General features: G+C 35.6%; 3 protein-coding genes and 6 long non-coding RNA genes across 13 annotated transcripts; 7 read left to right on the forward strand and 2 right to left on the reverse strand.

The window, feature by feature from the left end:
- Positions 1 to 30,205: 30,205 nt before the first annotated feature.
- Positions 30,206 to 44,896, forward strand: LOC113283854. Its single transcript, XR_003327732.1, has 3 exons — positions 30,206 to 30,233; positions 30,591 to 30,658; positions 44,871 to 44,896. It is a non-coding gene; the product is annotated as an uncharacterized LOC113283854 (long non-coding RNA).
- On the forward strand, positions 37,798 to 40,361 carry LOC113283853. Of its 2 annotated transcripts, none has more exons than XR_003327729.1 (5): positions 37,798 to 38,042; positions 38,133 to 38,172; positions 38,874 to 39,086; positions 39,301 to 39,438; positions 39,942 to 40,361. It is a non-coding gene; the product is annotated as an uncharacterized LOC113283853 (long non-coding RNA). The 2 variants fall into 2 exon arrangements; XR_003327730.1 differs by having other exon boundaries at positions 38,874 to 39,043.
- A 33,859-nt stretch (positions 44,897 to 78,755) lies between the features above and the next one.
- Positions 78,756 to 82,745, forward strand: LOC113283855. Of its 4 annotated transcripts, none has more exons than XR_003327734.1 (7): positions 78,756 to 78,894; positions 78,977 to 79,035; positions 79,619 to 79,685; positions 80,716 to 81,195; positions 81,297 to 81,717; positions 81,897 to 81,955; positions 82,521 to 82,745. It is a non-coding gene; the product is annotated as an uncharacterized LOC113283855 (long non-coding RNA). The 4 variants fall into 4 exon arrangements; XR_003327733.1 differs by having other exon boundaries at positions 80,759 to 81,195; XR_003327735.1 differs by lacking the exon at positions 81,897 to 81,955 and having other exon boundaries at positions 80,759 to 81,195.
- A 955-nt stretch (positions 82,746 to 83,700) lies between these two features.
- Positions 83,701 to 85,536, forward strand: LOC113278285. The gene is made up of 3 exons (XR_003325408.1): positions 83,701 to 84,627; positions 84,710 to 84,768; positions 85,181 to 85,536. It is a non-coding gene; the product is annotated as an uncharacterized LOC113278285 (long non-coding RNA).
- Positions 85,537 to 99,575: 14,039 nt separating this feature from the next.
- LOC113278286 lies at positions 99,576 to 100,589 on the reverse strand. The gene is made up of 3 exons (XR_003325409.1): positions 100,527 to 100,589; positions 99,901 to 99,978; positions 99,576 to 99,635 (listed from the first exon to the last, which is right to left on the reverse strand). It is a non-coding gene; the product is annotated as an uncharacterized LOC113278286 (long non-coding RNA).
- A 12,842-nt stretch (positions 100,590 to 113,431) lies between these two features.
- On the reverse strand, positions 113,432 to 113,935 carry LOC113280244 (uncharacterized mitochondrial protein AtMg01250-like). The gene has a single exon (XM_026528894.1). It carries the CDS (start codon positions 113,933 to 113,935, stop codon positions 113,432 to 113,434), a length of 504 nt encoding a protein of 167 aa, XP_026384679.1.
- Positions 113,936 to 121,590: 7,655 nt separating this feature from the next.
- LOC113280245 (protein FAR1-RELATED SEQUENCE 6-like) lies at positions 121,591 to 123,054 on the forward strand. Its single transcript, XM_026528895.1, has 2 exons — positions 121,591 to 121,617; positions 122,677 to 123,054. Exons 1-2 carry the CDS (start codon positions 121,591 to 121,593, stop codon positions 123,052 to 123,054), a joined length of 405 nt encoding a protein of 134 aa, XP_026384680.1.
- Positions 123,055 to 123,195: 141 nt separating this feature from the next.
- LOC113280246 (protein FAR1-RELATED SEQUENCE 5-like) lies at positions 123,196 to 124,902 on the forward strand. Its single transcript, XM_026528896.1, has one exon. It carries the CDS (start codon positions 123,196 to 123,198, stop codon positions 124,900 to 124,902), a length of 1,707 nt encoding a protein of 568 aa, XP_026384681.1.
- Positions 124,903 to 139,028: 14,126 nt separating this feature from the next.
- Positions 139,029 to 141,024, forward strand: LOC113278287. Its single transcript, XR_003325410.1, has 2 exons — positions 139,029 to 139,403; positions 140,622 to 141,024. It is a non-coding gene; the product is annotated as an uncharacterized LOC113278287 (long non-coding RNA).
- The last annotated feature ends 3,155 nt before the right edge of the window (positions 141,025 to 144,179 follow it).

Here is a 144,179-nt window from a genome sequence, read left to right on the forward strand (position 1 = left end):
TGTTTTTAATTGTATTTTTTTCTTTCCTTTTCCTATTCAATATAAAAATTATTAAGTAAAAAAAGTAAAAGTGGTAGGAGAAAGAGGGAGAACTCAAATGGCTGCATTGTTAATCTGACTTTGTAAAATGCTATGCTATTATCAACTCAAAATAAAAATCTCACCCTGTTCTTATAAATGATGTGAACTACAACCGGTCTTTCAACTATAAGAATCTTGATGTATGCGTTTGGCCTTAGTTATTAGCAACTGGAATGATGTGACGGTAACCATCATAAAGAGAGAAGTTCCTTTGTCCTTGTGTTGTTTTTTTTTTACCTCTTTTAACTTTTCCAAGTTCGCCGGAACTTCAGTGGTTGACTTCATTTCTGATGAACTTTGTCCTTGTTGTGCCAAAAAATATAAAAATATCACCTCATAGTTCACTACCGTCTTACATCGTATACCCTAGATGGATGAGTCCGTGGAATTATTTGAAATACCTGATTCTTTAGTACTCGCACCATAAGTTGATATCTAGAAATTCTAAGATAGGAAATGTTGCTGCACCATTGGTAACTCAAGTGCATGTTACGTGGGTAGATTATATGGGTATGAAACATCACTTGGGGGAAACAGCAGTTACTAATGGTTGCTAGCAATTTATAGTAGCTAGAGACTTATAAACCAAAAAGAATATTTGCCCGACAATTATTTCAGTAATAAACCAAATACACACATGGAACCAAACCACACAAGAAAACATAAATGACAACATTGAGTACTTATTTCTTATACATATTGAGGTATGAAGGCCAGGAGAGGTCCGGGCTCTCTTTATATATATATTGATCGATACATCAATCAATGGCAGAGAATTCTGATACTTCTGAATCCAAACGGTTGACACTTGCGTATATTTTGGTGGAAACGGTTTAGAACATGTCCTTGGCAGTGACGGTGACTGTAAACCTTAGCTGGTTGTCCAGTGAAAGTATATCGATAACCCCCAAAAAGGCCATGGGGAATATTGAAGCACCCACAACCGTGTATAACTGCACTATGTCCGTTGCAACCGTGCCCCCTCCAGACTTTGAGTGAGCTTGCATTTGCATAGTCGGCAATCAGACATACAAATACAAGAACCATCAAAAATGAAGCTAAGGTTGAGGATTTGGTCGCCATTTCGGTAGAAGTAAATGGATATGAGGAGAAAGTATTTTGGGAAGTAAATCGAAGTTGTTTGCTTGGTAATGAGATTTGATGTATTTTTATTATGTATTTATAGGAAGGATTAGTAGAAACAGTAATCCGTATTAGTGGTCTTTAAATATTATTCCTACGATAAAATGATACGGACGATGAAAGAATTGGTATCGACGAACTAGTCGGATGTAATGTAATAGATGGCCACAATGGAAGAATTTTTACCGACGAACTAGTCAAATATACGAATAAGAAGATTAAGTAACAAAGAGACGAAGCATATTCTTCACAAATTTGAATCCAATGTAGGTATCACCTTACGGATACAACGAAAATTTACAAACGAAATTGATCTCTTCGTAGAAAAGTGAAAAGACCAAGTCGTATCAGCTAAAGTCTTGGGTATAAACCTTTATTAACTAATGGTAGTTGTAGTATTAACATTTAATTAATGGTAATTTCTCATTGAACTTCATGTTGTAATTTCAAAATATTAAAACTAGGTCTTATTTTTCGGTTGATTATAAATGAAACAAGTTGGAAGCCCATTTGCATTACATGTATTATCCAAGAGTCAAGACCAATTCAGTTCTAATCGTTCTTAATGTTGTTAAACAGTGCACCGCATGCAGCCGTAACATCATCAAATTCAAACCAATTCTAATTAGTACAATTCTAGGATTGATTGTCTAGTACAACGGCAAACACCTACAAAGGAAAAAACGGGAAATGGCTAGCTAGTCAGGGCAAAGCAGGCATCAGGCGAAACAGAACGGAAAACGAAAAGACGTTGCTTTCAAATAGAAGTTTCTAGCTTGATTCAGGATTTAGCCTGAACTCTTTGGCATATTCCCACGCATTAAGCATCTGGTTGCAACGGTGAGAGGGTTTATATAGATTCAAGGAAATTCTGGGAGAAATCTTTTCGGGAAGGGTCATATCCTTTTATGGAGTGTCACATCCCTTAAAATAAGACTCCCCATATTGAAAATGTTTAAGTGAGTGGGCACATCCATTCACACAAATTATTTCAATTTGAATTTCAACTGGCTGAATCATATTTTTATTCCAAAATTCCAACCATTTTCTCCCCATGTGTAAGGAGTACAAGCTCAAAATCAAAAGATTAACTGATTTTTGTTAAACTAAACGAAAAATTCACTTCAACAATCGGAATAGAGATTATGCGCCAAACTAAATAGTGATTAAAAGCACATATTAGGGATTCCAGAATCATGTATATATAATTTACAAAGACTTAAATAGAAATACGTTAGCATTCATTTATTTATGAAAATTCTATTTTTGTAAAAAGCGGAAACAAATATTTTAAAACTCTATATCTTTGAAATTACACGTCGGAATTTTTTGGATTTTAAATATTTTGAAAGCTCTTTTAATGGTGTTCAAACGATATAACTACATGATAAAAGCAATAAATTTAAGTCGTAAATAATCATGTAGTTCACTTGAACCCCATTAAACACGTTAACACTTATAGGTCCAATTCATCACATGTAATAGCTAAGGGGTAAGTTGCGTTTGGCTAGTATGGTGGACGTGAAACGTTATACGTATGAATCATGTTACAACTTCTTTGCAGCAGGCAGCAGGTAAACCGGAAAATCTTATTTCAGAATCAGGTAAAATAGGAAAGAGAAATATGTATAATGATTTGACTGAACTTTCAATCCTTTATTTTTTTAGTATCAAATATAAAAAAACGAAACTCCTAAAGTAATCGAGGTGATCTTGTCTCCAGCGGGGAATCCACAGTGGGGTCGGTGGGGTCACTGACTCCCTTAAGTATTTTTAAAAAGTAAAAATTCTAAGTGAATTTTACTGAAACTAACTTTATAACCCCGCACTTTTTACCACAATACTTGTATAATATGATTATTCACAACTAACTTAAGCTTATCACATAAATTTTCAATTCCACGGACTAGAAAAACTACTTTAAAATAAAATTAAGGACTACTTTTAGACATAAACCTGATTTATCCTTATACATTTCATGTTTAAACGAATTTTGTAAATGTATTTCAACAATCTTAAAGCATTTGTTGATATTGGGTTACAATCAATATACTGGAATTGTTACTGAATCATTATCTTGTTGTAGAAACATGACGAATGACAGCAACAACAATACTGGCCATGTGAATGGATCTAACATGGTTGCTGGTTCTTCCTCAAATGGTGGTGCTGCTCAGAATTCTAACCATTCTGAAAATGCCCCAAAGTTTAATGGTTTTGATTTTAAAACAAGGCAAGACAAAATGCTGTTATATCTTACAACTTTGGGTTTTCCCAAGTATTTGGAAGAAGATCTTCCTGTGCTTCAAAAGGATGGTGATGCTCGCCAAGTATCCGCAGTTGAGGCCAGGAAGCACTCGGATTTTCCGTGTAAGAACTACATTCTCAACTCTTTGGAAGATTCTCTCTATAGTGTATACCATCCACTGAAAACGGCCAAACAAATTTGGGATTCTCCTGAACAGAAATACAAGACAGAATCTACCGATACTAATAAGTTCATTGCATCAAAGTTCTTAGACTTCAAGATGGTTGATGCCAAATCTTTCATGAACCAAGTGCAGGAATTTCAAATCATTCTTCATGAATTATAGGCAGAACTGATGACTTTGATTGAGTCTTTCCAGTTTGCTGCATTGATTGAAAAGCTTCCTCCTTCATGGAAAGAGTTTAAAAACTATCTTAAACACTAGAACAAAGAGATGAAGTTGGAGAATTTGATTTTCAAACTTCAGGTGGAAGAAGAGAGTAGAAATGCAGAAAAGAAAAATGAGAAAAGTTCTGAATGTTCTAATGTAAACATGGTTGAGGAGGGCAGCAACAGTAAGAAGAGGAAAAGGAAGGATAGCAAAGGAAAGAAGAAGAAATTTCCTGGTGAGTGCTATACTTGTGGCAAAAAGGGGCATTTGTATCGAGACTGTCATTCCAAGAAATACAAGGCAAAAAAGAATAAAAAGAACAAGTCTCAAGCATCAGATGATGAACAAAAAATCAATATGATCACAATGCTAACTGAAAAATTTCAGAACTTGGATTTTGGTGTCGCAACAGTGTCTGTTGTGTCTGAAATTAACTTGGTAAGCAATCCTAATGAATGGTGGGTCGATACAGGTGCAACCAGACATGTTTGTTCCGATCAGAATTGTTTCACCACATATACAGAGACTAAGAATGCAGAGCTATTGTTCATGGGAAAAGCTGCGACTTCAGAAGTCAAAGGTATGGGTATAGTGGTGCTAAAGTTCACATCTGGCAAGAAACTTACATTAACAAATGTATTGCATGTCCCTGACATTAAGAAAAAATTAATTTCTGGTGGTTTGCTTGTTAATAATGGGTTTAAACTAGTATTTGAATATAATCACTTTGTAATTTCCTAGACTGGAATGTACTTGGATAAGGGATATTTGACGACAAGTCTGTTCAAATCCAATACAATAACTATTATGCCAAAAATAAATATAGTTGCTTCTTCTGCTTATCTTGTTGACTCTTATTCTATTTGGCATGAAAGGATAGGCCATGTTGATTATAATTCTCTAAGGAAACTTATGGGAATGGAACTGTTGCCAAATTTGATATAGAATCGAGTTCAAGATGTGAAGTCTATGTAGAGTCTAAATTCACTAAGCCTCCATATAGTTCAGTTTACAGGGATACATAACCATTAGATTTAGTACAACACAGACTTCTGTGACTTGAAAATGGTTCAGACAAGAGGTGAAAAGAAATATTTTGAAACCTTTATTGATGATTCTACAAGGTATTGTCAGATATATTTGTTAAGAAGTAAGGATGAGGCTCTTGAGAAGTTTGAACTTTATAAAAACGAAGTTGAAACTCAACTTAATCGAAATATTAAAGTTTTGAAGTGCGACAAGGGTGGACGGTATGAAATAACATTTGAAGAATTATGTTAGAAACATGGTATTATCCACCAGGTAACACCACCATACTCTCCCAAATCAAAAGGTATCGCAGATTACACTTAAAGAGATGATGAACGCACTCTTAATCAATGCTCCCAAGAACTTATGGGGGAAGCTGTACTAACAACAAACTATATTCTTAATAAGTTACCCCACAAGAAGAAAAAGAAAACTCCTTATGAGATATGGAAAGGTATAAAACCTTCTTATAACTACATCAATGTGTGGGGGTATTTATAAAAAGTGGTTGTACCTCCTCCTAAACATGTTAAAATTGGGCCATGAACAGTTGATCGTGTCTTCATAGGTTATGCGGAACATAGCAGCGTATACATATTTCTTGTATACAAATATGACATAGAAGACATACATGTAAACACCATTATGGAGTCGAGGAATGTATTATTCTTCAAAAACTTGTTCCATTGGAAACCAGTAAGTAGCATAAATCCTTTAAAGATAAAGGTAATATAGAATTAAGAAAATGGTGATATGAGCTCTTCAAAATAAGTGGAGGAAATCTTCCAAGAGCCAAGAAGAAGTAAAAGAGCGACCACCGCTAGTACTTTTGGTTCCGATTTCGTTATTTTTATGCTAGAGGATGAGCCGCAGACATTCGCACAAGCAATTTCTACTAGAAGCACAATTCTGGAAAGAAGCGGTGATCAACGAAATAGATTCCATCACGCAAAATCACACTTGGAAAATAGTTGACTTGCCTCCATATTTTAAACCTTTAGGTTGCAAGTGGGTTTTCAAACAAAAACTGAAAATTGATGGAACTATCGACAAGTATAAAGCCATACTAGTAGTTAAGGGATACAAACAAAAGGATGGTCTGGATTATTTCGGTACCTATTCTCCGGTTTCTAGAATAATATCTATCCAAATGCTCATAGCGATAGCAGCGTTGTATAACATACAAATACATCAAATGGATGTGAAGATTGCCTTTTTAAATGGAGAATTGGAAGAAGAGATATATGGGGAACAACCGGAAGGATTTATAGTACCCGGTCATGTTACATATGCATTCTTCTTAAAACTAGAAGAACAAAATGATTGAGGATGGTTGCCCGGGTAGATATATGTGGTTCGAAATGTTGAGCAAGTAGCAACACCTGAAAACAGAAATTCAAAACTCTTTCATGAATCCTTTATGAGCATGATTAAATAAAAGCCATGATTTTTAGTTCAACCTCGCAGAAATGTATGAAAAATTACCTTGACAGATTGGTAAAATCAGTTCAATGTGTCGCACCAACTGCAACGATCTCTCAAGTTTTACTGAAAAGTGAACTTGCATATGTATATGCACGTAGAATCAATGTACACAGCTCAAAAGGATCAATGCTTTCAATGCATATAAAAGCATCTCGACCAGACCGTCCTTATAAAACAGAACCAAAGGAACTTACCAAAGCAAAAACTTCTAAATTCTGACACATGAACTCCCTCCAGAGTATGGTATATGCGAGTTTAAAGACACACATAATATCTCCATTTGATACATGATTCGAACATAGATATATTGCATAGATTTTTATTCACTCATAATGCATATTTGTGACATATTTTATCATCAAGTTTACCCCATGACATCATGATCGTAAGCAAGCACATATTCTTTGTTCCTTTGTTAAACATGATAGATAATCTTCCCATACTTCTATTACACACACTCTGTATGGCGATTCAGAACCAACAATAGCCACTTCATTCAAATTTTATATGTACATAACTTAAAACTAACTTTAACCCAATCATTTAAACAGATTATTCCGAATAAAAATGTGGAATTTGTAAATCAATTTGTTTAAAACTAACCTGATTCAGGGAAATATAAACCCTGATTCCGGAATTCACACTTTCAATTCAATTGAAAAGCTTATCTTTAATCCAAACCATTTATGTAGCTTGAAGCTGTTCTCCAATTCTGCAATTGAATCCTTATATTAAATTCAGTGTTGTAGAGTGGCGAAGTTTTTAGTGTTCAAGTTAATTGAAACCCTAATTTGAGAGTGAAATTGAGAATTTGAATTAATTAGACTGCAATTCATAGCTGACTAATCTTGATAGTTGAAGTTAAGAATTCAACCTTGATTGGAATTGGAACGTAATGTCTGACGATTTATACTTTTCTATGACATAGTTAACAGTGCAGGTGTTAAAAGAAAACAGCAGAACGAGAGAAGAAACAAAGACAAAAGTTGATTTTGCAATTAGGCGATGAATTTAAAGGTGTTGTGGTAAAAAAAAAAAGGTCACGATCGAAAAGTCCTCCTTTCTTTATTATAGTATAAGATAAGGTGAATGAATCTTTGCTTAAAAAAGAAATAGCTAAGGTGCCAAAGAGATAAAAGAACGGAAACATTGGTTAGCTGCCTTACAAATCAAATCCACTAATTACGTGAGATACCATTTTTGGATACTAGAGAAATATTTTATAGTTGTTGGGTATTAGAACATTTTACTTGTCTTCTAGACCCAAAAAAATCCAAAAGTTATTCGACTAGCTTATCATAATCCTAACTAGTGGTTAATTTTTAACTACAATAAAATGATATAGTGGAGATGAAAGAACGCCACAGGCGAACTAGTCCGCGGATGTAAATTATAGTGACACTGAAAAAAATAGGTACCGACGCATTAGTCGGAGTCTGACGTACGAACGTCAAGAGATATTAGTTAGTAAAAAAGAAGAAGCATATTCATATTCTTTATTTCTTTATCTTTACTAATTTGAATTCAATAGAGCAATCACATTATGGATACAGTGAAAAGTTAGAGACAAAATCCATCTCTTACTATAAAAGCTAAAAGGCAAAATCCATCTCTTACTAATTTTAGCTTAAGTCTTAAGTATAAACAGTAATTTAACCAGTGGTAGTTGATCATGTATCGACATCTAATATTGTTCAGAATTCAAGTTGTAAGAATTTATCTATTTCATTCGGCAATTGGCAATGACTAGGTCTTATTTTCCAGTTGATTATAAATGAAACAAGTTGGAAGCCCAGTTACATTACATTATGCAAGACCAATTCAGTTCTAATCGTTGTTAATGTCCTAAAGGAATTCATCCCAGCCGTAACATCATTTAACTCGAACCAATTCTTATTACCGCAATTCTAGATTCCATTGTCCAGTACAATGGCAAACACCTATCGCCTTTCGTTGATGAACACAAGATTTGATAAAGTTAAATGTCATTCAGTACTAGATAAATACATAAACATAGGGATAGATATTGCAAAATAGAAAAGCGTCGATTAATTAAACGATCACCTAAACACAGTTTCTCTCCTGAATGACACCCTCGTGATCTTCTTTTAGTTGTTGTTGACTGATTTTTCATCAGTGTTTAACTTCTTCAACTTATTCTCGAGAGCTTCAAGAGATCCATCAGTAAGAATCTCTCCACCAACTAACTCCTTGATTTGAGATTTTGTGAGAGCAAGATCAGCAGATATCGTTTCCATCTCAGCTTTCAACCAATCTTGATTTTTCATAGACACCTCAAGTTGATACTTCATTACTTCCAAATCTCTAACAAGACTGTAGACAACTTCAGCTGAAATCATAGTCCCTTCTTCAACTTCTTGTTCATTGTGAGCAAAGAAACAAGTTATTCTAGAAGGAGAGCTTTCGGTTTCCCTATGTGGGTTTTCATCATCACTGTAAAATTTGCAAGCTTCGGCCATTGAAGATTATGCGTATTTTTGTTATGCATTTACAAGTAAGATTTATAGAAAGATTGATCCTTACATTAGTCTTTAGTTATCATATATTCCTTAGACAAAATGATAACCACGATGAAAGAATAGGTACCGGTGGAACTGGTCGGATGTTATTCATAGAAACAATCAAAGAATAGTACCAATGAACTAGTCGGATGCACAAACAAGAAGATTAAGTAAAAAAAAAAAAACAGAAAATTAAATTCTTTACTTAGTTAGAGACAAAATCAACGTCTTCGAATAAATAATTCATAGTTAAATTTAAGTAATGGTAATTGTGGGGTTAACATATAATTAACGGTAATTTAATTTTTGCTTGAACTTCACGGTGTAAGTTGTTTAACAATTTTCAGTTGGCAAAGTCTAGATCTGGAAGAATATTCAAAGCAAAGTACAAAATAATCCTCAAGCTCAAATAAGCTGATACGCAAGAAGAAGAATATTCTACCCAAAGTCTCTTTCATGATACTGTCGCACTGGCAATGTTCATGAAATTTCTTCCGACCAAGTCGATGCTAATTGGGTCATTTTACTTATCTCGCGTTAATTGTCTGCAGTACAATTTGTACAAATTAAGATTCCTCGTACACAACATAATTCAAGCTCACCTTAGAAAACAGAATTATCCTCGTGCTCTCTCCCACTGCGGAGGTACAAATTGGAACCCCATGATTGCCAATTAAGTTTCCATTTAAAAGAAATTGGATGCAGTCTAGTATCAAAAATACAAATTGGAACCCCATAAATATGAAACCTATTTTGAGGCATACTAGATAATGTCAAAATAGGGTCACTAAATAAAAAACAACATCACCCCTCATCCACCATTTTTGATAATAGTGTAAATGATTATGATTAGAATTGATTAATTATGAATTTTAAGGATTGATTAAACATTAAATTATTAGTGGTGAATTAGTAGAAAAATCAAATTTATGTGAGAGAGTTGGGATTTTTGAGAGGAAGAAGAAGAAGTGAAGAAAAAAAGCTTGGGTTTTGACTTTTGAGATTTTAGTGATTAGTAGTGACCAAAATGTGTGATTCAAATCAGAGGTAAACTCCTATCGAGGTTTAATTTTCTTTTATAAGTTGAATCTGCCAAAAAAATGAATTTTTAAAACTCAGATCTGCTGACCAGATGAACAGTTCGGCTGATAACTTTTGACAGCTGAACCTAGGTATAATTTCAAAAAAAACAGAGGTTCGGCTCAAAAGTTATCAGCCGAACTTCACTCAGAAACTGAATCATCCACTAGGTTCAGCTTGAAAAATTGAGGTTCGGCTGGAAAATTGAGGTTCGGCTTAAAGTCGCATTAGCCGAACATAGTATTTCTCTAAATCATACACTAAGTTCGGCTCAAAATTGGTACTGCAAGATCAGCCGAACTGATCTTCTGAAAACCCTAATTTCATCTTTGAAATCATATTCTACCGATCAAACAAAATAAAATCAATCAAAAACAAGATGGGTTTGTTACGCATACATTCTAAAATACACCTAAGAGCAATTGAGATTTGGATTTCGCATTCCAACATCGCTCACTTCGATTCGTGTTTCCTTTGTTTGATTAATTTCTTTATTGAATTGGAGTCCTAGATGTTTAAGTTTAAAGTTTATTTTGATTTTTAATTTTAGGTTTTTGAGGATAAGGGAACTATGACAAATTGAAATTATTTAGGGATATATAGGTAATTACACTATCTTTAGACACCCCTTATAAACCCACCCTAGATAATATAATGGATGAGTATGCCTCAAAAAAAATGAGTATGCCTCAAAATAGGTTTCAAAAAAAAAACTCACCTTAAACGGTAAAAAAAATAATTTTTGTTCAGTTTTTAGTGGGCTTATACTGTATGTAATGTTGAGATTTAAGCTCGGTATAAAAAGATGGTGAAGACTATCCCACTTAAGATTCCTATCTCCCCACAAGTATTGGGTCGAGAACTCGAGTCCTCGCTACCGCATTTAATGTCTTGGTTGGGTGCGATAACAGTCTCCTCTCGTTTATATGGTCCGGCACCGGCAGGTGGGGAAGTGGACATATTAAGAAACCTGTTTTGAGGCATACTGGATTTTTTTGAGGCACACTAAATAATGCCAAAATTGGGTCACTAAATAAAAAACAACATCGTCCCTTATCCACCCTTTTTGATAACCACATAACTACCCTTACATCATTAGTGTTGATAATTATGATTAGATTTGATTAATTAGGAATTTTAAGGATTGGTTTTGAGATTTAAGTGATTAGAAGTGACCAAAATATGTGATTCAAATCGGTGGTAGTCTGCTATACTTTTATACGAGGTTTAGTGTCATTTTTATAAATTGTATCTGTCAAAAAATTGAATTTTTAAAATCCAGATCTACTGACCAGATGAACAGTTCGTCTGATACCTTGTCAGCCGAACCTTTGTTTTTGAAAATATACCTAGGTTAGGCTAACACCTTGTCAGTCGAACCTAGTTATATTTTCAAAAACATAGGTTCCGCTGACAAGTTATCAGCCGAACTTCACTCTGTAACTGAAGAATTTTAGGTTCGGATGATTCGAACAAAATCGCATCAGCCGAACATAATGTTTCTCTAAATTATATATTAAGTTCGGCTCAAAATTGATATTCCAAGATCAGCCGAACAGATCTTCTGAAAACCTCAATTTCATCTTTGAAATCATATTTTATCGATCAAATAAAATAAAGTCAATCAAAAACAACATGTGTTTGTTACAAATACATCTGAGAGCAATTGAGATTTTGATTTCGCACTCCAACATCGCTCGATCACTTCAATTCATGTTTCCTTTGCCTGATTAATTGCTTGATTGAATTGAAGTCAAAGATGTTTAAGTTTAAAGGTTATTTTGATTTTTGATTTTTTAGGATAAGGGAACTCTAGTAATTTAGACTTATAAACCCACCCTAGATGGGATAATGAATGAGTATGCCTCAAAAAAAAATCAGTATGCCTCATAACAGGTTTCCATATTAAATATATACTGAAATTAGCCTGCGTTAGCTCAGGAAGGCAAGCCCAGTGACTTCAAATGGAAACAAGTTTAAGAATTCAAGAATAGTAAAAATTGACGTTTAGTCCCATGTTAGTTGGGGGTTGGACATTGTAGTCATGTCATCCTAAGTCTAACACAAGTTATTCCAAAAGCCTCCCGTCCAGACAATTTAATCCTTAATTTAGAAGACCAAATTCTTTTTTTCCACCAATCCAAAAAATTAGGTTTTTTTATCATCCAAAATATCCAAAAACTATATTATGTTAGTATTGGAGGAGAGAAAAATCAAATCAGAAACATAGCATGTATACTTTAACATACATCGTATAAGTTATTTATTTTTTTGTAATATACACGGCATCAACCATGTCTGAGAAGGTTGTGTATTTTACTTTGAATCAGGGTGAGCATTCATTCCTATTTTTGGTAGATGTATACATGCTTTTTACGCTGAAATTCTCTGTGATGAATGCATGGATTGTTTTGTTTGAATAAATACTCTATTTTGTTATTTTCTGTAGATGTTTACATACTTGTATACTGGCTTGTATTCTCCGTGATGAATGCATGGCCTATTTTTTGTCGGTATAAATGCTGGATTTTGTTATTTTTCTGCAGATGTCAACATGTTCGTACGATGAAATGCTCTATGATAAATATATGGCCTGCCATGTGGGTATCAGCGCTATATTTTATTAAGTATTTATAAAGGTGTACATGTTTGCCAACTAGTATGCTCTGTGATGAGCTGGATGACATGTCATGTGAGTATGGATGTTGATTTACTAATATGCACATAGTTGCACATATATTGGTCATTAATGGAGTGCAAATTTGTACACTCCTTAAAAACGTGAATGCACATTCCGGCACATCCATTCATCCACGTCTTCTCAACTAGTTTTTAGTTTTCTCTTTTAGTATTTATTTTTTCCCTATTTTTATTCTAATATTATATTTAAAATACAAGATATTGAAGTCAGTGCTATCTCAATTAATGTCTTTTTCATCTCTCTTCTCATCCTAGAAGAAAACGTAACGTCACTAGTACAAAAAATCCCTTTAGCCATGATTTATTACCGTGACCAAAGGTCCACAGTCACTGTATTTCATTTGTGGCCAAAGCCCGCGAGGCCAAAAGTATCCTTATATGGTCTCGGTAATTCACCGTGACCGAATTTTCTTTAGTCACGAGATATAATATGTAACTGTGTCCAAATTTGATCATTGGTCACGAATTACATCTCACACCATGTCTAAGTTAGTTCATTGGTCTCGTTTTACATTTAGACTAAGTCCTATGATCTTCTAATCTAGCAGCTAAATTAGCAGTCCACCTCAATTAGGGCAACCTCTTAAATCCTATGGGAGTGCGAATTTAACAGCTAGATACGCTGAACGGAACATCATGCAGACATATTTTCTTTTGTACGCAGAATGAAACAGCGCCTCAGACATTAAATAAAAAATTGTACTTCTCTGTAGTTGAGTATACTCCACTACTTTATATTAAAAAAAATGTTAAAATAATTAAAAGAAAAGAAAGTCTACTTACACATGCATAGAAGGACAGTACCCACTTACTCTTGGTCGGACCCAAATATACACTTGTCGCAAGGTGATATGTTTCCATCAGAAACATTTACTTTAAAATCATCCAGCGCTGAATGGTTCAGCATTCAAGTCACTTTTTGAGCGCCGAACAATCCAACGTTTCAATCTCGTTGGTAGTTGAACTGCGAGCACTTGTTAGGAGAGAAAAGTTGTGTTAACTTTTAGAACACACTTTTTTTTTTATTTGCAACACCTTTTGGCCAATCTAGCAGCTCAATCTCTCAAGTTTTACTGCCGTAACAACTTCTCAAGATTTGGCAAATCACAAAGTAATGTTCTTTGTATAGTTGGGATCACAATGAGAAGCTGAAATTCTCCCGTGGCTAGCTACAAAGAACGTTACAAACATTTAGACCTTGAACATGATTATACATTTCAATTAAACCTAGTATATCATTTCACAAAACTGTACCGTTTAGAGCGACATGATGAAAACCACAAATCAAGTAGTAGTATAAGAAGGTCATTGTGCTTGCCAAATTATCAATTGCATGTAAATGCCGCTTGTTTAGTAGGACTCCAAGGTTTAATTATCTAACATCAACTCCATTGGTATCACAACAACAACTATGTAAATCTGTTGAAGAACACAGAAAAAAAAAACGACAGAAAATTTTTTCATTTAACTGAAAAGTGAACTTGCATATGTATATGCACGTAGAATCAATGTATACAGCTCAAAAGGATCAATGCTTTCAATGCATATAAAAGCATCTCGACCAAACCGTCCTAATAAAACATAACCAAAGGAACTTACCAAAGCAGAAACTTCTAAATTCTGACACATGAACTCCCTCCAGAGTATGGTATATGCGAGTTTAAAGACACACATAATATCTCCTTTTGACAACTGATTCGAACATAGCTATATTGCATAGATTTTTATTCCCCCATAATGCATATTTATGACATATTTTATCATCAAGTTTACCCCATGACATCATGATCGTAAGCAAGCACATATTCTTTGTTCCTTTATTAAACATGATAGATAATCTTCCCATACTTCTATTACACACACTCTGTATGGCGATTCAGAACCAAAAATAGCCATTTCGTTCAAATTTTATATGTACATAACTTAAAACTAACTTTAACCCAATCATTTAAACAGGTTATTCCAAATAAAAATTCAGTGTTGTAGAGTGGCGAAGTTTTTAGTGTTCAAGTTAATTGAAACCCTAATTTGAGAGTGAAATTGAGAATTTGAATTAATTAGACTGCAATTCATAGCTGACTAATCTTGATAGTTGAAGTTAAGAATTCAACCTTGATTGGAATTGGAACGTAATGTCTGACGATTTATACTTTTCTATGACATAGTTAACAGTGCAGGTGTTAAAAGAAAACAGCAGAACGAGAGAAGAAACAAAGACAAAAGTTGATTTTGCAATTAGGCGATGAATTTAAAGGTGTTGTGGTAAAAAAAAAGGGTCACGATCGAAAAGCCTTTCTTTATTATAGTATAAGATAAGGTGAATGAATCTTTGCTTAAAAAAGAAATAGCTAAGGTGCCAAAGAGATAAAAGAACGGAAACATTGGTTAGCTGCCTTACAAATCAAATCCACTAATTACGTGAGATACCATTTTTGGATACTAGAGAAATATTTTATAGTTGTTGGGTATTAGAACATTTTACTTGTCTTCTAGACCCAAAAAAATCCAAAAGTTATTCGACTAGCTTATCATAATCCTAACTAGTGGTTAATTTTTAACTACAATAAAATGATATAGTGGAGATGAAAGAACGTCACAGGCGAACTAGTCCGCGGATGTAAATTATAGTGACACTGAAAAAAATAGGTACCGACGCATTAGTCGGAGTCTGACGTACGAACGTCAAGAGATATTAGTTAGTAAAAAAGAAGAAGCATATTCATATTCTTTATTTCTTTATCTTTACTAATTTGAATTCAATAGAGCAATCACATTATGGATACAGTGAAAAGTTAGAGACAAAATCCATCTCTTACTATAAAAGCTAAAAGGCAAAATCCATCTCTTACTAATTTTAGCTTAAGTCTTAAGTATAAACAGTAATTTAACCAGTGGTAGTTGATCATGTATCGACATCTAATATTGTTCAGAATTCAAGTTGTAAGAATTTATCTATTTCATTCGGCAATTGGCAATGACTAGGTCTTATTTTCCAGTTGATTATAAATGAAACAAGTTGGAAGCCCAGTTACATTACATTATGCAAGACCAATTCAGTTCTAATCGTTGTTAATGTCCTAAAGGAATTCATCCCAGCCGTAACATCATTTAACTCGAACCAATTCTTATTACCGCAATTCTAGATTCCATTGTCCAGTACAATGGCAAACACCTATCGCCTTTCGTTGATGAACACAAGATTTGATAAAGTTAAATGTCATTCAGTACTAGATAAATACATAAACATAGGGATAGATATTGCAAAATAGAAAAGCGTCGATTAATTAAACGATCACCTAAACACAGTTTCTCTCCTGAATGACACCCTCGTGATCTTCTTTTAGTTGTTGTTGACTGATTTTTCATCAGTGTTTAACTTCTTCAACTTATTCTCGAGAGCTTCAAGAGATCCATCAGTAAGAATCTCTCCACCAACTAACTCCTTGATTTGAGATTTTGTGAGAGCAAGATCAGCAGATATCGTTTCCATCTCAGCTTTCAACCAATCTTGATTTTTCATAGACACCTCAAGTTGATACTTCATTACTTCCAAATCTCTAACAAGACTGTAGACAACTTCAGCTGAAATCATAGTCCCTTCTTCAACTTCTTGTTCATTGTGAGCAAAGAAACAAGTTATTCTAGAAGGAGAGCTTTCGGTTTCCCTATGTGGGTTTTCATCATCACTGTAAAATTTGCAAGCTTCGGCCATTGAAGATTATGCGTATTTTTGTTATGCATTTACAAGTAAGATTTATAGAAAGATTGATCCTTACATTAGTCTTTAGTTATCATATATTCCTTAGACAAAATGATAACCACGATGAAAGAATAGGTACCGGTGGAACTGGTCGGATGTTATTCATAGAAACAATCAAAGAATAGTACCAATGAACTAGTCGGATGCACAAACAAGAAGATTAAGTAAAAAAAAAAAAACAGAAAATTAAATTCTTTACTTAGTTAGAGACAAAATCAATGTCTTCGAATAAATAATTCTTAGTTAAATTTAAGTAATGGTAATTGTGGGGTTAACATATAATTAACGGTAATTTAATTTTGCTTGAACTTCACGGTGTAAGTTGTTTAACAATTTTCAGTTGGCAAAGTCTAGATCTGGAAGAATATTCAAAGCAAAGTCCAAAATGATCCTCAAGCTCAAATAAGCTGATACGCAAGAAGAAGAATATTCTACCCAAAGTCTCTTTCATGATACTGTCGCACTGGCAATGTTCATGAAATTTCTTCCGACCAAGTCGATGCTAATTGGGTCATTTTACTTATCTCGCGTTAATTGTCTGCAGTACAATTTGTACAAATTAAGATTCCTAGTACACAACATAATTCAAGCTCACCTTAGAAAAGAGAATTATCCTCGTGCTCTCTCCCACTGCGGAGGTACAAATTGGAACCCCATGATTGCCAATTAAGTTTCCATTTAAAAGAAATTGGATGCAGTCTAGTATCAAAAATACAAATTGGAACCCCATGAATATGAAACCTATTTTGAGGCATACTAGATAATGTCAAAATAGGGTCACTAAATAAAAAACAACATCACCCCTCATCCACCATTTTTGATAATAGTGTAAATGATTATGATTAGAATTGATTAATTATGAATTTTAAGGATTGATTAAACATTAAATTATTAGTGATGAATTAGTAGAAAAATCAAATTTATGCGAGAGAGTTGGGATTTTTGAGAGGAAGAAGAAGAAGTGAAGAAAAAAAGCTTGGGTTTTGACTTTTGAGATTTTAGTGATTAGAAGTGACCAAAATGTGTGATTCAAATCAGAAGTAAACTCCTATCGAGGTTTAATTTTCTTTTATAAGTTGAATCTGCCAAAAAATTGAATTTTTAAAACTCAGATCTGCTGACCAGATGAACAGTTCGGCTGATAACTTTTGAGTCGAACCTCTGTTTTTTTGAAATTATACCTAGGTTCGGCTGATAACTTGACAGCCGAACCTAGGTATAATTTCAAAAAAAACAGAGGTTCGGCTCAAAAGTTATCAGCCGAACTTCACTCAGAAACTGAATCATCCACTAGGTTCGGCTTGAAAAATTGAGGTTCGGCTGGAAAATTGAGGTTCGGCTTAAAGTCGCATTAGCCGAACATAGTGTTTCTCTAAATCATATACTAAGTTCGGCTCAAAATTGGTACTGCAAGATCAGCCGAACTGATCTTCTGAAAACCATAATTTCATCTTTGAAATCATATTCTACCGATCAAACAAATAAAATCAATCAAAAACAAGATGGGTTTGTTACGCATACATTCTAAAATACACCTAAGAGCAATTGAGATTTGGATTTCGCATTCCAACATCGCTCACTTTGATTCGTGTTTCCTTTGTTTGATTAATTTCTTTATTGAATTGGAGTCCTAGATGTTTAAGTTTAAAGTTTATTTTGATTTTTAATTTTAGGTTTTTGAGGATAAGGGAACTATGACAAATTGAAATTATTTAGGGATATATAGGTAATTACACTATCTTTAGACACCCCTTATAAACCCACCCTAGATAATATAATGGATGAGTATGCCTCAAAAAAAAATGAGTATGCCTCAAAAAAGGTTTCAAAAAAAACTCACCTTAAACGGTAAAAAAAATAATTTTTGTCTTGGTCGGGAACTCGAGTCCTCGCTACCGCATTTAATGTCTTGGTTGGGTGCGATAACAGTCTCCTCTCGTTTATATGGTCCGGCACCGGCAGGTGGGGAAGTGGACATATTAAGAAACCTGTTTTGAGGCATACTGGATTTTTTTGAGGCACACTAAATAATGCCAAAATTGGGTCACTAAATAAAAAACAACATCGTCCCTTATCCACCCTTTTTGATAACCACATAACTACCCTTACATCATTAGTGTTGATAATTATGATTAGATTTGATTAATTAGGAATTTTAAGGATTGGTTTTGAGATTTAAGTGATTAGAAGTGACCAAAATGTGTGATTCAAATCGGTGGTAGTCTGCTATACTTTTATACGAGGTTTAGTGTCATTTTTATAAATTGTATCTGTCAAAAAATTGAATTTTTAAAATCCAGATCTACTGACCAGATGAACAGTTCGTCTGATAACTTGTCAGCCGAACCTTTGTTTTTGAAAATATACCTAGGTTAGGCTAACACCTTGTCAGTCGAACCTAGTTATATTTTCAAAAACATAGGTTCGCTGACAAGGTATCAGCCGAACTTCACTCTGTAACTGAAGAATTTTAGGTTCGGATGATTCGAACAAAATCGCATCAGCCGAACATAGTGTTTCTCTAAATCATATATTAAGTTCGGCTCAAAATTGATATTCCAAGATCAGCCGAACAGATCTTCTGAAAACCTCAATTTCATCTTTGAAATCATATTTTATCGATCAAATAAAATAAAGTCAATCAAAAACAACATGTGTTTGTTACAAATACATCTGAGAGCAATTGAGATTTGGATTTCGCACTCCAACATCGCTCGATCACTTCAATTCATGTTTCCTTTGCCTGATTAATTGATTGATTGAATTGAAGTCAAAGATGTTTAAGTTTAAAGGTTATTTTGATTTTTGATTTTTGAGGATAAGGGAACTCTAGTAATTTAGACTTATAAACCCACCCTAGATGGGATAATGAATGAGTATGCCTCAAAAAAAATCAGTATGCCTCAAAACAGGTTTCTATATTAAATATATACTGAAATTGGCCTGCGTTAGCTCAGGAAGGCAAGCCCAGTGACTTCAGATGGAAACAAGTTTAAGAATTCAAGAATAGTAAAAATTGACGTTTAGTCCCATGTTAGTTGGGGGTTGGACACTGTATTCATGTCATCCTAAGTCTAACACAAGTTATTCCAAAAGCCTCCCGTCCAGACAATTTAATCCTAAATTTAGAAGAGCCAATTCTTTTTTTCCACCAATCCAAAAAAATAGGTTTTTTTATTATCCAAATTATCCAAAAACTATATTATGTTAGTATTGGAGGAGAGAAAAATCAAATCAGAAACATAGCATGTATACTTTAACATACATCGTATAAGTTATTTATTTTGTTGTAATATGCAGGCATCAACCATATCTGAGAAGGTTGTGTATTTTACTTTGAATCAGGGTGAGCATTCATTCCTATTTTTGGTAGATGTATACATGCTTTTTACGCTGAAATTCTCTGTGATGAATGCATGGATTGTTTTGTTTAAATAAATACTCTATTTTGTTATTTTTTGTAGATGTTTACATACTTGTATACTGGCCTGTATTCTCCGTGATGAATGCATGGCCTAATTTTTGTCGGTATAAATGCTAGATTTTGTTATTTTTCTGCAGATGTCAACATGTTCGTACGATGAAATGCTCTATGATAAATATATGGCCTGCCATGTGGGTATCAGCGCTATATTTTATTAAGTATTTATAAAGGTGTACATGTTTGCCAACTAGTATGCTCTGTGATGAGCTGGATGACATGTCATGTGAGTATGGATGTTGATTTACTAATATGCACATAGTTTCACATATATTGGTCATTAATGGAGTGAAAATTTGTACACCCCTTGAAAACCAGAATGCACATTCCGACACATCCATTCGTCCACGTCTTCTCAACTAGTTTTTAGTTTTCACTTTTAGTATTTATTTTTTCCCTGTTTTTATTCTAATATTATATTTAAAATACAAGATATTGGAGTCAATGCTATCTCAATTAATGTCTTTTTCATCTCTCTTCTCACCCAAAAAGAAAACGTAACGTCACTAGTACAAAAAGTCCCTTTAGCCATGATTTATTACCGTGACCAAAGGTCCACGGTCACGGTATTTCATTTGTGGCCAAAGCCCGCGAGGCCAAAAGTATCCTTATATGGTCTCGGTAATTCACCGTGACCGAATTTTCTTTAGTCACGAGATATAATATGTAACTGTGTCCAAATTTGATCATTGGTCACGAATTACATCTCACACCGTGTGTAAGTTAGCTCATTGGTTTCGTTTTACACTTTAACTAAGTCTTATGGTCTTCTAATATAGCAGCTAAATTAGCAGTCCACGTCAATTAGGGCAACCTCCTAAATCCTACGGGAGTGCTAATTTAGCAGCTAGATACGCTGAACGGAACACCACACAGACATATTTTATTGTGTACGCGGAATGAAACAACGCCTCAGACATTAAATAAAAAATTGTACTTCTCTGTAGTTTAGCATACTCCACTACTTTAGATTAAAAAAATGTTAAAATAATTAAAAGAAAAGAAAGTCTACTGATACATGCATAGAAGGACATTACCCACTTACTCTTGGTCGGACCCCAATATACACGTGTCGCAAGGTGATATGTTTCCATCAGAAACATTTACTTTAAAATCATCCAGCGCTGAATGGTTCAGCATTCAAGTCACTTTTTGAGCGCCGAACAATCCAACGTTTTAATCTCGTTGGTAGTTGAACTACGAGCACTTGCTAGGAGAGAGAAATAGTGTTAGCTTTTAGAACACTTTTTTTTTTTTGATTTGCAACATCTTTTGACCAATCTAGCAGTTCAATCTATCTCATAGGACTTAGCCTTACCAGCATGTTGGCCAAGCATTTGATATACATTAAAAACGGAAATAGACAAAGCAGTAGCTGACAACCAATAGAACATAGATTCCAAATCAAAAAACATATCCACGAAGTCACATTTTCCCGTCCCAAGTTACAAAGTACATAGAATTTGGGTGATTTAGGAACTGTTAGTTTCCCTGTATTCCCTAAATACGTACAACACACATTGTTAACAAGGACAAACAAGAAATGGATAAAGATTTCTCTATAGAATGCTGAAAGTACTTGAAATAATAAGATATCCAGAAATCCTCGTCTGCCGCCAGAAACTCTTAAATTCAAGTTTGTTATACTGTCTTGTTTATAATGCATGAAGATGTGTGCAAGATATCAAAATATGCACTACAAAATAGAAGGTCTCTTGGGATGGCTAATATGATTTTCGATTATTAATGGTAGCTACTGAAATAATAAATGATGGTGGTTGTTAATCCCTCTACAGAGAAATATTATGTGATTGGTACGCACAAAATCCAAATTGTGTTTGATTGAAATCTGTTGAATACCGCGATTTATGGATCCAAGACCTAGCACCTTAAACGTGCAAGCCTAAACTATGAAAATTACAGGTTGGTTTAGTCGTGATGCGTTATTAAGAGAAGTTAATCGTACTAAAAATGAGAGGGTTTTATTTTTGCTTAAACCTTCGGATTGCTTCAATAATTGTTCTCCTTAATATGATGCTTTTGGCCTGGTATTCCTTGAAGGACTCGAATTGCATCTACATAAGAAATGTGGTTGGGAACATATTCAAATTTGTAATCCGTGTAGGATTCATATTATATTCAGACAACCATCTGACTATGTCAGGTTTAACAATCTTTTATGTGTTTTTAGAAATTTCGTACAAATAAAAAATCCGAATTAATTAGTTGATTTCATCAACTTTGTAGGTCTCTTGAAGATTCCTTGAAAACAATACAAATCCACGTTTAAGTAGCAAAATTTCTTATTTTCCTTTTTCCTAAATATGCAGTTTCAGAATTATGCTTGCATAACACTTGTCTATTAAATAGACTATACATTATGGTTTGATGCTTGTTTTCTCTAGTACTCATATAATTGAGTTAGCATCCATAAATATGTCAAAAGTTGTACTCTTTTTCCTTCGTTTTAGGTTTTTCCTATGTGGTTTTCCTGACAAGGTTTTAATGAGGAAACCTCTTGAGTCAACTTATAGTGCAAATATCAATTGTGACACCCCTCAATATATATTTCTATAAAGACTAATATGACCCCATATGATTTTAGATAATAAAACCTGATTAACATTATTAGTCATGATTAACAAATGAATTAAGACTAATTCATCTCTTTAAGTGAAGTGATGACACTGAAAATCAAAACTAAAGAAATTCAGAGGGAAGAGAAGAAGAAGAAGGGAAAAAAAAAATTGGAGAAAATGAGTGATTCAAGATAATTTTTTGATGTAGGTGATCCTTCATCTTCAAAATATGATAACATATTATTACCCATCAACAACGATCAGTTCTTTACTGATTTTTCAGAAAATCATGAAATTTTTTCTCAAACTCAAAATAACCCCTATGAACCTTACTATGATTTCGAAGGACCAACCCAAGGAGAAGAAGAAATCGAAGAACCCAATGCTCAAGATTACCAGGTATACCTCTATTCTAGCTCCGGTTTCAGTTCTTAAGCTCATAGTGGCTAGAAGTTTCGATTTTTTCCTTCCGAAAACCCTAGGTTTCCAGCCACCAGGTAGAATAACGGCTCGGAAACAATGCGTTCCTGGCCGTATCTCTGTTATACGGCTCACAGTTCATGAATTCCTGTCCATAACTCTGTTATACGGCTCAGAGTTCATAAACTCCCAGAAGTAAAAATATATTACGGATGGGACGATGAAAGTTTTCTGGCCGTAATTGACTAATTACGACCAGGTTTTTTCTACGTGCATGAGTAGCATTTAATACTGTCGGCGGCGGTTAGGTTTCCTGGACGAAAGTATTAAATGCTATTTAATGCTGACGGCGTCGTCTGGGTTACCCAACCATTTACCGGTTTACAGATGGATTTCTAAGCCGAAATCAGACTCATCCGAAAAACAGGGAAATAAACGGCCAAAAAACTCATATACGTAAACACTTTACGGCTAGGATATACCTAGTCGTCCCAGCCGTAAATGTTGTTACGGCTCTGACTTTCCCTTTATACCTAGACGTTTATTTACTCACGGCTGGGTATTCAATATCGACCCAGCTGTTTATGTATATTTATTTTTAACAAATGATGTGACATATTTAATTTTGTTATAGATCATGCCATACGTTCCGGTGGAAGACCAAGAGGTGGTTATAGAAGACCAAGAGGTGGTTATACAAGACCAAGAGGTGGTTATAGAAGACCAACCGCCACCGGTGCAAGTTTTCGAGGACACAAGTGCTCATTATGCAAACAACTATGATTGGAAATATCTGAAAGATGCAAAGAAGTGGGTTCGACAACAAGGACTGAAAAAGATGTGCATCATAGTCCAGAATAAACAAGTTACAAAGACAAGCTTTCAAATGGTTTGCGAGTGTAGTGGAAAGTATGAGAAGCCATTGGAAGAAGGGTAGTGAGTATAAGCCAAAAACAACGAGGAAGAGGGGACGTCATAATACGAAGAAATGCGGATGCCCTTTTAAGCTTAAATTTAAATTTAAGGACGACAAGAAAATGTGGCATATGGAAAAAGTTGCCTCGGATTATCATAATCATCTTATTCTGAAAAGTTTATCAGCCATCCTTATTCGGAAAGGCTCAACCCTTTGGAAAAAGAGTTTGTACGCGTGTTGAGTAAAAGACGTACAAAACCTATTGATATTCTTAGTGGCGTGAAGGTGTTAAACCCCTCAAACTCATCCTCATTGTCGTCTATCTATAACGAAAGAGAAAAATTTAGAAATGAGCATGGTAAGATAGGGTGCTTATGCAACAATTATTGTTTTTGTTTGAGGAAGCAAACTACTCTACCGCCTACGACACGAATGACGAAGGTGAAGGGGGATATCTTTTCATCGCGAATCCAGAATGTGTAGAATTGACAAGATGCTTACATCAAATTATCTTTATGGATTGCATGTATAAAACAAACAGGTATCACATGCCAATATTGAACTTTGTTGGGCAAACATCTACCAAGTCGACATTTACCGTTGCGTTTTGTTTATTGAAAGACGAGTCCAGGGAAAGTTATTTGTGGGCATTGCAAAAGGTCAAGCTATTGTATCAAGAAGGTTATACCACGTGTTTTTCCCGATGCGCATCACCATCTTTGCACGTTTCATATATGGAACAATGTGCAAACTAAATGCAAGAGGGTTATTTGGCCAACAAAGAAGTCCGAATTATGGAGAGGATAAAAAAATTACCAATGGAGAAACAACAAGAAGCCAAAGATAAGTTTAAGATCGATGATGATATAGCAGAGTTGAAACGGTGGGAATTTCAACGTGATTGGGAACAATTAATATGGTCGCTCACGCAAGATGTTTTTTTCGCAAGGGAGCGTTTTCTATTGAAAAAATGGGATAACTACCCGGATGTTATAGAATATTTGAAGAAGGGAGTTATTGGATCCCCACAAAGAGAAGTTTGAAAGTGCATGGGTAAACCGTTATAGACATTATGACAACCAAGCCACAAGCACGGTGGAGTCATCTCACTATCGGTTCAAAAGCAAGTTAAATGGCTGTGATGGTGGATTTGTTGTTGTTTTTGAAGCCATGGATGAATATTTCAAGCGTGATCTTCATAGAACTAAAGGGGAATTTGAATGGAGACGATCTAGAAGGCTTGTCGATTACAGGGAGAACCCTTGGCTCCGGGGATTACATTTATGCGTTTCCCAGTGGGCAATTCTAAAAATTATGGAGCAAGTGGAGGCTTGGGAGGATAATCATATTCCACATTCCACCGGGAGTTAGATGCATTTGTCCCATCAAGACGGATTTGGGCCTCCCATGTAAGCATATGGTAGCCAATTACCCCACAAGGATGATTCCGATCGAAGATATAGATTAATTTTAGAAACAACTAACATTCACCGATCCATTACCCAATCAAGGTCTTGGGGAGGTGTTTTGCGACACGGACGCACACAAGGAACTTTTTGACAAGTATGCTTCTTTATTACCGGCACAAAGGCAACTTTGGTTATATGAATTGCGGAAATTCAATCGTCCTTTCACTAGAGATGATATTTTTGAACCTCCCAAGGTGAAGGGAAGGGGTAGGCCTTCAAACAAAAAAAAAAAGAGGAAAGTTGAAAGGGCGGAAGGTAGGATAAAGCTTCAAGAGGGTCCACAATTAACTCCGTCAATGCATAGAGATCCTTCGGGTTTTGAAATGTTGAACGAGTTGTACAAGGAGTCAAGATACGGCTACAAAAAAACGTAAGAGAATGGAAATGGAAAAATGCGGACCGAGCCGAGCTAGTGAAAAGAAGGTAAAAGGCCCCAAAAATAAGGTGGTTATTGCATCCCAACAAGGTTCAAAAAGAAAGGTTAATGATGGAGTCAAAATTAAAGAACCGGTTGTTCCATCCCAAGAAGGTTCAATAAAGGGAAAGGAAATGGAAAAAGGCCGCAAGAAGAAAGTGGTTATGGCATCCCAACAAGGTTCAACAAAAAAATAAGGTAGTAGCGTCCAAAGGAAAGTTGGTACTGCAATTGGTATGAAGCAATTAGCGAGAATCCGATGTAATAATGTCAAAGTAAAAGCACCATTGGTTGAACCATCGCAAATCACCCCACAAATAGTTGTTAGTAGTGAGAAAGAGATGGTTTATATGGACGTAGGATCAGGAATAGCACCCATATAGATGATGAAGGTAATTATATCCGACCTACGTACACAATATACAAGAATTACATGCATTTTTACCACATTTTATTCATGAGTACGTCAAGTCCACTGATGATGTTGCAGGGGACGGAAATTGTGGATACCATGTGTTCGTAGATCAACTTGGACCTTTTGAGGAGGAAAAATTTTGGGGTGACGACCAAATTACTTATGTTAGGCAAAAGTGTTTGCTTGAACTACGTGGTTTCCCCGAGTTCTACAAGCCAATGATGATATTCGAAAGAGATGAAACGGAGAAGGTGTTAAATGAGAGGTTCGAAGCATTTGAACGGATTCTAAGGGGCAACGCTATATTGACAAGTGAATATTGGATGAGCATGCCAATATGTGGCTATCTACTTTCCAACGCATTCTATTGCGTTATTCATTTCATCTCCTATGGCGATAGTGTTACATATGCACCAACAAGACGTATTTATACCGAAGATGAATCAACAAAGATAGTAACCATGGGGTTTGTGAACATGACCCATTTTATCGGCCTCCAATTGAAAGAGGAAGGCTCATTATCTCCATTAAGGAGTGAAAATGAAATGTCATTGAGTTGGTGTGCTACGTTCGAAGAAATATTTTAATTGTGGACAACATTGCAGAGGTCTAGGGATGCGCCTTGTGTACTAATGAGTTCCGATGATGATGACTATGAGACTTCCGATAAGACTTCCGATGATGATAACTATTAGTAAATGTGGTGTCAAGGTTAGTGATAATATGATAACAATGTTATTTTGAAGGGTCGTGTGAACCTTTGTATTTTGAATGTGATGTGAACCTTTGCTTTTGAATGTTCTTGTTTTTTGAATCACTCATTATAAATGATGAACATTTTAATCTAGTTTTATCACATGTTTAAAAAAATGAATTTTGAGTCACTCATTACGGCCAGGTTTTACGCTAACACGACCTAGCCGTTTAGTTGAAACGGCTGGGAATACCTGACCGTATACCAATAAAACGGCTGAAAAACCTCACCGTTTCAAAAGTTACGGCCTGAAAACTCAACCGAGATTACTAATTTACAGATTACGGCTGGGAATTCAACCCGTAATGCCAAATGAACTGGTGTTTTAATTTTTTCCCAGAATTACGGCTGGGAATCCCACTCGTATTTCTGGGAACTGTCAAGTTTACGGCTGGTGATGCTGGTCGTAAACTAATATACGAATTCTAGTCGTATACTTAATTCACGATTGGTTATCCCAGTCGTTTCTTACTCTGGATTGTCAGTAAATTGTGTTCTCGGCTAGATAATTAAAACACCAGTATGCATTCATTCAAGGTACATTAGTATCCAATTACTGAAAACAAGCTAAATCAACACAAAAACAAAGTCTTGAATGATAAAACCTAAGAAGATGAACATACTAAAACAAAGTCTTAAACAAGTACATAAACCACTTATTCAGCACGACCAATATTCTTGGGAACATCGTCAGAAGATGATGAAGAAGAACTTAGGGGAGTTGTGGAAACACTTGTCCAATCATCAATTTCTTTGTTAGTATATAGATCATCCCTCATTGGATTATGTAACTCCTGAAGCCTGAGAAGCAGTGCTTTTTGTTGGTCGCAATCCAAATATAAGACCTCCTCAAAGTTACGTCGCACTACCCTGGCTATCCACTTAGCTCGCTTAACCATCATCGTAGAAATGTCACACATTGGAAGCTCCTGGCTTTCTTTTTTCTTTTTCAGGGTTCCTAAAAATAGTGAAAAACAAATCAGAGTTATACAATTACGGTTAGGAACTAACAAAAACCCATCCATGGTAAACTTTATCGGCTGGGATAACTAGGACATCCTAACCGTAAACAAAGTCTCGGCCATAAACAATGTACACGACCTAGCCGTTTATATGATAACGTCTGGGAAATTGGCCCATACCTAACCGTAATTTAGTAAATCGGTTAAGAAACATGGATAACGGTCAAGAACTACTGGTTACGATTAGAATGTCCCATCCGTGTAACCATCAACTATGAAAAAATCAGCTAACACAAGGCGTTTTACGGCTGGGAAAGTCCCATCTGTGTAAACATATAACGGTTGGGATATAAAAATTTCCTTACCGTTTTAAGAGGTTAACAGATGGGAGTTCGTGATGTCCCAACCGTTAGGTTGCAGTTACGGCCAGGACGATATGATATCCCAGCCGTAAATCCTTCAGAAATGAATTTTCAAATACCCTAAAATCATCAATTGAATTTATTTTTTCTATCCAATGATAAAATAACTTGTGTCTTTTTGGATTCTTACCTTGTAGGAGTCATTTGTGTTGGATTTGCAGGTGTTTGAACCAATTGGTTCACCACACAAGGATTTAGTGTTTAGAGAGATTGGTTCACCACATCTCCATTAAAAGGAACATCAATAACTTGCACTGTTTCGGAATCAGAGTTTAATAGGCCGGATCTTGTCACTCTTGGTCTTGCTGCCATCTTGAGAATCAATAGAGAACAAAAGTTTTTGAATTAGGTTTTAGAGAGTTTTTTGAGAAGATGAAGGAGAATACAGAAAATGAATGGGGAGGGGGTTTGAATTAAGATTATGTTTTATTTAGAAGAGAGGGTAAATCAGACTTTTAAATGACTTGAATCTCCCCCATCTGGTTTTTGCCTCCCCAATGAAAAAACCCCAAAATGGTCAAAGGAGCTTGAATCTCTAAGCCCCAATAATAGGATTCTACAACAAAATAATAAAATCATTTTCTCCAACAGTAAGTTGAGTTTTCATTTTAAGTTTGTAATGTTTAAATTAATTATGCGTTGCCAAGTATTTTCACCAAATTCTTTTTTCGCAAAAGCCATAAAAAAATCTATTTCGACCAATCGATAACCTGGATATCCTGGTCGTTTAACGTTAAAGCTTTATTTGTCTGGACCTCTATGTCTTTTGATTAATTCATCCCATTTGTTAGACACTTGTAATTCATATGTTATGTGGCACTTCTCCTTCCACGAAATTTACACATTATTAATCTCCTATATATAATATATATGCTGGTAAAATATGTCGGAATGGATTCATAGTTCTGCGGCTTCCGCCTTGGAAATCAATCTTCTCTTCTTATAAAACTAATAAAATGACAAAGTCGTAATACGGTTAGGACTGCACATACCCAACCCAACCCGCCGACCCAACCCGCACCCGACCAAAAATACCCGCATCCGACCCAACCCGCCGAGGCATGGGTCGACTATGGGTGAGGCACGCCAGAACCCACCTATTTTGGGTCGGTTGTGGGTAGAAACTTCCGTCACCCGAACCGACCCACCCACCCTCCCAAAACTAACGTAGGATCCTGACCCTTATATCTAACCTAGGATGAATTATTAGAGCCGTTGGATTGATGTATAAAACTAAAAGACCTAACTTAACCTAACCTAATCACAATCTCCTTCTCTTCTCTTCTGCGGCCTCTTTTGAGTCTTCTCTCCTTCTCAGACAGACTCATCTCCATCCAAGTCTCCAACTCCATTCTTTTTTCTTCGCTCAGTATCAGATTCTCTTTGTGGATCATCGGCATCACCAGAAGCAAACCAATAACGGAAGGTAAGATTAGGAACCGTTGTAAACTTGTAATTTTTTGATGATGTGATTTCTTGTAATTTTCAATTTAGGGTTTATCTGTTTAGGGTGTTGTTTTTTAATTTCAGTTTGGAATGAATTGGTATGATGTTACTATGTTAGAACTCAGTAATGAAGAGTTTAATCAGTAGATTCAAAGGATTCTTGAATGTTTATGTGTTTAGGAAGCGCTCAATTTATCTGAATCTAATACCCTTTATTTTATTTTTCCATGTTAGGGTTTTTCAAGATTGAAGAACTAAAGTTCAGTTCATTGTATCTTGAAGAAGAACTGGTCAGAGTTGGTTTAAGAAGAACTAAGAAGGTATATCCAACTATGAAATTTTTTTGATTATTTAGGTTCCTTTTATATGTCCTTTCCATTTTATGGTTTGTTGTTTATCTGAATCTAATGTTTTTTTTATTCCATGGTAGGGTTTGTCAAGATTGAAGAACTGAAGTTCAGTTCATTAGAGTTTGAAGAAGAACTAATCAGAGTTGGTTTAGGAAAACTAAGAAGGTATATCCAACTTTTTTGCTTATTTTGGTTCCTTTTATATTGTTTAGGTGAAGTTTGATAGAATCTCATTGAGCATGATAAAAATGGTCCTAGCGGTGAATCGCAAAAGCTACTTGTAGCTCATTCTCTCTTTGTTGAGAGGATGTTTCTGTCGTTAACATAAGGCCTTCGGCAACCCTACCGCCAGGACTCAGTTGAAGCTACATGTTAGAATTAAATTGGTGTACTTCAATAAATTTTGTAACACCCTAGGAATCATGAGCATTTGTTTGTCTCCTTGGTGCAATTCCCAATGGATAATTAATTCTTTTATCCCTGTCATTCCCATGTGTTTGTATTGTGTATCTATGCTGTAAGGTGTCGGTGGGGTAGTGACTTATGTAACAAATTCAACTAATCAGAGTTGGTTTAGGAAAACTAAGAAGGTATATCCAACTGTTTTGCTTATTTTGGTTCCTTTTATATTGTTTAGGTGAAGTTTGATAGAATCTCATTGAGCATGATAAAAATGGTCCTAGCGGTGAATCGCAAAAGCTACTTGTAGCTCATCACTACAAAAAACTGACCAAAGGCAACTAAAATTTTTCCACAACAGCAAAATATAGTTGCCTTAACAGTTTAAGCAACTAGGAAAGGCAACGGGGGGTGTGTATTGGTTTAAGCCACTAAACGGTAAGCAACTATAGTTTCTAAAATCCATTAGCAATAAATGTGCGCCAACCAAACAAATGCATTAGTAGCTTGAGACATTCAACCACATGGAGAAAACCAACAACAAGATACTAGTCGCCTAATTCTTTATTCAGCCACTAAAGTAACGAAACTACAGGTAAACCTAGTTGATTAAACCTTTGGGAACTAACCATGGAAACTACAATAGGCATATACATTAAGCTACTTTTGGGAACCAACTTGAGCATCGTAGTAGCTTAACTTAAGAAGAGTAAATAATTTAATGAGAGAAGCCTTGTAAGTGAGCCCTCATACTCAATAGTCTGGACATGTTATTGTGTATCAACTAACATGAGGTTGTTGTAGAGTTATTTAGTAATTAAGATGTGTTAAAATGTGTATCGACTACATATAGAAACACTCCGCGTCAATGCAAAATCAGATTCTTAACATTACCATATCAATTGCAAGAAAACTCTGTTTGTTTTAATAAAAATGAAGGCTAAGGCCAGAACTTCCATCACCTGAAGTTAACAAAAGTAACTATAGTGGTAAAACTTTGATTGAATAGAAAAGAAAAGTTTCTTCCTCACAGAATCTGGGCATCACTTTCAGTTTCCATGTATAGTTCAAAAGTTCCATACAACCAAAACAAGAAGTTTCCATACATAGTTCAAAAATTCCATACAACCAAAAGAAGAAGTTTCCATAAATAGTTCAAAAGGGTTGAATTCCTCGTAAACAAAAATAAAAACTTGACCACTGTATACACTTGAACAACGTGCATGAATTGAGTTGTATGAATTTGATGATAGAATTTCAGTCCGCTGCATATTTAAAAGCCATCAGTGAAAAATTCAAGAGGAGAATCAACCAAACCCCAGTGATGACAAATAACAATCCAAGTAAGACTCATTCATACCGTCTCGTACTTTACTAAAACAGATTTATATTAAAAAAAATATAGCAAACAAAAGGATTGGAATTCACTCACAACGAGGAATAACTTCGAATCATGTCAAACATTGAGGAATCTTTAGCTTGACAAATGAAAAGATTGCCACGAAAGATATCCACATCGGAAATGCCAAGTATGCACTTACATTTGTAAGTTCCGTTCACTTGCAATACACAAAAACACTCTGAGAATAACAAGAAATTACCAATTATATGAAATGATATTGTATGAGAATCAAAATAAACAACATCAGCTGGCAGTTTCGAGAACGTTCAATCACCTACTTTAAAGTTGTCTTCGGTCAGCCATGCTGTGCCAAAACTAGGCCTACAATCAAGAGGTAAGGCCTCCTTTGGTGCTTCTACTAAGGCACTACGAATTTCACCTGAATGTTCCATGTATGCATACATTTGCATGAGTTCTGAATCTTTTTAAAAATAGGAGGAGTTAAGCCACAGACAAAAAAGAACATTAAACAAAACAAATAAAGTGGGTTAGGTCACCTTGTAGCCCAACAATAACCGTAACGACATAGAAACCTTGGTTTGTCAAGAGGGTCAAACACAAACTTGGCTTTATAATTCAACATTCCTAGTTAGGAAACTTTGGACGACCTAAGATCCACAACTACAAACAAAAATTATAGCGTGCAATATGTTACAGCACCAACCTTCAAAATCCTTTTAAACACCCTACAAATCTAAACCATGAGGATCAAGCAACATGCCAGATACCAAGTCGTCCCTCCACACATAATAAGATTCACTCAGCTTTGGCAGTACAATTAACAACATCAACTATCAAAATCCAGAGCTAAAACATTCATAGTAAACAATGTCAGCAAATTTAGTCCAAATTTAATTAAGCTTCAGATTCTCCATGCTCGTGTTGGTTCTAGCAAGTTGCTAGTACTCCAAAGTGGATACCAACATTGATAGGCCGTGGGATCCATTCCACTTTGAAGTGCTAGCATCATGCAAGCCTCAACGCCTAATTTTGTACCAACACAACCCAGAATCCCCAACAACCAAAACATATAATCTTCCTACTACCAACACAAACAAACGCCGCAAAATACAGTCAAATCTCCACATTGATTAGCTAAATCATGACTTAAGAAAGCGATTATTACCTCATAATATTCTCCAGTTCATCTTTGATTCTTCATACCCTCTTTCAGACAACCTCATCAAGAATCCAAACTCCATCTAAAGCACAAACACAAATCGAGTTCATCAACATCGAATTAACCATATTTGAGAGATAACAGTCAGAGTAATTTTGTCAAAGAGGTTATAAGCGTTTGTAAATAGAGATTTGGAGTGTCAATAAACTAACTTGAAGTGGACTGTCAGTAGAGAAAAGCATAGAGTCAAAACCCCTAATTTCCAGTATACAATATCAATTAACAATCTCTCTAAGCATACGAAGTCCAGTATCACAACCTGGATTTTGGAGATTTTAATGGTATTTGATCAAATCGATCGAAAAAGGTTCGGAATCAACTAATAACTGCGCAGTCCAGATAATAGCGTGTGAGTTAGTAATTGGGAGATAGCGGTATGAGAAAGATTGGTGGAAAAACGATCAAAAAAAAGAAGAACGATTGGTGGAAACTAATTGTTCGGCAGTCCTAAAGAAAGAAAGCAATGGTCAGAGAACTGGAATAGGAGAACTGGAGAAGCATGGTGGTGAGAGATATTGTTAACCTATAGTAAGTGGTTAACAAAAATGTACATATGTTAAATATGGATCTTAAAACAGCTCAGTTGCGGACTTCCCATAGAGAAAGCAGAATTCCTAAACTAAGCTTCAAAGGAAACAAACAAATCAAACACAACTTTTTACTTCAACCAAATTACAAGTTATATATAACTAGAACCTCAATCTTTGGATAACCTAACTCAATTTTTCAGAATACACACAAAAATTGTGCCAAAAAAAGTTGTGAAGCTTTACACAAAATTTTCAAAACCATAATTACTACATAACATATTCTCAACTAGAAAAAATCAGAAACAACGGAAGCAAACACTTAATCCTCATTACATCAGATCAATCTTAGCAATAAAATAAAATTGAGCACACTCAGATAATAGATCCATGAGACAACATTTGAAGAAGAATTATTACCTAGAAATTACAAACTTGACAACAAGAGCCGTGGTTATGAGCAGTCTACCCTTTGTTTTGTAACTTGATAATAGCCAGTCGAGGTGTTGAACCTACCAATACTTCCTAGAGTGAGTCTACCCTTTGTTTTGTAAGTTCATATCATCTTCAAACCCTCATTCAAACAGTTACATAAAAAATCCAACCTGCATCTGAAAATACAGTCAAAAATTGAGTTTGTCAAAATCATATCGACCAAATCTATTAGAAAACTCTCAGAGTAATTTTTTCAAACAGTTAACGTCATATATTTATGATAATTAAAGTGAAAAAACAGAAACAAAAATTAACATGTGCATCTTCAAGAAACAACAAAACATGAGTGAGATTCTTACCTTTAGCTCCACCAGAGACATGAGGAACGAGTTTTTTTCTAAGAAAAAAAAACGATTTCTAGCAGATTGAACATATTTTGGTGAGGATGATGGATAATTTAATTCCTTTTCATTATAAGAATCAAAGACGACCGAGAAAAATAATGAGAATAACCTTCTCTGATAACTACTCCATAAAACTGATCTCTTGATGTTTGGTTTCTTCGCCTCTATTAACAAAACCCACTAAGAGTTTTTCACAAATCATTGAAATCAATCAGAATCGAAAGAGAAAGGGAAATCTGGAGAAAATAGTAATTTTGAGAATTAGGTTTCAGAAAGTTGTACTGCTTTAGCCTTTAGGGATTCGATAGGCGATTTCTAGCCCAAAATATTTAGGCAACACATATAAATCGGAAAATCATCATAAAAAATTATAATTTTGCACAAATTTTTGTAGATTTCCCTTTCTCAAATGCATCTAATTGGATGCTTAAAATTTTAAATAAACTGATTCCAAAAAAAAAATATTCTCAAATTTTAGTTTGGTTGATCACGTTAGATGTACTTAGAAGCTTGGTTAAGTCAATTCAAAGACAAGTTCATTCGTCTATGTAATTTGTTCAATCTCATGTAATATATGTACAAGTTCATTCATCTTGGTAATTTGTTCAACCTCATGTAATATATTTAAATATCAAGACAAAGTAATTTATTTTCATAATTTAACGACGTCCAATGTTAATGTGAAGTCCAATATACATTGAAAGGTTATTAGGATTGATTAATCTCTCCAATCAATTAATAATGAGATTATAAAATTAGTGTTTATAGAGTTTTGATAGTATAAATGTTAGTGTGCTTTCTATGTAATTAAGTTTTGCGATTTCTATTTTGTTAAATTTTATTGTCGTCTCCTCTATTAGTGAGTTCTAGTTCAATAAACTTTAACATGGTACCAGACTAAAAAACCAATAAATATCTCAGGTTCTTCGATCTCTCCAGATTAGGTTGAAACTTGTTGTTGCTAAATTGGAACTAAAAGCTATTAAACAAAACTGAAATATATATTAATTGATAATCCACAGGGTCTGTATAATGATATTCAAGAAATGAATACTTGTAAATTAAGTCGTACTATATATACCAAACACTAAATATTTTTGTAATATTGAAACTTTCCATATAATGTACCGATACCTTGACCAATCATATAATCTAACAGTTCGAGATTCATAATCGAATGAATTATGTAGCTACACATTGAGATCAAACGAACTCCAAAATATTCATGTAAATCTTTTATTATCCGATGAGATGAAAAGGGATCAAGTGAAGTCCAAAATCCAGAGTGTTTTGAGTTTCTATAAATCTGTAAGTATTGAATGAAAGGTAGTCAAATCTAATGAAGTTCGAAATCGAATCAATTGAATCTATGTTAATTTTTGAGCATTTGATATGCAATTACATCTAACAAAATTCAGAATCATATAAATTTACGTGGATTTTTGAGATTTGAATGAGATCGGATGATATCAACCGAAGTCCAATTTTATCTGCAGAATATGCATCTCCTGGAGAAAAAAACTGTTAATAACCCATAACCAATTCCCTTGCAAACTAAAAATTGTTACTGTGAGCACCAAAATTGTGCTGATGACTTGAAATCTCATAAGGGATTTCTTGAATATGATCATTGACTTAAATCGGACGTTTAACCATATAAGTCGAGCTGCGTAAACAAAATCATATTTTTATCTGCTTATTTTGTATCTCTTGGTAGGAGTGAGCATTTGGCTCGTAATCTGCGGATTTAACCGTTAACATAAATGCCCAGACCGTTCATCAATGGGTTGGATGTGGATGGAACTTTTGAGATCCAACGGATTACGGATCGGGCTCGGATGCAACCTTGAAAATCCGTTGGCTATCCATATCCTTTAAATTAAGGGAACTTATATAGTTCTAGAAAATACCATGGATCATTTGGGAATTCTTAAGTTGTTTGTTTGGGATATTGTACATGGCATTTATGTATTTGTATACGTATATAGGATATGTAGGTTTTATAAGAAGTCATTTGTGTTTGTTTTATTTTCTTTGTTATAAATTTTTAACTAAAACAAATCCATTAGATTATTTGTATCCAATCCGACCATTCATGCATCCATTGAATTGCAAATCCGTTAGATGTTGGATTGGATACAGATGCTTAATTTGGAATCCGTAATGTATTGGATTGGATGCGGATGAGGTGAAAATCTGCCCATGCTCACCTTTATCTCTTGAACCAAAGAAATATTTTAGAAAAATCATTATTTGCATCATTAAGTAGTGCAAAACCGTAATCGTGACTTAAGATCAACCACTTTAACTTAAAGTGAGTTGATCGGAAGAACCATATTATTATCACCATGTATAATATGCATCTTTGCACCAAAACTTCCTGTTAACCCAAAGGCAAATGCTTCGTAAAGCAAAATTTGTTATTGTGATCGATCAAAAACCATTTTCATGACTTAAAACTTCACAAAGGAATTTTGAATTATTTTGGTGACTCAAAATCGACTACTTTAACCAAAAATTTATATACTTGGTCAAAATCAGGTACTATCAATACGTTATATATGCATCTTACCAAAAAGAATCCGAATAACCCAAACCCATTTGTATTGTAAAGAAAAAGGAAAATTATCACTTTGATTGATCATTAAGCCCTACCCAAACCCAGTTGTATCGTAGAGAAAAATCATCTTGATTGGTAAAAAAACCATACCCGTGATCTAAAATCTCATAAAGGATTTTAAATTTGCTTGGTAACTCAAAATCTTATGCGTTGGTAAGAGCTTATCCAATGGAATGTATGTGAAGATAAATGTTTAAGTCCATATAGGATAGACATTCATTTTCCCTAAAAATCTTCTCCAACCCAACTTTTTAAATCAATATGAAGATGACATGACTTAATTTTTGTTAGACATTGTCAAGGTGAATGTTAAGTTTTGGACATTCACCTTGACAATGTCAAGCTATCCTAGTAAGTTTTTGCTTCCTAAAATTAATTCCAATATATTGAATAATCCTATTTAGGTGTAATAAAATCTATAATTTAATAAAAATAAACAATGCATTTAATTCATAAAAAATCACAAACAACACCACTGGGGATGAAATGTTTTTTCCCCCTAAATTTAAAGAAAAATTGAAATGAGGATGTCTTATTTGGGTTGTCACCTAGGAAACACACAACCACCATTGGAGATGCTATAAGATTACTGACTGTTAACATGGTCCCCAAATGAACCGGTAAGATTAGTTGGTAAAAGATCTACTAATTATCTTGATATCCACGTGTCAAAACTATACTTATCAAACATCAAAACTTTATGCGTTGCCTTTACCGAAATATTCAACAAAACCCTAACGCTGCACTTAACGGCATGTCTCGCTCTCCATCTCTTCATTACCACCAAACCAAAAAAATCTATTGTGGTTCACGCCGCCATCACTGATTCACCATTTCCCTCACCACCACCATGACAAGCACCATCTCAAACAATAAAAACGAAGTAACCTCACACCTCAGTAATTCCAGCAGCACCGAAATTATGCTTTTTAGAGTTTTTCACTTTTCAGTTCTTCAATTTTGCTCTGTATAAAGATTTTTAGGGATTGTTAGAAGTTTAAATGGCGGTGAGTTTTGGTTATTTACATTAGTTGTTCGAAACAATTATTTATGATTCCTTCATGATTCTAAACGATTTGAGAATGTTTTTTCCACAGATTTTTCCACGAAAGAGCTAAAATCAAAGACCGGCTACGGGTCAGTTTTTCTTTTCATCTCCCATGTTTTTCATTATGCCGGGACTATGGTTAGATTTATTCTCTGATCCGTTCTATGATGTTTAAAGGTTAGCAACGGAAAGGAAAACGCTAGTCGTTGACCTTACCATGGTCTTATTCTTTGTAGGGCTCCTGCTACTCATTTTTTTTCCTGCTCACTGATTCACTGTTATGAATCAAATCCATTTGAAGAGGTTATTATAAATCATATGTTATATCGTTTTCGTTGATGCTGATGCTATCGATTTCAATGTATGGTGAAGATACAATATCCTAATTTATTTTTTATCCTAATCTCTATTACTCTATTTCATTTATATGCTGTTTCATCGTGTAAAGAGATGGGTTTGTTGTAGTACTGATTTTATGTGATGATTTGAATTTATCGACGTATATTCATTTGATTTTAAGATTCAATTTTGTGTTTTATGCACAAAAAATGTTTGGCAATTTATTGGAAAGAAAGAATTTAGTTGGTTTTAATCGAGTAATTTTCTATGGCGTTTGTAATAATGTGTCTTCTGTATGTAGGGTAGACTAGTAGGAGTCATTCTTTAACCCTGTGAGGGTGTACTTATTTGAAGCATGGTTGTTATGTTTCTTGACATTGCTGAACTTAGAATTTCGTAGCCTTGAAAGTTTGTTTGCATAAACTGACCTAGGTGTTTACGGTCCTTCCAGGAATAGTCAACAACGTAAAAACACGCCATAACCGAAAACAGCCGGTGTTAAGACATTCAATATCGCAATCATCATCTACGTGGAATTTTGAACTGCAGTTCATGGGAATTGATAGGCACTTATATAAGGACCCAGATGATGGAATCTTGGCCATTCTTTGCAACACCAAAGTATATAGTTGTAAATATCAATATCTGTTATTGCTTGCTGCAGGTGTCATTTTAATCTTTTTTTCTTCCTCTAATCCACTAATTTTGATTGCAATAAAGTTTTGGGATCTCTATTATGGTTGCTTTTTGCACAATTTTGGATCAAAAACTAATTGGATAAATCAGACATATATTGCCAGGAACTATAAATTAATTTCTTCATTTTTATGCATTTGTATCTACTTACTGTCTTCCTAATCACTTATTGGGTGTTGCAGCATGGAGTGAAGAGATTCAACTCTCCTTTTTCAGCTGGTCACTGGACATGTTTGGAAGGGAATTACCTTTGGTTGATTCAAGAGTCCAGTTGAAACTCCACTGAAGTACCATGGCTTGTTGAAAACTACATGAAGAAGGTACTAAAATCCACTAAATCATACAGCTGTTTGGCTATTTGAAATCATACACTTTAATCAAATCTCTTACCATTTCAGTAAATGCCAGATAAATATGACAAGTTCAAGATGTAAGCTAAATTATACTTTCAGGATATCATACACTCAAAGTTCAATTTTGAACCACCATTTCAGGATGTACACTATAATTCCAGATGCCTACTTTAAAAGTTGAACACTGTCAACTCTAGTTGATAAATCATAAATGAGTAGTTCTTAGAAACTCGCAGATGTTGCTGAAAAGCTTAGTTTTTATTTTTTCTAGCTTTTGTTTGTTCGTTGGTCCCGATTGCTGCAACAGTCGGTCTAGTATTAAGTGATGAAGGGAAAATGAAGTTCTGTTATAGATAGATGTTATTTCCTTTTTGAATTTCATACGGTTCTTGATTTTGTTTGGCTATTTTGTTATTGAGTATGTTTTGTGTGTGCTAATATAGCAATTGCTCATAAATCTTTTGGTGCAGGATATTACACTTTGTAGAAACCAAATCTGTTAAGGGATCGGATGATTACTTTATGTATCAGATCTTCAAGATACAACAGTCTTAGTCGCTCATTTTATCTATTGATGAGGTAATGTTGTTCATGATGCTGAACAGTAAAACTAGGATGGGTCATGGCGTTTGTATTGGACAGTCATTCCTCCTGCTTTTCAAAGAAAGCCATCTCCAGGCCTCCAACTGAAAAAGGTTTCTGTCAGGTGTGCGTCGGACTGCCACTTAATGTGTTGGCCATTTTTTTATTTTCAAGCGTTCACTTAATATGATGTCATTGTTGTATTTTTAGTATTTGTTTTTATGTCATTCGTCGCAACCACTGTATTATCTTAGAAAAAAAAAACATATATCTTTTGTATTTGAAATTTATTAAATATCTAGTGTTTTATTCATAAAAACCTCCTTGTTCATGGAATAATTTTCCACTCTAATAGTATATGTAATTTTGTAAGATTCATCCCAGACCCATTAAATTGGAATTTCTTAACCCAAAAAAAATATGGCGAAATGTAAGGCAATTAGCTATGTAATCGTAATAATAATGGCACAGATCTTTCAATTTGGAAATAAAATATTTGTTAACCGCAAAAATTACGGCAAAACATATGGCAATTAACTAAATGATAAGAACGATAATTAAGGCAATCAACTAAATAATAGTGACAGTAATGGCACCGATCTTTCAATTTGGAAATAAAATTTTATTAACCGCAGAAATTACGGCAACATATATGGTAATTGAATAAATGATAATATCGGTAATTGAGCAGCTAAGAAATTGTAGCTTTAACTAATAGGCTGTTACAGATACTCGTAGCTCTAAATTTAGGCCACTAAAACTTAGTTGCGTAGATTTTTGCAAGCAAGGTTAGCTACTACCAATACATGTAGTATTCTATATCCGTAACCTATTGAACCACTAAACAAAAAAAAGTTAGTGGATAAATGATTACGCATGTAAACCACCTGGTACAGAATCCAGTGGTTTATATTGTTGGCTACTAGATGAACCTCTAAATGCAATATCTATTAAACCACTACAAGATTATAAATGCTTTAATGTTTTCGCTAATAACAGTGCAGCTACTCAAATTAGTGGATTTACCTATTATGTGACAATTGTTGGTCAACTAGCCATACTAGTAGCTTTAGACATGGCGACCAACTAACCATTGCGAACTTGTTGCTTTAAACATAAACAACACCCTCTTACGCCACTACAGCCGGACAACTAACATTAAATGCATAAAGTGATACGCAACTAAAGATTTGAATAGGCCACTACCATTGATCAAGTAGCCATTGGTCAGTTTTTTTGTAGTGCATTCTCTCTTTGTTGAGAGGATGTTTTTGTCGTTAACATAAGGCCTTCGGCAACCCTACCGCTAGGACTCAGTTGAAGCTACATGTTAGAATTAAATTGGTGTACTTCAATAAATTTTGTATAATCTCTTAACTTAGAAGTTTTTATAAGTTGTATGGTCTGAACTTAAGAATTTTTATAAGTTTGTATGGACTGAATTGATTACCTAGCAAGTTCTAATTGATTTTTTAAATCAATCTCAGTTCTTTAGTACAACCTAGTTAATTTATTTGGTATTTGAACTAAGTCATGAGTATTTTGTTCAATTCAGTATGGTGTTAGTACTTTCAATCTTCCAATGGTTGAAATCTCAGAAGATGATTCTGCTTCTAATCTTCCAATTATACATGGAGTGGCATCACAAATGGGACCTCCCCCTCCACGTCCACCGCGTTCTGGACAAGTGCATGGACCATCAGCAGGGAAAGGGAGTACCGCTGGCTCATCTACACCAGCTTCTGAACCTTCACATGCTTGTGCCGCAGGTGAAACATTAGATAATAATTATAATGCTGGTGTGAAGAGATCAAAGGTATGGGATCACTATGATATTTATGAAAATGGTGAGAGAGCGAAATGTAAATATTGCAAAAAGGCTAATTACAAGATTGGTAAGAAAAATTTGGATGGTAAGAAACATGGGACTTCTAATCTCCAACATCATTTGGATAAGTGTCAGAAGTATAAGAATGAAATGAATGAGGCTAGAGCTGACGGACAACAAACACTTGACTTCCATCCTTGCAAGCTTGGAGAGGAACCACAGTTGGTTGGGGTGTCTTTTTCTCAAGATGCGTGCAGGTGAGCGCTGATTAGATTTATCGTTACCGATGAAATGGCTTTTAGAATTGTTGAAGGTGAAGGTTTTATAGCTTTTTGTAAGTATCTTGATCCTCGATTTAAGCTTTCAAGTCGTATGAAAATACACCGTGATGTGTGCAAGCTGTTTTTGACAGAGAAGGCTAATCTGAAAAGTTATTTCAAAGAAAACAAGATAAGAGTGTGCCTTACTACTGACACTTGGACGTCATCGCAAAATTACAATTATATGATAGTTACTGCGCATTTCATTGATCATCACTGGAAACTACATAAAAGAATTATCTGTTTTTGCTTGATTGATAGCCATGAAGGTACAAATATTAGAGAGGCTTTGGCGAAATGTTTGCTAGACTGGGGACTTGAAAAGGTTTTCACTGTGATGCTTGATAATGCGTCTGCAATTAAAGTTGTTGTTGACTATTTGAGGAAGAGAGTTCAGAGTTGGGGTTCTGCATTACTCGGAGCTAAACATTTACATGTTCGATGTGCGGCTCACGTACTTGCACTTGTTGTGAAGGACGGTATGAAGAAGTATCATACATCACTTCTCAGGATCAGGGCAGTGGTAAAATATGTCACGAAATCTCCCGCAAGATATAAAAGGTTTACGGAGGCTGCTGAGTCGGAAATAATAGATTGTAAAAAGGGTCTGATATTAGATGTGAGAACGCGGTGGAATTCTACTTACTTAATGCTTGTTGCTGCTGAAAGATATGAAAAGGCATTTGAAAGGCTACGTGAGTTGGATAAGGCATTTTGTGAAGAGTTTTGCTTTGATATTCCAGTACCAAATAATAGTATGGGTGATGGTGATGACACTGTTGATCTTGATGTTGATTATGATCTGGAATCAGACAATGAAGAAGAACTTGATACTACTGAAGAAGAAGATTCTGCTGCTGTCAGGAAAGCCAAGAAAAAAAACAGGCCAAAAGTGCATGCTCCTGAACGATACGATTGGTGCAACGCGAGAGTTCTGATTAAGTTTCTACACGTATTTTATGAAGCAACTGTTGCATTTTCAGCTTCTACTTATGTTACTTCTCATTCTTTCTTATTGGAACTTGGCACTGTTCGTCAAGAATTAGAAGAATGGAAAAATACACATGAGGACCCTTTCTTAATCCACATGGGTGCTGTAATGTTGCTCAAGTACAACAAATATTGGGGAACATACCGAAAGATGAATTCGTTGATGTTTATGGCTGTACTTCTTGATCCACGAGAGAAAGAACATGGATTATTTGTGACTGTTGAAGATTTAATTGTGCATTATGACCCAGCAATGAAGAAAAAACTTGTAGAAAAATGGGTTGAAGAAGTTCTGAAAAATTTTGTGGAGCTGTTTGCAGCTTATAAAGCAGAAAATGTTAGATGTGCAGTATCTTCATCAGAATCTGTGGGCGAGACTAATTCCACTTCTACTCAAAGTTCTTCGAGTTTTGGAAGTACTATTTCTAGCAAGGCCAAGTATATGGCGGGAAGGAATAAACGAAAGCATCAACTGAGTAATGTGGAGGACATTGGGAGATCTGAGGTAGAAAGGTACTTGGCTGAACCGATCTACACACCCACAAATGAAAATGCTACTTTTGATATATTACAATGGTGGAAGGTAAATGCTGCGAGGTTTGACATTTTGCCACTTATGGCTAAAGATATATTTGTTATTCCCGTTTCTTCCGTTGCTTCAGAATCAGCATTTAGTACCGGAAAAAGAATTTTGGATCCTTTTCGAAGCTCCTTAAATCCCAAGATACTTGAGGCCTTAATTTTGTTACAAAATTGGTTACGAACACCAATAAACATGGATTCATCTACCCTTGGCGTCGAGGAGGAGGAGATTGATATTGCTGAGTCTGGTATGTCTAAATTTTCCTTGGCTCTATTGTTGTTCATGATACTGTGAGTTTTATTGCAGCATATTTATTACATGAAAGTACATGGTTTACTAAACATAATGCATGCTATGTGAATAGATTAACTGCCCTGTTATGTTAACTGCCCTGTTATGTTAGTAATCTATAACAAAAATCTTTTGAAATCCGAAGATCACTCATAGTTATCTCTATATCAACATGTCAGAGGCATTGTCACAATGTCGTGTACCTCATATCAATTGGATTTCTTAAATTCAGTTATCTGTTTGATGTTTGTTATACTGTTTTCTATGGTTTGAGAATCTTGAAATTTGGCTTTTCAAATTTTGCTTTGATCTGTGTATTGTCTGTTATCTTGATGTTCTTAGTATTAGGATATTTTATATGTTCTTATAGTTGAATTTGGATGTTGAGATTATGATGAAGCTGAGTTTTTTTGCATAGGTCAGGGCAATCATTTTTTGCATCTGAGTTTTTCAAGTTAACGACCTAAAAATAGGGTTGTGAAGCTTTATGTTTGGACATTATGTTATTGAGGTCTTTTGGTTATTGGGGTCCTTTGGTAGTGAAGCTTCATGTATGTCTAAACTTTGTGTTCTATATTGAGGTCGTTAATGATCAATTTATGGTATTGTGTAGCTACCGTGTACTATTTCATCTAATTACAGTGACTGTCCGGTGTACTGACTACTGATGGGCAGTTTGTGTTGGTACTTGCTGTTGTTGTGGATGGATAAACTAAAATGTTCATTTCGCTTGCAGAGCTATTTTACTTGTTTCAAGAAATTCATCTACCCTTTCATTCATTCTAATTGTTCATTTCGCTTGCAGAGCTATTCAGTTTCAGTGACCTTGCTGCTTCTTCTATCGTCATAGACTCATAGATGATTGATTCTTATTGGCTTAGACAAGGTAATGACGCCAAGGCCCAAGGGTCATTGTCAGTAGCTTGATCTTTCTGAGTTCATCTTTGTTACTGTAACTAATTTACAGACTTCGTTTTATTTCAGGCTTTCAGCCATTCGGAGGTAAAACATCCACAAACTTGCAGGCTTGCAGCGACTCGCTGTTGGTCGCTTTATATGATATTAGGCTTTAGTATAGTACGCAATACTCAATAGTAATGCACTCTTTTATCTTTTGAGCTTTGAACAATTGAACTCTGTTCCTTTTTATTGTTAGCTTTATCAACTTTGTTATACACTTATACTGTTATACAGTTATACTCATTGCATAACTCTGTTTCTTGTTAATGTAATGTACTAATGTGACAATGTCATTTTATTTTATGGTGGGTAACCCACCACCCACCCGACCAAACCCGCCGTCACAATGGGTCGGGTAAAAACCGACCCATTGTGTTGTTGGGTCGGTTGCGGGTGACAACTTCTGTTACCCGCCATCAGTGGGTCGGGTGGTGGGTGAGACCAAAACCGACCAAAACCGACCCATGTGCAGCCCTAAATACGGTAATAGTCGAGTCATAGGTATGAACACACTAAACTAATGTCTGGTCGTACTTGAATTATTAACGGCTGACTGATGGCAACTGTTTGGTTAAACGTCAGATTGTGATAGTTTATTTAATTCATGTGCCAAAGACTAGATATTATGTGGCAAATATTTTCAAGTGACAAATGCACCTAGTTGAAAGTCCACATAAATTTATTTATTTCATTTGAAAGATCTAACTCTAACTAATTCTTTCTGACTAACGAGTTGCATTCATCATCCAAAACATTAATAATTTGCACAAGAGACCTACGAAACTTGAGATGTCGATTTCTTGTCATCCTAGAGCATCCACAAATGTGAACGCCGAAAACCCAAATAGGCTAAAGCTAAGCTATATTTGGCTTTTTTTGGCTTTAGGTTTCGGCCGAAGCATATATGCTGGGAACAGTGGGAAGGAAAATAATCAAGTAGAAAAATAAATAAACATAGCCGAGTGCAGTTAAAATCTACGTTTCCTTTTAGAGCGTATATACATGTCGCAAGGGAGGAGCTACAGAATTTACTATGGGATGCAAAGTTTGTTATATAAGTTCGCAAAAGTCAACAAAAAATTTAGAATAGACAAGACAGGCTTGGGTAGGTAAAAAATAGGCCCGGGAATCAGCCCAGCAATGTAGACAACTGCCACCTTTTCCAAGAGCTCCTTCCGCCTAGTCCTCAGACGATCTTTAATTATTTTATTATATTGGAAGCAAAGACGATCTTTAATGTGTGCCTAATTGAGAAATGGGAAATTACCATTTGGTCTTTTTTAGGTGGTCCCAAGCAGTGACGGAGCCAGCGTTTTTAGATCGTGGGCTCAAATAAATTTGTTCGGCCGTTTACCGAATGATTTTCTAAACTAGTTCTAAGTTACAGTTCAAGGTACTACAAAACCACGCGCACTAGTATTAAAACTAAATAAAAACTTGCATAAACCATCGAAACATGAATAGAGTGTTACTAATTGGGTAGGCGGCCGAAGGCTGCGGATTTTTTTTAGAATGGGTCGCAATACCAGTGGACGACTGTGACTTGCTTACAGAGAGGGTACTCGAATATAGAATGAAAAATATCAAAATGAACAAACTTAATTTAACAGAAAGAGAAAAATTATATTGATGAGAAAAAGAAACGTTATCAACTTTACATAATATCGCAATGACACTGGTTTAAGTCTTATCAGTTCAAGGCAGACCTATAAATATTGAGCAAATGACGTGTATAGTTCCGACTGCAAACCTGATTTACCTACTTAGCTAAGTCAATTACTACCAGAGTAGTGATATAATAGAACTTTGCTTCAGTCCACCTAATGCCTATAATATTATTGCAAATGTTTCCTAGAGTGTACGTTTTAAGTCCAAGTCATCGTCAAAGAATCTCATATATGGTCCATTTCTTGTTTTTAGTTAAATTAAGAAAGCTAGTCGGGTGATAAAACGAGATTTAAGCCGATATTAGTAGCAATATGACCCCATTACCTATAGAAGTTTCAACTCTACCACAATGTTTTCCCCCACAACTCGTTAAAATTAAGGAAACATCCAGCCTATTCTAGCCAAACTTCAAAATCAAGTGCGGTCTTGAGACCCCATTTGTCCCTTGTTACCTCCGTCCCTGGTCCCAAGACAGTTTGGTCCAGTGAAAAAAGATGTTTTCTGGTTGGTCCATAATTATTTGAAAATATATAATGGACAAAATTATCTTTCTATACTGTTTTAGCATTAGTTTCTATAATTATTTTATTTCCATAATTATTTGAGTTCATTATATTTGATGAACTATCAGGTGTTTGGTAATGCTTTTTGTAGATTTGAGTTCATTCCTAAAAATGAACACACGACTAAAAAATTGATTATTATGAACAAAAAACATAGTTCACTCTTTCAAATGAACACCCACTCAAAGTTCATTATTATGAACAAATATCAGAGTTCATTCGTCAAAATGAACACCTATCAAAATCAAACTGATTCAACCCTAGAACATAATTCATTTTTTAAAATGAACACCTAATTAAAGTTCATTATTATGAACAAAAATCAGAGTTCATTATTTCAAATGAACACTCAGTCAAAGTTCATTATCATGAACCAAAATCAGAGTACATTCTTTCAAATGAACACCCAATCAAAGTTCATTATTATGAACAAATATCACAGTTCATTCGTCAAAATGAACACCAATCAAAAACAAACTAATTCAAACCTAATTCAGAGTTCATTTCTTAAAATGAACACACAAAGAAAAAAAAAACAAAGTTCATTCTTTCGAATGAACATCTAACAATTAAAGATCTAAAACAGAGTTCATTCTTCTGAATGAACATCAAACAATTCAAGACCTAAAACAGATTTCATTCTTCAACATGAACACACAACAAAAATTCATAAAAATTGAAAAGTTCATTTGAAATCAAAGAACAAATATCAGAGAAACATAAATCTTCATCATCTTCAACAACAACAATAACATCAGAAAAGAAAAAGAAAAAGTCTTCATCATCTTTATCATCTCCATCATAGATCTACTTTATCTTCTTCATCAAAAAAACCTTAAAAAACGGAAGAAGAAGAATTGTTTTCATCATCATCGTCGTCTTCATCATCATCGCCGTCGTCTTTCATATCGTCTTCATCGTCATCTTCATCATGAAGATCGTCATCAACAAAAGAAGAAAAAATGGAGAGAGATAAAGTAGGTTTGGAAAAAAAAAAAAGTGGAAAAGAAAAGAGGAGAGAAAACAAATCTAAAAATGTTTTCATTCTCTCTTAATAATTAAGTATATATATGGTCTTAAAAGGGAATTTTTTCCATTACCAAAAGACAATTACATCATCAATGACGTCATTCTGTGTGAGTATTGTCCACCCTAGTGTTAGAGCACTGCTCGGTCGAACTCGCATGGCGTTGCTATCTCAAGCTTGTTTGTCAAGTTTAGTTGTCAAAACTATAGGTCTTGATTTCTAGTCTACTTATAGCTATGTCTAGGATAGAATGTGTAGTTGAGCTTTAGACTTCACGACGTTCATCGATTGAAGACGAAGAACTAATAAGGTGAGCTTGTGGAACTTCATCAACAAAAGGTATGTGGAGACTTGAACTCATCTATCACTCAGAAGTCTATTTCTATTCTATCTCCTATTGAGACAAAAGTCGTATAGCTATATAGACTTTATTTTATACACATTTGATATTTCAAGATGAGTTTAACTCGCTTACATATTTCTCAAAATATGTGTTGGTAATCTTTCGCTTTAACCAAGTTCATCTTTTATTCTCGACGGAAGTCAAAGGATGATCACGTGAAAATCGCCTGGTAACATCTTACATGATTTGTGTGATACAGTCATTTGATGTGGGCTCGGAATATTTCGTATTGATCTATTAATCACTTGAAAATTGCTTTGAAGCTAATAGTTTGTGTGAGACAGCTATTCACGTTTTGCAAGAATGTTTCAATGATTAACATGGAGTTTAGAACGACTAACCATTGATTGAATATAGCACAGTATGCGTACTTGTATACTAACTGTTGTAAGTTATTCCATGTCCGGGAACCATAATATGCATACCCGTATGCGTACTGGTTTGATAGTTGGATTCCGAGAACTTAGTATGCATACACGTATGCGTACCGGCTTAACAGTTCAAGACCGAAAATTTAACTGAGTTTGGTTGTGTACGATAGTATGGGTACCTGTTCGCATACTGGCGAATCCAGACCACGTCCGGCTACTTAGGTATGCATACCTGTTTGAGAAATTGAAATATAACTCTTGGATGTATTTTCCTACTATAAGTTGGACGTATTTTCCTTGATTGAGTCTGACTGTCTAGTTGATTCTCTTGGAAATATATTGGAGTTAGTCCATACAGATTACCTAAACGAAATATTGGGTGTGGTTGTTAGAACCCCACTTTTGACCAAACAATAATTTTTAGGACCAAACAATAATTTCTAGGACCAAAGAATAATTATATCCTAAAAAAGAACCAACAATCATTTCTAGGTCCAAACAATAATGTATATTCTAAAAAATAGCCAAACAAATAGTTGACTAGATATATATATAGGACCAAACTCACTCTATTTTATCATTCTTACGGCTATATAGTATTTTATACTTGAGAAAATCGTTACTATTAATTACGTTTGAATTGAATGGCATCCCATCAAGACTTGGAATCATTGAAGTGAATAATAGTAGTTTATTATCAATTTTTAAGGTTATCTTATTAGATACATTATCTTTCTTCTAATTCAATTCGTACATACGACCAGACTAGCTTGTTGGCACCACCAATTTTTTTATTACTATCACTATCCCTGATGTCAGGATACTATACAACCGCCAATAAGGGTTAACGTGCACACCAATTTTGCTTATAAATACAGAGTGATAAACATAATCTCATCACCAAACAAACAACTCCAATTAACTCAGTTTCAAAGAGCCAAACACTTCAGTTTACTCATTTAGAGTTTGCAAATAACTTTTTGCTCATATCTATTGATATGGCAACCAAAAACTCATCAACCTTGGTTTCATTTTTGACGGTTCTTGTGTTTGTATGTCTGATTGCCGACGTTGCAAATGCAAGCCTCATAGCAGTTTACAGGAATAATGGTTGCAGCGGAAGTAACACAATTATCAGCCGTTGTGGGTGCACAAATATTCCCGCTGCCTATCACGGTGGTTATGTCTTTGATTACACTGGGGCTGGTATTACTTTCTACAATCAGCGAGGGTGTCGCAGTAAACAAGTTCGTTCCAACAGTGATATAGTTAGGTGTCTCAGGTTTCGATTTCAAAGCGTCAGAATCCACTGTTGATTGGTGTATGGATGAATCTGAATATATCTTGTAGGCCTGGCCCGTCTCATGAACACACAGTTTGGTTTGTTAGAGGAACACCAAGGATCGAGTATTATGTGCCCATTGTTACTTTCAAGGTCTTTGGTAGTGATTTTATTTAAGTTTACATGTCCGTTTGTTGTTGTTTGTATGTTCGGTGTATGAAATTTAATTAAATAAAAGGCCGGGTTTCAATTAACTTTTTTTGCGTAGATATATATAGATCTTAAATTTTCGAATACACTGAATCGTAGATATGATGATTCTACCAATTAACCTCGCTAGCTAAAGATTAAATTTCTTTTGCTATTTCATGATTTCTTGTGTACTTGAATTTTTAACTGCCTGTCAATTTTAATAGTTTGATCGTTTGTCCAAAGGGGTTATCAAATTCCATGGTACCAGTCCAGTTATACAAGGATTCTTCTTCTTTTATAGGAACTTGATAATAACAAATTCGATGTACCAGTCCAGTTATTTGTCTTAAAAAATATGGTAGTTAATTACTTATATTTTGTTAAAGAAAAGCTCCGGTGAATCTCAGTTTGGCTAAAAAAAGTAAAAAAAATTGTGTGGATTGTGACAAATTGTGAATTGTGAATTGTGAAGGCGAAATTGGTAAGATTGATGGATAACAAATAAATCATCCCAAAAATACATCTCTCTCTGATGATCGGGCGATAACTGAGTCAACTCATGCCATAAATCGGTTTCGAAAATTCTTGTTCTACTGATTTTTAATTTGTTTTTCTTCAACTATGATTAATACTTTCTCTTCTCAACTAATTTGGTTGATGATTGTGGAACTCATCTCCCCTTGTCATCTCTAATCTTATTTTTAAATTTTTTTTGATTCTTTTCAATTTTCAATTTTTTTTAACCTAATCTTATTCATGGGTTTGTGAATTTTTCAGATCTCTGATCAATCAACTTGTGGGAATACCAGTGATGGAAAAGCATGAAAATTGCAGTTGGGAAAATAACAGTGATGTGGCCAGCAGTGGTGCCAACCATCTTCTTTGTGATGATGGTCCAAATTAGTAGTACAGAAGAACAATTTCATTGTTTGAAACATAATTCTTCAACAAAGCATTTCGAGATTCCAAGTAAGAATGTGTCTAACCAGTATGAGGAATTTTTTAATACAGCTCTTCAATTGGAACAGTTCCATTTTCAAGTTTTGATTCAAATCAGTAAAACCAATCAGAAATTTCAAAAAAATTTGGCTCTCAAATCTCAGTCAATTATCTTCCGTGATTCTAGCCTTCATTATAGATATTCCCAGTCAATTCTTTTGTTACCAAAATTTTCAAAATCAGGAAATTATTCTCCCCGATTTTATCCAATTAAATTTGGTTACAAACTGAATGCAGTTTTCCTTCCATATCCAATTAGATTTAGGGTTTCCCAAAATCATATATCCTTGACTTGTTTATCAAAGAAAAACAAACCCTACCCTAATTCTCACTGGTATATTTATACAGAGGAAAAGAACAAAAATTCACAAACCAAAATCAATCTCCATAGTCAGAGTCAAAAGACAAAACTCTCAAGAAACACCATGTCTTCAACTCACGGAGATCGAATTAATCAATTATCTAGACAGCTAAGGAATGCAAATATTGATTTAACTGCTAATCAAAGAAGAACAGTGGGTTCAACTCAATTAATCAATCAAGATGCGGATCAACGGGCTTTTGGAATTCTAGGAAAGATGAAAGAAAAATCCAAAATGAAGATGAGAGTGATAAGAGCAGAAATCAATTCTCTGTGGGTAAAATATCAAAATAAGGAGATTAGAATTATGGGTCATAATTTGATGCTGGTGAGACTCAACAATGAAGCTGAAAGAGATGAAGTAATAGCAGATGGTCCCTGGATAATTGATGGAGTTCTTTTTCATGTTAATAAATACTACAACAACATTCCTTTGAAAAACTATGTTTTTGATAAGCAAGTTTTCAATGCACAGTTCAAATATTTGAAGTTGGAGCACATGAATGTAGCTGTAATTGATAAAACCATTTTCTTTATAGGTAAAAAGATTTCAACCAAGCCAATGAACTGTAGACCCAGAGCAGGAAACACTGTCAAAGCAAGAATTGAGATAGATTTGAGAAATCCTCTTTACAGAGGAGGTTGGTGGAAGACTTTAACTGAAGAGGATGCCTAGATTAGATATCACTGGGAACTACAACCCAAGAACATCTGCCCAAAATGTTTTGTGATTGACCACAATGATGAAAAATGTGAATACACATCACACTTGCTCTATTTAGACTCACAAACTGCTGCTGAGTATGAAGCTCTTCTCAAGGAAGATAGTGAAAATCAGAAGACTGAAGTTCAAAGTAGCTCAGCCAACTACATGGAGGAAGAAGCAACAGAGGAAGGTAATCTGGAAGATTCAATACATGTTAAAAGAATGAGAAACTTCAACCTCAACTCTGAGCCTGCAATGTATCCACACAACATTCACATTCAACCACCAGCCCTTATGCAAGGCCGAGATTCTACTAATTTGGACCAACAATTAACACAGCACAATGATGGAATCGGATGAATCAACTGCCATGAATAATGCTCCCATGGGGGATTGTGTCAGAGATCCTTCTCAGGTATACAAAAAAAACCCAATTCTTTTTATCCTTTTCTAAATTTTGGGCAAATAATCAGGTTTTGGTCTTTCAAAATAAATCAAATTGTCTGCAGGTTTTATTTTTTTGTGATTGTTTCGGTTGCTTCATTGTTTGCTTCAATTTGCCCGATTCTCTCAGAAATAGCCATTTGATTTACTTTGAGAACACCATCTCTATTAAGCACAGAATGAAGATCATGTCTTGGAACGTCCAAGTTTTTGGGAATAAACATACTAGGTACCACTTAAGAGACCTAGTTAGATATAATGATCCAGATATTTTGTTCCTTGCCGAAACTAAAAATAGGGATATAAAAATGATGAGAAATACTAAACAGCTGAATTATCCGTATTATTGCTATGTGAATCCCATTGGTCTGTCTGGAGGGTTATTTTTGCTATGGAAAGATGGTATAGTCCTAGATATTGATGACTATAATCAAAATTTTATTGTTTGTTCTGTGCAATTTGATGCTAGGAGTGGGAAAACTTTGTTAGTTTGTATGTATGGTTTTATTGATGATGCTGGGATTGCTAGACAATGGGTTTTTTGAACTGGTCTATCTGGTAGATTTAAATGTCCTTGGGTAGTCATAGGAGATCTAAATTTCATCACAAGTAATGATGAGAAATCAGGGGGAAATTTGGTTTCCCAAGGCCAACTTAATGAGGTTAATGATCACCTAGATTTCCTTGATTTATCCAGTATTAGGTTTATTGGAAATCCTTTTACTTGGTCAAATAGGAGGGATAATTCTAATTTGATTTTAGAGAGGCTTGATAGAGAACTAGGTAACCATGATTAATTTAGTCTTTTCCCAAATTGTGTTGTTTATCATCTGTTAGGAACAGGTAGTGATCACTGTCCAATTCTTCTTGTCAGTACTATAGAAGACAACACTACTAAGAAACCAATTAGGTTCAACAGATGTTGGGTTATGCATAATGCTTGTAAGGATATTATTAGTGATAATTGGAAAACTTCTGATAGAGGCTCACATGCTTTCTTGCTTACTAGATCTTTAAGGAATGTTAAGTATGTCCTTAGGGACTGGAATATTAATACCTTTCGAGATATTCAAACTAAGATAAACTTTTTTAAGAAACAGTTAGATGGTTTGAATAGTAATATGAATACTCAGGATAATCTAAACCAAATTAGAGAAACTGAGAAAAGTTTGAATCACCGGTATGATGTTCAGCAGGATTTCTATATGCAGAGAGCAAAAGAAAATGTTCTGAAGTTTGATGATAGAAACACTAAATATTTCCATGACAAGGTTAAGTTTAGAAAGAAAAGGACACAAATTGACACTATTCAAAAGAAAATGGGAATTTGGTTAACTGACAGGGCTAGTATTGCTGAGGAATTGAGAAACCATTTCTCACATATTAGTACTACTTCTAATCCTCCTAGCCCTGCCACTTTGCTTAATAGGATTAATCCTTGTATTTATGATACTGATAATGATGCTCTAATTAGATCTCCTTCTTATGAGGATATTAAGGATATTGTTTTTCAGATGCAGCCATGGACATCACCTGGACCAGATGGTTATCCCCAGGCTTCTACCAACAAATGTGGGATGTAGTTGATAATGATACTGTTAAAATTGTACAATCATTTTTCCACTCAAAACACTTGTTAAAGGAGATGAATCATAGTTTTATTTCCTTAATTCCTAAATCAAATTGTCCTAAGCATGCCTCTGACTTTAGAACTATTAGCTTAAGTAATGTGTCTTATAAAATTATCTGTAAACTCCTAGCTTCTAGACTTAAAAAAGTTATGGATAAATTTATCAGTCCATATCAGGCTGCTTTTCTCTCCTCTAGAAAGATTACTGACAACATAGTTCTAGCTCATGAGCTTGTCAATAGTATGAGAAAGTGTAGATCTACTAAGAAAGGTCTAATGGCTATAAAACTTGATATGTCAAAAGCCTTTGACAGAATTGAGTGGAATTTTTTGTATGACATTCTTATAAAGCTAGGATTTCATGAGGATTGGTGTAAGATGATTTATGAGTGTGTTTCAACTGTTTCAGCTTCAGTTATGCTCAATGGTTCTCCAGGTGAAATGTTCTATCCTACAAGGGGCCTAAGGCAGGGGGACCCCTTGTCTCCCTATTTGTTCATTATTTGTATGGAATTCTTTTCAAGATTGCTAATTAATGCTGAGAACAATGATCTGTTGCAGTGCATTAAAGTGACAAGAGACAGTCCGACAATAAGTCATCTATTTTTTTGCTGATAACTGTCTCATATCCACAAAAGCTAATATGGCTAATGCTAGGAAATTAGAAAGCATCATCAAGGACTTTTGTACTTACTCAGGTCAGTCAATTAATTTTGACAAATCAGCTATTGCTTTTAACCCCAAGTTAGACAATTCTGTCAAGGTCAGTATCACTGATTTATTAAATATTAAGAAGCTGGCCCTCAATGATAAGTATTTAGGAGTTCCATTAATTATTCAGAGAAACAAAACTAAGACTTTCTCGCTAGCTACTTGGAAGGGTAAGTATGTTAATCATCCAACCAGAACTGTTATGACTCAATCAGTTTTAGGTTCCTTAGATACTCATAATTTAGCAGTTTTCCTAAAAAACTTTGATGATGTTTCAAAGCCGAAGGTGCTAGAAGGCTTGAACCTAAAAAACACTGCTGATATGAATGTGGCTCTTCTTGCTAGACTTGCATGGAGAATGATCCATGAACCTAATGCCCCATGGGTTAAAATTTTAGAACATAAATATTTTCACAATGCTAATCCTTTACATTGTGTTTATGATAATGGTTCTTTTATTTGGAAAGGTATTTGCAAGGGTCTAGAAGTTTTAAGAGATCATTGTTGTTGGGAAATAGGGGATCGGAGAAGTGTGTCTATATGGGATGATATTTGGGTTCCTGAGTTGAATCATAAGGTCAGTAATAAGTTTAGATCAATTAATCTCAAGACAGTTTATTAATTGATAATACATGAGCAAAAAATTTGGAACATTGATATTCTACATATGATGTGGGATAATGATATTGTCGAGAAAATTACAAAAATTAGAATTCCAATGTCAGGAACTGATAAGTTAATGTGGAATCCTACTAAAAATGGTATCTTTACTGTTAAATCTGCCTATAGGGTGATTAATAATGCAACTAATGATCCAGTTTACTGTGCAACTCAGCTTAATTTTCCTTGGCTAAGGTTTTGTAAGGCTAATTTGCCTCCAAAAATCTTATTTTTTGTGGAAATGTGTTCATAATTGTCTGCATGTTAATGACAGATTATCTAAACATGTGCAGAATGTTGATAGCTTATGTCCTCTATGTAAATCTGATTCTTAGACTGTTAATCACCTATTTATGCACTGTTCTGTGTCTAGAGAAATCTGAGTTAGCATAGAAAGCAATTCTGCAGGTATAATTGGATCTGTGAATCTAAAAGATTGGATTGAAAGTTGGTTTTCTAGTCAAAATAACATGAATCAGTTGATTATCTCTGCAGGTACAATTTTATGGAACATCTGGAAAGCCAGGTGTTCAGTTGTGTTTGATAATATTAACTTGCGTGTTGAAAGTTTAGTGAACCAGACTAAAAAATATCTAAATGAATGGAATGAACACTTAAGAGAACAAGCTGTTCAAACTGCTCAAAGGACAGCTAGTAGAGTTGAATTTAGATGGACAATCCCTAGAATGGGGTTTCATAAAATCAATTTTGATGCATCTTTCTGGTAGGCTTCTAAAAGACCTACAAAATGATACCTGCAAGTGCACAGGGTCTGTTGTAGTGAGTGTGCAAGGCAGGGTCGAACCACAGAGACTAGGGTGTATAGTTGAAGTTTTTAAGCTAGTTATCTAAATTAACAAGGCAGTAACAAAAGCAATGAGGTAACAGTGACAGAGAACAAAGAATGTGAAATTCAGTGGCAGTGAATAAGAAACATTGAAACAAAGATAAACAAACCAAGGATGTTAGCCAAGGGCAGTGACAGAACTGAAAAACAGTATCATGTAAAGCAAGTAAACAGGAACATGCTAGGGCTTTTGAATCCACTTCTTGATCCTAAACTAAGGCAGATCCTAATCAAATCATGTTCTTGATTCATCTCAGGGAAGATTATGGATGATTTACTTAACTAATCTTACTAACTTACCCCTAGCATCAACTGTCTTCTCACAGTACAGCTGATCACAGGCTTGTTTTCTCAACCAGTTATCTAGCAATCCGCATTGGTGGAAGGTTAATCCCCTAAGTTCTCTAGTTCACCCCTAGCATTGAGTGTCTTCTTACAGCACACTCAATCACAGGTGCATTTGATCACTAAGTTTACTAACTTCCCTACTTCAATTAAGCACAGTCCTTCAAATGGACTGAATCCTTAGCTACTCTCACTCTTACACCCCTAGAATCAGCTATCTTCTTACAGCACAGCTGATCACAGGTGCATTCACTCAACTAGCTAATTATCATTCCTACTTAGTTTCAGCACTACAAGAACAGTGACATGAACATGGACTATCCTAGCTTACAATCCAAGAGTATCATCTAACCCCTAGCATATGAAGTTAGAGCATAATGAAATTAAATGACAATGGAATTGAAATTGTATAAAACAATGAACTGAACTTGAACTGAAATTGAAACTAAAATTAAACTTGGATTGAGAAGTGACAGTAGAGAGCACTGGATAGTCCAGGCCTCTAATGGGTTGTGCTCTGGCTAATCCAGGCTTCTAATGGGTTGTGCTCTGGCTAATCCAGGATTCCTTTCTACAACCCCCATAACATCAATTTATAGTTTACAATTTATCTCAAAAAAATCCCTAATTTCAGAATTAGGGTTTTGGAAATTTAGGTCAAAACAATCTCACCACAGCTCTGAATGTTGTCTCCTCTGCATTTTGTCGATAACCCATACTTCCAATTGCTCTGCTACTCGTCTCCATCGTGTCTGAAAGCCATCTGCTACTCGTACTCAAACCCTAGTTCTCTTAGATTTATCTCATAGGGTGAATGAGATAGAGGTGAGAGAAGTAGAGTGGTGAGTGATGTTTATGGGGGAAGGGTAGAGTGGTTGTGTGGTTGGAGAGGCTCGAGATGGTGAAGAGGTACAGGAGCTCGAGAAGGAGAAATTGCTGGGCTCTGCAATGGTCGGGGAAAGAAGGGTTTTTGGGTGAAAACGAATATTTGGCTCGACTGGTGTAGGTGATGGGATATTTGATGATACGGTGTTGGGCGGGTTCAGCGGAGTTTGATGAACAGCGAGTGGAAGGCGTTGGATCATCAATTTCAGATTGGATTTAACGGCAAGATAGAAGAAGGCTTTGAGCGACCGTTGGATTCTTGATACAACGATTCTGACGATCCAGATGACAGTTAGGTGCTATAGTGTTTGACAGGAGGTTCAGATTTTGATGCACAATGATGAAGCGACCGTTGGATGACAAGATGGATCCAATCTGACGGCTCTCATGGAAATGGGTATGGATTTGGGTAAGGGTTTTGGGCCTTGGGTATGCCAAGCCCATATCTTCTTTAAGAACAATTCTTCCTCTTCAAGCCCACTTCTAGTTGATCCTGCTCTTTTTGCTCCGTAATTCATCCAAGCTTTATTTAATACCTAAAAATACAAAATTAATTAATAAAAATATTTATTCTTGAAAACAATGAAAATACAGAATATGAGATAAAATGTAGAATTAATGCACAAAAGATGAGTTAAATGCCAAGAAAAATATATAGAAATATGCACTTTTTAGCACTCATCAAATACCCCCAAACCTGAATTTTACTTGTCCTCAAGTAAAACAAAACTAAGGAAATCCTACCTATACCACTGTCGCTGGTTTCTCGATTGCATTTATCGAATGCAATAATACTTTTAAACCACTAAGTGTCCCTAGTGGACGAGTGAAGTCTCGTGAAGGTTTGCTTAGAACGTACCTACGAAGTTCTAGGACAAAATATAAGCTCAGATTCCATGAAATGTGACATGTGCAAGACAGTAGAAGCTCACAGCAAAATGGAGATGTCAATCTAGCTATCAAAGGCACAATCCTAGCACTGATAACAACTAAAGACATGTGATAAGAGTGTAAAGTGTATCTACACATGTGTAAAGAAAAATCGGATGTTATGACTACTAATCACCAAGAGATAGTTTCACAGGCTAAGAACCAAGGTCGAAATCTAGCTAGCTGTCCGGACTTTACGAGAATTGTGAATGAGTTGGACGTATTTCACAATTACTCGCGTTGTACATCAATGGCATACACCCTTCCTTGCTTATAACACAAAAACACAAAAGATGACTCTTTACATGACTCTTATTTACATTGATTACTCTCTTTTATTTTTGGAACAAGAGAGAACTATTGTCTTTAACATGACAAAACATGGAATAAATAAATACTTGATATTTTTTTTTATTATTTTTCTGATAGTTTTTTGATTTTTCTGAAATTTTTCTGATTTTTCTGATTTTTTTTTTTTTTGAAGAAATAACTTTGATCTTTACAACATAGTGACACTTTTGATACATGAACAAAAAGAAAAACATAATTACATGACTCTTAGCAAGAGGTGGCCCTTATCGAATGCATCCCGTCAAATTCTATGGTTGCTTTTCTTAACGTATCCTCCAACTTCTATCCCATCCAACCAAAGAACAAGCTAGTCAAGTCTCATTCAGTATTCTAAAGTGATTGGCAACTAAAACTTCCGATCAAACACCTTGAAGATCGAGGCTATACATGTATTGGTAGATCGTGCGCGTGCAAGTTTCTTATGACATGTGAATTGTGCTAGAATCAGGGTGCCTAAATATCTACACTAAGAATCCTTATGTTTACGTACATGCACAAGAGTCAACATTTCAAGGTAAATGAGCTCCATTTTTATGTTTTTTCAATTTTTTTAATTTTTCATTTTTCATTTTTTTTTTCAAAAAGAAAGAGTTCTATTTTTCGATTATATCATGTTATCAAAGTATCTACTTTTCACTCCCAAACCTAAACTAAACATTGTCCTCAATGTTTCTAATGATAAACATGATTATAACACATACCATGAAAACGATGCTAAGTGTAGAAAAAGGAAAGAGATTACCGGATATTGGCGAAAGCAAGTTTTGAACTCCATTATTCAAGGAAAAAATCCAACATATTTCAGCCGAGATCATATTGGATTAGCAAAATATATACAAAAGGAACAAAAGGGTTTTTTAAATTTTTATCTACTGGATTATATACAAAAAATTCACCATACACTAACAATCTAAAGAGTTGAGGATCAACCCAAAAGACGAAATGTAGACATTTCAACAGCTTCACACAATAATAATATGATAGGCATGCAAGTGAAGCTGTGAAACAAAATGAGCTACCCCCAAACCTGGATTTTTCAACAGATAAAATTTTGGATACAAAATCTCGCAGTTTTGGGGGTTCATCATGCACAAGGTCTAGCTCGAAATGAACTTTGCTAGGGACGGGAAAACATGCTAATTCCAATTGTGGCTCCTCAAAAATATTATACTAGATGCAAAATAGTCCAAAAGGACTTGGGAAGCACACAGTTCCAAACCTAGGTTGGGAATTTTCAGAAAAGTTGGTTTGACAATATCGGTACAAACCAAATCTAGGTTGGGTGGAAGTCCATTAGATTGTGACTCAGGCAGGACGATAGGCACATCATTATTAATCAAATCAATATCTCCTAAGTCTTCTACAAGTGTCACAACATGCTCACATTCATCAAATAAATTAGCAAGTCCACAATCAGAATCAATATCATCAACAGATTTATTCTCATGCATCGACAAATCAGGAGAAATATCACAATGTGACCTAGGTAGAGAATCAGACACATCAAATATATTTTCATGCATAATAACATTAGTGTCTACAGAAGATTCAACTATTACTATGTCATGCTCATCTTCACAGAATAATTGTACGAATCCCATGTCAATATCAAAATCATATGAATTACAATGAGTATTAGAAAAAACAACATTCATGAAGGTCGAGGGCGAGAAGCCATATGTTATTGAACCAACATGTTCCACAATATTTTCATGTTCTTCTAACATATCATCATAATCATCATCATGGTAGCATGCATATTGGTCCTCATTAACAGTGGTGGTGTCATTAGTCGATTCATGTTCCTCTAAATTAGGTTCATATTCAACATCATTTACATGAATGGGACTAGACACTTCATTAGGGACAACATACATTTCCTCATGAATTTCCTCCTTTTGTAGGTGAAGCAAAATCTGATCTAAATATGCCTGAATTCGTGATGTAGATCTATCGAAGTTTTCCTCACCGAGTCTGAAAGCTTCTGTGGTGGAGTCTAAATTCATGGGAGTACAAAATTCTTCGTGTTCAAATTGTGGTGATTGGTACATGTGTGCATGGTCATTAGGGTTTATAAAAGATTGATCTCAACCCTCAAAGGTTTGATTATGGTCCCAATGACTACCAGCCTCACAATTTATGGGCATCTCATACCTTGGATTTTCTCTAGATTGCCTAAAATTATGCAAAATATGACAATTCTCAACAGGGTGGTCTAAACTACCACCTGCAGGACATGCATAGATTTCAGGTTGCCTAAGAAAATTAGATGTGACAGATTCCTCATGTGATTGCATTTCTAAAGCTGCGATTCGAGCTTCTAATTGATCCACAAGAGATGATTGTGTGAGTGAGGCATTAGCAAAATGTTCATTTTCACGTTGTGGCGAACGATGCATGTGCGAATAGTCAGTAGGGTTCATGTATTGAAGCTCGGGACTTTGAAAATGTCCATAATAATTCCTATAACTATTGGCATCATGGTCTATGGGAGGCTCATGACGTGAAGTATGTCCATACGCAAGTTCTCTAAGGGATTTGTTGTATTCCCCAAATGTAGACCAAGATCTAGACATTATTGGGCTCAAAAACTAAGTAACTATGTTACAAAGCCCAAAATTTGGTTTTTAATTTGTTTGGATTTTTGGGAAAAATTTGGTTTTTATGGGTAACATTTGGTTTTGTCGGGTTTGAAAAAGAAATTTGGTTTTTAATGGGTTTTAGAAAATTTGGACTTAATGGGAAAAGAAAACACTTTGGTTTATTGGGTTTTGAAAACTTTGGTTTTATGGGATAAAAGGCCAAGCCCACTGTTGAGTTTTGGAAAAATTGTTGTGAAAACTCTCGGCCTAGAGTTCGGGTGCACGGCCCACTAACGACTTCAGCAAGCCCAGAAACTAACGAAGCCCAGCTGAGTTCAGCTGGGTTCTGGGTTTTCAGTGACTGAAGTTTGAGGCCCAACTGGGTTTTTGGCTGTTGGGCTCTCAGTTTGTTGAAGGACAAGGCCTACTTGGGCTTTTGAAAACGTTTTACAAATGTTGTTGGGTCAAGCCCACAGGTAATTAATTACAAACCCAACAGAAAATATAAGCCCAAACATTGGGTTTAATATTACAGGCCCACAAGAAAAATGGAAGCCCACAGTTTGGGTTCTCTTAATGGGTTTAGACTTACCTTTGAAGCACAGCCCAGCTGTTCAGTTTGGTTGCAAAAGCCCAGTTGGGCTTTGGATCACAGCAACAGCAGCTCCAGCAGGAGGTAGCAGCAGCTTGCCTTTGCACAGCAGCAGGACCAGGAGCAGCAGCAGGAGAAGCAGCTCAGCAGCAACAACATCACCACAAGTTCAGCAACACCACAAGCAGTAGCTGAACAAGGGCAATGTTGCAGGCTTGGCAGTAGCAGCTCTATTTGGGATTCACAGCAGCACAACAGCACCAGAGGTTTGTTCTCAGCCTCACAGCAAGGTCACAGTACCTAGTCACTCAACAAAAATGTCAAGGACATCAAAGAAAGGCAGTGAACAAGAACTGTAACGCAAGATTGACTGCAAGAATGTAAAGATGACTAATATGCAAATATGATATGCAATCAGGACAGCAAGATGCAATGAGTATGCAATGCAAAGATGAACATGCAGTAATGAATGCAAGTTATGATGAGATAAATGCTTACACTAAATGATTATACTAAATGCAAGATATGCAAGTGAATAGCAGCAAAAGAAAGCAAGGAAAAACAGCAATCACACAATGCCAAGTCCCCGGCAGCGGCGCCAAAAACTTGGTAGGCTTCTAAAAGACCTACAAACTGATACTTGCAAGTGCACACGGTCTGTTGTAGTGAGTGTGCAAGGCAGGGTCGAACCACAGAGACTAGGGTGTATAGTTGAAGTTTTTAAGCTAGTTATCTAAATTAACAAGGCAGTAACTAAAGCAATGAGGTAACAGTGACAGAGAACAAAGAAAGTGAAATTCAGTGGCAGTGAATAAGAAACATTGAAACAAAGATAAACAAACCAAGGTTGTTAGCCAAGGGCAGTGACAGAACTGAAAAACAGTATCATGTAAAGCAAGTAAACAGGAACATGCTAGGGCTTTTGAATCCACTTCTTGATCCTAAACTAAGGCATATCCTAATCAAATCATGTTCTTGCTTCATCTCAGGGAAGATTATGGATGATTTACTTAACTAATCTTATTAACTTACCCCTAGCATCAACCGTCTTCTCACAGTACAGCTGATCACAGGCTTGTTTGCTTAACCAGTTATCTAGAAATCCGCATTGGTGGAAGGTTAATCCCCTAAGTTCTCTAGTTCACCCCTAGCATTGAGTGTCTTCTTACAGCCCACTCAATCACATGTGCATTTGATCACTAAGTTTACTAACTTCCCTACTTCAATTAAGCACAGTCCTTCAAATGGACTGAATCCTTAGCTACTCTCACTCTTACACCCCTAGAATCAGCTGTCTTCTTACAGCACAGCTGATCACAGGTGCATTCACTGAACTAGCTAATTATCATTCCTAGTTAGTTTCAGCACTACAAGAACAGTGACATGAACATGGACTATCCTAGATTACAATTCAAGAGTATCATCTAACCCCTAGCATATGAAGTTAGAGCATAATGAAATTAAATGACAATGGAATTGAAATTGTATAAAACATTGAACTGAACTTGAACTGAAATTGAAACTAAAATTAAACTTGGATTGAGAAGTGACGGTAGAGAGCACTGGCTAGTCCAGGCCTCTAATGGGTTGTGCTCTGGCTAATCCAGGCTTCTAATGGGTTGTGCTCTGGCTAATCCAGGATTCCTTTCTACAACCCCCATAACATCAATTTATAGTTTACAATTTATCTCAAAAAAATCCCTAATTTCAGAATTAGGGTTTTGGAAATTTAGGTCAAAACAATCTCACCACAGCTCTGAATGTTGTCTCCTCTGCATTTTGTCGATAACCCATGCTTCCAATTGTTCTGCTACTCGTCTCCATCGTGTCTGAAAGCCATCTGCTACTCGTACTCAAACCCTAGTTCTCTTAGATTTATCTCATAGGGTGAATGAGATAGAGGTGAGAGAAGTAGAGTGGTGAGTGATGTTTATGGGGGAAGGGTAGAGTGGTTGTGTGGTTGGAGAGGCTCGAGATGGTGAAGAGGTACAGGAGCTCGAGAAGGAGAAATTGCTGGGCTCTGCAATGGTCGGGGAAAGAAGGGTTTTTGGGTGAAAACGAATGTTTGGCTCGACTGGTGTAGGTGATAGGATATTTGATGATACGGTGTTGGGAGGGTTCAGCGGAGTTTGATGAACAACGAGTGGAAGGCGTTGGATCATCAATTTCAGATTGGATTTAACGGCAAGATAGAAGAAGGCTCTGAGCGACCGTTGGATTCTTGATACAACGATTCTGACGATCCAGATGAGAGTTAGGTGCTACAGTGTTTGACAGGAGGTTCAGACTTTGATGCACAATGATGAAGCGACCGTTGGATGACAAGATGGATCCAATCTGACGGCTCTCATGGAAATGGGTATGGATAATGGAAATGGATTTGGGTAAGGGTTTTGGGCCTTGGGTATGCCAAGCCCATATCTTCTTTAAGAACAATTCTTCCTCTTCAAGCCCACTTCTAGTTGATCCTGCTCTTTTTGCTCCGTAATTCATCCAAGCTTTATTTAGTACCTAAAAATACAAAATTAATTAATAAAAATATTTATTCTTGAAAACAATGAAAATACAGAATATGGGATAAAATGTAGAATTAATGCACAAAAGATGAGTTAAATGCCAAGAAAAATATATAGAAATATGCACTTTTTAGTACTCATCAAATACCCCCAAACCTGAATTTTACTTGTCCTCAAGTAAAACAAAACTAAGGAAATCCTACCTATACCAATGTCGCTGGTTTCTCGATTGCATTTATCGAATGCAATACTACTTTTAAACCACTAAGTGTCCCTAGTGGACGAGTGAAGTCTCGTGAAGGTTTGCTTAGAACGTACCTACGAAGTTCTAGGACAAAATATAAGCTCAGATTCCATGAAATGTGACATGTGCAAGACAGTAGAAGCTCACAGCAAAATGGAGATGTCAATCTAGCTATCAAAGGAACAATCCTAGCACTGATAACAACTAAAGACATGTGATAAGAGTGTAAAGTGTATCTACACATGTGTAAAGAAAGATCGGATGTTATGACTACTAATCACCAAGAGATAGTTTCTCAGGCTAAGAACCAAGGTCGAAATCTAGCTAGCTGTCCGGACTTTACGAGAATTGTGAATGAGTTGGAGGTATTTCACAATTACTCGCGTTGTACATCAATGGCATACACCCTTCCTTGCTTATAACACAAAAACACAAAAGATGACTCTTTACATGACTCTTATTTACATTGATTACTCTCTTTTATTTTTGGAACAAGAGAGAACTATTGTCTTTAACATGACAAAACATGGAATAAATAAATACTTGATGTTTTTTTTTATTATTTTTCTGATAGTTTTTTGATTTTTCTGAAATTTTTCTGATTTTTCTGATTTTTCTGATTTTTTTTTTTTTGAAGAAATAACTTTGATCTTTACAACATAGTGACACTTTTGATACATGAACAAAAAGAAAAACATAATTACATGACTCTTAGCAAGAGGTGGCCCTTATCGAATGCATCCCGTCAAATTCTATGGTTGCTTTTCTTAACGTATCCTCCAACTTCTATCCCAGCCAACCAAAGAACAAGCTAGTCAAGTCTCATTCAGTATTCTAAAGTGATTGGCAACTAAAACTTCCGATCAAGCACCTTGAAGATCGAGGATATACATGTATTGGTAGATCGTGCGCGTGCAAGTTTCTTATGACATGTGAATTGTGTTAGAATCAGGGTGCCTAAATATCTACACTAAGAATCCTTATGTTTACATACATGCATAAGAGTCAACATTTCAAGGTAAATGAGCTCCATTTTTATGTTTTTTCAATTTTTTTAATTTTTCATTTTTCATTTTTTTTTTCAAAAAGAAAGAGTTCTATTTTTCGATTATAAAAATATCTACTTTTCACCCCCAAACCTAAACTAAACATTGTCCTCAATGTTTCTAATGATAAACATGATTATAACACATACCATGAGAACGATGCTAAGTGTAGAAAAAGGAAAGAGATTACCGGATATTGACGAAAGCAAGTTTTGAACTCCATTATTCAAGGCAAAAATCCAACATATTTCAGCCGAGATCATATTGGATTAGCAAAATATATACAAAAGGAACAAAAGGATTTTTAAAATTTTTATCTACTGGATTATATACAAAAAATTCACCATACACTAACAATCTAAAGAGTTGAGGATCAACCCAAAAGACGAAATGTAGACATTTCAACAGCTTCACACAATAATAATATGATAGGCATGCAAGTGAAGCTGTGAAACAAAATGAGCTACCCCCAAACCTGGATTTTTCAACAGATAAAATTTTGGATACAAAATCTCGCAGTTTTGGGGGTTCATCATGCACAAGGTCTAGCTCGAAATGAACTTTGCTAGGGACGGGAAAACATGCTAATTCCAATTGTGGCTCCTCAAAAATATTATACTAGATGCAAAATAGTCCAAAAGGACTTGGGAAGCACACAGTTCCAAACCTAGGTTGGGAATTTTCAGAAAAGTTGGTTTGACAATATCGGTACAAACCAAATCTAGGTTGGGTGGAAGTCCATTAGATTGTGACTCAGGCAGGACGATAGGCACATCATTATTAATCAAATCAATATCTCCTAAGTCTTCTACAAGTGTCACAACATGCTCACATTCATCAAATAAATTAGCAAGTCCACAATCAGAATCAACATCATCAACAGATTTATTCTCATGCATCGGCAAATCAGGAGAAATATCACAATGTGACCTAGGTAGAGAATCAGACACATCAAATATATTTTCATGCATAATAACATTAGTGTCTACAGAAGATTCAACAATTACTATGTCATGCTCATCTTCACAGAATAATTGTACGAATCCCATGTCAATATCAAAATCATATGAATTACAATGAGTATTAGAAAAAACAACATTCATGAAGGTCGAGGGCGAGAAGCCATATGTTATTGAACCAACATGTTCCACAATATTTTCATGTTCTTCTAACATATCATCATAATCATCATCATGGTAGCATGCATATTGGTCCTCATTAACAGTGGTGGTGTCATTAGTCGATTCATGTTCCTCTAAATTAGGTTCATATTCAACATCATTTACATGAATGGGATTAGACACTTCATTAGGGACAACATACATTTCCTCATGAATTTCCTCCTTTTGTAGGTGAAGCAAAATCTGATCTAAATATGCCTGAATTCGTGATGTAGATCTATCGAAGTTTTGCTCACCGAGTCTGAAAGCTTCTGTGGTGGAGTCTAAATTCATGGGAGTACAAAATTCTTCATGTTCAAATTGTGGTGATTGGTACATGTGTGCATGGTCATTAGGGTTTATAAAAGATTGATCTCAACCCTCAAAGGTTTGATTATGGTCCCAATGACTACCAGCCTCACAATTTATGGGCATTTCATACCTTGGATTTTCTCTAGATTGCCTAAAATTATGCAAAATATGACAATTCTCAACAGGGTGGTCTAAACTACCACCTGCAGGACATGCATAGATTTCAGGTTGCCTAAGAAAATTAGATGTGACAGATTCCTCATGTGATTGCATTTCTAAAGCTGCGATTCGAGCTTCTAATTGATCCACAAGAGATGATTGTGTGAGTGAGGCATTAGCAAAATGTTCATTTCACGTTGTGGCGAACGATGCATGTGCGAATAGTCAGTAGGGTTCATGTATTGAAGCTCGGGAATTTGAAAATGTCCATAATAATTCCTATAACTATTGGCATCATGGTCTATGGGAGGCTCATGACGTGAAGTATGTCCATACGCAAGTTCTCTAAGGGATTTGTTGTATTCCCCAAATGTAGACCAAGATCTAGACATTATTGGGCTCAAAAACTAAGTAACTATGTTACAAAGCCCAAAATTTGGTTTTTAATTTGTTTGGATTTTTGGGAAAAATTTGGTTTTTATGGGTAACATTTGGTTTTGTCGGGTTTGAAAAAGAAATTTGGTTTTTAATGGGTTTTAGAAAATTTGGACTTAATGGGAAAAGAAAACACTTTGGTTTATTGGGTTTTGAAAACTTTGGTTTTATGGGATAAAAGGCCAAGCCCACTGTTGAGTTTTGGAAAAATTGTTGTGAAAACTCTCGGCCTAGAGTTCGGGTGCACGGCCCACTAACGACTTCAGCAAGCCCAGAAACTAACGAAGCCCAGCTGAGTTCAGCTGGGTTCTGGGTTTTCAGTGACTGAAGTTTGAGGCCCAACTGGGTTTTTGGCTGTTGGGCTCTCAGTTTGTTGAAGGACAAGGCCTACTTGGGCTTTTGAAAACGTTTTACAAATGTTGTTGGGTCAAGCCCACAGGTAATTAATTACAAACCCAACAGAAAATATAAGCCCAAACATTGGGTTTAATATTACAGGCCCACAAGAAAAATGGAAGCCCACAGTTTGGGTTCTCTTAATGGGTTTAGACTTACCTTTGAAGCACAGCCCAGCTGTTCAGTTTGGTTGCAAAAGCCCAGTTGGGCTTTGGATCACAGCAACAGCAGCTCCAGCAGGAGGTAGCAGCAGCTTGCCTTTGCACAGCAGCAGGACCAGGAGCAGCAGCAGGAGAAGCAGCTCAGCAGCAACAACATCACCACAAGTTCAGCAACACCACAAGCAGTAGCTGAACAAGGGCAATGTTGCAGGCTTGGCAGTAGCAGCTCTATTTGGGCTTCACAACAGCACAACAGCACCAGAGGTTTGTTCTCAGCCTCACAGCAAGGTCACAGTACCTGGTCACTCAACAAAAATGTCAAGGATAGCAAAGAAAGGCAGTGAACAAGAACTGTAACGCAAGATTGACTGCAAGAATGTAAAGATGACTAATATGCAAATATGATATGCAATCAGGACAGCAAGATGCAATGAGTATGCAATGCAAAGATGAATATGCAGTAATGAATGCAAGTTATGATGAGATAAATGCTTACACTAAATGATTATACTAAATGCAAGATATGCAAGTGAATAGCAGCAAAAGAAAGCAAGGAAATATAGCAACCACACAATGCCAAGTCCCCGGCAGCGGCGCCAAAAACTTGGTAGGCTTCTAAAAGACCTACAAACTGATACTTGCAAGTGCACAGGGTCTGTTGTAGTGAGTGTGCAAGGCAGGGTCGAACCACAGAGACTAGGGTGTATAGTTGAAGTTTTTAAGCTAGTTATCTAAATTAACAAGGCAGTAACTAAAGCAATGAGGTAACAGTGACAGAGAACAAAGAAAGTGAAATTCAGTGGCAGTGAATAAGAAACATTGAAACAAAGATAAACAAACCAAGGCTGTTAGCCAAGGGCAGTGACAGAACTGAAAAACAGTATCATGTAAAGCAAGTAAACAGGAACATGCTAGGGATTTTGAATCCACTTCTTGATCCTAAACTAAGGCAGATCCTAATCAAATCATGTTCTTGCTTCATCTCAGGGAAGATTATGGATGATTTACTTAACTAATCTTACTAACTTACCCCTAGCATCAACTGTCTTCTCACAGTACAGCTGATCACAGGCTTGTTTGCTCAACCAGTTATCTAGAAATCCGCATTGGTGGAAGGTTAATCCCCTAAGTTCTCTAGTTCACCCCTAGCATTGAGTGTCTTCTTACAGCACACTCAATCACAGGTGCATTTGATCACTAAGTTTACTAACTTCCCTACTTCAATTAAGCACAGTCCTTCAATGGACTGAATCCATATCTACTCTCACTCTTACACCCCTAGAATCAGCTGTCTTCTTACAGCACAGCTGATCACAGGTGCATTCACTGAACTAGCTAATTATCATTCCTACTTAGTTTCAGCAGTACAAGAACAGTGACATGAACATGGACTGTCCTAGATTACAATTCAAGAGTATCATCTAACCCCTAGCATATGAAGTTAGAGCATAATGAAATTAAATGACAATGGAATTGAAATTGTATAAAACATTGAACTGAACTTGAACAGAAATTGAAACTAAAATTAAACATGGATTGAGAAGTGACAGTAGAGAGCACTGGCTAGTCCAGGCCTCTAATGGGTTGTGCTCTGGCTAATCCAGGCTTCTAATGGGTTGTGCTCTGGCTAATCCAGGATTCTTTTCTACAACCCCCATAACATCAATTTATAGTTTACAATTTATCTCAAAAAAATCCCTAATTTCAGAATTAGGGTTTTGGAAATTTAGGTCAAAACAATCTCACCACAGCTCTGAATGTTGTCTCCTCTGCATTTTGTCGATAACCCATGCTTCCAATTGCTCTGCTACTCGTCTCCATCGTGTCTGAAAGCTATCTGCTACTCGTACTCAAACCCTAGTTCTCTTATATTTATCTCATAGGGTGAATGAGATAGAGGTGAGAGAAGTAGAGTGGTGAGTGATGTTTATGGGGAAGGGTAGAGTGGTTGTGTGGTTGGAGAGGCTCGAGATGGTGAAGAGTACAGGAGCTCGAGAAGGAGAAATTGCTGGGCTCTGCAATGGTCGGGGAAAAGAAGGTTTTTGGGTGAAAACGAATGTTTGGCTCGACTGGTGTAGGTGATGGATATTTGATGATACGGTGTTGGGCGGGTTCAGCGGAGTTTGATGAACACGAGTGGAAGGCGTTGGATCATCAATTTCAGATTGGATTTAACGGCAAGATAGAAGAAGGCTCTGACGACCGTTGGATTCTTGATACAACGATTCTGACGATCCAATGAGAGTTAGGTGCTACAGTGTTTGACAGGAGGTTCAGATTTGATGCACAATGATGAAGCGACCGTTGGATGACAAGATGGATCCAATCTGACGGCTCTCATGGAAATGGGTATGGATAATGGAATGGATTTGGGTAAGGGTTTTGGGCCTTGGGTATGCCAAGCCCATATCTTCTTTAAGAACAATTCTTCCTCTTCAAGCCCCTTCTAGTTGATCCTGCTCTTTTTGCTCCGTAATTCATCCAAGCTTTATTTAGTACCTAAAAATACAAAATTAATTAATAAAAATATTTATTCTTGAAAACAATGAAAATACAGAATATGGGATAAAATGTAGAATTAATGCACAAAAGATGAGTTAAATGCCAAGAAAATATATAGAAATATGCACTTTTTAGCTCATCAAATACCCCCAAACCTGAATTTTACTTGTCCTCAAGTAAAACAAAACTAAGGAAATCCTACCTATACCATGTCGCTGGTTTCTCGATTGCATTTATCGAATGCAATAATACTTTTAAACCACTAAGTGTCCCTAGTGGACGAGTGAAGTCTCGTGAAGGTTTGCTTAGAACGTACCTACGAAGTTCTAGGACAAAATATAAGCTCAGATTCCATGAAATGTGACATGTGCAAGACAGTAGAAGCTCACAGCAAATGGAGATGTCAATCTAGCTATCAAAGGAACAATCCTAGCACTGATAACAACTAAAGACATGTGATAAGAGTTGTAAAGTGTATCTACACATGTGTAAAAAAAATCGGATGTTATGACTACTAATCACCAAGAGATAGTTTCCCAGGCTAAGACCAAGGTCGAAATCTAGCTAGCTGTCCGGACTTTACGAGAATTGTGAATGAGTTGGAGTATTTCACAATTACTCGCGTTGTACATCAATGGCATACACCCTTCCTTGCTTATAACACAAAAACACAAAAGATGACTCTTTACATGACTCTTATTTACATTGATTACTCTCTTTTATTTTTGGAACAAAGAGAACTATTGTCTTTAACATGACAAAACATGGAATAAATAAATACTTGATATTTTTTTTTATTATTTTTCTGATAGTTTTTTGATTTTTCTGAAATTTTTTCTGATTTTTTCTGATTTTTTTTTTTTTGAAGAAATAACTTTGATCTTTACAACATAGTGACACTTTTGATACATGAACAAAAAAAAACATAATTACATGACTCTTAGCAAGAGGTGGCCCTTATCGAATGCATCCCGTCAAATTCTATGGTTGCTTTTCTTAACGTATCCTCCAACTTCTATCCCATCCAACCAAAGAACAAGCTAGTCAAGTCTCATTCAGTATTCTAAAGTGATTGGCAACTAAAACTTCCGATCAAACACCTTGAAGATCGAGGCTATACATGTATTGGTAGATCGTGCGCGTGCAAGTTTTCTTATGACATGTGAATTGTGCTAGAATCAGGGTGCCTAAATATCTACACTAAGAATCCTTATGTTTACATACATGCACAAGAGTCAACATTTCAAGGTAAATGAGCTCCATTTTTATGTTTTTTCAATTTTTTTAATTTTTTTTTTCATTTTTTTTTTCAAAAAGAAAGAGTTCTATTTTTCGATTATAGCATGTTATCAAAGTATCTACTTTTCACCCCAAACCTAAACTAAACATTGTCCTCAATGTTTTAATGATAAACATGATTATAACACATACCATGAAACGATGCTAAGTGTAGAAAAAGGAAAGAGATTACCGGATATTGGCGAAAGCAAGTTTTGAACTCCATTATTCAAGGAAAAATCCAACATATTTCAGCCGAGATCATATTGGATTAGCAAATATATACAAAAGGAACAAAAGGGTTTTTAAATTTTTATCTACTGGATTATATACAAAAAATTCACCATACACTAACAATCTAAAGAGTTGAGGATCAACCCAAAAGACGAAATGTAGACATTTCAACAGCTTCACACAATAATAATATGATAGGCATGCAAGTGAAGCTGTGAAACAAAATGAGCTACCCCCCAAACCTGGATTTTTCAACAGATAAAATTTTGGATACAAAATCTCGCAGTTTTGGGGGTTCATCATGCACAAGGTCTAGCTCGAAATGAACTTTGCTAGGGACGGGAAAACATGCTAATTCCAATTGTGGCTCCTCAAAAATATATACTAGATGCAAAATAGTCCAAAAGGACTTGGGAAGCACACAGTTCCAAACCTAGGTTGGGAATTTTCAGAAAAGTTGGTTTGACAATATCGGTACAAACCAAATCTAGGTTGGGTGGAAGTCCATTAGATTGTGACTCAGGCAGACGATAGGCACATCATTATTAATCAAATCAATATCTCCTAAGTCTTCTACAAGTGTCACAACATGCTCACATTCATCAAATAAATTAGCAAGTCCACAATCAGAATCAACATCATCAACAGATTTATTCTCATGCATCGACAAATCAGGAGAAATATCACAATGTGACCTAGGTAGAGAATCAGACACATCAAATATATTTTCATGCATAATAACATTAGTGTCTACAGAAGATTCAACTATTACTATGTCATGCTCATCTTCACAGAATAATTGTACGAATCCCATGTCAATATCAAACATATGAATTACAATGAGTATTAGAAAAACAACATTCATGAAGGTCGAGGGCGAGAAGCCATATGTTATTGAACCAACATGTTCCACAATATTTTCATGTTCTTCTAACATATCATCAAATCATCATCATGGTAGCATGCATATTGGTCCTCATTAACAGTGGTGGTGTCATTAGTCGATTCATGTTCCTCTAAATTAGGTTCATATTCAACATCATTTACATGAATGGGACTAGACACTTCATTAGGGACAACATACATTTCCTCATGAATTTCCTCCTTTTGTAGGTGAAGCAAAATCTGATCTAAATATGCCTGAATTCGTGATGTAGATCTATCGAAGTTTTGCTCACCGAGTCTGAAGCTTCTGTGGTGGAGTCTAAATTCATGGGAGTACAAAATTCTTCATGTTCAAATTGTGGTGATTGGTACATGTGTGCATGGTCATTAGGGTTTATAAAAGATTGATCTCAACCCTCAAAGGTTTGATTATGGTCCCAATGACTACCAGCCTCACAATTTATGGGCATTTCATACCTTGGATTTTCTCTAGATTGCCTAAAATTATGCAAATATGACAATTCTCAACAGGGTGGTCTAAACTACCACCTGCAGGACATGCATAGATTTCAGGTTGCCTAAGAAAATTAGATGTGACAGATTCCTCATGTGATTGCATTTCTAAAGCTGCGATTCGAGCTTCTAATTGATCCACAAGATGATTGTGTGAGTGAGGCATTAGCAAAATGTTCATTTTCACGTTGTGGCGAACGATGCATGTGCGAATAGTCAGTAGGGTTCATGTATTGAAGCTCGGGACTTTGAAAATGTCCATAATAATTCCTATAACTATTGGCATCATGGTCTATGGGAGGCTCATGACGTGAAGTATGTCCATACGCAAGTTCTCTAAGGGATTTGTTGTATTCCCCAAATGTAGACCAAGATCTAGACATTATTGGGCTCAAAAACTAAGTAACTATGTTACAAAGCCCAAAATTTGGTTTTTAATTTGTTTGGATTTTTGGGAAAAATTTGGTTTTTATGGGTAACATTTGGTTTTGTCGGGTTTGAAAAAGAAATTTGGTTTTTAATGGGTTTTAGAAAATTTGGACTTAATGGGAAAAGAAAACACTTTGGTTTATTGGGTTTTGAAAACTTTGGTTTTATGGGATAAAAGGCCAAGCCCACTGTTGAGTTTGGAAAATTGTTGTGAAAACTCTCGGCCTAGAGTTCAGGGTGCACGGCCCACTAATACTTCAGCAAGCCCAGAAACTAACGAAGCCCAGCTGAGTTCAGCTGTTCTGGGTTTTCAGTGACTGAAGTTTGAGGCCCAACTGGGTTTTTGGCTGTTGGGCTCTCAGTTTGTTGAAGGACAAGGCCTACTTGGGCTTTTGAAAACGTTTTACAAATGTTGTTGGGTCAAGCCCACAGGTAATTAATTACAAACCCAACAGAAAATATAAGCCCAAACATTGGGTTTAATATTACAGGCCCCACAAGAAAATGGAAGCCCACAGTTTGGGTTCTCTTAATGGGTTTTAGACTTACCTTTGAAGCACAGCCCAGCTGTTCAGTTTGGTTGCAAAAGCCCAGTTGGGCTTTGGATCACAGCAACAGCAGCTCCAGCAGGAGGTAGCAGCAGCTTGCCTTTGCACAGCAGCAACGCTGAGGCACAGCAGCCAGGAGCAGCAGCAGAGAAGCAGCTCAGCAGCACAACATCACCACAAGTTCAGCAACACACCACAAGCAGTAGCTGAAAAGGGCAATGTTGCAGGCTTGGGCAGTAGCAGCTCTATTTGGGCTTCACACAGCACAACACACCAGAGGTTTGTTCTCAGCCTCACAGCAAGGTCACAGTACCTGGTCACTCAACAAAAATGTCAAGGATAGCAAAGAAAGGCAGTGAACAAGAACTGTAACGCAAGATTGACTGCAAGAATGTAAAGATGACTAATATGCAAATATGATATTCAATCAGGACAGCAAGATGCAATGAGTATGCAATGCAAAGATGAAATATGCAGTAATGAATGCAAGTTATGATGAGTAAATGCTTACACTAAATGATTATACTAAATGCAAGATATGCAAGTGACATAGCAGCAAAAGAAAGCAAGGAAATAGCAAACCACACAATGCCAAGTCCCCGGCAGCGGCGCCAAAAAACTTGGTAGGCCTTTCTAAAAGACCTACAAACTGATACTTGCAAGTGCACAGGGTCTGTTGTAGTGAGTGTGCACGGCAGGGTCGAACCACAGAGACTAGGGTTGTATAGTTGAAGTTTTTAAGCCTAGTTATCTAAATTAACAAGGAAGTAACTAAAGCAATGAGGGTAACAGTGACAGAGAACAAGAAAGTGAAATTCAGTGGCAGGAATAAGAAACATTGAAACAAAGATAAACAAACAAGGCTTGTTAGCCAAGGGCAGTGACAGAACTGAAAAACAGTATCATGTAAAGCAGTAAACAGGAACATGCTAGGGATTTTTGAATCCACTTCTTGATCCTAAACTAAGGCAGATCCTAATCAAATCATGTTCTTGCTTCATCTCAGGGAGATTATGGATGATTACTTAACTAATCTTATAACTTACCCCTAGCATCAACCGTCTCTCACAGTACAGCTGATCACAGGCTTGTTTGCTTTGCTTAACCAGGTTATCTAGAAATCCGCATTGGTGGAAGGTTTAATCCCCTAAGTTCTCTAGTTCACCCCTAGCATTGAGTGTCTTCTTACAGCCCACTCAATCACATGTGCATTTGATCACTAAGTTTACTAACTTCCCTACTTCAATTAAGCACAGTCCTTCAAATGGACTGAATCCTTAGCTACTCTCACTCTTACACCCCTAGAATCAGCTGTCTTCTTACAGCACAGCTGATCACAGGTGCATTCACTGAACTAGCTAATTATCATTCCTAGTTAGTTTCAGCACTACAAGAACAGTGACATGAACATGGACTATCCTAGATTACAATTCAAGAGTATCATCTAACCCCTAGCATATGAAGTTAGAGCATAATGAAATTAAATGACAATGGAATTGAAATTGTATAAAACATTGAACTGAACTTGAACTGAAATTGAAACTAAAATTAAACTTTGATTGAGAAGTGACAGTAGAGAGCACTGGCTAGTCCAGGCCTCTAATGGGTTGTGCTCTGGCTAATCCAGGCTTCTAATGGGTTGTGCTCTGGCTAATCCAGGATTCCTTTCTACAACCCCCATAACATCAATTTATAGTTTACAATTTATCTCAAAAAAATCCCTAATTTCAGAATTAGGGTTTTGGAAATTTAGGTCAAAACAATCTCACCACAGCTCTGAATGTTGTCTCCTCTGCATTTTGTCGATAACCCATGCTTCCAATTGCTCTGCTACTCGTCTCCATCGTGTCTGAAAGCCGTCTGCTACTCGTACTCAAACCCTAGTTCTCTTAGATTTATCTCATAGGGTGAATGAGATAGAGGTGAGAGAAGTAGAGTGGTGAGTGATGTTTATGGGGGAAGGGTAGAGTGGTTGTGTGGTTGGAGAGGCTAGAGATGGTGAAGAGGTACAGGAGCTCGAGAAGGAGAAATTGCTGGGCTCTGCAATGTTCGGGGAAAGAAGGGGTTTTGGGTGAAAACGAATGTTTGGATCGACTGGTGTAGGTGATGGAATATTTGATGATACGGTGTTGGGCGGGTTCAGCGGAGTTTGATGAACAGCGAGTGGAAGGCGTTGGATCATCAACTTCAGATTGGATTTAACGGCAAGATAGAAGAAGGCTCTGAGCGACCGTTGGATTCTTGATACAACGATTCTGACGATCCAGATAAGAGTTAGGTGCTATAGTGTTTGACAGGAGTTTCAGACTTTGATGCACAATGATGAAGCGACCGTTGGATGACAAGATGGATCCAATCTGACGGCTCTCATGGAAATGGGTATGGATAATGGAAATGGATTTGGGTAAGGGTTTTGGGCCTTGGGTATGCCAAGCCCATATCTTCTTTAAGAACAATTCTTCCTCTTCAAGCCCACTTCTAGTTGATCCTGCTCTTTTTGCTCCGTAATTCATCCAAGCTTTATTTAGTACCTAAAAATACAAAATTAATTAATAAAAATATTTATTCTTGAAAACAATGAAAATACAGAATATGGGATAAAATGTAGAATTAATGCACAAAATATGAGTTCAATGCCAAGAAAAATATATAGAAATATGCACTTTTTAGCACTCATCACTTTCCTAAAAGTTAATAAATCTATGGGCATATGACTAATCATGGTTGATGGTGCAGGAAATGTTGCAGGTGCATGGAGCAAGAATGGAGTAGCTACAGATGAGAAGCAAGCTGAAGCATTGGCTGCATATGAAACAATTAAATGGGCAAGGAGTTCCAACATTCAGTATTTGCATCTGGAAGGCGATTCTCTTAATGTAGTGAAGGCAATAAAAAGTGCAATAGGCACTGTAGGATGGACCAATAATGCCATCATCTACATTGTTTAGATTTTCTCAAGTCTTTTGTTAGTTGGGAATGCACACATGTGCATAGTAATACAAACTCTGCTGCAGATATTCTGGCCAAGGATGATAGTGTAACAGACGGAGAAATTTAATTTGGATTGCGGGCTCGAGTCTAACCCACGCATTTGTTGCTGGGATCGCGCAATGTGGGTGCATGAATCTTAATGTTGTCGTGCCTTGCATTTGGAATCGAGGTGAGTGCCTTGAGTCGTAGGCTGGGTGTCATTAACTCATTTAGCCATCCCTTATAATTAGAGAAGCGTCTAATTAGTGTTTTCATGCACTTGACTAAGACTATAGTTGACTACTTGACACCTGGGTGTGTATGTGTCACAAGAAAAGAATGGGCATTCTCGTCGTTTCAAAAAAAAATTGTTCATAAATGTAAAAAGATAAATTTTATTCTTCTTGTTCTGTCCGTCTCCCCCTCTCGTTCTTCACTCTCCCTCCCCTGTTGATGAGAAGCAAAAGAAAATCACAATTTCTTTCCACGAACTCCGAAAACCCATTTATGGGATTGAAATGGTTGTTCTAAGGTACGGTTTTCTTCCATTTATTTTTCTTCGCAACACATATTCAGTCATGGTTGATTTGGTTGGGTTTGTTTTGATATTTCAGAAATTGTCACTTGTTCTTTCAAGACGTGGTGATTGATTTATGTTGCTATCTGCGTTACGGTAGGGGGTTTTCTCTCAATTCTTCAATTCATGTTTTCTTTTCTTTTGATTTTGAACTATGGTTTCCAATGGTGTTAATGGATATTGCTAATGCATGATTAATATTATTTCCTTTTTGATACTTCGTGATTTTCAGAAATCAAAGAATGTGTAATTGAAATTTCAGCTGTTTATGGTGTTTAAATAAGTTTTTGTTGAAATAACATGAAAAATCCCTAAAATTTCTTTTGTTAGTGTCGTAGTTGCCGAGAGTGAACTTTAAATTTTTTCCTTTCATCTCTAAATTAATCAATCTTTTTATGACTTGATTTGAAAGTCTGATCATTTACCGTATGGGTTGACTATGTGATTGGGTATTTGGGATTTTCTTTAATCCAGAAATTTAACAAACCTTGTCCACAAACTCCTTTCAAGTTCTCCCTGCTTTGATGATTTTTACAAGGAAATGTTAGTCCAAATCCATTGTTTTTATATTTGCTTTACTGTGGATAGTTTCAAATGTCTTAAATGGTTTTATAAAATTGAAAATGTTGTGCAGGCTTCCTGTTATTGATTTCCATCACCCTGTTTTGTTTTTCCACAGAGTTTGGAGCTAGCTCGATGCAGTAAGCCGGAAAGCTTACGATAAGGGAGTTATGGACACAATATTGGTATATGTCGTTGTCCTTGTATATATATATATATCATGGGATGTGTTGGGTAGTTTTCCTATGGGTGCTAAATGATATTTTCTTTACATGTCTTTCTGCCTGTACATGTGTACAAACTAAAGAATTATCTCGGGTTATAAGGAATAATTTTTACACTCCTTTTGACTGTCCAATTTTCATTTTCATTTTCTTCCATCGTCAGCATGTCGACATTTCCTAAATCATATTTGTTATCGATTTGGAATTTTTTTATTTGAACCATAATGTGTATATGTCATTCTCTGTTTTGAAATTCCTGCTGAAACTTGAAGATAGTAGCAGGCCTTGTTTTGTATATTTCGTTCTCTATCGGATTTACTTAAATTAATACTTGTTATATTTATGTGAAGTGTGTACTCATCACTATTATGTTTCATTTAGGATCTTTGGAACTCATTTAATTCAAGTTTGGATCTATGAAGTCAACTACTAAGTGTACTTAACATCTATACATATTGATTTTCCAGCATTCTTCCGAGTATTGATGCCCTTAATTGCACATTTTATGTTTGAAAATAATGGACTCGTTTAAACAGGCAATGTTGGATTTTTATGGACAAGAATAAACACATTTTTTCCACTTTCTAAACTCAGGCTCTTTAATTGTTTTCCTTTTGTACAAAATTATTTCCGTTTTATGTACCATTTTGTATGTATCATTTTATACTTCTGAATGACGGAACGGGGGTTTAGTCTTGCTGGACGGGCTGGATCTAGCTGGATCCAGCCCGCTAGAAGGGAAAATTCACCAGTCCGTTACAGTTTGGTATCAGAGCAGTTCCAATTTATTTGGACTGTGGGACTTACCTATTTTTTTTGGTGCTGTGTATTTGATCAATTCTTTCGGTTTTGATGACTCGAAAACGATTTGTTTTATCGATTTTATATTGCTTTGGGGTTGGGGTTAAAATTTTCAAAGCCGTGATATATATATATATATAGCTTTTTGGCAGTCTTAGGTTCTTAATTTAGTAACTGTTACTAATTATAGGGCATAACCCTTGTGACTGTTGTCTACTGAAATTGTTGCGAAGCACTGGAAGCACCAATTCAGCTGGAAAGGAACTTTATCCTAATTTTAGAACCAAGTGCGTCAAATATAATTTGGAGTAACGAAAGGCTGTACAAGATATGTGGCTGGAATCGCATTCACTTGGAAGTTTTGACACTAATTGGGTTTCACTGGATGCACGAATTTTTCTCACCAACCGTTTGATGAAAACTCTGAGGATCGGGATGGATACAGGTACCTCCTTTTCTTCTTCGAACTATCCAGGTTTTAGAAGAATTGACGTAGGCCAAGCAAAATCGAGTTTAAAAGGAAGTGATTGCGGATTATTGACAAACAAGCAAGACCTCGAGATACGGACCTCCAATATGGTGATCATGTTTCCACGACATCAAAGCTTGGAAAAGGCAACTTATGAAATGGAATTTTAAAGGCAAGAATGGTATCGCAAACTATATTGAGGTAATCATCATCACTCTTAGTTTTGGCTTGATTTTTGAGGACGAAAATTCTTTTTAGTGGGTAATGGTGTAACAGACGGAGAAATTTAACTTGGATTGCAGGCTCGAGTCTAACCCACGCATTTGTTGCTGGGATCGCGCAACGTGGGTGCATGAATCCTAATGTTGTCGTGCCTTGCATTTGGAATCGAGTTGAGTGCCTTGAGTCATAGGTTGGGTGTCATTAACTCATTTAGCCGTCCCTTATAATTAGAGAAGAGTCTAATTAGTGTTTCCATGCACTTGACTAAGACTATAGTTGACTACTTGACACCTATGTGTCACAAGAAAAGAATGGACATTCTCGTCGTTTCAAAGTTTTTTTGTTCGTAAATGTAAAAAGATAAATTTTATTCTTCTTGTTTTGTCCGTCTCCCCTTCTCGTTCTTCAATCTCCCCCTGCTGATGAGAAGCAAAAGAAAATCACAATTTCTTTCCACGAACTCCGAAAACCCATTTATGGGATTGAAATGGTTATTCTAAGGTACGGTTTTTGTCCATTTCTTTTTCTTCGCAACACATATTCAGTCATGATTGATTTGGTTGGGTTTGTTTTGATATTTCAGAAACTATCACTTGTTCTTTGGTTTTCGTCCATTTCTTTTTCTTCGCAACACATATTCAGTCATGATTGATTTGGTTGGGTTTGTTTTGATATTTCAGAAACTATCACTTGTTCTTTCAAGACGTGTTGATTGATTTATGTTGCTATCTGCGTTACGGTAGGGGGTTTTCTCTCAATTCTTCAATTCTTCAATTCATGTTTTCTTTTGGTTTTGAACTATGGTTTCCAATGGTGTTAATGGTGTTTTGAACTATACTTCCCGATTTTCAGAAATCAAAGAATGGGTAATTGAAATTTCAGTTGTTTATGGTGTTTGAATAAGTTTTTGTTGAAATAACATGAAAAATCACTAAAATTTCTTTTGTTAGTGTCGTAGTTGCCAAGAGTGGACTTTAAATTTTTTCCTTTCATCTCTAAATTAATCAATCTTTTGATGACTTGATTTGAAAGTCTGATCATTTACAGTATGGATTGATTATGTGATTGGGTATTTGGGATTTTCTTTAAACCAGAAATTTAACAAACCTTGTCCACAAACTCCTTTCAAGTTCTCCCTGCTTTGATTATTTTTACAAGGAAATGTTAGTCCAAATCCATTGTTTTTATATTTACTTTACTATGGCTAGTTTCAAATGTCTTAAATGGTTTTATAAAATTGAAAATGTTATGCAGGCTTCCTATTATTGATTTCCATCACCCTGTTTGGTTTTGTTTTCGCACAGAGTTTGGAACTAGCTCGATGCAGTAAGCCGGAAAGCTTACGATAAGGGAGCTATGGACAAAATATCGGTATATGTTGTTGTTCTTGTATATACATATATCATGGGCTGTGTTGGGTAGTTTTCCTATGGGTGCTAAATGATATTTTCTTTACATGTATTTCTGCCTGTACATGTGTACAAATTAAAGAATAATATCGGGTTAGAAGGAATAATTTTTACACTCCTTTTGACTGTCCAGTTTTCATTTTCATTTTCTTCCATCGTCAGCGTGTCGATATTTCTTAAATCATATTTGTGCGTATTTGGAATTCTTTTTATTTGAACCATAATGTGTATATGTCATTCTCTGTTTTTGAATTTCCTGCTGGAACTTGAAGATAGTAGCAGGCCTTGTTTTGTATATGTCGTTCTCTTACGGATTTATTTAAATTAATACTTGTTATATTTATGTGAAGTGTGTACCCATCACCATTATGTTTCATTTTGGATCTTTGGAACTCATTTAATTTAAGTTTGGATCTATGCAGTCAACTACTAAGTGTACTTAACATCTATAGATATTGATTTTCCAGCATTCTTCCGAGTATTGATGCCCTTAATTGCACATTTTATGTTTGAAAATAATGGACTCGTTTAAACAGGCAATGTTGGATTTTTATGGACAAGAATGAACACATTTTTTCCACTTTCTAAACTCAGGCTATTTGATTGTTTTCCTTTAGTACAAAATTATTTCCGTTTTATGTACCATTTTATATGTATCGTTTTATACTTCTGAGTGACGGAACGGGGGTTCACTCTTGCTGGACGGGTTGGATTTGGCTGGATCCAGCCCGCTAGAAGGGAAAATTCACCGGTCTGTTACAGTTTGGTATCAGAGCAGTTCCAATTTATTTGGACTTGGGACTTACCTATTTTTTTTGGTGCCGTGTACTTGATCAATTCTTTCGGTTTTAATGACTTGAAAATTATTTGTTTTATCGTTTTTATATTGCTTTGGGGTTGGGGTTAAAAGTTTCAAAGCCATGATATATATATATATAGCTTGTTGGGAGTCTTAGGTTCTTAATTTAGTAACTGTTACTAATTATAGGGCATAACCCTTGTGATTGTTGTCTACTGAAAATGTTGCGAAGCACTGGAAGCACCAATTCAGCTAGAAAGGAACTTTATCCTAATTTTAGAACCAAGTGTGTCAAATATAATTTTGAGTAAGGAAAGGCTGTACAAGCTATGTGGCTGGAATCTCATTCACTTGAAGTTTTGGCACTAATTGGGTTTCACTGGATGCACCAAATTTTCTCACCAACCGTTTGATGAAAACTCTGAGGATCAGGATGGATACGGGTACCTCCTTTTGTTCTTCGAACTATCCAGGTTTTAGAAGAATTGATGTAGGCCAAGCAAAATCGAGTTTAAAAGGAAGGGATTGCGGATTATTGACACAAACAAGCAAGACCTCGAGATAGAGACCTCCAATATGGTGATCATGTTTCCACGACATCAAAGCTTGGAAAAGGCAACTTCTGAAATGGAATTTTAAAGGCAAGAATGGTATCGCAAACTATATTGAGGTAATCATCATCACTCTTAGTTTTGGCTTGATTTTCGAGGACGAAAATTCTTTTTAGTGGGTAATGGTGTAACAGACGGAGAAATTTAATTTGGATTGCGGGCTCGAGTCTAACCCACGCATTTGTTGTTGGGATCGCGCAATGTGGGTTCATGAATCCTAATGTTGTCGTGCCTTGCATTTGGAATTGAGGTGAGTGCCTTGAGTCGTAAGTTAGGTGGCATTAACTCATTTAGCCATCCCTTATAATTAGAGAAGAGTCTAATTAATGTTTCCATGCACTTGACTAAGACTAAAGTTGACTACTTGACACCTGGGAGTGTATGTGTCACAATAAAAGAATGGACATTCTCGTCGTTTCAAAGTTTTTTTGTTCGTAAATGTAAAAATATAAATTTTATTCTTTTTGTTCTGTCCGTCTCCCCCTCTCGTTCTTCACTCTCCCTCCCCTGTTGATGAGAAGCAAAAGAAAATCACAATTTCTTTCCACGAACTCCGAAAACCCATTTATGGGATTGAAATGGTTGTTCTAAGGTATGGTTTTCTTCCATTTATTTTTCTTCGCAACACATATTCAGTCATGATTGATTTGGTTGGGTTTGTTTTGATATTTCAGAAATTATCACTTGTTCTTTCAAGACGTGGTGATTGATTTATGTTGCTATCTGCGTTACGGTAGGGGGTTTTCTCTCAATTCTTCAATTCATGTTTTCTTTTCTTTTGGTTGTGAACTATGGTTTCCAATGGTGTTAATGGATATTGCTAATGCATGATTAATATTATTTCCTTTTTGATACTTCGCGATTTTCAGAAATCAAAGAATGGGTAATTGAAATTTCAGCTGTTTATGGTGTTTGAATAAGTTTTTGTTGAAATAACATGAAAAATCCCTAAAATCCCTGAAATCTCTGCTTTGATGATTTTTACAAGGAAATCTTAGTCCAAATCCATTGTTTTTATATTTACTTTACTGTGGATAGTTTCAAATGTCTTAAATGGTTTTATAAAATTGAAAATGTTATGCAGGCTTCCTATTATTGATTCCCATCACCCTGTTTTGTTTTGTTTTTTTTTTGTTTTCCCACAGAATTTGGAGCTAACTCGATGCAATAAGACGGAAAGCTTACGATAAGGGAGCTATGGACACAATATCGGTATATGTTGTTGTCCTTGTATATATAGATATCATGGGCTGTGTTGGGTAGTTTTCCTATGGGTGCTAAATGACATTTTCTTTACATGTCTTTCTGCCTGTACATGTGTACAAACTAAAGAATTATCTCGGGTTAGAAGGAATAATTTTTACACTCCTTTTGACTGTCCAGTTCTCATTTTCATTTTCTTCCATCGTCAGCGTGTCGACATTTCTTAAATCATATTTGTTACCTATTTGGAATTCTTTTTATTTGAACCATAATGTGTATATGTCATTCTCTGTTTTGATATTCCTGCTGGAACTTGAAGATAGTAGCAGGCCTTGTTTTGTATATTTCGTTATCTTACGGATTTACTTAAATTAATACTTGTTATATTTATGTGAAGTGTGTACTCATCACCATTATGTTTCATTTAGGATCTTTGGAACTCATTTAATTTAAGTTTGGATCTATGCAGTCAACTACTAAGTGTACTTAACATCTATACATATTGATTTTCCAGCATTTTTCTGAGTGTTGATGCCCTTAATTGCACATTTTATGTTTGAAAATAATGGACTCGTTTAAACAGGCAATGTTGGATTTTTATGGACAAGAATGAACACATTTTTCCACTTTCTAAACTCATGCTCTTTAATTGTTTTCCTTTTGTAAAAAATTATTTCTGTTTTATGTACCATTTTATATGTATCGTTTTATTAAGTCTTGCTGGACGGGCTGGATCTGGCTGGATCCAGCCCGCTAGAAGGGAAAATTCACCGGTCCGTTACAGGTAGAGTACTTAGTAGTGATCAATTTTGGGATTCTGATTTGCCGGTTTGGCTAAAGGATCTCATAAATGAGAAACTATGTATTTCAATTTAATCATAAGTAATGAAATTTTTCTTTCCTATTAAAAAAAAAACTATCACAGGTTGTGAAATGTAGGGGTAATGGTTCGACTCCTTTTGATTTTTTTTTTGGTGATTCCGCAACAGATTAAGATGGATTTGGAGTTTTAAGACATTGGTTACCGCCCTTAAGCAGCCTGTTTTTGACCCCAAATTGAAATACATTATAACCTCCCCGAAAAAATACCCTGTCTAGGAATAAACTTTATATGAAAATGAAAATTTCTAATCCTAGTTGGGCCAGTTGTAGTTGAGACTAAGAAATTCTTTTAACCATTTTACAAGAACCATTTTTTGGGGACTACCAAAAATGGTGGGGGACTACTCTCCATTTTTTGGAATGGATATTAGAAGTAATAATGAGTCACCCCTTATCTAAGTTTTTTTTATACCAAACTTGCCCTTGATAATTAAATTAGTGTAATGATTAGTGAGATTAAATTAATAAGTTGATTTTTTTCAAAAGAAGAATTATCCATAGGGAGAAGAAGAAGATGAAGATGAAAGGTTTTGGAAGAAAAAAAGTTAAAGATCTTTTCTTTAAGAGCCACGACAAGAATATGATGTTTTGGGTACTCACAGATACTTCAGATTTAGTTAATGGTGCTTGAATTGGCCAAAACAATCTTAAAAATGAACAATTTACAAATTGATTTCGGTTTAGTTAAAAAAGTTCGGCTACGACATCTGAAGCATAGGTAGCCGAACTCATCTTCAAGTGTAGTTCGGCTAATATTTCTGAAAACACAGGTAGCTGAACTCAGCTTTAATGGAGTTTTTTCTTTCGGAGAAAAATTCGGTTAGGAGAAGAAAATTGCTACGTAACCGAACTACAAGTTTGTCTAGGAAAAAAAATTGCGACGTAACCAAACTCAATCTGCAGGTTTTTCAGAGAAAAGTTCGGCTAGGAGAAAAAAATTGCAATGTAACCGAACTTTTTGTGGCGTAACCGAACTTTTTGTGACGTAACCGAACTATAAGTTCGGCTTGGACATTTTGTTTCGACGTAACCGAATTTTTCTCTGAATACAAAAACCTCCATTAAAGTTGAGTTCGGCTAGTTCGACAAAACTTTTCACATAGTTCCTAGCCGAACTTCTCTATGTAACTTCCATTTTCAACTTATTTTGATGATTACTTCTCATTTTTTCAACGGAAAACGAATGAAAAATAATGGGTTTGTTATAATTTTGATTTTGTTTTGTTAATGATTTAAATTAAGCTACATATTGAGGTGGCGGTGGTGGTGATTTGAGGTGGTCGGTGGTGGTTGGTGGTGGTAAGCAGCGGTGGTGATGGGAGGAGGTGGTTATCTATATATAGGTGGTGGTGATGGGAGGAGGTGATTATATGTATAGTTGAAGGATAGGTTAGTCATTTTGCTTTATAATGGGTTCTTGCTTTTTTTCTTGAACAACTTAACATAAATAATTTTCCCTCATATGATTTTATTTGTCAATTTTTAGTGTGATAATTGAGCAGTATGTGGATTGTCTTACAAAATTTCTCATATATACGTATATATAAAACAAAATCCCCTTTTAAATAGTGTTTGTGTATACATTTTTGTGCTTCCAATGCATACATATATATCCATATTCCCATATATATGTATGAAAAGTTTCTTTTTTCTTATATGGAGGTGGACCTCCATATAAAATATTTTTCTTATATGAAGGTTCTGATGTATCGATTTGTTAGAGTGTATCCGTGGAAGTCCCCGCTGAGAATGCAAGGCTCGTAGAAGGTAATTTTACTAAAATTATGAAGACGTAAATTCCTAATTTGACAAATCATAAATTTGTTGATAGCAATAGAAATTATGCACAAAAATCTTGCAACTCTGCGAACAGTTAGGCCAACAAAAGTGTGCCCAATCCTGGTGGTTCATTGGTTTATAAGCCTTCAAACCCTTAACTCCTGCGAGGTGTACACGAGAAAAAGGACACCAACATTAGCTCGGATGTGAGCGAAATTACATATAGGTTGGTTTGGGAATAATGGAGTTCAATATTCATTATATCTTCAAGTAAAGGTTTGGTTCCATGCAGATCTCGTGAGTCAACTTATAATGCATATAATCAACTCCATCGAATATATGTAAGATAAAAGATGGCTAATTCCATAAAATTATCTCTTATCAAACAGAGCCTTCGACAAGTCAATTCCTCTGACAAAGTTACATAGCAACTTAGAGCTTCTTCAATGGAATGTGTATGAAAGAAAAAGTCTTCGGCCACGTAGGATCCACGTCCATTTTTCTTCAATTCTTCCTCCAACCTTAACTTCTTTGACTAATATGCAAGTTACGTGGCATAGATTTTGATAGACATCGTCTTGGCCAACCTCTTGTTTCATAGGTTCACCAAGAGAATTTGTAACCATCCTAGTCAGCTATATTACCAAATTAAAGTCTAAAATTTCCCATAATTCTTTTCTCCCTTTTTTTATTGAACGAAAATTTTTCTTTTTTTACTTCAAGAGATCATATTATCTTGGAGGATGGATGATACTTCGTGAATACATCACCTTTCAGTGGGGATACTTTTTTTTTTTCTTATCAAATTCATCACTTCCCATTAAAATAGATTTTTCATAAAGGGAAAGCTAAAACATTTAGGGGGAAAGCTGACTTCCGGTCAAATGTGTTTGGCCTTGACCAGTTAGGGTGCAAATATAAATTCGTTTTAGAACTCATCAAACTCCTTTAAAATCCTAAGCTCCTTAGGCTCCACGTTGAACGGTGACCCTCACTCACTCACATAATTGTTTTGTTCCACTTTTCCTCAACGGAGAGAAAAACAAGAAGTTTTTTTTGCTAAAAGGAGTAATTTTTATATTTGTCATCCCGGAAACAAAAAAAAAGGTCAAGAACAAACATAGGTTTTTATTCTCTACAAAAAAAACCATCATTAGATCTGGTGTTTAGCGGAGAGGAAAAAAAAACCTAATCATCATTTGTTCAAAACATTAGGGCTAACCTTAAAATTAAAAATAAAAACCTAAAACCCTAATCTATTTCGGTGTCTCCATTTTCTTTTCTGATGCCTTCTTCTCTTCTTCTCTCTAGCAGAAACTTCAAATTTTTGCGTATCTATTTTTTAATTTGTGGTTTGTGTGATTGATGCTTGCAGGAATTTAAGGAGGCAAGGTTTAATTATGCAGAGCAAAGGAAGAACAAGGTAAACATGTGGAAACCCTAAATTTTTAAATCTGTAATTTTTTAATAGATTGGGTTTTAGTTTGGTATAGGTAGATCGATTGAAACATATTGGGTTCGTGCTTTTCGTATTTATTTCCAATTGATGTTGAATGATTCAATGGTGGTCGATGTTTCCAAGGAGGTAAAAATGTCGAAATTGAAACCTTATATTTTTGAATGGTAGCTTCGGAGAAGATTTGATTAGGGTTTAATATGACGGTTTGTATTGTTTTGATTTAGTTTTTTTTTGCTTTGTTCTTTGTTGCTGGATTTACTGGAACCTTGATGATTCCATTCCGTTGAAGATGTTGAGAGTTAGATTTTAGTTGACGATAAATTATTGTTTTCATCAATAGAGAGTGTAAGATTTATGTATACAAATTCATTTTCTACGAATCTAATCTCTACTCCAACCCACTAGAAGTATTATTCTCTGTTTGTTAGGGATTTTGGTAATGCATGTTCTGTATTTTGATTTTGAGATAATAAACTCCTTTTGTTATTTTGCAGGTCTTGCACCTTCAATCTTTGAGACCAGCTAGAGGCGGAGACATTCCAGTTGGATTACACAATTCTTACAACCTGAAAGCTCCAGGTACACTCATCACGAAGTGCAGAGATACGATTGAGGTAGTAACATTGAAATTAAGTATTTGCAAGATGCAGTTTCGTTTTGGTTCACTGTGAGCTCTTTTCTAATGATGGTAATATTGATTTTACATGTTTGTCCAGGCTTATGTTTGATTATGGACTTCTTTCCTTACATTACTCATCTGTAAGTATGAAAAATTGGAATTGATAACGTTATGATATCTAGAAATATGAATAATGCATCTTTTTACTGATCGTTTGCAGGTGCATCTTTTTACTTTTAGGGTTTGTAGAATTCCTAATTTGGGTTTATTATAATAGGTTACTGATTTGGACTCTGTTTTACTGTTTCTCACCAGCAAAAATCAAGCAGAAAATGATTTCTATATGTTTCCTTGGCTAAAGGTAATTTATTGCTTGACTTCTTTTTTACGTTTTCTGTTATGGTGTCATTAGTTAGCTGCTTACTGATTTTTATTATTGACCTTGAAAAGTTTTCTCCAGATTAGCTCTAACAAGTAATTTGTATCATGGTAAAGCACACATCACATCATTAGTGCTAGAAGCATGAATTATGATGCTGAGAAGTAGAGATTGCTTGATCGGCATACTAGATAGGAGTTTGTGCCATTGAAGTATAATTTTCTGATTTTGGATATGATTTCATTTTTACCTGTTATTATTTTGCATTAGGATGGTGGGAAACATAACGCTAAGATTTGTGGAGGACTCACTAAAGAATGTTGCAAGGATGTGCTGTAGAACCATAGATGTGGTGTTGATGACGAAAAAGGGAGGTGATGGTAATGTTTGTATTATCTACTAATATGGTGGGAGCGGAATGCTCATGTGGATTACAGTTGCTCTTTTCATCTTCAGTTGATTTGACACTGGCACTCAATACCGAAATTTCAAGGTAGACACACATATAATAAATTCATGTGAGACTCCTCTAGCAACACCTAGAGATATGTTGGTCTACTGAATTAATTAGGTCATGAATGGTGTCCATTGCTTTCTGCCAGGCTACTAATTTAAGATAATTATTATTCTTTTGGTGAGCCATATTTGTGTAGACCATGACTTGAATTTTTTTTCTCATGTTGAACTGCAGGTGCCGTTTTAAGAAAAAGATTCAGTCAGTTGCGCATTATTTTCCTGGAGGAGTAGACTCCAATCTGGATGCCAAAGAATAAGAGTTTCCAGACTATGAATTAATTCATCATGGGTATTGCAAAACGCTCACCATCATCGTGATCGCAGCAGTGGTATTGACAGCTTAAAGGTAAGTCAGCAAAACCAAAAGCTACATATCACCCACTTAAAACCTGTCAGATGTTCGGCACGAGTTCTATAAATGCTTCTTGCAATGGTTTGAATTGTATCCATATTACAAGAGAATGTGTATACTTTCTTGGATTTAACAAACATAACGAGTACAATTATGTTTGTGCAATACTTTCCTTGATTTTTACAAGGATCTACTTTGTGCTTTAGGAGTAAAGGTATCTACTTTACTGAGGGATCTACTTTCTGAAGAAGACCAGAATTATGTTCTTAGAGTTTTTTTGCACCTACTGATTGTTTGCTTGATGTCAAACAACATATTTGAATAACTAATTCAGGGTATGGCTTATCTTCCTCTAATATTGTATCAGTTTTTATACAGTTTTAACTTCTATCTTCCTAATGATAAGACTGTTATTTGTTGTTTCTGATTATGGCTTATGGTAACAACTACCATAATAATGTTGTAGTTACTACTATTTTGTACACTTCAACTAAATTAGGACAACAACACATGCTACTCCAAATTATGATACACTTATGTGATACATTTTGTGAGTTTATAAATAGTTCGCAAACTGTTGGACCATGCTCATCTGTCTAAAGGATGCAAATTTATGTTTGCTGATCACGTTACCATTTTAGATGTTATGGACTTAAAGCTGGAGATGAAATATACATGTATTGTATCTCTGACCTATTGACATATATCTAATATGCTTATTTTGTTATTGTAGGTGCCAATTTATCCAAGTCAAAAGTTAATTGATCAAAAAAAACACATCTTATTATTCTTTGGTAGCTTAAAGATTAAGATTTACAAGTGTAATGATCTACGCTTCAAAGCAATTGGTTTTAGAGTTTGGGACGATGGAATTTCTAGAGAAAAATCTTAAATCATGTATATTAAATAATATAAATATATATATATAATTTGCAGAGAAAATGACACTGCTTTTGATATGTCGTTCCTTGATCTCAATGCATTTTTCCAAAAATATGTACATATTCCCAACTATGGTATTGATCATTGTGCTTTGTCCTTGACGGTAAATTTCATTTTTTTGGGTTTCATTTGCAGAGGGTGCAAGTTGTGGAAAGAGTAGTTAAGGTCCTTTGTTCTACAGTCACAAATATCTATTGTTGTTTTGTCGAGAATAGTAATGGATGCATTGTACACACTGTGTTCAGTATCTTACTGATGCTCTCATTCAATCTTTGGTGGTGGTGGTGGATGAGACTTTGAGCAAGGAAATTGAGGTTAGAATCTCTTTGTCTCTGGATTTCGTTACAGTTTGATTTCTTAGTTGCAGCCTTATAATTTAATATCCTTGAATTCTAAGATCAATTAAAGCTCAGTTTATAAGGATTTCCTTGAATTCTAAGATTAATTATAAGCTCAGTTTATAGGATTTCGTTTTCTCGATAGCGCTTTGACTGCTCTCACTATATATGACTAATATGTTTCCTCAAATGCATATCATCTAGCACTAATTTCATTTTGGTGATCCTATATTTGTGCCCTTGCAGGGCAAAAGCCCATTTGGTTAGAAAAGGGGAACGATGCTGGGTTGACAAAGTTTATAAAAAATGCATTGTTAATGCCATCGGTATATTGCCTATTGCAGAGCTGTTGGTGGAACAGAAATTGGGGTTTGCTCCATTTCTATTTTTTAGTTTTGTTTGTCCGCACTACGATTTTTTTATATTTACAGGAACTGATGTTGGAGAGGGACGCGATCTTCTATCTATCCTATCTAATTTTGGTAACCGGATCACATAACCAACTTTCAACAGGTAAATTAGGGTTTACTGATGTGACTGCATATGCAGTGGGTCTTCAGGTGTAGCCTCTTAAGTTGTTAACTGAAGGTCTCTTGATCTTTTCAGCTCATTCAGGTATTCATTCACTTCTATAATTCTATCTTATGCTTTCGTTTCTTTTGTTTGATCACTGATCTGTTTGTTTGTGTTTGATTTATCATTAGAAAAATTCTCTAATCTCATCTCTGAACAATGAAACTATCAAAGAATATTTTTCTATAGTTCGAACCTAATTTTGCTAAATTTCTATTCACGCAATGGTATAAAGAATGAGCGGATCAAACACCAGATAAAACATGAGCACATGCAAAAGATGAGCACAGGCAAAAGATGAACAATTAGAGAAAGCTATTAGACAACTATATGGTAGAGAAGCTACTAGACAGGTGCATCGTATCAGTTCCAGATAACATGAGTATTTGCTTGGTATGTTTGTTTTAATGTTCTAAGCACTAAGCATTGTTTTCGTTGTCTTTATATTTTTGTTATCAGAAGTCTTGATATTTAAATGGTTAAATATTTGTGAAATTTTCTTAAAAGTGACCAGATTATTTTTTCATCTTAATAATATTAACTTCAGGGAGTTGCTGTAATGTTATGCAAGTAATTCAATTTCAAATTTGTGTTTGTATACCAGACTTTTAAAAAGGAATTTATGATGCAGGGATGGGCAAAACTTTTTAGCAATGTTCAGGGATTGGAGAAATATCCTTATTTTGTAGCTACCATTGTTTTTTGTCTTTTTTGTGAAGGTATTTTGTAGATGCGTTTACAGTCTAAAGTTTCGGGTTGAAAAACTTTGCAGCTGGAAGCCTCCTTAGCAAGTGCCTTTCGGGTTGCCACCATGCGAGCACTCTCAATTGCATCTTATGGAAACCAGGTGAACAATACTAGCAGAACATTTTGGATAGAAATAAGTGGAGTTGTTGGATTGAAACCACTGTAGTTGGTCGCTGTCATACATGCTTACAGACAACTTTGAGATGATAAAACCACTTGAAATGTTTAAATCTTTGACCATTCCCACCCATGTTGAATGACTTTATGTGCAATACGCTTTGGAACTATAATAATTAAACGGAAAAGTAGTGTATCACCCCTGCTTACGGTAACACATTTCGATACACGGCCTTGGTTCTTTTTTTTTCTTTACTGGATCATCAAAGTTTATACTTCAGATATTGCTATTTTCTGCAGCCACAATGGATGGCTCCTGAAGTTATACGTAATGAGCCGGCGGATGAGAAGTAGGTATTTCTTTTTGTCTCTCCACAAGTATTGTTATGAAGGATGAAATGGTATGTTTTTCTGCTTGATGTATATCAATCTAATTTTTAGTAATAAAAATTAATGTTTTATTTTCAGGAAATTACCTTGGCGTATTGCACCGGAGTTGACGGCAGTTGGATGGATAGTAGGTAAATCAGTAAAAAATGTTTTAGTAGTAATCAACTGCTGGAGTTGTCATTTGACACAATAACGACAAACATCAAATTCCAACTTATTTCAGAGAAAAAAAAAACTTATCTATTGCGCAGGAAATAACATTCTCAACAAGCGAAACTAATCATCTCACAGGAAATCTACAACCAAAACGATTCTTATACAAAAAATAAATCAAAACCTTAAGGTAAGTTTCGTTTTTAACTAGTTATTTCATTCTCTTTCTTAGTTCTCGGAAACTGCTCGATTAATTGGCTCTCGATACTGCAGTGATACGGAGATTGTTTCCACTGTTAGAATTGTTCAGCTACCTCGATGATCAAATATTCTAGATTGTTGGCAGACTAATACAGGTATTATTATTTTTTAATATATTGTCTTTTACCCAATCCTTTTCAAGTTAATGATTCACTGATATGATGTATGTAGGTGCAACATTGCATACGATTTTTGGCTTAACAATATCTGCTGACAATGTCGTTTGAGACCTGTATTCTAGAAAGGTACTCATTCTGCATTATCTTAAAATATACTTACCCTGGATTTTGAGACATGTATCGTAGAAGCATCAAAACCATTGTTTCCAAGCTTTTACAGGGTATTGGCACCAGTTTGGTGGATTTTTGATTTGTTGATGTGTGCATATGACATCATGTTTGCAGTTTGAGTTCAGCATTTCAATGTTCTTACTGTTTCCAGTTGTTTGCTCATTAAATGGCATCCAAACACGACAAAGTACCTACACATGTGTATAACATTTAATATTAGTATGGATTATCAAACTAGGTACTATGAGCGTTACACATTTCTCATGTATATGACGCAGAATATATTTATGGTCATCTATATTTATCATGCAGTTTTAGATGTAACAGAATTATTGGTGATTTTTTTTTTAGTATATTCATTTGGCTTTTAATGATTTCTGCATTTATTTTGCTTTGTTTTTTATAGTTTTGGGTTGTACCGATGGTTTGATGAAATTGATTCATCGTCCATGTTCAATTTTGTTAGTAAAACTTAGTTTCTCAATAGGAAAAAGTACGAGCTTACTTGGTATAATTTGTTTGCTTTCAAAAGCAATGTAATTCACCACAAAATGGTGTTGTTGCAAATTGAAGCCTTTTATCTCAATCAGCCAGTTGAACCTGATTGTATATATACTTATTTAAGAACAACATTAAGAACAAGATTATGTGGTTAAGGGAACAATTGCCGCTTAATTATCCTTCTTATCCACAAAACCATATCACTTTCTATTCAAGTGAAGTGCAAATTTAATTTTGATTTGAATATAATTTTCGTACCATTAAATATCGGGAATGGGAGAGGCGAAGCCGAGCTTTACCAAATCATATTGTTACTGGGCGAGGCGAAGCCGAGCCTTACCAAATCATATCGTTACTGGGCGAGGCGAAGCCGAGCCTTACCGAATCATATCGGGACGGACTGGACAAGGCGAAGCCGAGCTTTACCAAATCAAAAATATCGTTGTATTTGTAATTGTAGATTGAATTGGTGAACCAAATTTACGAAGCTGTCCGGACGTAGCACGGGCACAAAATCTAGTTCCTAACGATAATCCTTCCTTGTTATCATCCCAAGACTATAATGATGGATCAATGATGGTTGAAATTTACGTTTTGATATTTGGATTTTTTATCTTTTTTGTTTATTGACAATTTTTTTCGTTTTTTTCCTTCTTAAGATTATCTTTTTTTCCTCTCTAATTCATTGAGAGAGATGGCAATGGTTTTTCATCATTGTTTCAGCTTACCTGTAAAATCTGATTTTATTTATTTGTTGACAATTTTCTTATTTTAATACGTTAGCCTGACACCAGCAGGCCGCAAAATCCATAGGCATGGGATATTATGATCAATGAACAAACAACCTTAGTTCGTAGTAAGGGTGCACACGGTACGGTTCGGCTCGGTTCTTGCCGAGGCCGAGTACCTGTACCCCCAGAGGTCGGTACTGAACTTTTGGGACCGGTACCGGTACCGTGTACCTCGGTTCCGGTCCGGGACCGGTACGGGACCGGTACCAGTCGGTACCTTTTCAGTAGCAATATTAACAAATTCTTTTACCTGTTTTTTCTATATAACAAATTCTCATTCAAAGCAGCAACTAATAAGTAGCAATATTACTAACAAACCAAACAAACAATGTCTTCAAAATATGAAAAAAAGTGGCAGTAGCCACACTAAGTCTTGAAAATGAGAAAATCTGGAAAAAAAAACAACTAGCAGTGCAGCTAGTGCTGCAGTAGTCTTGAATCTTGATCTTCTAATCCATGTCAGCAGCACTTGTGGTGTCATCAGTGTTGATAGGACCAAGTAACGCTGCAAAAACAAATAATAGCAGTTAGTAACTATTAGACTATATCTAAAACTGCCAAACACAAGTAATAATGTAATATGTTACCTTCTTCAACTTCAACATCATCATCTGGTAGATAGAAGATCAAGTTGTATTGGCTTCCTTAGCCAGCTTTGTGTGCAAAGCAATGCCTCAACTGTCCTTGTAGATAAAGAGCTTCTACAAGGACTTAAGACTCGCTTTCCTGTGCTAAAAGCAGACTCAGAGGCAACAGAAGATACAGGAATGGCTAATATGTCCTTAGCCATGTGTCCAAGTATCTTATACTTTGTACTGTTGGTCTTCCACCAACCCAATAAGTCAAACTCCTCATCATCATCTTCTCTTACACCTTCTTCATACTCGTCAATGAAATATTTATCCAACTCTGTTTTTCCCTCATCATCATTTGGGCTTTTCTTGAACCTCTTACTCCTTGACATCAACTCTTTCATACGACTTGGCCCTGCCACTGGTTTACTTACCACTGCTTTGGCTTGTCCCATAGAACTGCTTGACTCCTCCTCATGAACTGAATAGGCATCCTTATATTCTTCAAATAGAATCTTAAAATCCAACTTAACAAGCTTCATAACAGATTCAACCTTAGAAGAATTCTTCCCATACAAGAGCTCAAGAGCAAATTGTAGTCCTTTTTCTTTCTCTCTAGGATCCAACAACATGGCAAAAAAGGTTGTAGGGTTCATCTTTGCATAATCAACCCAATATTTGTTATACTTCTTAAACATTTTTCCAGCCATAGTAGCAATAAAAGGATCTTCATCTACATTATCTCTAAACTCAACTAGTTGCTCATATATGATAACTAATTTCCATAAGAAAGTGTTTGTTGTTACCTTAGTTGAGGCTGAAAATGCAACAGTGGCATCAAAGAATACTTTCAAACATTTGACAAGGCCTCTGGCAAAGATCCAGTCCTCTTCACATGGAGCAGGTTTCCTCACTACTACCTTCTTCTTCTTTTGTGCCTTATTCTTCTTCCCTGTCACCTCAACTTCTTCTTATTCTTCTTCACTAAATTCTTCTTCTTCTTCACCAACATTAACATCAATATCAAAATCATTAGCATCAGGTAGATCTTTCTCACTCTGTTTTGGGTAATAAAACAACTGCCGATATTCCTTGTCATACCTTTCTAACCTAATAAATGCTTTTTCTAACACTTCTGCAGCCTGTAGCATCAAGAATGTGCTGTTCCACCTAGTCTTAACATCTAATATCAATGTTACCTTAGACTCTATTCCAACTAATTTTGCACAACGCTTAAGCTTAGCCAACCTAGATGGAGAACCCTTTATATACTTGACAACTGACCTGATTCTTGCAATTGATTTGTTGTAGACCCTCACAGCATCTTTTACCACAAGTGCAAGTACATGAGCTGCACACCTTACCTGAAAAGGTGAATTCAAACAAGTATTAGATATTTTAACAAAACTAATAAACATAATCCTAAGTTAGAAAGTAAAAAAAATAATAAGTCATATTCATATACATATACATACATGCAAGTACTTAGCTCTCTCTTCTGCCCTTGTCTTTGAAACAATACTAGTCTTCAAATAATCCACTGCTACCTTGTTGGCACTCACATTATCCAAAGTGACAGTAAACACATCTTTAAGCTCCCAATCTGACAAACACTTCTCTAACATCTCACCAATGTCAATTCCTTTGTGACCACTAACCTCACAAAACATAATAATTCTCTTTTGATACTTCCATTGCTGATCAATAAAGTGAACTGTTACACAGATGTAGTTGAAATTGTTTGGTGAAGTCCATGTGTCTGTTGTCAAACTAACCCTCTGCTTGGTTGACTTGAAGTAATTTTTCAACTTTTCTTTCTCTAATACATACATGTCTAATAAACATCTATAAATAGTCATTCTACTTGGCACAACAAATTTAGGCTCTAAGACATGCATCATTCTCCTAAAACCTTCACCCTCAACTGCTCTTTTACATTTCTCTTGACTGAAAATAGTAGAGACTAACTGACCTTCATTCTCACCCAGTTGTGCAGGATTTAATGTCAGAGTTTGTTGTCCTTTTGGCTTTGGCTTGTTAGGATTCTGCTTGCATCTGTTGAAGTGCTTCCACATTCCACTTGTACCATTCTTTCCAGTATGAGCCTTTATCACCTTCTTGCAGTAATTGCATCCAGCATCTTGAACATTCAACCTCTTGAAATGATTCCAAATGTCAGAAGTTATCTTACCACCATAGATGTAGAAGTAGCTTCTACATCTACTGTTGCTGTCTCTGGCTGTGCTGCTTCATTTGTTGGTTGGATTGAGGATCCAACAATTGCATCTGTGGCAGTGGTATGTGTAGCAGTTGTAGGTGTAGGGGTATCTCTTCCATGAGCTTGACTTGATTCATCCATGCCATCTTATCACTGAGAAAACAAATTTAAGTGCTGAAAAATTAAATAAGAACTGAAATCAAAATAAGAAATGAAATAAGAACTGTTATAAAAAATATGTATTGTTATAAAAAAACATATTAGCTACTTGGACATATGGCTAAGCATTGAGCTCTGTTATAAAAAATAAGAACTGGACATTGTTCTAAGCATAACTGCATAAGTTCTAAGCAGAACTGGACATTGTTCTAAACAAAAAACATTATTTATTTAAATTATTTTCAACTTTTAACCATTATAGATGAATGATAAAAAGTAGATAACGGGCTAGGATTTACCAAACACAATAGGATTTGAACCCTCAGTTCAGTACCCAACCAAACAGCAAGGATAAGCCCCTGCAATACAACAAAGAAGAAAAAGAAATCAATAGGAATCAGTACATGAGAATGAAGAACCAACATGGAGATGAAAGTATAGCCAAGGCAGGAGCAGGAGAAAAGCATGACTCAGATTTCATGGAAGGAAAATATTTATCACAAGTCAAATTATAAGTATGACTTAAGGCAGGAACTCCATATTGCTAGTGTAAACTATAAGTATGACTTAAGGCATCATGTAAACATATGATAAATTCAAGTAAAATGAAATTTCTATACTTACAAAAGCACCACCCAATTTATCAAGCCTCCAATGCTTAGGGGCGTCAAGCCTCTTCAAATGTTTCTTCGATCCCTTCGCCTAAACTCAAATGAACCAATCAAAAAGTTCAAAAGGTTAGAAGATACACCCTATTCAAAACTTTCAAAAACCAGATATAGCCATACAGGTAAATTAATCATGACAGTTCCTCATAAAGAATAAAGCATAAATAAATTCTCTTAGCATAAATAATACTTGATTATCTCCAATTTTCCATTATCAAATTCAGAAACAATAAAATTAATTAAAAAAATTAATCAAATCATTGCAATAAACTACCAAAGATCAACATAACTATTTCAGAAACTCCATCTTCATGTCTTCCAATTCTAACTAGCATCAGTTCTCAGCTAAACCCTAATTCCTCCTTGAATTTAAATCACAGATAACTCAATTAAAATCCACGAACCCTAATTTCTAAATTACGGAAGAACATGATGAACCCTATTTCTCAATCTCACAATTAAGCACAAATTAAATCTCCATATAACCGATTCAACTTCAATACAACAAACCCATATAAGATTCGTCAGTTTTTATTCAGATTTACTCAAAATAAATTCAAACTACGGGAACCCAAAAATTACCTTTATCTGATTCTTCACCAAAACAACTTCAGAACTCTAACTCTTTTGTTCACTGACTTTTTCTTCTGGATCGAGAGGTGTTGTTCTTGTTCGGTGTTCCGTGTTCCGTGTTCACTGATTAATGGAGTTCACTTTCAGACTTCAGAGAATCAGAGACTCAGGAACTATATCAGTCTCTCAGAGGGAAGACCGGAAGAGTCGAAGACGAAGAAGGAAAAGAAAAACGAAAATGAGAAACCCTATCGTTAAGGTAGTATATATCCCCCCCCCCCTTAATCTAACAGCTGTATTTGTTCAGTACCCCTAAATCTAATGGCTACGAATGGTCGGTTCTTTCGGTCCGGACGGTACGGGACTTATACAAGACCGTGTACCTGTACCTCATCAGCCTCGGTTCCTATTTTATGGACCGATACCTGTACCCCGTTCCTCGGTTCGGGACAAATATCGGCTCGGTTCCGCCGGTTCCGGGACGGTTCCTCGGTCCAGGTCGGTTCATGTGCACCCTTAGTTCGTAGTCCTCTTTATGACTTTTTCGGTAGCTTTGATAGAGTCTAAGTGATGCATTTCCGAGATATAAAATGTTGTGGCAGTATCTCGATTGAATGCAGGCAATTTGGTTCAAATAAGGTGGGCTATATATAAATATATGTAGTTGTACGCTGGAATAACATCATGATGATTACCTATGTATGTCATCTGAGATGATGATCAAATAAGGTGGCAATGCGAACTAATTTCTGTTTGGAATGCATTATCAATTGAACATCAAGGTTGATGATATAAGATAATAATCAGGTTGGGTGCTAGACTGGTGATCAATAATTCGGTCTTGTATAAGGAAGAAACAAAGTGATCAGAATCTCCCTTATTATTTAATTGACAGGACTAGTATACTCTTGGCAATTGAATATGATGCTTTACAAATGAAAAGACCAAAGCATAGTTAATCAAAGATCCATCGCTACTATTGTTTTGTGATGACAACAGTAAAAGACTAAGAGGAGGTTAGGGATGAGTTTTAGCAGAAATTTTATTTGCACCCTAATTAGTCGAGGCCAAACACACTTGACCGGAAGTCAGGTTTCCCGCTAAATATTTTGGTTTTCCCTTTAACAAAAATCTTAAAATATGAATGAATTAATCGTTGTTCATTCACTTGGGTACTGCTGATGAACGAGGGAGGAGTAATTTTGATTTACTTTTATTAATCAACCAATTCAAGTGTTCAACTATTTTTGCCTCCACCTTGAATCCTTGGCTTTTAAAAAATTCAGTACTCTTTTTCTTAATTGCATCACTCGCAGTACTCTTATTCCTTTCTGTCAACGGTTTAGAAAAATTTCCTCGAGGAATTTTTCACAGAAGTTGATCATTGAGAATGTTTCGACTTCTGGCCATTTTTTCTAGTCAGTCTCTTTCGTAGCTGAAGAGTAACCTTTTTATATTTCTATCGAATATTTATTTTGATCACAGAAATAAGATCACAGCTCGGCAAAGAAGCATTGAAAAAGCTAGAGGGTTGGAGAAGAATTTTTTTTATTCCTTATATTTAGGAATATTAGTTGTGATATAGGATAAAGGATGTCTTCTCACAATACCACATATGAAACTGACCACATGACCATTGGAGAAGCTCTTAGACAAGCCAGTTTTTTCGGTCTAAAAACTTTCACTCACGTCCTCACCAAGAGTATCTATTTCTTGTCTAGAACCCTTCAAAAAGAAAAAATCTTGTTCAGAACCTTTATCTTCTCCAACCTACCAAACAGGCTCCGAGACAGAGTGCTATCATAGACTTCAAAAAAGAAAAAAAGGGCTGCTCAAAGAAAATCATAGACTACAAAACCTCGGATGGCATCCCATCAAAACTTGCAAGTCAACTTTCGGATCATTGAAGAGAATAATAGAACAAGGATTAGTTTATCAAGTTAATTTATTTACATTATCTTTCTTCTAATTCAATTCGTACATGCGACCAGACCAGCTCGTTGATACCACCAATTTTTTTTTATTACTATGATCACTATCACTAACGTCGAGATAGTATTTGAAAACCACCACCAATAAGGGCTTACCTCGTATACAAAATTTTGCTTATAAATACCGGCTGAAAAAACATAATGTCATCACCTAACAAACAACTTTACTCTACTCGTTTCAAAGAGAAAAGCACTACAGTTTACTCATTTACGGTTCGCAAATCCTGTTTTTGCTCATATCAATTGATATGGCAACCAAAAATTCATCAACCCTGGTTTGTTTTTTGATGGTTCTTGTGTTTGTATGTCTAATTGCCAACTTTGCAAATGCTAGTTTCATCTCAGTCTGGGCAGGGCGTTGCTCCGGAAATGGTGTGACTATCCGTCGTTGTGGGTGCACAAATATTCCCGCAGCATATCACGGTGGTTATCTTTTTGATTACACTGGGGCTGGTATTACTTTCTACAATCAACGTGGGTGTCGCAGTAAACAAGTTCGTTCTAACAGTGATATAGTTAGGTGTCTCAGGTTTCGATTCCAAAGTGTCAGAATCCACTGTTGATATGTTGGTGTATCGATCAATATGAATATATCGTGTAGGCTGGCCCGTCGTATATGAACACCCAGTTTGGTTTTGTTGGAAGAACATCTAAGGGTTGAGGATGATGAGTTAGGTATTTAATGTGCTTTGATTGAAGTTTACATGTACGTTTGTTGTTGTTTTATATATCATGTATGTTTGGCATGATAGAAATTTCAATTAAATAAAAGGCCAGTTTTTGATTAATTTGTTTTGGATAATATACATATTGATCATATGGAAAAATCTTGATTTTTAGTTTCGAATACAATGAATTGTTAAAGAACCTACATTTCGGGAATACCGTCACAAAATTGGGGATAGTAGGAAAATAAAATAAAAATTATTATGAAGTAATTTAGAAAAATTTTTATCCAAAAGTTTTTGGTAATGTCTAAATTAACCTTGACTATCCCCTTAAGCTCTACAGTCGGCACGGCATACAAAATTATCCAATCCGTATTGATTTTGACTTCTGCATGGCTTACAAATTTTCTTACATTACCAGCGTTTACAAAAGAAAAAAGAGATCAACAGAAAAATGGTATTACAGCTGGCATAACATTCCATTAAAATATATGCCGACGGTTTTAAGGTAAAAACGAAAAAAAAATTTTGAAGAACCCATCTAATGTCGGTATGGAATTCAACCACCAAATTATCAAAATTGGAGTTTGTTCATGTCAATATAAACCGTTTGTGGGTAGACTGTTAAAATCGGCGTTTGTTCATATTAATACAAACCTGAGATTGGGTTTTATGCGTTAAATCAATTTAAGAGTTTTCTTGATTTTATTTTCTATAATCATTGATGATGTGATTCGATAATGGAGTTGGCCGTGAAGACGACCGTGATTATGGAGATGGCGACGGTGACGGTTGTGAATATGTGAGTGAAATTAGATTTTAGTATTTTAGAATAAGGGTTATTTGATAATTTTTCCTAATTTTTAAACACCCCTATCATTGGTTGAGGCGGAAATAAAATTTCAATAGGTCCCAATTAAACCAGGCTTGTTTATTTCATTTGAAAGACTAGTTTCAACTTGTTCTTTCTAGCTACCGAGTTGCATCCATAAACTTAATAATTTGCACAGGAGACTTCTGGAATTTGAGACGTCTATTTTGTCTTTGTCATCCGAGAGCATCCACAATTGTGAACGCCAAAAAGCCAAATACGCTAAAGCTAAGCTATATTTGGCTTTTGGCTTAGGCATTTGGCCAAAGCATATACTGGGAAGAAAAATAAACATGGCTGAGTGCAATTAAAATCTACATTTTCTTCCGAGTGTGTATATATATATATATATATATCCACGAGTGAGGAGTTAGAGAATTTACATAAAATTGGTTAAAAAGACCAAAACTAATAATTCCTGAGTGAAAAAGACATATAAAATTTGATACCCTTTAAATTAAGGGTGCACACGGTACGGTTCAAATTAAGTGCATGTTTTACCTGTTTTTCAATATATTAAGCAATATCTCAATCAAAGAACAAAGTAACAACCCAAAAGTAGCAATAAGCCAATAATACTAACAAACCAAAGTGCCAAACAACCAAAGTCTCGAAAAATAGCAGTAGCACACAAACTGACAAACAACCAAAGTCTTAACAAGTAGCAGTAGCAGTAGCCAGTAGCACACAAACACACACACTGATGTCCGGCCAACACAAACAATAGTTACAATACTAAAATAGTCTTAATTCTTGAGTTTTAATGTCTTAACAACTAATAGAAAGTTAGTTGAAGTTATAGCATTGGTGGTGAAGTGGTTGTGGAGATCTATTCCATGGCTGCACTGGTGATGACATTATGTTTGATAGGACCCAGTAAAGCTGCAATAAAAAATAACAGCAAGTTAGGCTACAACTAAGTGCAAAGATAGTTTAGATTATTTAGAACTAATCATAATGTTTAACTAAGAGAACTAATCAGAATGCAGGTGAATGAAAGGCTACAACTAAGTGCAAAGATAGTTTCAATGATGCAAGATATCTGATGATGCATGGAAGATAGTTTCAATGATGCAAGATATATGGATTGCACAGCTAAATTACAACTACTAGTGCAGCTAATAAGCTACAGAACAAAGTTACACAAATGAGATGAGAATTGTATGCACAGATGATTGAGTTAACTAAGTTAAAAACAATCTATAATCTAGAATTGAAGCAAGTATGTACAGAATTTAAACATTTGATGTCATTTTGTATATCTATCAGTGATACAGTATATAACAACCAATAACAATCATTCATTTCTAACATCCATTTATGAACAGGTCAAGAACCAAATCACTTAAATAAGCATAAGATGTAAAGATTTGAACCTTAAGAGTCGTATAATCACCTGATAAGCACCCAATTTTTTGAAGAATAAAAAATTCATTTAATTCACAAATTAAAACCAAACTCAAAGTCCGGGTTTCATATGAACTAAAAAATAATGAAAAATCAAAATATTAAGAAAATATAATTCTTACCAAAACCAAGTCAAATCAATCAACTCTTGCAGCGAAGGAATAAATATTTTTGATATCTTAATTACACATTTGATGAACAAGTAAGGTAGAATTATTAGATAGAATTATTAGAATACAAATCAAGTAATCAACACTACTTCAAAACCATAGGTTCCAAAAATCAAAATAGGAGAACTGAATCAACACTTACCCTTTGGATAACAATTTCTCCTTCTTGTTTTGGATCGAGAGGTTGTAAGTAATGGAGAAGACAAGATTCAGAAGTCTCGCTCGTATCTGTTAATGGAGTTCTTCACTTCTTCTCCTTCTCAGACAGAGAGGAGACGGAAAAAAGAAGAAGAAAAGAAAATGAGAAGAGAAACCTTAGCCCTGTAATGTTCGCTTATATACCCCCTCTAATCTAACGGCTGTTACTGATCTATTATTCCCTAAATCTAACGGCTCTTACTATTCGGTACTTTCGGTCCGGTACGGCACGGTACTTTTATTGGACCGTGTATCCGTACCCCCAGACCCCGGTTCCTATTTTTTGGATCGGTACTTGTACCCCGTTCCTCGGTTCGGTCCAAAATCAGGTACGGTTCCACCGGTTCCGGGGCGGTCCGGCTCGGTTCCTGTGCACCCTTAGTTTAAATGAACAAGAATGTAAAAATAGTCAGGATGTGAACAGTTTCATCTTACCCATTTTGAAATATTTTTTCTTATTTTTAATTTACATCCAGTTTCATCCTTGCTTTTTTTTAAGTTTAAGTCGGGATGAATTCAGTTTTATTCTTGCTATCTTTTTGTTGTCCATTTCTCCCATACTAATTTTTACTCGTTCATTTGATCCATGTTTTAAAAATATTGGACAAATGATCCATTTTCCGGAGAATTTAGGGATACAAAGTTTTTTTATAGGCTGGCACAAGGTCAACAAAGCTTGGATTTTGCAAAAACAAGCTTGGGAACCAGCCTGGCAAGGTAGGCAATGCCATAGCAATAGGCTGGCTCCCGCTATATGTCCGCCTAGTCCTAGGATGATTTTTAATGTGCCCCGGTTGAGAAAAATGTTAATATTAATCTACTACTCCTAGTTATTATGATATAACATATATCTTGTTTTTATCAGGGATGCCCTAACTTTTGATCTCTTAATTGAATAAAATTGTAAGTTTAAAAAATCAGGAAATTAGTACGAAACTTCAGCTATATGTACCCTCTTTGTAAGGCGGTTTTAATGGTACAGTTAGGCCTATAGACTTCGAAACCTAGGAATTGCGTCCCATCAAAACTTGCAAACCAAGTCTGGAATCATTGAACGATAACTAGTTTATTATCAATTTTTAAGGTTTTTGTGATTACTGGAAATCGAGCGACGCACCCAAATGGAAAGTGAATAAAGTTCAAGACATGATAATACAAGAATTCAAATTTATTTATTAATCTCAAGCCAAATACAAGTTACGTTGGTGGTTCTTCAAGGCTATGAATTACAAGGAAACCCTAACTCTTTATCTCTCCTATTCTAGACCTCTCCCCTCCGAAAGATCTCTCTCTTTACATTGTCCAAAGGTCTCTATTTATAAGTCTAAGCAACCTTAGTGGCATACAACTCATATTATCTCGCCGAGGTTATTTTATGCTTCGCCTGGAGCATATTCCATAAAGTTATTCCCCACCTTTCGCTGACTTCACGTGGTCTTGTCAGGACACCTGTCATTTTTCTTTCCCCCTACTGCTCCTACTTCGCGGTTTGTCTTCTTCTCCAAGTAATCTTTTCGTGGCTTCGCCTTAGTATGTTAATGGTCCTTCTACTTTATTCGGGGTGGAGAGTTATCTCGCGCTTGGGATTTGTATTTCGCCTTCTGACGTTGACTGATTTGACAGGTCACTGACACGGACACGGATCTTTAACTAGAATTTCCTTACCTTACTTGGTATGACACGTGACAATCATATTTCGTGTACCTACAGTTTTCGTATTTATCTTTCTTCTGATTCCATTAGTACATGCGACCAGACTAGCTAGTTGGTACCACCAATTTTTTATTACAATCACTATCACTGATGTGGGGATAGTATTTGAATACCACCACCAACAAGGGAAACCTCGTATACAAATTTTGCTTATAAATACTGAGTGATAAACATGATCTCAAAGGAAAAGAAAACACTTCAGTTTACTTACAGTTTGCAAAACACACTTTTTACTCATATCTATTAATACGGCAACCAAAAATTCAACCTGAGTTTCACTTGCACAAAACTAGTTAAAAAGACCAAAATCAACAATTTCTGGGTAAGAATGACATTTAGATTTTGATATTGTTTAAATGGACAAAAATGTAAAAATAGTTAGGATGTAAACAGCTTCATCCTACCCATTTTCAAATACTTTTTCTTATTTTTAATTTACATCAGGATGCATCCAGTTTCATCTTTGCTATTGTTTAAGTTTAAGCCAGGATGAATCCAGTTTCATCCTTTCTATTTTATGGTGTCCATTTCACGCATAATAATTTTTATCGTTCATTTGAACCATGTTTTAAAAATATTTGCACAAATGACCCATTTTCGGTTTCATTTATGATGGTTCTTGTGTTTGCATGTCTAGTTGCCGACTTTGCAAATGCAAGCTCAATTACAATCTGGGCAGGGCCACGTTGTGCCGGAAGAGGCCTTACTACCAACCGTTGTGGGTGCGCAGATATTCCCGCTGCCTATCATGGTGGTTAACAATTTGATTACACTGGGTCTGGTATTACTTTCTACAATCAACGTGGGTGCCGCAGTGTACAAGTTCGTTCTGACAGTGATATAATTAGGTGTCGCAGCTTTCGATTTCAGAGTATCAGACTCCATTGTTGATTGGCGCATCGATCAATATGAATATATCGTGTAGGCGTGGCCCATCACATGAACACACAGTCTGGTGTTTGGAAAAACACTAACAGGGAGATAGTCAAATGAGATTTTTATAGACTTTCATAAATTTTTTATTGGAGTGATTCCCAAAGACTATCTAAAATTTAGAGATTTCTAGTGATTCTGAGAGAGTATTTTAGAGAGTCTCCATGACTTGCAGAGACAAAAAAACGAGATTTGTAAAGAGTCTCGGTGATTTATAGAGACAAAAAATGTATAATATCTAACTAAAAATATAAAACATCTACCAAATTTTTTATCATGCATGTTACAATGTTAATAAAAGTACCATGAATACCTAGTAAAATATTTGTTCGTTGTCGGAACAAATCTCATTGTTGTCATATGCCTAAATTTTATGTCATCCCATTTTTTTATATTCTCTCTCATCACTGGTTAGCATCTTTCCGTTGTTTCATCTGAGGACATGTCCTTTGAAGTGGCAAAGAGAAAGCTCGGTTGGTATATGCGAGGGAAAAGAAGAAGAGAGAGGAGATGTCCAACATATTAAGATGAGGTCGGTTATATTACTATACAAATGGCTCGTCCATTGGTCATCAGCTCAAAAATAAATAAAAATAAACTAAATATCACCGCTGAATTGCGGGCCTGAAAAATAATTGGGGGCCCCTAGCTACAGGACAAAAAAGGTCATGAAATTGTAATTGGGGGCTATCCCTTATCCCCATTTTTTTAAATGGCTAAACTACCCCTAATAATTAGTGGTAATTAGTAATTAAGTTAAGTTAATTAATTGGTAATTAATTTAGTTAGATTAAAATGAGTTTTGAGGATTAAATTTTGATAATAGAAATTTTGTGTTTTTGTGTTGGAGAGAGGAAGAAAGTGAGTTTTGGGGGAAAATTTAGGGTTATTTGAAATGGGTGATTCTAATGGAGGAAATGATGTAGGTGAAGATTCAAACAACATACATGATTGTCTTGATGGTGAGATTGTCTCAACTAATCCTATGGATTGGATGTTTGATGAAGAGATGTTAATAGAGGAAGCATTGAATAATGGTGGAAATGAAGATCATATTGCTCAAAATGAAGGAACCGATTCTCCATATGAAGAACCCGGAGCTCAAAAAAATCAGGTAAACTTCCTATACTCTTCAAATCGCATGAATGGTGCTCCAAGTGGTCGATTCATGGTCAATATGCAACAGCTCAGTGTGAGGGTCGTTAGTTAGAGAGTATAATTAACTAACGACTCTTTTGAATCGTCAGTGGCTTAGCACCCAAATAAACGACTCCATGTGCAGGTTATGAAAAAATCGTCAACCAAGTTTGAAACAATTGACGACTCCAATCTTCAGTTATGAAAAATCGTTAATTTAGTTTGAAAAAGATTACGACTCCATCTTTTAGGTCATCTAGAGTCGTTAACTCAATATATTTAGAACTCAACGACTAAAAAACCTTTTACTCTCTGTAACTATCACTCTTAGGGTCGTTAGTTTGGCATTACTATCTTTGTAACTCAATATATTAACTGAGAGTCGGTGTTCCGTACGTTTGAAAAAATTGACGACTAACACTTTTTTTTTAATAATTTCTGATTTCATAGCAACATTTCATTGAATCCTAAAAGTCATACATCTTTCATAGGGTTAAATACAATACATGATAACGATGCACTTCTACACTCAATCATAAAGCTGGTAATTATACATGGTTCCATTGAAGATAAAGTAGCAATCGTGTAACTCAAACTTTTTCCAACGAAGCAGCTCGTAATATCCATATGCCTTCTTCATCTAAAAACTCAACAAAAATATACTAAGTTACTATCGATCAAATCTTTGGATAAATTTTACCTCTTGTTTAAATACTTACTCTTAAAGTAATCAGTATATCTGGAATAAGTTAATGATTTTTGTGGACGACCAATTTTAGAAGTAAACGACTCTGCACCATAGATATTTGGTCTTCTGTCTAAAAAATAGGAAGAATCGTTTTTTCCGCCACCCTAATGGTTGACGATTTCTCCAAAGTCCAACATGCATATAAAAAATCGTTAACAAAACTTAGAAAATCGTTAAGCAAAGATGAAAAATCGTTAGACATTCAAGCTTAGTGATTAATAACTACCATTCTGAGAAATCGATTTCTCCGATTCAAACCCTAATTTTCAGCAGAACATCAAATTAAACTGAAACGCAAGCTATAATTGGGGGTTTTAAAGGACATACCATCTAATTGGAGCCATTTCTTTTTCCGGAGGTTTTTATTTCTTGCTTGTTCTCGAACACTCCTTCACGGCTTTAACGGTAGCGACGAGATTGGGGATTTGACAGGCTAGTCTCTCAGTCCTCTTCGTACGTGCTTTGTTTATAGAAGAAGTTAATCGTCGATTAAAGTTTTCGTATCGACTATTTAGACGATGAATCAGATGAAATCTTTTTTCTTAGTGGTCGTTAATGGAGAATGAGGGTTGATAGAGGGAGGGGGAGAGAAGAAGGAGAAGATGAAATGAGTTTTGTGATGGAATGAAATGGGGGCCTGGGTTAAGTCTTAATAGGATTTTAGGGTTAATTCTTTGGGAAGGGTAAAATAGTACTTTCACCATCATTTTGGAAGCCCCTTAGCTTTTCTGGTGTGGGTATAAATTTGGTGAGGCCCCCAATTATTTTCCAGGGCCCCCGATTAATTCTTGCTAAATATTGGTCCTACTCTCAAAAAAAAATATTCCCTAAATTTCCAAGTCTCCCAAAATCTCACCTCTTGAGGAGAGATTTCTACCATGCCTATTTCATAAAAAGTCTCCCCAAATCTCTAAAAATTACAAATCAATGACTTTTAATTCTCTTTCGAATAATAAGGGTGTTGGAGTAACTCTTACTAAATCCTAATCCAATAACATGGAGTTTCGAAGAATTCAAATGACTTGAAAAAATTCTCTAACCAATAACAAGAGACATTAGGAGACTCTCCAAAATTCTCTATGGACTAACAGTAGATTTGGAAACTCTCTGGAAGTCATTTAAAATCTTAATTTCCTAGCTCCCTGTAAGGATTGATGCGCTCAGTATTATTGTATATGTTTTTGTTTGTGGTTTGATTTGGTTTACGTGTACGCTTGTTGTTGTTTATTTTCTAAGGATTGCTTATATTATGTATCTATGTTTGGTGTGATTGAAATTTCAATTCAATAAAAGGCGGGATTTTAATTATTTTTTTTGGATAAATTAATTACTACGGGAATCACATTCCACGTGTAATAACAATGTAATTAATTTTTAATTAATTTCGTACTTCAAAAAAAAATCATAAAGAAATGATTTTGAATTTTCTAACACACTGAACCGTTAGGTTTGATGATTCAACCATGAATAACCTCTATAGGAAGGATGTTGAAGATTAAGAATGCTTTAAATTTCTTTTTCTATTCATCTCTTGTGTATTTAAAAATTTTATTTAATTTTTATCAATATATTAGACGAAAGAATTTACAAAGAGCCCGCCAAAGATAGAGCAAACACAAAACAGACATCATTTATCACATAAAAAAAAATTATAAGAAGAGAAGATGTATTAAGAGAAAAGGAAGTACAATGAAGATCTACCATCGGTAGAAAAACAAAAAGTAAAAACAACTAAATTACATGAAAAGAGCATCCCAGTTATTAAAAATGGAGCTAGAGAAATTCTGGATACCTTTTTCCTGAAGCACTCGCCCAAGAAAGGATCAATGACTTTGCTTCTATACAAAGATCGGAGTCTGTCTTGAAGTTGAAGTTCATCTCAAAGATGCGCCTGTTACGTTCTGACAAAATGGTATAGATTACTGCTGCTGGAATTAGATCCCAGAGAAATTTTCCTGCAGTGGTGAAATGAACTTGGTTCCAGCCTAGAGCAAGCATCTACATATTTATTGGAATTGCCCAAGACCAACCCTCTTTTGGTAACACCGAAGACCAAACCCTATGAGCTATCTTACAATGCAGGAAGATGTGTTCCTGGGATTCAGTGTCGTCGCCGCATAGAACACAGGAGTTATAAATATCAATGCCTTTTATCTGCATCACATCCAGGGTGTTTAGCTTGTCATGGATTAAACACCACACTAGGAAATTGATCTTAGGAGGTATAGAACTATTCCATACAAAATTGTGTGGGAAATCAGGGATGCCAAAGTCTGAGGTGAGATTAGAATAAAGATATTTTACTGTGAAAATACCAGAGCTGTTTAACGTCCAACGCCTTGTATCTGGAAGTTCATCAAGAGATGGTGGGTTACTTTCAATCAGCACCAACAATTCTGCCAAAGAGTTAACTTCTGCACTCACGAGATTACGTTTAAAATTGAACATCCAACTGCCATCTGTAGAGATCATATCAACCATCTTTGCATCTCTGTTCATTGAAAGTTTGTAGAGAGCTGGGAAAGATATAGACAGAGGAGAATTTCCTTTCCAGATATCATTCCAGAATGCAATCACTGTACCAGAGTGAAGAATTAGTCTTGAATTTGTACTCACCAAGGAGGCTGTGGATGCAATTGTTTTCCAACAGGAGACGCCGTGTGCATACTTGACTTGATCTGGAATCCAGTTAGATAAATTACAACCATATTTATCAGCTATAATTTTATACCACAATCTATTTTTCTCTTGGCCAAACCTCCAACACCATTTTGCAAGCATTGCTAGATTCATCTTCCTCAGATTACAAACTCCTAAACCACCGTTTTTCTTGTTAGCACAAACTAAATCCCAACTAACCATATGAGAAAAACTTTCCGAACTATTATACTCCCAAAGAAAGTTTCTCATTTTACGCTCTAAGAGTTTTAGAATAGAAACTGGGGCCTTGAACAAAGAGAAGTAATAAATAGGAATTGAGCTCAAAATGCATTTTAGGAGCGTTAGTTTACCTCCCTTTGACAGTGAGATTTTCCTCCACGCAGACAATCTCTCTCCAAACTTCTCAATAATGGTATTCTAAATTTGCTTAGAATTTGCTTTTGCTCCCAATGGCATGCCCAAGTATATGAATGGTAGATTGTTAGTGGCGCATCCTAATTCTGAAGCCCAAAGTGATATCTCAGGTACATCTCCAATTGCTATAAGTCGTGTTTTCGAATTGTTAACCTTTAAGCCTGCAGTGTATTCAAAACACCTGAGGGCAGAAAAAAGATTCTGGAGCTCGTCCCTGCTACTATCAAGGAAGAATATAGTGTCATCAGCATAATGTAAATGATTTACAGTAATACCAGTAGGAGACACTGAGAAACCACTGAAAAGACGAAGATTTGACGCTCTATCCATATATCTAGAAAAACCTTCCATGGCTATATTGAAGAGTAGCGGCGATACTGGACAACCTTGTCTTACTCCACGAGAACTAGAAAAGTATCCAAATGGTGAGCCATTAATTAACACAGAAAAGGTTGAGGTTGAGTAACAGAACCTAAGCCATTTACACAGCTTTGTGCCGAAACCCATTTTTCCTAGAACAAACTCCAAGTACTTCCAATTAATCCTATCGAAGCCTTTTCGAGGTCTATTTTGCAAATTATTCCTGCCTTTCCCGATTTCAATCTTGAGTCCACTAACTCATTTGCAATTAAAGTTCCATCATTGATTTTCCTTCCTTCAATATAAGCGCACTGCACCGGTGAAATGATCTTGTCCATTACTAACTTTAACCTAGTAGCCAACACTTTTGATATGATTTTATAAACACTTGTAAGTAGGCAAATTGGCCTACAGTCTTTAATGGTTTCCACATAATCTCTTTTCGGAACAAGCGTGATGAATGTAAAGTTATGCCTGACATCAATTTGTCCAGTAGAGCAAAACTCATTTACTGTATTCATAATATCTACTTTCAAAAAGCTCCAGTAATTTTTGAAGAATATGATTGGAAAACCATCCGGACCAGGCGCTTTGTCACTCCCAAGATCTTGAATAGCCTGCCAAACTTCATTTTCGCTGAAAACAGACTCTAAAATTTCACCTTCTTGAGAATTTATCGAGTCAAAAAATATAGCTTCAAGTTCCGGTCTGATTACCTCTTGCTCTGTGAATAAAATGATGTAGTAGTCTACAATATGTTGTTGTAGAATATTCTTGTCATCCACCAGTTCTTCGTTGATATAAAGTTGTTTTATCCTATTATTTCTCCTTCTTGCCGAAGCTTTGCTCATGAAAAAAGAAGTATTTATGTCCCCTTCTTTCATCCATTGAGTTTTGGATTTGATTTTCCACATTATCTCCTCCATACGTGTAGTTTTCTCGAAATCAACCTTTAGACGAATGATGTGGTTTGCGTCTTCTTCAATTAAAGTATGCTCCTCCGCAAAGCTATCCAGTGTATGAATTTCCGATAAAATTTCATTCAACCTTGTGTTGGTGTGTTTGAAGACCTCTTTATTCCATAAGCGCAACCTTTCCTTGAGAGCCTTTAGCTTTAGCCATAGAACCGTGCTTGGAGAACCTGCAAAAACAAAAGACGACCACCAGTCTTTCAAAAGATTTAGAAAGTCACTCTCTAGGAACCACATTGCTTCAAACCTAAAAGGACTAGGACCCCAACTAGGTTCTGAGATATCTAAAAGAATTGGGATATGATCAGAGGTTGGACGGGCTTTAGCAAGCTGGGAAATGAATGGGAAATGTGTTTCGAATGAATGGGAGACCAAAAATCTATCCAGTCTGCACATTACTGGATTTGTTTGACCATTGGACCAAGTGTACCGTGCCCCCTTAAGTGGAAGATCGATAAGATTATGCTGCTCAATAAACTCGTTTAATTGAATCATACTCCTTGTAATCCTGGTACAATTCTTCTTTTCATCACATTTTTTAATTGTGTTGAAATCTCCACCTGCACCAAGGGAGATCCCATAATCTGCAAGATGTATCTAATTCAACCCAAAAGTCAGCTCTTTCCACTGTGTTGTTAGGACCATACACGTTAGTCAACATCCAGCTAAAATTGTCTGCCTTGTTACTGCAAGAAATTGATAATGTATATTCCCCCATTAAAGAGTCGTTAATATCTATCAAATATTTATCCCATAAGATAAGCATTCCTCCCGAGCTACCCACAGACTGTTGGCAGGTCCAACCTACGTTTTTAAACCCACAAATTTGTTTAATGTCAGATTGATAACATGACATCATTTTCGTTTCTTGAAGCATGATGATTGGAGCTCTACATAACCGAATCATTTTGTGAACTACGGATCGTTTGTTTGCTGAATTTAAACCCCGCACATTCCAACTTAAAATAGAAATACTCATTGGGAACTAACAATAACCCTTGCCTTAGATTGCCTTCTTGAAGATGGTGAGTTCATCCCAGTTGCAGTAATGCCTAGCCTCTTCCATTCAGCCTGTAACTTCATTGGTACTACTTGTGGTGATTCATATTCAGCATGATGTACAGAAGACGAATCATCATATGATGTTGGTTCAACATCACCATATGATGTAGGCTCAAAGCCTGGAGGATACATCATGTCTTCCATGGGTTCAATGGATACCATGAACGAGTCCTCTAGGATTAATAGAGGGGCAGCTCTTTCCTTGGGTTAATGTATTGGAATTTCTTCCTCCCCATCTATATGAATTATCTGTTGAACTGCAAAGTCTTCTGTCGGGAATTTCTTTGTAGGCGCAATAGGTATTGGTTTTAGTACAGGTCCTGAAGTGGTGATAGCAGATAGGAGAAACTTTCTAGAATGATTAGGCATTGTCTGAAAACTAATACCCAAGTTCACACCTAGAGCAAAGAGACGATTCACCTCCATAATTAACCAGTTAGGTATGATAAAGCGTTGTGGTTGATTTAGGTTGAAAGCTTTGCCTAAATAGGTAAACAACGTCGTGGGATTTGTATCACACGTTGTATGGATTATGGTTTGTATTTGTGTTGGGTTGAAAGGGATGATGGAGTGTTGGTTGGATGTTTCTATTACAGGGTTCATATAAATACTGACACTGGTTGATGTAGTGGATATTGGTGGAGTGAAATATGTTGAGGTTGTGTTAATGCTGGGTGAAATAGTATGTATCATCAATGGAGGAGTCTCTGGAGTTGAAGCATCTATCGAAAGTTTAAAGGATGGGATGACAAGAGGGTATGAAGTTACCGTGGATTCCACGTCAAGATCCGTGTCAATATCCATGTCAGATGCCAGCTCCTTAATAATGTCCACGGGAACAACTGGTCTCCATATTTGTGTGTATTTGATCCGCCTTTTCTTGCTCCGCACGTTACGCCTTTTAGCTCCATGATGACCCGGCCCTCTTGGAATATCTGTATAGATATTGTTTCTTGGAATATTGTTTCTTAACGAAACGTTAGTATCCTTTCGTAGCGAAACATTAGCCTTGGGAATATTCGTGATCTTGCTGACTTTAATTTGTTCCCTAAAATGTGGAAGAAGTTTCCTTTGTTTCACTCTACTAACCTCCGTAAGATCTGCCAACTCTGATTTATCACATAAAAATTGTCTCCCAATTGTGAACTGAACTTACAGAGCTCAAGTGCACTCTGTTGCCAAGTCTCCTGCCAAGATAAAATCAAAGTTTTATCATCTGTACTCAAGCCACTATCAGTCTTTAAAGCAATGTCTTTCTACGAATATTTGGCAAGTTCTCACCCTCCACAGAATCCAAACTACTGTCGCAGGGATGAACTCCCAGATCACTTAAGGAGAGCCTGCTGCCGTGTGATGAATTCTAGAAGAAGAAGTAAGTTAAGTTCTTCATCAAGTTAGCAAACACCATTCCCACCTTCCTTAGGAACTTGTAAAGACCAGAGCCTGTGAGATATCTTGAGCAAATATCCGGTCAAATTTCATAGTCATTAACACACAACACAACAGTCATATAATATCATCCTTTTATGGTTAAGCATGTGAAAGGAGTTGAGTTTTCCATGCACACAACACCATATTATGAAGTTGATCTGTGGTGGGATTTCATGCGTCGAAACGAAAGAACTAGGGAAGTTATCAACTCCTTCAGCAGCCAACTTCGCATATAAAGTGTATTAATTGGCTATCAAAAATGAATAGATCATTAGGCTAATAGGGGTTATCAAATCCCATTGTACGAATCTAGTTGATCAAGTGGCGACTATTGTTTTTTTTTTATTTTTTATATGAATATGGATTTCGGTAAACTTTGAAATTTTGGCCGTACTTGTAAGAGAGTCTTTGGTGAATTTGAGTTCGGCTAAATGTAAGTTTGATAAAAGGCCGTTTCACTTCTACATTTTCTTGCGATCCTTCTGAATAAAAATCCAATTAAATTGCGACAACCGAGACCTTTATCTAGGGAAGTCATGAAGCCATTGACCGCATAGTTAGTTGGATCTCACTCAAGGAGGTAAATCCCCTTATCTGAATCGAAGAACCTATACAACATTTTTATATCATTGCAAACCTGAATAGATCGTAGTTTTTACCACTTGTAACCAAATTTTATCCGCGTAACTGAATATTTTCCTATGCAATATCATAAACAAATAAAGACAAGAGAAGAAGTTTTGAAAAAAACTATAATACTAATCAAATGATACAGGAAATTAAGATAAACATATGTTTACATATGATATGATTTTTGTATAGAATTTCAACTATATATATTTTTTTTTTTTGAAGCATGAGAAAATAAGAAACAGGCCAAGATTACTATTATACGTCGGTGCATTGCACCCATAATTTGATAGAATCTGGTGGAGAAAAAGAGGGATTACGTGATCCTATATTGAGGTTGATAACTTTCTTGTTTGGCCTCCATCTTCTGAATATCACAGTGAGTTTGTCGTATTTTTTCACTTATTTTGGTAATCATTTTTAACTAAAATTTGAAAAAGTGAAACAAAAAAATAATATTTCTTTAAAAAAAAGACATAATAAAAAAAATTGTGGATATGGATAGATACATAGATACAATCATATGGATCAACTGTTAATTCTGGAAGCAGATACTCTAATTAAATAATGGATATCCAAATTATATATAAATGAGCACAATTTGAAATGTATAAAACCACCATTAACCCTTTGAATATCATTCGTTCAAAATTAACGGTTGATATTAAGATCGGTAGATAGTAAGGTTTGTTGTCTCGAATTCATTATTTTTTTGTAGGAATGTACCGTCTTATAAGAAAAATATATCATCAAAATATTAGACTTAAACTCATTGTCGTTTGGATTTTGTGAAAAAAATGGAACAAATCATATCTGACATCGTCCATTTAAGAGTGTCCATGAATCTTTCCTCGTATATAATATATGTATATATTTTAGTGTTTGGTATTTTAACCACGGATCCCAAAGAATTCCAGTCATCCCTTGTTTATCCCAAATGAAATTGTAGAAGTTTGTTAGAAGTATCGGTTAAGTTAGAGTCCATAACGCTCCAGTCATCCCTTGTTTAGGGATACAATGAAAACTAAAGATCATTTTAAGTAAAAATTTAAAATAAAGGATGAGAATTCAATGAGGCTCCTATCAGCTTACGGATACAATGAAAACTAGGAGCACAAAACTTATTTCTTGTTGGTTCCACCTATTTGCCATCCATCCTTTTTCTATTTGCCACTCATCTTAATCCTGGCTAAATTGGGTCATATAGCTAGATGAAAAAATAGGATCATTAAGAAATAATTCATAGAAACCCCTTAACCAACTATTTTTTTAATGGCTAGTTTATCCCTGATTAATTAGTGTTAATTAGGGTGATTAGTGGTAAAATATAGTGTTAGATGTGAAATTAACTTGTGTTAATTAATCATCTGAACATGAATAAATTTGAAATTTTGAAATTTTTTGAAGAACACCAACTCAGAATCGGTATATGTTGCCAAAAACATATATCGATTGTAACCTCAAAATCATACATGGATTTTTTGAAATTAGCTTCTACCCAGAATCGATTTATATGGACATGAAAATCAACCGACTACCCATAATCAGTTTATATTGGCATGAACGTAAACCGATTGTGGGTAAATTTTCTCTTTTTTATCTATGAATTATGTGTTGTTAAACATCAAATAAAATTAAAATTCATCCTATACCCGAGTTAATGAAATGAAATCGAGTATGATTTCATACTCATTTTATGATCGAGTATTAACTGAAAAAAATGGGTTAACCAGAATCGGTTTACACGATACATATGTAAAAACCGATTCCTGACATTGCACAACAGGAATCGGTTTATAAGAATGCTCATGTAATCCGATTCTAACAAAAAAAAAAGATACAGAAAAATTGAGAACAACAATCGGTTTACTCGACACACATATAAAATCTGATTATAACATTTTACATCAACAATCGGTTTTTATAAGTGCTAATGTAATCCGATTCTGGTTCAAATTTCTCGAATCAGAAAACATATCAAGGGCAATCGGTCTGTGTGGGCATGAACATAACCGTTTCTATTTGCAATCGGATCACATATACATTAACGTTAACCGATTCTGATAAACCAGGAAAATTTTGATTTAAAAATTTTCAATTTTTGAGCAATTTTATGTTACTAAAACCTACTTTATAGGATTGGGTTGAGAAGAAAAGAAGAAGAATCCGTTGAAGTGGAGATGGATATGAATTTGATTTCGATTTTAGTTTTTAGTTTTATGATTTTAGTTTTATGATTTTGATTTTTGATTTTAGTTTTTAAATTTTATGATTTTAGTTTTATGATTTTGATTTTAGTTTTAAATTTTATGATTAGGATTTGAAGGGGACAGATTAGTAGTATTAATATTTGATAGAGGATAAAATAATAGTTTCATCAAACTTAGACACCCCTTATCATTCTTTATGAGATGGATGAAAAAATTCATAGGCCCTAATTAAGTGTCACAGGCCCCAATTTAGCTAGGATATTAATTGCCTTCCCTATTTATCCTATTTACCACTTATCCTGAATGCTGCTGTTTGACATTTTTATTCATATCAACACTAAAACCACCCAAATTATAAACAAAAAGAAACTAACACTAAAACAATCATTCTTCTCTCCTATCTCTTCTGTATGCTATGTTTCTTCTTCCTTTCTTTTTGTTCAAAGAACAAAAAAGAAACTTTTTGATCGATTATGATCAACCCTATAAATCTAAGAAGGAGAGTTTAAATTATTCAAGTTTTACAAATTTAAAGAACTTAAAAGTGAATTTGGAGAACTCATATATAGATTTATGGGAACCGTGTATAACCAAAACTCATCGAATTTTTCATCAACCACAACCAAAGTCATGGTTCTGAATACCTATACCTATCGATTAAGTTTATCTTCTTCCATTAAATCATTTACACCCATGCGCCAATCTTAATGAATCCATTTTTTTCTCAAAAGAAAATCAATCGTACTTATTTTTTTATGAAGACAAAGTGAGACAAAATTTCAATCTTGTATTCTTGTTTGTGGTTCACAAATGGACCTGTGGAGAATTTAATCATACAGTCTTATCGATGTTAAGATGCATTTTTCATTTTTAATTGCTTGATTGAGTTTTCTTCTGTTTTATTTTTTTTCATGGAACAGAGTTTATGGGTCACGTGTAGATTTTTCAAACAAGTTGATCAAATCTCAGTCGTGAACTTTAAAATATCTAATGGCTAAAAGGTATTGTTAAATTTTGTAAAAAAATTCATATCGTCAATTGATCTGTATTATGTTTGACTTTTTATAGGTGGTGAGTAGGAAAAACACAATTGAAAAGCAAGATAGTTTTAAAAATTCTAAGATGGGTGGTAAATAGGAAAAATATGGGTGGCAAATAAGTGGAACCTTCTTCTTACCTATTTTAATGTAGCTAAGAGCAACTGCAGTGGTGCGAGTATAATCAAAGATTAAAGACCAAAAAAACGACTAAATTTGAGTTTAGTCTGGTGTGTGACGCCACGGGGAGAAGACTAAATATCGTCGAGCGTGCACTATACATTCCCCTGGTGTGGGGTGTAAACTATACGTAGACCCGATGAGAATCCAAAAAACAAGAAATTCCAAAAAACAAAAAAAAAATGGGGCGGAGGTATAAAGCCCGTCACATATATAAAGTGAATAAAATAAAAGAGTGGGGCGGAAGTATAATCCCCGCCCCACCAAAAAGAAAAAAAAAAATGGGGCGGAGGTATAAAGCACACCTGGTATGGAGCGGGGACTTTATGCACGCCTGGTGTGGAGTGTTAACTATACACCCGTCTGGTGGTGGGGCGTTAACTATACGTTCGCTCGACTATATTTGATTTTGGTCTTGGTGTTGGACCAAATATAGTCTGAAATTTGATCTTTGGTCCGGATTTTAATCGATAATTCGTCCGCTATGTCTCGTTTTTTGACCAAATATTTGGTTGTACTCGCCCACTGTGGTTGCTCTAACAGAATATGACATATTGGATTCCTAGTTCTTCGGACCCTGGTGAGTGGAAATATATCACTCTTTTTATAAAACAAGATACCAAGTCGTACTGGCTTAAGACTTAGCTATAAACATTATATATATGGTCATAGTTGAAATCTTAACAGCTGATTGATGGTAACTGTTCGGTTGAACCTCGGATTGTGATGGCTTATTTATGTGGCAAATATTTTTGAAGTGATAAATGAGACTAGTTGAAAGTCCATGGACATTTATTTATTTACTTCATTGGACCCTACATCCTATGACTTATCATTAAATCTATTCAAAATCTGCACAGGAGACAACCGAAATATGAGAACATATCGAACTATTTGTTATCTATATGATGCGCTATATTTGGTATTTAGGAGAAAATTTTTGATGGGGCGAAATCCGAAGGGGATGTGGGGATCAATCACAAGCCGGCAGTTTTTCTTCTTAATTTGGACGGTTTATAACTAACTTTAATTGTGATTGTACACTCCCAAATTACCCCTCCATTAATTCCAGAATAAAGATCATCAAGTATCTAAAGTAATAACTAACCGGTCAAACCAACCGATGATATATGGAAACGAATAAAACACGATCTCACTGATATTGAAAAGATCTTTTGAAAACCTGAACTTTGTTTTCCTCTGTTATTTACGGTTCTTCAAGCAGATGTAAGTTCTTGATCTAAACTCTAAGACTAATTATTCACGATCTCACTGATATCTCGTTCTATATCACATGGCTATGCTATCCAGACATCTATATTTTTTCTAAATTTTAACCAATTTATAACTTATTTTTCTATCAACAGAATAGAAGAGCAAGAGAAAAAAGTTATTCAATTGATTTGAATGAAACTGCTGATCCAGGAGAATCTATATCGGAGGAGAACTATGTTCAAACAATTACCGAAGTGAGTGTGGTTACTGGAAAGCCTATGGAAAATGACGAAAACATAATGGGACGAACCTTCAAGTCTGACGATGATGCATATGAATTTTATAATGCTTATGCAAGGACAGTTGGATTCAGCGTGAGAAAACAATATGCTTCAAAAAGAAAAGCAGATAAAGAAGTTATGGGAAGGATATTTTGTTGTTCGCGTGGAGGAGAACGCGAAAAACACCCTAGGGGGACACCAACTAAACCTCGAGCGCTGAAGCGAACTGGTTGTATGGCAAGAATGTGAATTAGGATTAATGACGACGAAACATATTCTATTGTGAGTTTTGTGACGGAGCATAACCATGAGCTTTCTTCCCAAGATAAGGTGCATTTGTTGCGATCACAAAGAAAAATACAACCTGCTCAAGCTACTTTAATAAATAATATGGTTTCTGCAGGATTTGGAGCAACTAGGATTTTTTCGTATATGAGCGAAGAAGCAGGAGGGCCGCAAAATCTTAATTTTACTCAAGAAGATTGTAATAATTTGGTGCAGGCAAAACGTATTGATCATCTAAAAGAAGGTGATGCGAAAGTTCTTTTAGCTTATTTCAAAAGAAAGCAAAAAGAAAATAAGTCATTTTTCTACACTATTCAAGTTGGCGATGACGACCGTATTATGAATTGTTTCTGGTGCAATGATAAATCTAGACTACATTATAGACTTTTTGGCGATGTTGTTTGTTTTGGCACCACATTTAAGACTAATGGTTATGACATGCCATTTGCACCAATTGTTGGGGTGAACAATCATGGTCAGACTATACTTCTCGGATGTGCTTTACTAAAAAACGAGACTACAGATTCATTTGTATGGTTGTTTGAAACATTCCTAGATGTAATGGAAGGAAAAGAAATGAAAACTATATTCACTGATCAGGCAAGTCAGATGGCTACAACAATTAAACAGGTATTTCTTAATGCTCATCATCGTTTGTGTTTACGGCATATTTTTCAAAATGCTTCCAAGCATTTGTCAAATATATTTGGTACTCATAAATCATTTGCAAGTGATTTTAGAAAATGTATTTATGATTACGAGACTGAGGATGAGTTTTTGTTGGGCTGGGAGCAATTACTTGAAACATACGACTTAAAAGATAACAAATGGTTGAATAACTTGTTCAAGTTACGTGACAAATGGTCACAAGTATACGGAAGAGAACATTTTTGTGCTGGTATGACAACCACTCAAAGAAGCGAGAGTATTAATAATTACTTCAAGAAATACTTTAAGAAGAAACAAACTCTTTCAGAATTTGTGGTCCAGTCTAATAAAATAGTGGATGCGCGGCGTGAAAAGGCTAGAAAAGCGGACCACATATCTGTGTCGACGCAACCAGACCTGACATCAGTATGGGAAGTAGAAAAAAAAGCGGCTGAAATATATACTCGAAATACTTTCAATGAATTCCATTCGGAACTTCTGAGGCTCGTTGATCTTTATTTTGAACTCGATACTGATGACGGAACAACAAACATATATAAAGTATCATCATATATTGGAGAAAGGGAGCCTCGTACAGTACGTATCACTTCCTCTAACCTTACATTTCAGTTTAGCTGCAGAAAATTTGAATTTTCCGGTATATTATGTGCTCATATCTTGAAAGTACTTCGCCATTTAAAGTTATTTGATCTCCCATCTCATTATTACCTAAAGAGGTGGACCATAGAGGCGTCAAATATTATTGTAGTATTTGATTCTCAGGGAAATAACATAATGGTTGATTGCGATCCGTCGCTATATACACGTTATAGTGAGTTGTCTCACTTAGCATTATCGGTAGCTAAAAGTGGTTGTGTAAATGAGGAACTAAGTATAGTTACAAAACAAGCGTTATTGAGGGTTCTAGAAGAGATTAAGTCTCACTCGACGACCCAGCCGAGTAGCATGGAAGATGTTTATGAAAGGAATTTGCTTGAAAGAGATGACGAAGATATTCAACAAGTGAACATAACTGTTAAAGATCCCATTCGGAAAAAAAAAAAAGAGGAGAGTCTTCCAAAAGACACAAGAGCGGTCCATAGAAAGGAAAAAAAGGGAAAAAAACTCGCAAAGGTATCACTTGTCAACTATCCTGAAATTTAATTTGCTATTCAATTTATTTCGATTTTGATTTGCTTTATAAACTTCATTTGAGATTTAAATTTCCAGTTCACTAAGTTAGTTTCTCCACTAGGTCTGTTCCCTGCAAAAGGGTGTCATTTTTAATGTTCTAGACTGCTAGAGCAGTAGTAAAATCACTGAAATAGATATTAAGATGTTTTATAGATCTTCCATTTTCAGCAAAATCACTCCACCGGATTGGTTTTACATAACTAATATATTTGATGGAATTGTTGACAGGTACAGGTGTTGTTGACAAGTCTGATCCTTCCAAATCTGACAAGGAAACCACTAAACTTTCTTGGGATGGAGTAACAAACAACCAGAAACTTGGGCGTGGGAAGAGAATCCCAATCCCTGCCAAGAATAAAATGTAGTTTCCTTTATAACCCCTTGGTTTTAGAAGTTATTCTTCTGTGTGTTTGTTGTCAGGTTTTTGCTGTGGCCGTTGTAGCACTGTCTTGTGCATAGATTAGACAGTATATACTTCATTGTGCTTAAATATGATTTTAATTAAAAATATAAAGCTTTGCTATTGGTGGTGGTGATTTTAACTACAAAACCAAGAGATAGTATATTGCTCGTTTTCACATCTTCATTAATGTAAGCATCAACATTATAATGGTGTTACTGTGTCCATTAACATTGTCTACTTCCAATTCCATGGTCTATAATGGCAAGTGGTATCCACCAAATGACTTTCCCTTACAGAAACAAAGCGAACCAAATTGATGAAAGTGGTTCATAGTTTTTACTTGATGAAAAGATCTTTTCAATATGAGGGAGCGAGATATCAGTGAGATCGTATTTTATTTGTTTCCATATATCATTGGTTGGTTTGACCGGTTAGTTATTACTTTAGATATTTTATGATATTTATTCTGGAATTAATGGAGGAGTAATTTCAGAGTATACAATCACAATTAAAGTTAGTTAGAAACCGTCCAAATTAAGAAGAAAAACTGCAGGCTTGTGATTGGTCCCCTACACCTCCTTCGAATTTCGCCCCCATCAAAAAATTTCTCCGTATTTAGCAATAGCTTTGACCGAAATGTGTACCCAGAAGAAAAAAAACTCATAATTGAAATCTACATTTATACTCACGGTCAACCCTAATTTGTAGGCCGGTTTTTAAGTCTAAATAAGCCAGGGAACGGTATCCCATCAAAACTTGCAAGTCAAATTGGGAATCATTGAAGTGAACAATAATTAGTTTATAAATCTTAGGGTTATCCTAATACATACATAATCCTTTTTACTAATTCAATTCGTATGCGACTAGACTAGACTATTTCGTTGGTACCATCAAGTTTTCTATTACTATCATTATCACTGATGTCGGGATAGAATTTGATTAATATCACCACCAATGAGGGTGAACCTCGTATACAATTTTTTCCTATAAATACCGAGTGATAAACATAATTTCAATACCAAACAAACAACTTCAATTTAGAAAAAACACTTCACTTTACTCATTTAAAGTTTGCAAAACGCACTTTTTGCACATATCTATCGATATGGCAGCCAAAACTTCATCAACCCTAGTTTCATTTTTGATAGCTCTTGTGTTTGTATGTCTAATTGCCGACTTTGCAAATGCGAGCACAATCAGAATCTATAAAGGCCCAGGTTGCAAAGGAGGTTCCTTAATTAACAAGGTCGGTTGTGGGTGCTTAAATATTCCCGCTGCCTATCACGGTGGTTATCGATTTGATTACACTGGTACACGTATTACTTTCTACAATCGAAGTGGGTGCCGCAGTAAACAAGTTTCTGCCACCTTTGATATAAATAGGTGTAAGAAGTTCGTCTTCCAAAGTATCAGACTCCATTGTTGATTTGTGCACCGATCAAGATGAATATATCGTATAGGCCTGGCCGTTCGCATGAACACACAGTTTGGTTTGTTGGAAGAACATGTAAGGGCTGAGTATGATAAGTTTCCAGTAATTATGTGTACATTGTTATTTTCGATGTCTATGTTTGTGATTTAAGTTTGATGAACGTTCGTTGTTGCTTATATGCTTATATTATGTATGCATGTTGGTGTGATTCAAGTATCTATTAAATAAAAGGTCAGGCTTTTATTAATTTGTTTTGGGTAGATAATGACAAAATTGAGATTTTGAACTTTCGAATCAATAACACCGGCTGAATAATCCCTAAATTTTTTATTCACCCATACCTCGCTAGGAAGGATGTTGAAGATTAAAAAATGCGTTAAATTCTTTTTGAATTTTGTACTTTTTTGTGTATTAAATTTTTTAATTTTATTTCACGTCTTAATAATTCATCATTTAGATGACAGGGGCTACCAAATTCCATAGCATCATAATTGTTGATATCTAAAATTTTATATCCTATACATTCATGTTTGGCGGTACTTATTTTTGCACCATAGACTTTCATGTGCTCAAGTTTTTGAGGAAAAAATTGTTGAACGGTCTTTTCCTTTTTGTATTTTTCTTTAATTGTTTTCGGTTAAAATTTAGTGCCATTGTGCCCTATCTTGGGAAAATTAAAACATCAAACTCACTCTAATATTATTTATCTACATAGTTAATTAGCCTGGGATCCCATTTGAGGGTGTAAATAGATGCAGATAGGGCACCAATCGCATTTGAATCTAAACATACCACAAAACGTTTGGATATCATCCGAAGACAAAAATCAGCAATTCCTGGGTGAAATGGACAGTTAGATTTTGATACTGTTTAAATGGCCAAAAATATCAAAATAGGCAGGATGTAACCAATTTCATCGTGCCTATTTTCAAATATTTTTTCTTATTTTTAATTTAAACAGGATGTATCTAGTTTCATCCTTGCTATTTTTTAAATTTAAGCTAAGATGAAACCAGCTTCATCCTTAATATTTTTTTTGACCATTTCACCCAAACTATTTTTTACCCGTCCATTTGAACCGTGATTTAAAAATATTTAGACAAATGACCCATTTTCCGGTACAAAGGCGATCCTGAGACTTGAAGCCCATTGAGAATGTGATAAGAGGGTCTTTATACAGATAATTATTTCTTTTGCCTGATAACTTCGTAACAACTAACAAAAATGAATAAATGACGACAAAAATTGTCGATTTTGGGCGCAAACAAAGTAGAATATAGATTTGCAAAAACTTGGTATTAAAAAAAATCGTTTTCCATAGGATGGAGGTAAAATTTTAAAATAGAGAATAAGAATTCAATACAAATACCATCAACTTATAGATACGATGAAAACATAGCAGAAATGTGCATGTTATATTTGTGGATAAAATCCAGGATTTATGCCGGGAGAGACGAAGCATGGGTCTCACTTTCCCTGGATGATCCAACTACCATCTGATTTCATCAGGAGATTTATCCGGGAGGTTATTGCTGTTAATACATAACTATTGGAACTTAAAGAAAAAAGTTTAGGAAATTTTCTTTTTAAAAATTAAAAACTCTTAATAAACAGTGAAAATTCTTAAAGAAAAAATCTTAGGAATTTCCATAACCCATTGTGAAAAATTATGCCCTTTCCTATAATCGTTTTTTTCAAAAAATTCCCTGCAAACAAATCTTCCTAAATCTTTTGTTCTTCAAATTGTACTCCAAATATCTGTTGGAGATTATCTGAATTATTCGGGGTTTTACCTAAACACCACCTATCTTTTTCCTAAATGTCACTCACAGTAAAAAACGAAAATAATTTTCAACCTAATTTGAAGTGGGTAATAAAAACCCACATTCCTCCTAACACTATGTGAAAAACAGTGATCAACTACTCCCGAAAAGAGTTGTCATACATCTACGATGACGTTTGTCAATAGGTTGCATGAGGGGTGTAGAAAGTCCAAAATTCTATACAACTCTTCAGATAGAGTCGTAAACATAGTTGTGGTTTAGTTTTGTACGATGCTTTTGTCAGTTGTCGAAGTCTTTCTAAATTTGCTCTTAATGCCTAACACAACTCTTACCTGGGTGGTGAAAATAGCTCATACACTTCCCTTGTTTGGGTTGTAGCACATTCGTCGACAACTAGGATTAGAGTTGTATGTCAATTCTTTGACAACAATGGGAAGAGTTGTATGACAATTATTTGACAACTGTGGGAAGTGTTGTATGTCATCTCGTTGACAACTATGGGAAGTGTTGTATGTCACTTCTGACAATTCTAATTATGAGTTGTGGTACATCCCGGATTTTTAAAAAAAATCAAATTTTGAGAAATTAGATACAAAATTAAATCTGTAATACTTTAATAACCATCTATTTACCAAAAACACAATACATAAATTTGCTTCTACCAGCTCAACTCTGTATTACAGTATTACCAGAATTGCGCCAGCTCCTGCAGCTCAGTTTCATACACTACAACCCTAAGCATACATCTAATTCATACACATCTCATTCAACTACTCATTGCACCTACCTCCATCTCTGCCAGTCCCAATTAAAATCATTGTTGTAGCTTATGCAACACACAACCAGTGCATATTCTTCGCCATCACTCACACAAACTTATCACTGTCTCAGCAGTTGTAACCCTTGAACACGATAGGCCGCAAACACCTCCATTTTCACTCCACAGTCCACCTGCAATGTCTCAGACCACCACCTTCACAACATATGCACCCACCAGATTCAATTTCTCAACCTAGCAGACTCTCATCATCTCTAGTGTTCAGAATTCACAGTCATTCTAGTTCTCAACTCAACCATCCCCAAATCTGCATCTGCATCACTTGAACAATCCTGTGCAGTACCATCCTGAAAAGCAGCAATATCAACTCCACCTGCATCACAACATCTCCTTCATGACCTAACCATTCTCTGCAGAACAGCCATTGCAACTTGATGCGATATAATCTCAGCACCTGTAATTGGTACCTGTCCTAACATACATAATCTCAGCACCTGTAATTGGTATCTGTCCTAATATACATCTACTGCCTGAGATACCCATTCACCAACAACTCGGCAGGTCCAAACTGCATAAAATATAAAACCACAGAGAAAAAAATTGCAGTCAATAAGAAGTAGAAGATAACACCTGCAGAAGTACAACAACAAGCGGCAACAACTTACCGAAAATATTCGGGTTCTCCAGTGGAGGCACTCCAACATCACAATGGCACAAGGACATAATTAAACATCTTTTTGTTGAGAAGTCCCGGGCAAAAGGTTATTTGAATAAAACAATGGCACAATGACATAAGCACATCAAAGACTAAACAATAGGTTATTTGAATTGCACTAGACTTTAGGAGACTTGGGCAAGGAAGAATGAATACTAGGCTAAGCATCCCAAATGTAGCCAAGACCCATAATAGTTGCTCCTCTTCAAGCTAAAGCTTACGCTAAATTTAAGTGTTTGTAGAAACCAGAAGGTATAGACATACCAGAATTTTAGTGGCATTCTTTGTCACACGTACTCCCTCTACACACACACAAAATGTATCGGTCAGCTTAATGCGCCCGTCTGCAGAGAAGTCACATTAGAGGCAATCAAATACTAGTTATGAGTGTAAGTAAGCTGCTAATCACCAATATATAACATAATAATGCACCAACGAGTTCAACAGGCATGCCTAAATCCTTTAATTTGAGATACAAATTCCTTGCATTTGAACGGGGAGGCAAAGTCAGGCAATCATTTTTCTGAAACACCAGTTGAATCAAACATAAGGAAGAAATAGTGAAAATATCAAAGTAAAAAAAAATTTATCAAAATGTACAAGGACCTCATCCATCTCTCTACCTGCAAAGTAAAAAAAAAAAAAAACAATTATCAAACTTTACCAGCCTGCAACCTCTCATCCATCTCTCTACCTGCAAATCGAGAACACCAACAAACTCAAATCTGAATTTAACCCATCTTCTAATTCATCATCATATCTCCAAAATCAACTTTTTATCACCACCAGAATTCAATTCCACAACCACTAAATCAAACCCATTTTACCTTGACAGTTAACTGCAACCCAACGATTCAGTCTTAAACTGCCTATCTTACAATCAAAATCACCACTATCAAATTCATATTAAACCCTGTAAAATTCATGGTTTTTATTCAAGAAATCGACAGAATTCTAAAATCTAAATAAAAATGATGAGAAATTAAGAAAAAAAAAAGAGAAATTACAGAAAATCAGGTTCGAGCTAACCATCAACCATTTCATCTAACCAGCAACATCAACTCGAAATCAGGTTCGAGCTTCGTCCAAGCTTGAGCTTCAATTCCTAATCTGAAATTTGAATTTCACCAATATCCTAATTTCTTCATTATAATAACCACCACCATCAGATCTTGATTTCTCATCAGTTCAATCTTCTCAAACCCCTAAAATCCAGTGAACCTATCTCTGTAACTTCAATCATCACCTTCATTCTTCTACTTATCCATTAATTCAGCAACAGAAGCTTTATTTCTTTGACTTACTCTTCTCGGCAAAGCAAACTTCATACATCTGCTGTTTCTTTCTTGACTTAGCCTCATATATCTCTCTAAACAGAACAAGCACATCCTATATTTCATTTAAGTGAAGAAAGCGAAGAAGAAGGAAACGCTAATGACAGAGATTTAGTATCTAGATTCACCGCACCACTAGGTTTTTCTTCCTATTTTTTTCCGGCTAGAAGCTGTATTTTAGTTCTTAAAATTGAGATTCAGGGTCGATTAGAGTTTCACAACACGGTTTTGGGGGTAAGAATTTACTCCCTCCGTTACTTTTTTAATAGTCTGGTTTGGTTTTTAGAGAAAATTAAGAAAATTAAGAGAACCAATCATTCAAAGTGGTCCTCATGACACTTGTCAATAAAAAAAGTGAAGTGAGATGGTCCTCATGACACTTGTCAGCAAAAGAAGTAAAGTGAAATGTTCCACATGACACTTGTCATAAAAAGAAGTTAAGAGAAATGTGGTCCCACAAAACCAAAATAACATTTGACTTTCCCAATTAGGAAACCGGCCTATATTTTTGAAACATTTATTTACAGAAACCAGTCTATTAAAATGTAACGGATGGAGTATATATTTAGAGTGAATTGAGTAAGAAACTCGAGATTTGGGTTATGAAATTGGAGTTTCTGAGAGTGATTGAAGATGAAGGTTTAGAGTGGGGAAAGGGAGAAATTAGGGTTTGCAGAAAGATATGGAGATAAGAGGCGGAGAATGAGTAGAGTTTTTCTCTATCTCTCCTTTACATAAGTTAAAAATACTCTGGACCATAGATAAGGAGGTCATACGGATTGCATAAATAATCGGACGGTGTAGGTTCATTTTGGGATGCTCATACGGATTGAGAAGCTTGTGTGTTTCTCTTTGTGCTATTACAAACTCGTGTATTCGGTTTAATAATCAACTTTCGATATGAAAAAAATCGAAAAAAAATAATAATAAATTTAGGACATTTTTACCGACATTCTGATATAAAAAAATCCAAAAAAATATATAAGAATGAAGCTAAAAAATCAGAAGTGAATTCGATAATTGGTGTGTTTCTTTGTGCTTCCGGTTTGAATTTCGACTAGTCACATAGGTCACGAAGTAATTTCGACTATTCATTTAGGTAATGAAGTAGCTTTAGTTCACACTCGTAGATTCAAGAAGCATAAAAACTATGAACCAAGAAGCTCCGGAAGGGTTTGGACTTTAAACTTATCATGATACATCACCGAAATCGATATATATGAAACTTAGGTGTTGATTCAGACTTCAAATGTGGTATAAAGACATACAAACTATGAACCGAGAAGCTCCGGAAGGGTTCAAAAATCAAAGTTAAAAAAAAAATTGGCACTCCAAGCTCAAAACCTGGCTGGGAGTGAACTACTATAAGTCGGAAACCTTGTAAGAACAATGAATCCATCGATTCATATCTAAGATTCAATTGGAATATTCTACAAAACCTTGAACACATCCCTTTTTGGCAACTTCGAGACTTAACCTGGCTCCGAGCTCGACACTCGGCCCTGAGTGGACTAATTTAAGCCGGAAACTTCAAAAGAACGATGAATCCATCGATTGATATCTAATATTCAATCGGAATATTCCACAAAACCTTAACACATCCCTTTTTGGGCACTTCGAGACTTAACCTGGCTCCGAGAACGAAACATGTCCCTGAGTGGACTAATTTAAGATGGAAACTTCAAAATAACGATGAATCCATCGTTTCATATCTAAGATTCAATCGGAATATTCCACCAAACCTTGAACACATCCCTTTTTGGCAACTGCGAGACTATACCTTGCTCCGAGCTCGAAACCTATCCCTGAGTGGACTAATTTAAGCCGGAAACTTCAAAAGAACGATGAATCCATCGATTCATATCTAAGATTCAATCGGAATATTCCGCAAAACCATAACACATCCCTTTTTTGCCACTTCTAGACTTAACCTGGCTCCGAGCTCGAAACCTGCCCCTGAGTGGACTAATTTAAGCCGGAAAATACAAAAGCATGATGAATCAAATCAATTTATATCTAAGATTTAATAGGAATATTCCACCAAATCTTGAACATATCCCTTTTTGGCAACTTCGAGACTTAACCTGCCTCCGACCTCGAAACCTTAAACAAACCATATTCTGGCATATTGTATGCATACCCTGGCTCCGAGATCGATACCTGGCCGGGAGTGAGTTACTATAAGTCGGAAACTTGGTAAGAACGATGAATCCATCCATTTAAAGGTAAGATTCCTTTGGAATATTCCCCGAAACATTAAATAAACCCTATTCTGGCATCTTGTATGCATACCCTGGCTCCGAGATCGAAACCTGGCCGGGAGTGGATTACTATAATTCGGAAACTTGGTAAGAACGATGAATCCATCCATTTACAGGTAAGACTCCTTTGGAATATTCCCCGAAACCTTAAACAAACCCTAATATGGCATATTGTATGCATACCCTGGCTCCGAGATCGAAACCTGGACGTGAGTGGACAACTATAAGTCGGAAACTTGGTAAGAACGATGAGTCCATCCATTTACAAGTAAGATTCTTTCGAAATATTCCCCGAAACTTTAAAAAAAACATATTTTGGCACGTTGTATGTATACCCTGGCTCTGAGGTCGAAAGTTGGCCACGAGTGGTCCACTATAAGCCGGAAACTTGGTAAGAACGATGAATCCATCCATTTACAGGTAAGATTCCTTTGGAATATTCCCTGAAACCTTAAACAAACCCTATTCTGGCATATTGTATGCATACCCTGGCTCTGAGATCGAAATCTGACCGGGAGTGGATTACTATAAGTCGGAAACTTGGTAAGAACGATGAATCCATCCATTTACAGGTAAGATTCCTTTGGAATATTCCCCGAAACCTTAAACAAACCCTATTATGGCATATTGTATGCATACCCTGGCTTCGAGATCGAAACCTGGACGTGAGTGGACTACTATAAGTCGGAAACTTGGTAAGATCGATGAATCCATCCATTCACAGGTAGGATTCCTTCGAAATATTGCCCCAAACTTTAAAAAAAAAATTTTGGCACGTTGTATGTATATCCTGGATCTGAGGTCGAAAGTTGGCCACGAGTGGTCCACTATAAGCCGGAAAATTGGTAAGAACGATGAATCCATCCATTTACAGGTAAGATTCCTTTGGAATATTTCCCGAAACCTTAAACAAACCCTATTCTGGCATATTGTATGCATACCCTGGCTCCGAGATCGAAACCTGGCCGGGAGTGGATTACTATAAGTCGGAAACTTGGTAAGAACGATGAATCCATCCATTTACAGGTAAGATTCCTTTGGAATATTCCCCGAAACATTAAACAAACCCTATTCTGGTATATTGTATGCATACCCTGGATCCGAGATCGAAATCTGGACGTGAGTGGACTACTATAAGTCAGAAACTTGGTAATAACGATGAATCCATCCATTTATAGGTAAGATTCATTTGGAATATTCCCCGAAACCTTAAACAAACCATATTCTGACATATTGTATGCATACCCTGGCTCCGAGATCGATACCTGGCCGAGAGTGGATTACTATAAGTCGAAAACTTGGTAAGAACGATGAATCTGTCCATTTACAGGTAAGATTCCTTTGGAATATTCCCCTAAACCTTAAACAAACCCTATTCTGGCATATTATATGCATTCCCTGGCTCCGAGATCGAAATCTGTACGTGAGTGGACTACTATAAGTCGGAAAGTTGGAAAGAACGATGAATCCATCCATTTACAGGTAAGATTCCTTCGGAATATTCCCCGAAACTTTGAAAAAACCATATTTTGGCACATTGTATGCAACCCTGGATCTGAGGTCGAAACCTGGCCGCGAGTGGACCACTGTAAGCCGGAAACTTGGTAAGAACGATGAACCATCCATTTACAGGTAAGATTCCTTCGAAATATTCCCCGAAACTTTAAAGAAACCCTATTCTGGCATATTATATGCATACCCTGGCTCCGAGATCGAAACCTGGCTGGGAGTGGATTACTATAAATCGGAAACTTGGTAAGAACGATGAATCCATCCATTTACAGGTAAGATTCCTTTGCAATATTCTCCGAAACCTTAAACAAACCCTATTATGGCATATTGTATGCATACCTGACTCCGAGATCGAAACCTGGACGTGAGTGGACTACTATAAGTCGGAAACTTGGTAAGAACGATGAGTCCATCCATTTACAGGTAAGATTCCTTCGAAATATTCCCCGAAACTTTAAAAAAAAAACATATTTTGGCACGTTGTATGTATACCCTGGCTCTGAGGTCGAAAGTTGGCCACGAGTGGTCCATTATAAGCCGGAAACTTGGTAAGAACGATGAATCCATCCATTTACAGGTAAGATTCCTTTGGAATATTCCCCGAAACGTTAAACAAACCCTATTCTGGCATATTGTATGCATAACCTGGCTCTGAGATCGAAATCTGACCGGGAGTGGATTACTATAAATCGGAAACTTGGTAAGAACGATGAATCCATCCATTTACAGGTAAGATTCCTTCGAAATATTCCCCGAAACTTTAATAAAACCAAATTTTGGCACGTTGTATGTATACCCTGGCTCTGAGGTCCAAAGTTGGCCACGAGTGGTCCACAATAAGCCGGAAACTTGGTAAGAACGATGAATCCATCCATTTATAGGTAAGATTCCTTTGGAATATTCTCCGAAACCTTAAACAAACCCTATTCTGGCATATTGTATGCATACCCTGGCTCCGAGATCGAAACCTGGACGGGAATGGATTACTATAAGTCGGAAACTTGGTAAGAACGATGAATCCATCCATTTACAGGTAAGATTCCTTCGAAATATTCCCCGAAACTTTAAAAAAAAAAATGTTTTGGCACGTTGTATGTATACCCTGGCTCTGAGGTCGAAAGTTGGCCACGAGTGGTCCACTATAAGCCGGAAAACTTGGTAAGAACGATGAATCCATCCATTTACAGGTAAGATTCCTTTGGAATATTTCCCGAAACCTTAAACAAACCATATTCTGGCATAATGTATGCATACCCTGGCTCCGAGATCGAAACCTGGCCAGGAGTGGATTACTATAAGTCGGAAACTTGGTAAGAACGATGAATCCATCCATTTACAGGTAAGAATCATTTGGAATACTCCCCGAAACATTAAACAAACCCTATGCTGGTATATTGTATGCATACCCTGGCTCCGAGATCGAAACATGGACGTGAGTGGACTACTATAAGTCAGAAGCTTGGTAAGAACGATGAATCCATCCATTTACAGGTAAGATTCCTTTGGAATATTCCCCGAAACCTTAAACAAACCCTATTCTGGCATATTGTATGCATACCCTGGCTCCGAGATCGATACCTGGCCGGGAGTGGATTACTATAAGTCGGAAACTTGGTAAGAACGATGAATCTTTCCATTTACAGGTAAGATTCCTTTGGAATATTCCCCTAAACCTTAAACAAACCCTATTCTGGCATATTATATGCATACCATGGCTCCGAAATCGAAACCTGGACGTGAGTGGACTACTATAAGTCGGAAACTTGAAAGAACGATGAATCCATCCATTTACAGGTAAGATTCCTTTGGAATATTCCCCGAAACTTTGAAAAAACCATATTTTGGCACATTGTATGCATACCCTGGATCTGAGGTCGAAACCTGGCCGCGAGTGGACCACTATAAGCCGGAAACTTGGTAAGAACGATGAATCTTTCCATTTACAAGCAAGATTCCTTCGAAATATTCCCCGAAACTTTAAAGAAACCCTATTCTTGCATATAATATGCATACCCTGGCTCCGAGATCGAAACCTGGCCGGGAGTGGATTACTATAAGTCGGAAACTTGGTAAGAACGATGAATCCATCCATTTACAGATAAGATTCCTTTGGAATATTCCCCGAAACCTTAAACAAACCCTATTATGGCATATTGTATGCATACCCTGGCTCCGAGATCGAAACCTGGACGTGAGTGGACTACTATAAGTCGGAAACTTGGTAAGAACGATGAATCCATCCATTTATAGGTAAGATTCCTTCGAAATATTCCCCGAAACTTTAAAAAAACCATATTTTGGCACGTTGTATGTATACCCTGGCTCTGAGGTCGAAATTTGGCCACGAGTGGTCCACAATAAGCCGGAACTTGGTAAGAACGATGAATCCATCCATTTATAGGTAAGATTCCTTTGGAATATTCCCCGAAACCTTAAACAAACCCTATTCTGGCATATTGTATGCATACCCTGGCTCCGAGATCGAAACCTGGCCAGGAGTGGATTACTATAAGTCGAAAACTTGGTAAGAACGATGAATCCATCCATTTACAGTTAAGATTCCTTTGGAATATTCCCCGAAACCTTAAACAAACCCTATTCTGGTATATTGTATGCATACCCTGGCTCCGAGATCGAAACCTGGACGTGAGTGGACTACTATAAGTCAGAAACTTGGTAAGAACGATGAATCCATCCATTTACAGGTAAGATTCCTTTGGAATATTCCCTGAAACCTTAAACAAACCCTATTCTGGCATATTGTATGCATACCCTGGCTCCGAGATCGATACCTGGCCGGGAGTGGATTACTATAAGTCGGAAACTTGGTAAGAACGATGAATCCATCCATTTACAGGTAAGATTCCTTTGGAATATTCCCCTTAACCTTAAACAAACCCTATTCTGGGATATTATATGCATACCCTGGCTCCGAGATCGAAACCTGGACGTGAGTGGACTACTATAAGCCGGAAACTTGGAAAGAACGATGAATCCATCCATTTACAGGTAAGATTCCTTCGGAAAATTGCCCGAAACTTTGAAAAAACCATATTTTGGCACATTGTATGTATACCCTGGCTTTGAGGTTGTAACCTGGCCGCGAGTGGACCACTATAAGCCGGAAACTTGGTAAGAACGATGAACCATCCATTTACAGGTAAGATTCCTTCGAAATATTCCCCGAAACTTTAAACAAACCCTATTATGGCATATTATATGCATACCTTGATTCCGAGATCGAAACCTGGCCATGAGTGAACTACAATAAATCACACTCTAAACAAAAGCCCTAGTTTTAAAAAGTAAACAATACTCTAAACTTGGGTTTGATTTCTTATTGCTTGATTGGGTTAGATTTCTTATTGCTTGATTCGGTGGAGCTCATGTTTCGCTTCTAACTTTAAATTTGTTTATACCTTATACGATCGAACCCTGAACCCTAAATGTACGTCTGAAGTGGTTCTAACTCTAAATTTAGCAGAAGTGAGCAATTTTTAGTAGAAGTGAGAAATTTTTTGTATAAGTTAAAAAAAATTAACATAAGTGTTTTATATCATATTCGTCCATTTTTTTTATCTTTTAATATTATTATTTTTTATCTTTTATCTTTTCATCTTTTCAATCTCCATCATAACCGTCCATTTTTTTCAATCTATATCATACCCGTCCATTTTTTTTTTAATATTATTACTTTTTATGTTTTATCTTTTTATCTTTTCAATCTCCATCATAACCGTCCATTTTTTTTCAATCTATATCATACCCATCTATTTTTTTTCCTTAACATTTTTTTTAAATTTTCTTCTTCTTATGTTTTCCTTATCTTCTTCGGCTCCTTCTTCTCTTTTCTTCTTTTTTCTCCGAGAGACCACTCTTTTCCTTTTTTTTTTGTTTTTTTTTTTTTTTTGTTTTTTTTTTTTTTTTTCTGAGAGAGATTTGGGAGATGAGATTTGTGAGATGGTGAAGGCGATGAAGTTTTTATCACTACTGAAGAAGAAAAGCATAAATAAGTAAATCACAGCATCGAGTATGAGAGATTTCATAGAAGCAAGAGGCGATTTTTTTTTGTCTTCTTCATTAAATCGAGATGATGATCACTTACAGTTGAAGTGGGTGATGATTTTGACGATTTAATGAAACAAGCAAGAGGCGAGTTCGCTGGTGATTTAAAGAAGCATAAAAGAGCAGTTGAAGTTAGGGTTTTCTTTCGTTAAATAAGTAAATCACAACTATATACATTGCAAAAATTGTAAGTAAAATCAAATCCACACCTTCTTTTTTCCCAAATTGCATGCTTAATTGTGTTAGTTAGATAATCTGCTGGAATTTTATTTCTAGGGTTCATTAAATTTAGGGATTTTTCTGTTTTGTATATAAATTAGGGTTTATAATTGAATTGAAAATTGGGGTTTAGGGTTTGAATGATTAATTTGATGATGAAATGAAAATTTATCTTTTAGGGGAAAATCGAAAATAAGGATTTTTCTGTTGTGAACATGATTTGAATTGTGTTAAATGTTATGTATGTTTGAACATGAATACCAAAGATGTAGATGATGTAATCTTTGGAGAATCTCTTTTGGATACTCTCTTTTAAGATTTTTCTTCAGAAAGTGAAATTGATTTTGGTTGCTGAATGGACTCAGTTATAGAATGGCTCAGACCCACATTTTTATGCTATGCTTGGAAGCCGTAAACTATGAACTCTGTGCAACACTTGAAATGAAACTATGAACTCTGTGCAACACTTGAAATGAAAAACCGAATTCCGCAGAGTTCTGCAATTATGAATTGTATAAGTATGCAGAATTTATGCTGAGGTTTTGCTTGTATTACAAAGTTGTACACTTACTTGCACCTACTGACCATTCCAGGCCTTATCTATTGCGCCTCACCTAGCCTCCATAGCTAGTATTTGGGACTGCGGTATCAGTGACTAAAAACCTAACCAGGACTAGTCCATTATGGGAAGAATTGAAAATGAATACTAGTTAACATCATAAGAGAACACAGTTTGTAAACTACTGATAAAGATTGATGAATTGTGTTAAATGTTATGTAAGTTTGAACATGAATACTTCTAGTCTGCAGCTCCCTTTGTTCATTCAGTGTTTTTGATCTTGGTTCCTAATCTATTATTGCAGGTTGTATTTGCATAACTTTCTGTTCTGTAGATGAAATCCACTTAATGTTGAGTATGGCTCCATAATTTTGCCAACTGCAGTTCCCCATTTCCGTCTTGGTAGTATAGTATAAACAGAGCTAACTCTAATAAGATGGCTAACAAGTTCTGCATAAACAACTTCATAATTTTCCATTTTCTGTTTATAAATGGAGACTCCACATTTATTGGTAGAATCTTTTATTTAAGGTCTTGTATACTGTTAGATGAAGACTGATTTCATTTTATTATTGCTAAATGTGAAACCAAGCCATATTGCTCTAACTCTTCTTTTTTCTGTTGCAGATTGAAGTGGTTGCTCTCATGGTGTTCTTAAACCCATCAGAGATTTCTCATAACCTTATAAGCGTTTCAGACGATTATTAGAATTGTTTCAAGTACATCAAGAACGATTTCTTCCGGCATGACGTGATTCTACATTCTCATGAAGATCCATGGCTGCCGGATTTGATTGTGATAATGGTGTTTTGTGATTATTACTCCCATATGGGACAATTCCATTTTAATGGAGAAGGCAATGACGAAGAAAACATATTTTTCAAATCCAAATGGCAGAATTTTAATTCAAATGCCATCCCTCAAGTATCATCAATTTCTGTTTTGAAACTCATGTATTTAGTACATTTGTATTACAATTTACTTAATAGTGTGCTACAAAAACTCCGTATTTTATTATGTTTTTCAATGATATATCTTAGCAATGAAATTGAGAGGATCACCTCTTTCAGAAGAAAAAAAAAAAAAAAAAAAACTTCTCTCTCACACATCTATGATTCGTGGCGCCTAAAAGTGACCTTTCACTAATTTCAAGGAGACGAGTCCACATTCATGTGAGGAGGCAGCGGGGGAGCCAGCCCATTATAAGGGTGTGCCACATTCATGTGAGGAGGCAGCGGGGGAGCCAGCCTATTATAAGGGTGTGCATTTGTATCCCCTTCCAGCTAGCTCCAAGCCTAATTTTACCTATTTGCACCTCCTAAAATTTTATTTACAACCCAAAGTAAGTTTTTGCACCCATATGGAAAATCTTGGCTCATCCCTTGGGAGGCAGTTTTTACATAGTTTTTTTTAGGCTGTTCTAAAACTGCCAATAATTTTTTATTATCTATATTAAGTTGGCTAACAGAGTATGTCATATTGGATTCCAAGTTTCCCCCTGGAAATAAATATCTTTTTATAAAACTAAAAAGGCCAAGTCGTACTGGCTTAAAACTCAGGTATAAACATTAAACTAACATATTGCCGTAGTTGAATTCTTAGCAGCTGATTGATGGTACCTGTTTGGTTGAACGTCAGATCGTGATGGTTTATGTGGCAAATATTTTTGAAGTGATAAATGGAACTAGTTGAAAGTCCATGAAACTTATTTATTTATTTCATTTGGCAAAGACTGTGTCTTATTACTTATCATCAAACTAATTTTAACTAATTAATTGCATTCGTCATTCAATACCTTAAAAATCTGCACAGGACTACAGGAGACGATTGAAATTTGTGATGCTAAACTATTTGTCATCTAAAGCATGAATCCCGAATCATGAACGCCTAATATAAATAAATTAACCACGAATCCAGACTCTATAGTGAATAAACCTTCAGCTATCCTATCACTGTAAGCCGGTGTTTAGGTTTAGATAGGCTCACTGCCTTGACTTCAAAACCAGGGAACAGCATCCCATCAAAACTTGCAAGTCAACTTTAGAATCATTGAAGTGAACAATAATTAGTTTATAAGTTTTAAGGTTATCCTAATAGATACATAATCTTTTTCTAATATAATTCGTTCATGCGACTAGACTAGTTCGTTGGTACCACCGGCCAATTTTTTACTTACTATCACTATCACTGATCTGGGGATAGTATTTGATTAATACCACCAATAAGGCTTAACCTCGTATACAAAATTTGCTTATAAATACCGAGCAATAAATATAATCTTATCATCAAACAAACAACTTCAGTTTATTCGTCCCAAAGAGAAAAACACTTCAGTTTGCTCATTTACAGTTTGCAAAACACAATTTTTGCTCAGTTCATTTGACATGGCAACCAAAACTCCATCAACCTTAGTTTCAATTTTGATGGTTCTTGTGTTTGTATGTCTAATTGCCGACATTGCAAATGCGAGCACAATCAGAATCTATAAAGGCCCAGGTTGCACCGGAGGTTCCTTAATTAACAAGGTCGGTTGTGGGTGCTTAAATATTCCCGCTGCCTATCACGGTGGTTATCGATTTGATTACACTGGTACAGGTATTACTTTCTACGATCGTAGTGGGTGCCGCACTAAACAAGTTTCTGCTAACTTTGATATAAATAGGTGTAAGAAGTTCCGGTTCCAAAGTATCAGACTCCATTGTTGATTCGTGCATCGATCAAGATGAATATACCGTATAGGCCTGGCCCGTCGCATGAACACACAGTTTAGTTTGTTGGAAGAACATCTAACGGCTGAGTACGATGAGATTCCAATAATTATGTGTACATTGTTATTTTTGATGTTTATGTTTGTGATTTAAGTTTACATGAATGTTTGTTGTTGCTTATGTTCTTATGTTATGTATGTATGTTGGTGTGATTCAAATATATTAAATAAACGGCCAGGTTTTAATTAATGTGTTTTGGATAAATATATGTAGATCATAACAAAATCGAGATTTCGAACTTTCGAATCAATAAAATTGGCTGAATAATCCTAAATTTTTATCCTCCCAATTAAGTTCTTTTATATTTTCTTCTTTTCTTGTTTTTCAAATTTTTTAGTTCGCGAAAATGAACTTGAGATGGTTACCTTTAAGAAAAAGATAGAATAGCGGGTTCGTTTTTCGGGAGATGCGCGGTCATCTTCTTTTCCAGACCGTGTTTAATTATTTAAGCAAATAGGTTCCTTTTACGATTCTAAGCCAGGCAGAACCTCTCATCTTCGTCTCTGAACGTGAGAAGCCATGTATTAAAGAAAACCGGAGGTGGGAGAATCTACTTTTTCAGTATGCCGCTCCGCGAGTAAGGAACACCGCGAGCAGAGCGAGAGAAATAAGTAGGCGCCACTATCCCATTCAACATTTTGGATCTACATAGTCCAAATCCCATAACACTGGCGATGTCCCCGTATGCAAGGAGGATGTATTGCTAATGTAGGCTTATAATCTTTAATCTCTAGATGTTGTTCGGGCTTTGGCTATATATATATATGAAAGTCTGCGTATAAAGAACCCAATCCTGACAGAGTATAAGATTAGGTGAGGCATTTGTTTCCCCGAGGAAAGATGCCAATGTTTGATTTTCTCTGATATTCATGAATCTTGGTAATAATTGAAGCGCTCCACTTGGAAAGTATGTTCCAGATTTTTATTTTTTTTGCATCGCATGATAGGCTTCCAAAAATACTCTTTTATCAGAGGGAGGCCTAAAGACTGCCCAACAAAGGCTTGTACACCAGACTGCACTACACCTTGAGCGGATCTGACATCCTCCTCATTATAGTCCTCCTAGAATCAATTGCATTTCGTCAGAATACATTCTGTCTTTTCACTTTAGTAGTCTTATGTTAGTGCAAGCAGGGGAATAAATTCCTAATCAGGACCGTGCCCTGAAGCAGCGATGGATTGCAAAAGATGAACCAATACCGACCCAGGGTATAACTAGAGTCGCTACGACGGTGCTCTACGAAGTCTTTCATCGCTTTAGTCATGTTTGTATTAATCATATGTTCTTCTGTGTTTTTTTTCTTCCAGAAGTTGCTTTGTTGCTCATATTATTCTATCTCGGTTATTGTTTGATTGCTCTTTGCAGTTCACTGAGAAAGGAAATATATTCATCTCGGTACATCTAGTAGAAGAAAAA

This window comes from Papaver somniferum, chromosome 5 (assembly GCF_003573695.1).
Source record: "Papaver somniferum cultivar HN1 chromosome 5, ASM357369v1, whole genome shotgun sequence".
In the NCBI taxonomy this organism is placed as follows: domain Eukaryota; kingdom Viridiplantae; phylum Streptophyta; class Magnoliopsida; order Ranunculales; family Papaveraceae; genus Papaver; species Papaver somniferum.

Bases quoted from the DNA above. Each gene is read 5' to 3' on its own strand.
- LOC113280245 (XM_026528895.1), top strand. From the start codon at position 121,591: ATGGGGCGGAGGTATAAAGCACACCTG. The intron at 121,618-122,676 runs GTATGGAGCGGG...TTCTATCAACAG, and splicing joins GGAGGTATAAAGCACACCTG to AATAGAAGAGCAAGAGAAAA.
- LOC113280244 (XM_026528894.1), bottom strand. From the start codon at position 113,935: ATGGGTTTCGGCACAAAGCTGTGTAAATGGCTTAGGTTCTGTTACTCA.
- LOC113280246 (XM_026528896.1), top strand. From the start codon at position 123,196: ATGGTTTCTGCAGGATTTGGAGCAACTAGGATTTTTTCGTATATGAGC.